This window comes from Solea solea, chromosome 5 (assembly GCF_958295425.1).
Source record: "Solea solea chromosome 5, fSolSol10.1, whole genome shotgun sequence".
Classification (NCBI taxonomy): Eukaryota; Metazoa; Chordata; class Actinopteri; order Pleuronectiformes; family Soleidae; genus Solea; species Solea solea.
This window is the reverse complement of record NC_081138.1, coordinates 15,162,310-15,284,100: the sequence shown is the minus strand read 5'-3', so window position 1 is coordinate 15,284,100 and position 121,791 is coordinate 15,162,310. Positions and strand designations below refer to the sequence as shown.

The 121,791-nt window shown below is 38.2% G+C and overlaps 5 protein-coding genes and 1 long non-coding RNA gene across 14 annotated transcripts; 2 read left to right on the top strand and 4 right to left on the bottom strand.

The window, feature by feature from the left end:
- Window positions 1-3,158: 3,158 nt before the first annotated feature.
- Window positions 3,159-7,376, top strand: bcl2l10 (BCL2 like 10). Of its 2 annotated transcripts, none has more exons than XM_058628571.1 (3): window positions 3,159-3,298; window positions 4,652-5,110; window positions 6,430-7,376. In XM_058628571.1, exons 1-3 carry the CDS (start codon window positions 3,200-3,202, stop codon window positions 6,550-6,552), a joined length of 681 nt encoding a protein of 226 aa, XP_058484554.1. In that variant the 5' UTR covers window positions 3,159-3,199; the 3' UTR covers window positions 6,553-7,376. The 2 variants fall into 2 exon arrangements, with proteins under 2 accessions (XP_058484554.1, XP_058484555.1); XM_058628572.1 differs by lacking the exon at window positions 3,159-3,298 and adding an exon at window positions 3,403-3,541.
- A 21,955-nt stretch (window positions 7,377-29,331) lies between these two features.
- LOC131459646 (uncharacterized) lies at window positions 29,332-31,888 on the bottom strand. The gene is made up of 4 exons (XR_009240264.1): window positions 31,736-31,888; window positions 31,140-31,240; window positions 30,453-30,529; window positions 29,332-30,333 (listed from the first exon to the last, which is right to left on the bottom strand). It is a non-coding gene; the product is annotated as an uncharacterized LOC131459646 (long non-coding RNA).
- Window positions 31,889-32,801: 913 nt separating this feature from the next.
- On the bottom strand, window positions 32,802-70,690 carry trpm7 (transient receptor potential cation channel, subfamily M, member 7). 3 transcript variants are annotated; one of them, XM_058628803.1, is made up of 40 exons: window positions 70,480-70,690; window positions 64,424-64,503; window positions 63,350-63,388; window positions 61,115-61,322; window positions 60,749-60,962; window positions 58,768-58,892; window positions 58,471-58,642; window positions 57,414-57,588; window positions 56,336-56,459; window positions 55,128-55,200; window positions 53,934-54,034; window positions 53,545-53,679; window positions 53,410-53,463; window positions 52,218-52,358; window positions 51,929-52,063; window positions 51,536-51,813; window positions 51,211-51,439; window positions 50,692-50,847; window positions 50,311-50,454; window positions 48,207-48,335; window positions 47,754-48,005; window positions 46,591-46,765; window positions 45,946-46,078; window positions 45,677-45,855; window positions 44,873-45,005; window positions 43,406-44,706; window positions 42,868-42,962; window positions 41,723-41,819; window positions 41,531-41,607; window positions 41,381-41,418; window positions 41,097-41,125; window positions 40,522-40,575; window positions 38,081-38,125; window positions 37,751-37,816; window positions 36,681-36,964; window positions 35,957-36,039; window positions 35,647-35,852; window positions 35,383-35,434; window positions 35,142-35,248; window positions 32,802-33,815 (listed from the first exon to the last, which is right to left on the bottom strand). In XM_058628803.1, exons 1-40 carry the CDS (start codon window positions 70,480-70,482, stop codon window positions 33,703-33,705), a joined length of 6,234 nt encoding a protein of 2,077 aa, XP_058484786.1. In that variant the 5' UTR covers window positions 70,483-70,690; the 3' UTR covers window positions 32,802-33,702. The 3 variants fall into 3 exon arrangements, with proteins under 3 accessions (XP_058484786.1, XP_058484787.1, XP_058484788.1); XM_058628804.1 differs by having other exon boundaries at window positions 40,522-40,572; XM_058628805.1 differs by having other exon boundaries at window positions 43,901-44,706; window positions 70,480-70,687.
- Window positions 70,691-72,742: 2,052 nt separating this feature from the next.
- zgc:123258 (uncharacterized protein LOC641502 homolog) lies at window positions 72,743-85,939 on the bottom strand. Of its 3 annotated transcripts, XM_058629964.1 has the most exons (17): window positions 85,715-85,939; window positions 83,679-83,789; window positions 83,158-83,340; window positions 82,695-82,784; window positions 82,473-82,606; window positions 82,084-82,238; window positions 81,885-81,981; window positions 81,608-81,709; window positions 80,941-81,022; window positions 80,662-80,736; window positions 78,805-78,861; window positions 77,869-77,922; window positions 77,194-77,287; window positions 76,913-76,993; window positions 76,150-76,310; window positions 73,844-73,877; window positions 72,743-73,243 (listed from the first exon to the last, which is right to left on the bottom strand). In XM_058629964.1, the coding sequence occupies exons 1-17, from the start codon at window positions 85,766-85,768 to the stop codon at window positions 73,203-73,205; spliced, it is 1,605 nt and encodes a 534-aa protein (XP_058485947.1). In that variant the 5' UTR covers window positions 85,769-85,939; the 3' UTR covers window positions 72,743-73,202. The 3 variants fall into 3 exon arrangements, with proteins under 3 accessions (XP_058485947.1, XP_058485948.1, XP_058485949.1); XM_058629965.1 differs by lacking the exon at window positions 73,844-73,877; XM_058629966.1 differs by lacking the exon at window positions 77,869-77,922.
- Window positions 85,940-100,191: 14,252 nt separating this feature from the next.
- On the top strand, window positions 100,192-103,791 carry LOC131459133 (gonadotropin-releasing hormone II receptor-like). The gene is made up of 3 exons (XM_058628591.1): window positions 100,192-100,768; window positions 101,616-101,820; window positions 102,982-103,791. Exons 1-3 carry the CDS (start codon window positions 100,220-100,222, stop codon window positions 103,491-103,493), a joined length of 1,266 nt encoding a protein of 421 aa, XP_058484574.1. The 5' UTR covers window positions 100,192-100,219; the 3' UTR covers window positions 103,494-103,791.
- Window positions 103,792-104,948: 1,157 nt separating this feature from the next.
- On the bottom strand, window positions 104,949-113,568 carry wdr93 (WD repeat domain 93). Of its 4 annotated transcripts, XM_058628667.1 has the most exons (16): window positions 113,516-113,568; window positions 113,182-113,265; window positions 112,889-113,090; window positions 111,592-111,656; window positions 111,425-111,503; window positions 111,250-111,335; window positions 110,214-110,295; window positions 109,867-109,999; window positions 109,711-109,772; window positions 108,899-108,988; window positions 108,678-108,809; window positions 107,539-107,722; window positions 107,394-107,454; window positions 107,148-107,304; window positions 106,825-106,984; window positions 104,949-106,412 (listed from the first exon to the last, which is right to left on the bottom strand). In XM_058628667.1, exons 2-16 carry the CDS (start codon window positions 113,245-113,247, stop codon window positions 106,322-106,324), a joined length of 1,650 nt encoding a protein of 549 aa, XP_058484650.1. In that variant the 5' UTR covers window positions 113,248-113,265; window positions 113,516-113,568; the 3' UTR covers window positions 104,949-106,321. The 4 variants fall into 4 exon arrangements, with proteins under 4 accessions (XP_058484650.1, XP_058484647.1, XP_058484648.1 ...); XM_058628664.1 differs by lacking the exon at window positions 113,516-113,568 and having other exon boundaries at window positions 113,182-113,509; XM_058628665.1 differs by lacking the exon at window positions 113,516-113,568 and having other exon boundaries at window positions 108,899-108,985; window positions 113,182-113,509.
- Window positions 113,569-121,791: the final 8,223 nt, after the last annotated feature.

The window sequence follows — 121,791 nt, the reverse complement described above, 5'->3', positions numbered from 1 at the left end:
CACAAACGAGTGACTAGTGACTTGTAAAGCAGTTGTTTTCAGTGTAACTGAATCAAATCACTAGAAACAATTAATATTTGCTCAGTACTTCCTCCATGGCCGGAGCACAGACCCAGTCACTGGACTGAAACAGAGTGGCAGTGTGAAGACGCATACCAGACTCCTCTGTTAAATATTGAGATTTTAGACATTACTCCGGTAACTGTCGGGGGTTAACCCACATTTTTAGGATCATTACATAATTTTAACTGATCTACAGGTCGGCACTGTTCGGCTTGAGTCCTGTGACAGACGTTCCCGCAGCACAGACTCCTACTCCACAGACTACAGTGGCAGGGTCTTTGATGCCGCTCGCAGTCAGTGGTGCTGTCCCTAAATACACCAGACTCCTGTGTTAAATATAGAGTTGGAGATTAACCCACGTTTTTAGGATTGTTAAGTAGTTTTAACTGTTCTAGAGTTTTCTGTGTCGGACGTCGCATTCATGCGACACAGAAATCAAACCAAACAATGCTGAACTGTAGATCAGTTAAAGAGTTAGTTAAAATCCTGAAAACATTTGTTCAATCTCCAACATTTAGCAGGTCAAAAATCTCAATATTTAACAGAGGAGTCTGGTGTATTTAGTGACTGAATCACAACCCGTTCAACTGTACTTTAGTTCAGTGACTGTGTCCTGTGTCACTGCGACGTGCCTAATACCAAACCGAGTAGAGTGCCAGAACTGTATAATGGAAAAGCGTCCTAAGTGTAGGTTCTCGTAGTTGCATCTTTCATGTGAGATTGTTTCCTAAAACATCCTCATGACCTCAAGTCTCAAGAGGGAAGGGAGACAATTCTCTGCAAATATTTTTTAGTTTCGATGACAGTACCTGCTTCAGACTTTAGTTGCATATCTTACGTATAGTCCCTTGGCGTACAGAGGCTGACATCTTGTGCTGCCACGTTTCTAAACCAGGCCAAAGACGACAAACCAGCGAAAGTGTCTTTTTTGCATTTTAAAAGAGAAGCTAATCATGCTCACGAAGAAGACAACGTCCTTTCTGGTAAACGAAGGCCGCCATTGTTAGCTTTGGAAAGATAAGATAAGATAAGATAGTCCCGCAGTGGGGAAATTTACATTGCTACAGCAGCAAGACAGTAAAGATAAAGATAATAAATAATAAACATGCATTAACAAAAAAGAAAATTACAATATAAAAAGATATTAACATAGAAACTATAGAAAATTAGTTAATGTAGGATGTACATTATAGACAGTTAGCAGACTATACACAGTGGATATTGCACTTGTGTACAGTATATACAGTGGTAAGAGGTTCTGATTCTTACACTCTGGACCTTTTGGGAGGACAATTTTTAATGTAACCTCTTTTTTTCTATTAAACCTCAACAATGTGAGCTAATATACCATATACTTTCAATGTATTAGTAAAATAATAAAGACAATATACCATCACAATCTGTAATAATAGCTAATCTACTCACTTGACGCTTTCTGATGAATGAACGACTTGAGAAGATTAAAATCCTGATCAGGGATTTGTTTCTCAAGACTCTGTTTTTACTGACTTGACTGTACTTTTGGATCAGTGACAGTGTTAGGACAGAGCAGCTTATCTCTTACATTCAAAGATTACATCCTCAGTCTAAAATAGTGTCTGCAGACTTTTGAAGAGTTTATCTTCAGCGCACTATTGACCAGGAAGTCTCTATCTTACACGTCTGTGCTTTCACTTTAAAGGTTCAGCTGTTCTGTGAAAAAAGGTACCAACACCTGTCAATGCAGAACAGGAGATTATGTGTCTCTACACAGGAAGTCCTCATTCATGAAGTGATAACATTGTTTGATAGTTTTTGTTGCTATTTTCTGTCCCTTCTGTTTTCTAAGAAAGAGAAGAGGAACAAATGATGGGAATTCCCACGCCGGCCCACGCCGAGAGTGATTATAAAACCCCAAGTCCTATTATTAGTACACATCTCTCCCCTGAAGGTCACAAATATAAATACATATAGTTAGTTAGTAGGTCAGCAATTAAGTGAGTAAGCTTTGATTTACAAAACTGATGTGTTAAAAAACACACCACAAAAAACTGATCAAACACACACACCCTGATGTAATATTGTCCTGCCTCTACAGTGTGTCTGCAGCTGGTGATTATTTCTCAATAATTAGATTATTTTATTGACGTCTGTATTAGTCTGTGGGCTCTTTGCACAGCAGCCATTTTGACATGTTTCAGCTTGAAAAGCACAGGTGTTCACATGTGAATCAGGGCCAGCACGCACCCCATAACTGAGGACGCTAATTGGAATGCAGCTGTCATTAATTAGATTATTGACACCTGGGATTTTCTGACTGTGACCTGTCAACTTGGCTGCTGCGCTAAGGGCCCATGGGTTAAGAAAATGGCAGAATATAGGTGGAAAGTAAGGCTGCCTTCACGTGTCACTCTTATTTTGGTAAATAAGAGTTTGTGATTGCCAGCGGTAAATTGGGAGATCATTTTGATACACGAGTTCCAGAGTGGAGATAACCTTTGACATTTCAAGATGGTGGAGCGGAAGACAAGATTCCGCATGAATGGTAAATAATTCCTTTATTATTATCATTCCCTTATTGTTGATTGTGTACATAATGTTTGTGTACACAATGTTAATGTTGTTTTATCCACTTACACTTGACATGTACTGTATATGTATATACGGAACAAAGAATATACAGTCTTGAAGACTTGGAAATAGTTTTTTTAATAGCCACAAGGATGAGGACAGGTGAATTAATGCTAATTAAGGTCCCTGAGTGAGTGAGAAAGTTAAAGCATTTGTGACCTTTGACCCATGTTGACTGATACATTATGTGTTGGCATATTTTATTTTGTCCGCACTTTAATTTGTAAAGGTTTGCCTTTAATTAAAAACGGTTAACTTGAGATTTGTGTCCCCTTGTCCTTCTTGCACTATGCAAGAAAGAACCCCAACCTTGTTTAGACCAGCACCTTTACTTGTACTTTACTAAACATTTTATAAAAATATACAATGTTATAAATGGTGGTAGGCCTACTTTTAGTTTATATGAAGACGGTAGTGGTGATTTTTATCACATTTCCTCCTTCGCGTCGGGACTTTTGAGGGTATTTCTTTGCGAGCAGCAGGCGTAGAGGAACGGGGGCGGAGTCATAAGATAAACGCGGCGGTGATGCGGCCAGTTGAAGGGAAGCTGAGAATGAGCACCCGACGAGCGTCTCTTTCCGCTGCCGTCCGTACGTGCACTGAGCAGACTGATATCGCTGGGAGGGTAAGCGTTCGTTTTTCCTCACCTAACATCACGTATTTTATTTGTTTTTATGTATTGTGTTATCGCGGAAGCACACAGCATCGACAACTCGCAGTTGTGTGTGTGTGTGTAACGGTGATGTGAATGAGCTGTGTCCGCGGCGGTTGAGTCGTTGTGTGAATGTGCTCCTTTGTGTCCTCCATAACTCTGGTGACAGATCGATGCTAAGAAGAGAAAGCTACTCGGTCGGATAGTCAACCGCAGGTCCACCTCCTCAACACATACTATAAAACACCGATAGTTAACGTTTTAACAGCCCCTTTAGCTTCACCGCTCTTTGTACTGTCTCGTTACACTCTCGAGGAGCAAACGGTCGTATGATTAGCATTTAGCATCTCTCTGTGCTTGGCGTGAGGAGCTAACTAGCGTCAGTATTTCGCTGTACTTCGTCAGGCTTGTTGTATCGTTGGTGTGTGAATACAACAGCAACAACGACCAGTCTCTGCAAACGTCTTTTACTCGTGTGGTTGCGGCTTTTATTCTAAAAATGCTACTATTTGCCAGGAAAGCTAAAGCTGCGAACAACGTACCGTTGGTATCGTAACTGCAGGATGTGCCGATTGGTTTAAATGGTCGAGGCCTTTGATAAAAGTAGTTCCCTTTTAAACATGAAACTCAACAAAACGATTTTCATGAAGTAATGAGTTAGTTATTACATACTGTAGTTTAAAAGCGTAAAGTAATTTACTCCCCGACAATAAACCGCATTATCACATATCGAAATTATAAGTGTCCACTGTAAGTTGATCGTTTTAAATTCTCATTATCAAATTAGAAAAAACATGAATGCAGAAATCACACAAGTGACTTGAAAATGCTGTTTAGCCAACTAACGGCCCTGGTGATTTGTTTAATAATAAAAAAAAACGAACAATATTTTTGCATCTTTTGCAGATGTACCAGGAAGGGATGACATGATACCACTTTTCCATGTCTGATACCGATATCACAAACTCGAGTATCTACCGATACTGATCTCAGTCCCATACTGTTATTTTAGACTTTTTTAATTATGAAGCCGTTGACAGCACATTTGTGATAAGCCATTTTAATCTAATGCTGTTGCTATTTTATATCTTTATCTGTCCGATATCCGATCCATTTTTATTGTAACATTTTACTCTTTACATGTTGTAATGTCATGTTCCTGTTTTTTTTGTTTTTTTTTAAGCGTTCGTTTCAAACAATTATTTCCAAAAACAAAAAATCATCTTTCTCACTGACAGATTTATTGTTGGTGTTTGTTCCCAACACTATGGCCTTATTTGCTCTTGTTACAATTTTACTGAAATGTCCTTGTTTTTCTCTCGTTAGAAAATGTCATGTGGGCTGTGGAAAGAGACCCTGGCTTTGGCGGAGGACTACCTGTCCCTTTGCTGCACAAGCCTTCGCCCGGCCCCTCCACCTCCCAGCGAGTCAGCTTCTGCCATGAGACGCCTGGCCCAGGACATGGAGAAGCAGCACCAGGCTCGCTTCCACTCCCTCGCTCAGGCCTTTCTGAGGCAGTGTGGGTCTGACCCTTGCTCCAGCCTCAGGAAGGTGATGGAGGAACTGGTGGGAGACGGACACTTGAACTGGGGGAGGGTTGTTTCCCTTTTCACCTTTACTGGGGTGCTGGCCAGACAACTGGTGGGACAGAACGGGGTAGAGCTGGGGCTGGAACCCGGGCAGGAACTGGGACAGGCGCCTGGGAACTGCAGGGGACTGGCAGAGACCATAGCTGATTACCTAGGAGAAGAGAAGAAAGACTGGCTTCTGGAGAATGATGGATGGGTAAGTCATAACATGTCTGCTCCAAAGCTGATTGACTCATTCAGCTGACACTGCTGAGCTGAGTCAACACAAATGCTGTATAAAACAACAAGGGGTTGAAAATAAAACTGACTTAAAAGTGAAAATGTTTATTTTTCCTGCTGCTGGCATTGGAAACCACCTAGTTTTGATACAATCAGGTGTACTTCCTGCTTGGTTGTATATTTATATACAGGTTTCATATGGGTGTGTGAATTCCTTTTAGAAATGTTTGAATGTTGTGTTGGCTTGAAATAATCAGATTGCTTATTAGATAAGGGGAAAAAAAAGTCAAACAACTGCACTACCTGGACCTTGTTTCCGTATGTGACCATTATAAAGTACGATTCGGGTGTTTTATAGCATAGTTGCGTCAATAAAATAATAATAATACTAATTTGCATGTGTTCATTTGAATTGGCTACAGCTGCAAGTGATAGAAAAATGTGAGACCTGCCCTTCACTTTGACCTTGGAAAAGGTGTATGAAACCTGTGTAATAGAGTTGTGTGAAAAACTTGGTGTAAAATATGGCCAAGCCTTTTGTTAAAATGCAGCTTTTTTCCTTTGTTTGCCGGGGAGACAAGTGGTCACAAAAGGTTCTGCTATGATTGCAGGAACTGCAGAGAAGCAATACGTCGTTTTAATTTACTGTAAAAACGTATAAGGTATATATGATGGACTGTGGTGGACAGTGAAATAACACATCTACACCGGAGTTTCGGCTTTTTCTGAATGGACTTGGCCTCGTCCTCCCTCATCTCTCACACACACACACATGCACAAACACCCTTTCAACCACTGGCAGCTGGTTTCACCAGACTCTCGGGCAGATGGACTTTGAAGTAACATTATGAGCTCCATTGTGTTGAATTCAGCAGTAGCCGTGCACAAAGTTAGTGTGGTGTGACTAGAAAAACAAGCAGCCGCAGCAGAGGGCAGGTGCTCTCTGTGGTCAGATGTCTGATTTCACTTTTGAAAACATGTTTGAGAAATGAAATTCTGAGCTGTTGAATAATTCACCTCTTGGTTGGTGTATATCAACTAAAACAGAGTATAATTCTACGTTAATATGTTGGCACTGTGACAGTCTACTATAAAACCTTCTTGGAGAACTGCAGTGAAGATGTAGTGTTTGTTGTTTTCCATTTTAGTAGGGAAATGCAGCATAATTGCAACTAGCAGTCAGCCACTGTCAGTTAGTAGACATTATGGCAGATAAAACATGTTTTATTCTCTAAAACTCACAGTACATTGGGGGAAATTGAGCATTTCTGTTTTGTTTTTTTTTGTTTCTTGCAGGAGGGCTTCTGTAATTTCTCCCGTACTGCCAGAGAGGTGAGCCCGGACTTGTCAATGAAGACTGCTCTGTTTGCTGCTGCTGGCGTGGGCCTCGCTGGACTCACCTTCCTCTTGGTGCGCTAAATCCGGACTTTCTACGTCCTCAATGTGTCCTTCTAGTCCATACTCTCATTTCATTTGGCACAATTAAGTAGACATTTGAATTTCAACGTCAATGCTACAAAACAGGGCTTAATCTGTAGTAAATTCAGGGTTTTTATCTCAAGTCATCAGCTGAATGTTTCCACATATAGACTCCCCCCCACAAACACACATTAATGCTGACATTTTGTCAGTTGCTCCCTTAAGATTGTAAAATGATCTAAATGCCTTCATGAATTTTGGAGTAGGTGCCATGTCAGTGTATTTTCAAACAGGTTAATTCCTAAAACAGCTCTCTACACCGAATCATCTCGTTCTCAAAGTTTCATTTTCAACTGTGGACAGCTAAAGAAACTTATTTCCCACATATTTTGGTTTTGATTTTTATAAAAAATTGTCAGCTGCCTTTTTATTCACCTGTTTAGCTCAGTTGTGTATGTGGTTTTAAAGCCACTCTAGTGTACAATGTATAAATTAATATATTATATTTATATAAACTTAAACTGTAAGGCAGTGGCCTTTTTCTAACCGATCCACAGCTAATTCAGTTGTTTCATTGTTAAAAGTGTGTCTTACTTCATGTGAAATTATACAATGAATAGAGCTGATGATGAACACACAACGGTGCTATGAAATGTTGTGGAATGTTTCTCATATCAATCGACCAAACCAGGGACCAATCTGACTTAAAACGCATTGCTATTACAACAAACCATTGCTATGGCTTAAACCATTATATTTTTACATTGTTTTTGTTCTATTTATTTGTGACTGTTTTGTAATAAAAAAAAAACAAACAAAGACAATCCTGGAGTTCGAGTTTTGTGTCTGAATGAAACGAAGTATTCAAAGTATGAAGAACGAATTACTGCAGAACCAGGATATTACTATTAGTACTTTGTCTTTTCCTGAAAGTCTACATTCAGTAAGTGTGCAGCAGAAAATAAATCTCCCTTCTGTCACATGCAGACATGTTATGAATAAAATATGTTGTGCTGTCTGTGATGCTCTGAGCGCTGCAGAGCTCTCATTTCTCAGCAGGAGTTGTATTCACAACCCACCACAACAAAAGTAGGGTGACAAAACTTAGGTATTAAAAAAAAAAAAAAGGTCATTCAGCAATTTAAAACTCACCAACAGTAGCAAGCCGAGGATAATGTGCTATTCAGCTGCTAGTGATGACTTAATGACTTCTAGATAAACTTAAAAACACAACTTTAATCAGTTTGAACAGCCATCAGCTGCAAAGCACATGCACTTGATCTCATACATTTCTGACCTTATGTCACATGACACCCAGATAGAGACACTGTTATTGTTTTTAAAAACAGTAATATTAATGTAATGTACAATTTTTTTCAATGTCTTTTGCTGGTTTCAGCAGGTACAAACTATATGTTGTTTTTTTTTTACTCTAACAGTGAATCCCAAACAGCATTAATCAGCAGGCAAATCTGTCATCAACTGTTAATCAAGATTAATGCTTAATTATTCCTGTGACTCCTTTAAAACTTAGTCTCCATCAGGGGCCTACTAAACTATGACTTTTTTGTTTTATTTTGGATGACATACTAACCCATGACTTTTTTGTCAAAATTTGGACAACATGCTATACGATGACTTTTTTATCACATTTTGGACAAAAAAGTAACCTATACGTTTTTGTCAAAAATTAGACGACATACTTACCTATGACTTTTTTACCTCATTTTGGACGACAGCATAAACTATGACTTTTAAAAGGAAATTTGGACGTCTTACTAAACTATTACTTTTTTGTCAAATTTTGGACGGCAAACTAACCTATGATGTTTTTGTCACATTTCGGACGACATAGTGAACTATGACATTGTTGTCAAATTTTGGACGACATACTAACATATGACTTTTTTTTTCTCATTTTAGACGACATACTATACTATGACTAATTTGTCACATTATGGACGACATACTATACTATACCTTTTTTTTTCAAAATTTGGAGGACATGCTATACTATGACCTTTTGTCCCTTTTTGGACGACATACTAAACTATGACTTATTTGTCACTTTTTGGACGACATACTAAACTATGATGTTTTTATCCCATTTTGGACACCATACTATACTATGACATTTTTGTCAAATTTTGGACGACATACTAACATATGACATTTTTTTCTCATTTTGGACGACATACTAAACTATGCCTTTTTTTTAAAAAATTTGGAGGAAATACTATACTATGACTTTTTTGTCACTTTTTGGACAACATACCCCTTATGACTAATTAGTCACACTATGGACAACATACTATACTATTACCTTTTTTTTAAAAATTTGGACGACATACTATACTATGACTTGTTTGTCTCATTTTGGATGACATACTAACCTATGACTTTTTTTCTCATTTTGAACGACATACTATACTATGACTTTTTTTTCTCATTTTGAACGACATACTATACTATGACTTTTTTTCAAAATTTGGACGACATACTATACAATGACTTTTTTGTCTTATTTTGAAAGACATACTAACCTATGACTTTTGTCCCTTTTTGGACGACATACTAAACTATGACTTATTTGTCACTTTTTGGACGACATACTAAACTATGATGTTTTTATCCCATTTTGGACACCATACTATACTATGACATTTTTGTCAAATTTTGGACGACATACTAACATATGACATTTTTTTCTCATTTTGGACGACATACTAAACTATGCCTTTTTTTTTAAAAATTTGGAGGAAATACTATACTATGACTTTTTTGTCACTTTTTGGACAACATACCCCCTATGACTAATTAGTCACACTATGGACAACATACTATACTATTACCTTTTTTTTTTAAAATTTGGACGACATACTATACTATGACTTGTTTGTCTCATTTTGGATGACATACTAACCTATGACTTTTTTTCTCATTTTGAACGACATACTATACTATGACTTTTTTTTCTCATTTTGAACGACATACTATACTATGACTTTTTTTCAAAATTTGGACGACATACTATACTATGACTTTTTTGTCAATTAGTCACATTATGGACGACATACTATACTATGACTTTTTTTTCAAAATTTGGACGACATACTATACAATGACTTTTTTGTCTTATTTTGAAAGACATACTAACCTATGACTTTTGTCCCTTTTTGGACGACATACTAAACTATGACTTATTTGTCACTTTTTGGACGACATACTAAACTATGATGTTTTTATCCCATTTTGGACACCATACTATACTATGACATTTTTGTCAAATTTTGGACGACATACTAACATATGACTTTTTTTTCTCATTTTGGACGACATACTAAACTATGCCTTTTTTTAAAAAAATTTGGAGGAAATACTATACTATGACTTTTTTGTCACTTTTTGGACAACATACCCCCTATGACTAATTAGTCACACTATGGACAACATACTATACTATTACCTTTTTTTTTTAAATTTGGACGACATACTATACTATGACTTGTTTGTCTCATTTTGGATGACATACTAACCTATGACTTTTTTTCTCATTTTGAACGACTTTTTTTCAAAATTTGGACGACATACTATACTATGATTTTTTTGTCAATTAGTCACATTATGGACGACGTACTAAACTATGACTTTTTTTGTCTCATTTTGGACGACATACTAACCTATGACTTTTTTTTCTCATTTTGGACGACATACTATACTATTACCTTTTTTTTTAAAATTTGGACGACATACTATACTATGACTTTTTTGTCTCATTTTGGAAGACATACTATACTATGACTTTTTTTCAAAATTTGTTCGACATACTATACTTTGACTTTTTTTTCAGAATTTGGACGACAAACTGTACAATGACTTTTTTGTCTTATTTTGAAAGACATACTAACCTATGACTTTTTCATCACTTCTTGGACGACATACTAAACTATGACTTTTTTGTCTCATTTTGGACGACATACTATACTATGACTTTTTTGTCTCATTTTGGACGACATACTAACCTATGACTTTTTTTTCTCATTTTGGACGACATACTATACTATGACTTTTTTTCAAAATTTGGACGACATACTATACTATGACTTTTTTGTCTCATTTTGGACCACATACTAACCTATGACTTTTTTGTCAATTAGTCACATTATGGACGACATACTATACTATGACTTTTTTGACAAAATTTGGATGACATACTAACCTATGACTTATTTGTCACATTATGGACGACATACTATACTATGACTTTTTTGACAAAATTTGGACGACATACCCCCTATGACTAATTAGTCACACTATGGACGACATACTATACTATTACCTTTTTTTAAAAAATTTGAACGACATACTATACTATGACTTTTTTGTCAATTAGTCACATTATGGACGACATACTTTACTTTGACTTTTTTTTCAGAATTTGGACGACAAACTGTACAATGACTTTTTTGTCTTATTTTGAAAGACATACTAACCTATGACTTTTTTATCACTTCTTGGACGACATACTAAACTATGACTTTTTTGTCTCATTTTGGACGACATACTATACTATGACTTTTTTGTCTCATTTTGGACGACATACTAACCTATGACTTTTTTGTCAATTAGTCACATTATGGACGACATACTATACTATGACTTTTTTTCCAAAATTTGAACGACATACAATACTATGACTTTTTTTTCAAAATTTGGACGACATACTATACTATGACTTTTTTGTCTTATTTTGAAAGACATACTATACTATGACTTTTTTTTCAAAATTTGGACGACATACTATACTATGACTTTTTTGTCTTATTTTGAAAGACATACTAACCTATGACTTTTTTTATCACTTTTTGGACGACATAATAACCTATGACCTTTTTGTCACATTATGGACGACATACTATACTATGACTTTTTTTTCAAAATTTGGATGACATACTATACTATGACTTTTTTTCTCAATTTGGACGACATACTATACTATGATTTTTTTGTCAATTAGTCACATTATGGACGACGTACTAAACTATGACTTTTTTTGTCTCATTTTGGACGACATACTAACCTATGACTTTTTTTTCTCATTTTGGACGACATACTATACTATTACCTTTTTTTTTAAAATTTGGACGACATACTATACTATGACTTTTTTGTCTCATTTTGGAAGACATACTATACTATGACTTTTTTTCAAAATTTGTTCGACATACTATACTTTGACTTTTTTTCAGAATTTGGACGACAAACTGTACAATGACTTTTTTGTCTTATTTTGAAAGACATACTAACCTATGACTTTTTCATCACTTCTTGGACGACATACTAAACTATGACTTTTTTGTCTCATTTTGGACGACATACTATACTATGACTTTTTTGTCTCATTTTGGACGACATACTAACCTATGACTTTTTTTTCTCATTTTGGACGACATACTATACTATGACTTTTTTTCAAAATTTGGACGACATACTATACTAAGACTTTTTTGTCTCATTTTGGACCACATACTAACCTATGACTTTTTTGTCAATTAGTCACATTATGGACGACATACTATACTATGACTTTTTTGACAAAATTTGGATGACATACTAACCTATGACTTATTTGTCACATTATGGACGACATACTATACTATGACTTTTTTGACAAAATTTGGACGACATACCCCCTATGACTAATTAGTCACACTATGGACGACATACTATACTATTACCTTTTTTTAAAAAATTTGAACGACATACTATACTATGACTTTTTTGTCAATTAGTCACATTATGGACGACATACTTTACTTTGACTTTTTTTTCAGAATTTGGACGACAAACTGTACAATGACTTTTTTGTCTTATTTTGAAAGACATACTAACCTATGACTTTTTTATCACTTCTTGGACGACATACTAAACTATGACTTTTTTGTCTCATTTTGGACGACATACTATACTATGACTTTTTTGTCTCATTTTGGACGACATACTAACCTATGACTTTTTTGTCAATTAGTCACATTATGGACGACATACTATACTATGACTTTTTTTCCAAAATTTGAACGACATACAATACTATGACTTTTTTTTCAAAATTTGGACGACATACTATACTATGACTTTTTTGTCTTATTTTGAAAGACATACTATACTATGACTTTTTTTTCAAAATTTGGACGACATACTATACTATGACTTTTTTGTCTTATTTTGAAAGACATACTAACCTATGACTTTTTTTATCACTTTTTGGACGACATAATAACCTATGACCTTTTTGTCACATTATGGACGACATACTATACTATGACTTTTTTTTCAAAATTTGGATGACATACTATACTATGACTTTTTTTCTCAATTTGGACGACATACTATACTATGATTTTTTTGTCAATTAGTCACATTATGGACGACGTACTAAACTATGACTTTTTTTGTCTCATTTTGGACGACATACTAACCTATGACTTTTTTTTCTCATTTTGGACGACATACTATACTATTACCTTTTTTTTTAAAATTTGGACGACATACTATACTATGACTTTTTTGTCTCATTTTGGAAGACATACTATACTATGACTTTTTTTCAAAATTTGTTCGACATACTATACTTTGACTTTTTTTCAGAATTTGGACGACAAACTGTACAATGACTTTTTTGTCTTATTTTGAAAGACATACTAACCTATGACTTTTTCATCACTTCTTGGACGACATACTAAACTATGACTTTTTTGTCTCATTTTGGACGACATACTATACTATGACTTTTTTGTCTCATTTTGGACGACATACTAACCTATGACTTTTTTTTCTCATTTTGGACGACATACTATACTATGACTTTTTTTCAAAATTTGGACGACATACTATACTAAGACTTTTTTGTCTCATTTTGGACCACATACTAACCTATGACTTTTTTGTCAATTAGTCACATTATGGACGACATACTATACTATGACTTTTTTGACAAAATTTGGATGACATACTAACCTATGACTTATTTGTCACATTATGGACGACATACTATACTATGACTTTTTTGACAAAATTTGGACGACATACCCCCTATGACTAATTAGTCACACTATGGACGACATACTATACTATTACCTTTTTTTAAAAAATTTGAACGACATACTATACTATGACTTTTTTGTCAATTAGTCACATTATGGACGACATACTTTACTTTGACTTTTTTTTCAGAATTTGGACGACAAACTGTACAATGACTTTTTTGTCTTATTTTGAAAGACATACTAACCTATGACTTTTTTATCACTTCTTGGACGACATACTAAACTATGACTTTTTTGTCTCATTTTGGACGACATACTATACTATGACTTTTTTGTCTCATTTTGGACGACATACTAACCTATGACTTTTTTGTCAATTAGTCACATTATGGACGACATACTATACTATGACTTTTTTTCCAAAATTTGAACGACATACAATACTATGACTTTTTTTTCAAAATTTGGACGACATACTATACTATGACTTTTTTGTCTTATTTTGAAAGACATACTATACTATGACTTTTTTTTCAAAATTTGGACGACATACTATACTATGACTTTTTTGTCTTATTTTGAAAGACATACTAACCTATGACTTTTTTTATCACTTTTTGGACGACATAATAACCTATGACCTTTTTGTCACATTATGGACGACATACTATACTATGACTTTTTTTTCAAAATTTGGATGACATACTATACTATGACTTTTTTTCTCATTTTGAACGACATACTATACTATGACTTTTTTTTCTCATTTTGAACGACATACTATACTATGACTTTTTTTCAAAATTTGGACGACATACTATACTATGACTTTTTTGTCAATTAGTCACATTATGGACGACATACTATACTATGACTTTTTTTTCAAAATTTGGACGACATACTATACAATGACTTTTTTGTCTTATTTTGAAAGACATACTAACCTATGACTTTTGTCCCTTTTTGGACGACATACTAAACTATGACTTATTTGTCACTTTTTGGACGACATACTAAACTATGATGTTTTTATCCCATTTTGGACACCATACTATACTATGACATTTTTGTCAAATTTTGGACGACATACTAACATATGACTTTTTTTTCTCATTTTGGACGACATACTAAACTATGCCTTTTTTTTAAAAAATTTGGAGGAAATACTATACTATGACTTTTTTGTCACTTTTTGGACAACATACCCCCTATGACTAATTAGTCACACTATGGACAACATACTATACTATTACCTTTTTTTTAAAAATTTGGACGACATACTATACTATGACTTGTTTGTCTCATTTTGGATGACACACTAACCTATGACTTTTTTTCTCATTTTGAACGACATACTATACTATGACTTTTTTTCAAAATTTGGACGACATACTATACTATGACTTTTTTGTCAATTAGTCACATTATGGACGACATACTATACTATGACTTTTTTTTCAAAATTTGGACGACATACTATACAATGACTTTTTTGTCTTATTTTGAAAGACATACTAACCTATGACTTTTTTTTCTCATTTTGAACGACATACTATACTATGACTTTTTTTCAAAATTTGGACGACATACTATACAATGACTTTTTTGTCTTATTTTGAAAGACATACTAACCTATGACTTTTTTTTTCAAAATTTGGACGACATACTATACAATGACTTTTTTGTCTTATTTTGAAAGACATACTAACCTATGACTTTTGTCCCTTTTTGGACGACATACTAAACTATGACTTATTTGTCACTTTTTGGACAACATACTAAACTATGATGTTTTTATCCCATTTTGGACACCATACTATACTATGACATTTTTGTCAAATTTTGGTCGACATACTAACATATGACTTTTTTTTCTCATTTTGGACGACATACTAAACTATGATGTTTTTATCCCATTTTGGACACCATACTATACTATGACATTTTTGTCAAATTTTGGTCGACATACTAACATATGACTTTTTTTTCTCATTTTGGACGACATACTAAACTATGCCTTTTTTTTAAAAAATTTGGAGGAAATACTATACTATGACTTTTTTGTCACTTTTTGGACAACATACCCCCTATGACTAATTAGTCACACTATGGACAACATACTATACTATTACCTTTTTTTTTAAAATTTGGACGACATACTATACTATGACTTGTTTGTCTCATTTTGGATGACACACTAACCTATGACTTTTTTTCTCATTTTGAACGACATACTATACTATGACTTTTTTTCAAAATTTGGACGACATACTATACTATGACTTTTTTGTCAATTAGTCACATTATGGACGACATACTATACTATGACTTTTTTTTCAAAATTTGGACGACATACTATACAATGACTTTTTTGTCTTATTTTGAAAGACATACTAACCTATGACTTTTTTTTCTCATTTTGAACGACATACTATACTATGACTTTTTTTCAAAATTTGGACGACATACTATACAATGACTTTTTTGTCTTATTTTGAAAGACATACTAACCTATGACTTTTTTTTTCAAAATTTGGACGACATACTATACAATGACTTTTTTGTCTTATTTTGAAAGACATACTAACCTATGACTTTTGTCCCTTTTTGGACGACATACTAAACTATGACTTATTTGTCACTTTTTGGACGACATACTAAACTATGATGTTTTTATCCCATTTTGGACACCATACTATACTATGACATTTTTGTCAAATTTTGGTCGACATACTAACATATGACTTTTTTTTCTCATTTTGGACGACGTACTAAACTATGATGTTTTTATCCCATTTTGGACACCATACTATACTATGACATTTTTGTCAAATTTTGGTCGACATACTAACATATGACTTTTTTTTCTCATTTTGGACGACATACTAAACTATGCCTTTTTTTTAAAAAATTTGGAGGAAATACTATACTATGACTTTTTTGTCACTTTTTGGACAACATACCCCCTATGACTAATTAGTCACACTATGGACAACATACTATACTATTACCTTTTTTTTTAAAATTTGGACGACATACTATACTATGACTTGTTTGTCTCATTTTGGATGACACACTAACCTATGACCTTTTTTTCTCATTTTGAACGACATACTATACTATGACTTTTTTTTCTCATTTTGAACGACATACTATACTATGACTTTTTTTCAAAATTTGGACGACATACTATACTATGACTTTTTTGTCAATTAGTCACATTATGGACATCATACTATACTATGACTTTTTTTCAAAATTTGGACGACATACTATACAATGACTTTTTTGTCTTATTTTGAAAGACATACTAACCTATGACTTTTTTTTCTCATTTTGAACGACATACTATACTATGACTTTTTTTCAAAATTTGGACGACATACTATACAATGACTTTTTTGTCTTATTTTGAAAGACATACTATACTATGACTTTTTTTCAAAATTTGGACGATATACTATACTATGACTTTTTTGTCTCATTTTGAAAGACATACTAACCTATGACCTTTTTTTCTCATTTTGAACGACATACTATACTATGACTTTTTTTCAAAATTTGGACGACATACTATACTATGACTTTTTTTTCAAAATTTGGACGACATACTATACTATGACTTTTTTGACAAAATTTGGACGACATACCCCCTATGACTAATTAGTCACACTATGGACGACATACTATACTATTACCTTTTTTTAAAAAATTTGAACGACATACTATACTATGACTTTTTTGTCAATTAGTCACATTATGGACGACATACTTTACTTTGACTTTTTTTTCAGAATTTGGACGACAAACTGTACAATGACTTTTTTGTCTCATTTTGGAAGACATACTATACTATGACTTTTTTTCAAAATTTGTTCGACATACTATACTATGACTTTTTTGTCAATTAGTCACATTATGGACGACATACTTTACTTTGACTTTTTTTTCAGAATTTGGACGACAAACTGTACATTGACTTTTTTGTCTTATTTTGAAAGACATACTAACCTATGACTTTTTTATCACTTCTTGGACGACATACTAAACTATGACTTTTTTGTCTCATTTTGGACGACATACTATACTATGACTTTTTTGTCCCATTTTGGACGACATACTAACGTATGACTTTTTTTTCTCATTTTGGACGACATACTATACTATGACTTTTTTTCAAAATTTGGACGACATACTATACTATGACTTTTTTGTCTCATTTTGGACGACATACTAACCTATGACTTTTTTGTCAATTAGTCACATTATGGACGACATACTATACTATGACTTTTTTTCCAAAATTTGAACGACATACTATACTATGACTTTTTTTTCAAAATTTGGACGACATACTATACTATGACTTTTTTGTCTTATTTTGAAAGACATACTATACTATGACTTTTTTTTCAAAATTTGGACGACATACTATACTATGACTTTTTTTTCTCATTTTGAACGACATACTATACTATGACTTTTTTTCAAAATTTGGACGACATACTATACTATGACTTTTTTCACCGATTTTGGACGACATACTATACTATGAGTTTTTTTAACCGATTTTAGACGACATACTATACTATTAGGGCCACACGGTGGTGTAGTGGTTAGCACTCTCGCCTTGCAGCGAGAAGACCCGGGTTCGAGCCCCGGTTGGAACAAGGGCCTTTCTGCTTGGAGTTTGCATGTTCTCCCCGTGTGTGCGTGGGTTCTCTCCGGGTACTCCGGCTTTCTCCCACAGTCCAAAAACATGCAATGTGGGGATAGGTAAATTGGACACTCCAAATTGACCATAGGAGTGAGTGTGAGAGTGAATGGTTGTTTGTCTCTATCTGTGTGTGGCCCTGCGATGGACTGGCGAACTGTCCAGGGTGTACCCCGCCTATCGCCCGATGTAGCTGAGATTGGCACGGCACCCCCCGCGACCCTCTGGTTGAGGATAAAGCGGTAGATGATGACTGACTGACTATACAATGACTTTTTTGTCTTATTTTGAAAGACATACTAACCTATGACTTTTGTCCCTTTTTGGACGACATACTAAACTATGACTTATTTGTCACTTTTTGGACGACATACTAAACTATGATGTTTTTATCCCATTTTGGACACCATACTATACTATGACATTTTTGTCAAATTTTGGACGACATACTAACATATGACTTTTTTTTCTCAATTTGGACGACATACTAAACTATGCCTTTTTTTAAAAAAATTTGGAGGAAATACTATACTATGACTTTTTTGTCACTTTTTGGACAACATACCCCCTATGACTAATTAGTCACACTATGGACAACATACTATACTATTACCTTTTTTTTTAAAATTTGGACGACATACTATACTATGACTTGTTTGTCTCATTTTGGATGACATACTAACCTATGACTTTTTTTCTCATTTTGAACGACATACTATACTATGACTTTTTTGTCAATTAGTCACATTATGGACGACATACTATACTATGACTTTTTTTTCAAAATTTGGACGACATACTATACAATGACTTTTTTGTCTTATTTTGAAAGACATACTAACCTATGACTTTTTTTTCTCATTTTGAACGACATACTATACTATGACTTTTTTTCAAAATTTGGACGATATACTATACTATGACTTTTTTGTCTCATTTTGAAAGACATACTAACCTATGATTTTTTTTTCTCATTTTGAACGACATACTATACTATGACTTTTTTTCAAAATTTGGACGACATACTATACTATGACTTTTTTTCAAAATTTGGACGACATACTATACTATGAGGGCCACACGGTGGTGTAGTGGTTAGCACTCTCGCCTTGCAGCGAGAAGACCCGGGTTCGAGCCCCGGTTGGAACAAGGGCCTTTCTGCATGGAGTTTGCATGTTCTCCCCGTGTGTGCGTGGGTTCTCTCCGGGTTCTCCGGCTTCCTCCCACAGTCCAAAAACATGCAATGTGGGGATAGGTAAATTGGACACTCTAAATTGACCATAGGAGTGAGTGTGAGAGTGAATGGTTGTTTGTCTGTCTCTGTATGTGGCCCTGCGATGGACTGGCGAACTGTCCAGGGTGTACCCCGCCTATCGCCCGATGTAGCTGAGATTGGCACAGCACCCCCCGCGACCCTCTGGTAGAGGATAAAGCGGTAGATGATGACTGACTGACTATACTATGATTTTTTTGTCAATTAGTCACATTATGGACGACATACTAAACTATGCCTTTTTTTTAAAAAATTTGGAGGAAATACTATACTATGACTTTTTTGTCACTTTTTGGACAACATACCCCCTATGACTAATTAGTCACACTATGGACAACATACTATACTATTACCTTTTTTTTTAAAATTTGGACGACATACTATACTATGACTTGTTTGTCTCATTTTGGACGACATACTAACCTATGACTTTTTTTCTCATTTTGAACGACATACTATACTATGACTTTTTTTTCTCATTTTGAACGACATACTATACTATGACTTTTTTTCAAAATTTGGACGACATACTATACTATGACTTTTTTGTCAATTAGTCACATTATGGACGACATACTATACTATGACTTTTTTTTCAAAATTTGGACGACATACTATACAATGACTTTTTTGTCTTATTTTGAAAGACATACTAACCTATGACTTTTTTTTCTCATTTTGAACGACATACTATACTATGACTTTTTTTCAAAATTTGGACGAGATACTATACTATGACTTTTTTGTCTCATTTTGAAAGACATACTAACCTATGACTTTTTTTTCTCATTTTGGACGACATACTATACTATGACTTTTTTTCAAAATTTGGACGACATACTATACTATGATTTTTTTGTCAATTAGTCACATTATGGACGACGTACTAAACTATGACTTTTTTTGTCTCATTTTGGACGACATACTAACCTATGACTTTTTTTTCTCATTTTGGACGACATACTATACTATGACTTTTTTGACAAAATTTGGACAACATACCCCCTATGACTAATTAGTCACACTATGGACGACATACTATACTATTACCTTTTTTTTTAAAATTTGGACGACATACTATACTTTGACTTTTTTTCAAAATTTGTTCGACATACTATACTTTGACTTTTTTTTCAGAATTTGGACGACAAACTGTACAATGACTTTTTTGTCTTATTTTGAAAGACATACTAACCTATGACTTTTTTATCACTTCTTGGACGACATACTAAACTATGACTTTTTTGTCTCATTTTGGACGACATACTATACTATGACTTTTTTGTCTCATTTTGGACGACATACTAACCTATGACTTTTTTTCTCATTTTGGACGACATACTATACTATGACTTTTTTTCAAAATTTGGACGACATACTATACTATGACTTTTTTGTCTTATTTTGAAAGACATACTAACCTATGACTTTTTTTTATCACTTTTTGGACGACATAATAACCTATGACCTTTTTGTCACATTATGGACGACATACTATACTATGACTTTTTTTTCAAAATTTGGACGACATACTATACTATGACTTTTTGACAAAATTTGGACGACATACTAACCTATGATTTATTAGTCACACTTTGGACGACATACTATACTATGACTTTTTTGTCTTATTTTGAAAGACATACTAACCTATGACTTTTTTATCACTTCTTGGACGACATACTAAACTATGACTTTTTTGTCTTATTTTGGACGACATACTAACCTATGACTTTTTTGTCTCATTTTGGACGACATACGACTTTTTTGACAAAATTTGGACGACATACTAACCTATGACTAATTAGTCACACTATGGACGACATACTATACTATGACTTTTTTTTCAAAATTTGGATGACATACTATACTATGACTTTTTTGTCTCATTTTGGACGACATACTAACCTATGACTTTTTTGTCAATTATTCACATTATGGACGACATACTAACCTATGACTTTTTTTCAAAATTTGGACGACATACTATACTATGACTTTTTTGTCTCATTTTGGACGACATACTAACCTATGACTTTTTTGTCAATTAGTCACATTATGGACGACACACTATACTTTGACTTTTTTTTCAGAATTTGGACGACATACTAACCTATGACTTTTTTGTCTCATTTTAGACGACATACTAACCTATGACTTATTTGTCACATTATGGACGACATACTATACTATGACTTTTTTTCCAAAATTTGAACGACATACTATACTATGACTTTTTTGACAAAATTTGGATGACATACTAACCTATGACTTATTTGTCACATTATGGACGACATACTATACTATGACTTTTTTTTCAAAATTTGGACGACATACTATACTATGACTTTTTTGTCTTATTTTGAAAGACATACTATACTATGACTTTTTTTTCAAAATTTGGACGACATACTATACTATGACTTTTTTGTCTTATTTTGAAAGACATACTAACCTATGACTTTTTTTTATCACTTTTTGGACGACATAATAACCTATGACCTTTTTGTCACATTATGGACGACATACTAACCTATGACTTTTTTATCACTTCTTGGACGACATACTAAACTATGACTTTTTTGTCTTATTTTGGACGACATACTAACCTATGACTTTTTTGTCTCATTTTGGACGACATACGACTTTTTTGACAAAATTTGGACGACATACTAACCTATGACTAATTAGTCACACTATGGACGACATACTATACTATGACTTTTTTTTAAAAATTTGGACGACATACTATACTATGACTTTTTTGTCTCATTTTGGACGACATACTAACCTATGACTTTTTTGTCAATTAGTCACATTATGGACGACATACTATACTTTGACTTTTTTTCAGAATTTGGACGACATACTAACCTGTGACTTTTTTATCACTTTTTGGACGACATACTAACCTATGACTTATTTGTCACATTATGGACGACATACTATACTATGACTTTTTTTCCAAAATTTGAACGACATACTATACTATGACTTTTTTGACAAAATTTGGATGACATACTAACCTATGACTTATTTGTCACATTATGGACGACATACTATACTATGACTTTTTTTTCAAAATTTGGACGACATACTATACTATGACTTTTTTGTCTTATTTTGAAAGACATACTATATTATGACTTTTTTTTCAAAATTTGGACGACATACTATACTATGACTTTTTTGTCTTATTTTGAAAGACATACTAACCTATGACTTTTTTTATCACTTTTTGGACGACATACTATACTATGACTTTTTTGACAAAATTTGGATGACATACTAACCTATGACTAATTAGTCACACTTTGGACGACATACTATACTATGACTTTTTTGTCTTATTTGGAAGACATACTAACCTATGACTTTTTTATCACTTCTTGGACGACATACTAAACTATGACTTTTTTGTCTCATTTTGGACGACATACTAACCTATGACTTTTTTGTCTCATTTTGGACGACATACTGACCTATGACTAATTAGTCACACTTTGGACGACATACTATACTATGACTTTTTTGTCTTATTTTGAAAGACATACTAACCTATGACTTTTTTATCACTTCTTGGACGACATACTAAACTATGACTTTTTTGACAAAACTTGGACGACATACTAACCTATGACTAATTAGTCACACTATGGACGACATACTATACTATGACTTTTTTTCAAAATTTGGACGACATACTATACTATGACTTTTTTATCTAATTTTTAAAGACATACTAACCTATGCCTTTATCTTCACTTTTTGGACGACATACTAAACTATGACTTTTTTGTCTCATTTTGGACGACATACTAACCTATGACTTTTTTGTCTCATTTTGGACGACATACTAACCTATGACTTTTTTGTCTAGTTTTTGGACGACATACTAACCTATGACTTTTTTGAAAAAATTTGGACGACATACTAACCTGTGACTTTTTTGTCTCATTTTGGACGACATACTAACCTATGACTTTTTTGAAAAAATTTGGACGACATACTAACCTGTGACTTTTTTATCACTTTTTGGACGACATACCAACCTATGACTTTTTTGTCTCATTTTGGACGACATACTATACTATGCCTTATTTTGACGACATACTAAACTATGACTAATTTGTCACATTATGGACGACATACTATATCATGACTTTTTTGACAAAATTTGGACGACATACTAACCTATGCCTTTTTCTTCACTTTTTAGACGACATACTATACTTTAATTTTATTTTCAAAATTTGGACGACATACTATACTATGACTTTTTTGTCTCATTTTGGACGACATACTATACTATGACTTTTTTGTCTCATTTTGGACGACATACTAACCTATGACTTTTTTGTCTCATTTTGGACGACATACTAACCTATGACTTTTTTGTCTCATTTTGGACAACATACTAACCTATGACTTTTTTGAAAAAATTTGGACGACATACTAACCTGTGACTTTTTTATCACTTTTTGGACGACATACTAACCTATGACTTATTTGTCACATTATGGACGACATACTATACTTTGACTTTTTTTTCAAAATTTGGACGACATACTATACTATGACTTTTTTGACAAAATTTGGACGACATACTAACCTATGACTAATTAGTCACACTTTGGACGACATACTAACCTATGACTTTTTTGTCTTATTTTGAAAGACATACTAACCTATGACTTTTTTATCACTTCTTGGACGACATACTAAACTATGACTTTTTTGACAAAATTTGGACGACATACTAACCTATGACTAATTAGTCACACTATGGACGACATACTATACTATGACTTTTTTTCAAAATTTGGACGACATACTATACTATGACTTTTTTGACAAAATTTGGATGACATACTAACCTATGACTTATTTGTCACATTATGGACGACATACTATACTATGACTTTTTTTTCAAAATTTGGACGACATACTATACTATGACTTTTTTGTCTTATTTTGAAAGACATACTATATTATGACTTTTTTTTCAAAATTTGGACGACATACTATACTATGACTTTTTTGTCTTATTTTGAAAGACATACTAACCTATGACTTTTTTATCACTTCTTGGACGACATACTAAACTATGACTTTTTTGTCTCATTTTGGACGACATACTAACCTATGACTTTTTTGTCTCATTTTGGACGACATACTGACCTATGACTAATTAGTCACACTTTGGACGACATACTATACTATGACTTTTTTGTCTTATTTTGAAAGACATACTAACCTATGACTTTTTTATCACTTCTTGGACGACATACTAAACTATGACTTTTTTGACAAAACTTGGACGACATACTAACCTATGACTAATTAGTCACACTATGGACGACATACTATACTATGACTTTTTTTCAAAATTTGGACGACATACTATACTATGACTTTTTTGTCTCATTTTTAAAGACATACTAACCTATGCCTTTTTCTTCACTTTTTGGACGACATACTAAACTATGACTTTTTTGTCTCATTTTGGACGACATACTAACCTATGACTTTTTTTTCTCATTTTGGACGACATACTATACTATGACTTTTTTTCAAAATTTGGACGACATACTATACTATGACTTTTTTGTCTCATTTTGGACGACATGCTAACCTATGACTTTTTTGTCAATTAGTCACATTATGGACGACATACTATACTATGACTTTTTTTCCAAAATTTGAACGACATACTATACTATGACTTTTTTTTCAAAATTTGGACGACATACTATACTATGACTTTTTTGACAAAATTTGGACGACATACCCCCTATGACTAATTAGTCACACTATGGATGACATACTATACTATTACCTTTTTTTCTAAAATTTGGACGACATACTATACAATGACTTTTTTGTCTTTTTTTGAAAGACATACTAACCTATGACTTTTTTATCACTTCTTGGACGACATACTAAACTATGACTTTTGTTTCTCATTTTGAACGACATACTATACTATGACTTTTTTTCAAAATTTGGACGACATACTATACTATGACTTTTTTTCAAAATTTGGACGACATACTATACTATGACTTTTTGTCTCATTTTGGACGACATACTAACCTATGACTTTTTTGTCAATTAGTCACATTATGGACGACATACTATACTATGACTTTTTTTCCAAAATTTGGACGACATACCCCCTATGACTAATTAGTCACACTATGGACGACATACTATACTATTACCTTTTTTTCTAAAATTTGGACGACATACTATACAATGACTTTTTTGTCTTATTTTGAAAGACATACTAACCTATGACTTTTTTATCACTTCTTGGACGACATACTAAACTATGACTTTTTTGTCAATTAGTCACATTATGGACGACATACTATAATATGACTTTTTTTCCAAAATTTGAACGACATACTATACTATGACTTTTTTATCACTTTTTGGACGACATAATAACCTATGACCTTTTTGTCACATTATGGATGACATACTATACTATGACTTTTTTTTCAAAATTTGGACGACATACTAACCTATGACTTTTTTGTCACTTTTTGGACGACATACTAAACTATGACTTGTTTATCACTTTTTGGACAACATACTATACTATGACTTTTTGACAAAATTTGGACGACATACTAATGTCGCTACTTATGTTGTCCATAATGTTGTATTGTCACATTATGGACGACATACTATATTATGACTTTTTTGTCTCATTTTGGACGACATACCAACCTATGACTTTTTTTTCTCATTTTGGACGACATACTATACTATGCCTTTTTTTGACGACATACTAAACTATGACTAATTTGTCACATTATGGACGACATACTATATCATGACTTTTTTGACAAAATTTGGACGACATACCTATGCCTTTTTCTTCACTTTTTAGACGACATACTATACTTTAATTTTATTTTCAAAATTTGGACGACATACTATACTATGACTTTTTTGTCAATTAGTCACATTATGGACGACATACTATACTATGACTTTTTTTCCAAAATTTGAACGACATACTATACTATGACTTTTTTTTCAAAATTTGGACGACATACTATACTATGACTTTTTTGACAAAATTTGGACGACATACCCCCTATGACTAATTAGTCACACTATGGACGACATACTATACCAATCCCTTTTTTTCTAAAATTTGGACGACATACTATACAATGACTTTTTTGTCTTATTTTGAAAGACATACTAACCTATGACTTTTTTATCACTTCTTGGACGACATACTAAACTATGACTTTTGTTTCTCATTTTGAACGACATACTATACTATGACTTTTTTTCAAAATTTGGACGACATACTATACTATGACTTTTTTGTCTCATTTTGGACGACATACTAACCTATGACTTTTTTGTCAATTAGTCACATTATGGACGACATACTATACTATGACTTTTTTTCCAAAATTTGAACGACATACTATACTATGACTTTTTTATCACTTTTTGGACGACATAATAACCTATGACCTTTTTGTCACATTATGGACGACATACTATACTATGACTTTTTTTTCAAAATTTGGACGACATACTAACCTATGACTTTTTTGTCACTTTTTGGACGACATACTAAACTATGACTTGTTTATCACTTTTTGGACAACATACTATACTATGACTTTTTGACAAAATTTGGACGACATACTAATGTCGCTACTTATGTTGTCCATAATGTAGTATTGTCACATTATGGACGACATACTATATTATGACTTTTTTGTCTCATTTTGGACGACATACCAACCTATGACTTTTTTTTCTCATTTTGGACGACATACTATACTATGCCTTTTTTTGACGACATACTAAACTATGACTAATTTGTCACATTATGGACGACATACTATATCATGACTTTTTTGACAAAATTTGGACGACATACTAACCTATGCCTTTTTCTTCACTTTTTAGACGACATTCTATACTTTAATTTTATTTTCAAAATTTGGACGACATACTATACTATGACTTTTTTGTCTCATTTTGGACGACATACTATACTATGACTTTTTTGTCTAATTTTGGACGACATACTAACCTATGACTTTTTTGTCTCATTTTGGACGACATACTAACCTATGACTTTTTTGTCTCATTTTGGACGACATACTAACCTATGACTTTTTTGAAAAAATTTGGACGACATACTTACCTGTGACTTTTGTCTCATTTTGGACGACATACTAACCTATGACTTTTTTGAAAAAATTTGGACGACATACTAACCTGTGACTTTTTTATCACTTTTTGGACGACATACCAACCTATGACTTTTTTGTCTCATTTTGGACGACATACTATACTATGCCTTATTTTGACGACATACTAAACTATGACTAATTTGTCACATTATGGACGACATACTATATCATGACTTTTTTGACAAAATTTGGACGACATACTAACCTATGCCTTTTTCTTCACTTTTTAGACGACATACTATACTTTAATTTTATTTTCAAAATTTGGACGACATACTATACTATGACTTTTTTGTCTCATTTTGGACGACATACTATACTATGACTTTTTTGTCTCATTTTGGACGACATACTAACCTATGACTTTTTTGTCTCATTTTGGACGACATACTAACCTATGACTTTTTTGTCTCATTTTGGACAACATACTAACCTATGACTTTTTTGAAAAAATTTGGACGACATACTAACCTGTGACTTTTTTATCACTTTTTGGACGACATACTAACCTATGACTTATTTGTCACATTATGGACGACATACTATACTTTGACTTTTTTTTCAAAATTTGGACGACATACTATACTATGACTTTTTTGACAAAATTTGGACGACATACTAACCTATGACTAATTAGTCACACTTTGGACGACATACTAACCTATGACTTTTTTGTCTTATTTTGAAAGACATACTAACCTATGACTTTTTTATCACTTCTTGGACGACATACTAAACTATGACTTTTTTGACAAAATTTGGACGACATACTAACCTATGACTAATTAGTCACACTATGGACGACATACTATACTATGACTTTTTTTCAAAATTTGGACGACATACTATACTATGACTTTTTTGACAAAATTTGGATGACATACTAACCTATGACTTATTTGTCACATTATGGACGACATACTATACTATGACTTTTTTTTCAAAATTTGGACGACATACTATACTATGACTTTTTTGTCTTATTTTGGAAGACATATTAACCTATGACTTTTTTATGACTTTTTTGTCTCATTTTGGAAGACATATTAACCTATGACTTTTTTGTCACTTTTTGGACAACATACTAAACTATGATTTATTTGTCACATTATGGACGACATACTAACCTATGACTAATTTGTCACATTATGACTTTTTTTCACTTGACTGTGAAAAAGAGTCCCAACAGTTTATAGATACTATGTGTGTCTCTTTTGTCATACTTCTGTCTGTTTTCATTATTTGGATTTTGTGTTTGGCTTTAAAACCAGCTTTAATAACTGTGGTTTCTGGTGAAATCCCTGTGACAGACTGGTGGTCTGTTGCATTCCATCATGATTAAAAAAATCTGCTGGAAAACAGAGTGAAACAGAGCAACATCTGAGCGGAGTTCAGGAAGTCTGACAACTGTCGGCTCTCATCGCCACACAAAGAAAAACTAAGATGAAAGACTATCAGAGTAATCCAGTACTGTTGCATAACAAGTGTGACAATGAACACATGAGCGTTAGTCTCATATTTTTATTGCATTTCTGGAAAAGGAGTACATTTTGTTGGAATTGGTTATTGAGAAATACAAGTTTCATCATGACATTAGTCATCAAATGATTGTAACCAGCGGTTAAAAGCAGTAGATACTGTAGATCATCAACCATATGAACATGTGTCATTATTTTAAGAGATTCTACTACATATACCATAATGTTTTATGAATTATTTTCTGTTTGACAAGTTTTGGCAGGGTGACAAGATCACACTCGTGTGTCTGTGTGGTGAACACAAAGAGTCTTTGTTAGCTTTGCTTCTCTAACGTTGGAAACTAGGGGAAACATTAAAAATTTAAATGTTATGAAGAAAACTATCCTTTTATTTGACTATTTATTAACTTGGACTCGTTCAGGCTTAAATTAACAGCACTAAAACTGGAAATTATAAATTTTTGTATAGATTATAGACAAACGGCATCAATTTGTGAGTTTCTAAGCAAACTGGCTGTTCGTGGACACTTTAATATTCACCATACAGACACCAGAGTGTTTTATCGTTTCCATTTTTGGTGAGAAATGCAGCTAAATACATGATTTTTATTGATTATCTTTAGAGGTACGCACAGGATGAGAGCAGCTCCTCAGGCTCCAGTCGGCTGAAAGGCTTCTAGATTTGCATCGTGTACGCACCGTATGATTTTGAGTGCGCACATTCATAAACAGAAGAACAGATCAGTGTCCAGCTCCTCAGTGATGCTCTCATCACCATCTTCTTGGTCTGTATTCACAGTGCAGACAACATGGACTTATCCTTCTTGGCCTCATGTTCACCAGTTAAAACTTCAAAAATCTTCTGTAATTCGCCGTAGGAAACTCAGACTGTAGTTGTGATGTGATGGGAATGGATTTTGAGTCAAATTTAAACCATGTTGTGCAGTGTGAATAATTTTATCCTCTTATGGTGACATCGGTATCTTTAACGTTTGCTCCCGCAAACAATCTTCTTCACCATTTCCGCAATCTGTTCGTATGAAACACAAATATAAGTTCACTTATTATTAAGACACAACCATAAATCATGATCTGATCAAATTGACTTTATAACGTTTGTTTAAAAAAAAAAAAGCATAAATAGCTGACCTCTAAGGGATTGGGAAACTTTCCCTCCGCCAGTTTGGAGAAAATCAGCTGACCATTAACCGTCACCTCAAAGCTGTCTGTGTAAAGAACACAAATGTAAATTAGATACACACAGGGTGTTAAATCTAATGTTTATCTGCAACCAGTCAAACAGGATCATGGTGAGCTTGTGACACGCCGCAGGGTGTAGCACAGTACACATAATTATATGTCTGGGAGGCAATGAGCAGCATAAGAAGAAAAAAAATAGTAAAGGTTTAATGTTTTTAGGGCTCTTTGTGCCCTCCGTTTTTTTTTTTTAGTTCGTTTTCTTTTAAAATTCATATGAAGCAAGTCATTTGTAAGTCTAGAGAACGTGGACTGGCTGTGATGCAGAGACACAACACAGAAACTGTCTGGCTGGATGATGGAGTAATCTTTCTGCCAGAAAGAAAGAAGAAAAGAGGGAAGGGGATGTTACAACAACAAAGAGTAAAAATGAAAAAATATTGTCTCTATTACACACAGAAAACACACATACTACTGCTTTTCTCAAGCTTGTTTAAATGTCATGCATGAGGAGTAACAGCTACACATGAGTGACCTCAAAGACAATAATACAGCAGTTCAGGAAACGCGCGCGTATTGTCTTTCTATCGTTTCCCTGCCCTCTCCACACCACACCAACAAAAACAAACAGCAGCTCACTGGATTTCTGACTGACGACTTTCTTCACAACCACATCAGGAACCAGGTCTGTGATGGCGTTGGCCACTTCCCTGTAGCGGAAGCCATAACCTCATCCTGCGCTGTGGAACAACGCAAAAGAAACCACAGAATTAATAAAAGTGTGCGGCGATAGTCATGGTTCATCCAGATGACCAAGAAGAAAAAAATGCACTTAGATACATTTCTACCTCATCCATGAGGAATGAGAAAGTGGGAAGTAGACTAAACTAACTAAAACTAAACTAAACCAATGAGATTTCCTTTTGTTGTTCCTTTTCTCTTTCCTAATAACCACACCTTTGTTATTGAATGTAGGCTTCTTTTTTTACCATTTCATTTAGACAATGCATTCTGCGTAGGCATTCACACGCACCATGTATTCTTAACTCACTATCTTTAATGTCATTTGAACTCTTTGAAATGCAGACTTATAAAAATGAGAGTCAGTTGCTCCCTCCTCTAACTGGCATGGACTTGTTTTGGTAACATTTTTGAGCTTGGCACCGACACTGATCTGTGAAACCAAACAACAGAGCACATTTACTTCTCTTAATAAAGTGAATTCATGAACTTACCAGTGTTCAATTTGGACTTGAGCCATGGTTTTGCAGTTGTTTTTGAGTCGACCTGCAGCAGAGATGGAGACGTCCTTAGAGTACGGAGTGGAGCTGCAACAAAATGCAATGTCACGGCTGCACTTCCTTATTTTATGAACCACACCCAGAGGGAGGAGAGCCAGTCTGTATGCTTCTTGCAGCATTATTCCAGCCTGACTCACCTCATCATTCCTTTTGTCTGTTCTTGTTGTTTTTACCCAGTACTTGATCTAAGGCTGAGAAAAACAAGAGAACATGAGGAGTGTAGCATGCATGGGGAACAACAAGGTCATTTTAGTCCACTTCCTTTAAAATAAAAAAAAAAAAAAAAAGTTTTGTGGAGGAATTCAGGAATTCAGACTGCATCTTCGCAGTTGAGCTTATAGTCGGATCCAGTGAGTCAGCTGAGCTTTTAGACGTGAAGTGAGATAAGCAGCACAGTGTTTTACTGTTTCACATTACTGCAGTCTTTGCTCAGGTGAACAGAGGTTATTGTGAGTGGCTAAGTCCTATTTTGTGGCATAACTGTATACTATAGATTCAGGCTGAGCTAAACTATTTGAAGCCCCTCTGGAGACTCACTCCATGAAGGGATAGTGAAGCTTGAACATCAGTGGACCAAATGCATTTCCAGTAAAGGAGAATAATGTGAGAACAATCTTTCTCTTGCATCTTTTTCTGGGCGAGGCTGAGAAGATGCGGACGCATCCAGTAGAAACACGACTGAGTGATCCTTTTCCATGTTTGTGTGCTCAGAGGCCCGTGAGAAATGTCATCATCCATCCAGGGATGAGAACGCTTGGTCTGTGTGGACCGCAACCATGGACACTTGCTTAAGGTTGTGTGAGGAGACTTGCTGGTACCCACACATGTACAACCTCGCACTCAAAGAATAGAAGAAGGAAACACAAATCCTGTTCAAATGTGAGACGGAATTCACAGGCGAGGAACCCTGAACTGACGTTTGCAAAGTAGTTTTCCACAGAGGCGGAACGCATCAACTTTGACTACATATAACAATATAGAGATTCTTTTACAACTGTAATGTAGTTTTTTTTTTTACATTTTATTTGTTTCAAATGATGTCCAGTACAAAATGTATACAGTAATACCCTTACATTTGTCAGTTCCCCTGAATAAAATATTTAAATCTTTTCAGCTCATGCCAGATAAACAGTATCTATAAGATACACTAGATTGCTCAAACAACAGTTGATGACAAAGATATAGCAATAGTACCTTTGTAACAATAAAAACCATCAGTCATATTTTGGTGGACACACTTTCAATACAATAAAATTACACACAATGGTCTGTAAAAGTTGCATTGCAATCTGCCCATAAATTACAAGATTTTCAAATTCATGTATATTTTTAATTAACTAAGACATAACTCAGAAACACAAGTCTTTTACACTGATAAAAAATAAGATGTGTTGGCAAACTGCAGTGCTGCAGTGACCGAGTCCAAGCACGCTGTCCTCTCAGAAGCTTCTTTAACAGGTGAACAATGCACTTATGATTTCATCTTTTTTTCTTTTTTTTTTGTTAAAACAAGGCAACTTTTCAAACTTTATAATAAATAATAAAGCCTCTGCAATGGTACTGTACCTGTAGATATATCCAGTTTTCATAATATATTTCTATATATATATATATATATATTTGTTAATGTGTAAATCATCCCCCCCACCAATGTGTTACAAAACAAAAGTTTAGATGCTTGGATTGTGTGCTGCGCAGCATTTCCGTGGGATTGACAAAAACATGACGCAGTCTGCATGCACTGGTTTTCATGGAAACCGAGGTGGGACTCTTCCAGTTGATTGGATGCACTTTCTTCCTCCTTGGCTTTGACTAAATTTAAAAAAAAAAAAAACAAACAAAAAAAAAACAGTGAGGACTCTCAGTCACTCACATCCTCTTGCTCACTCGCATTGGACCGATCACAGCATCTGCCTCATTGACTGGCGGGACTCCTTCATGTCGCCCCCTGAGTTGGAAGGGTCTTCTTGTGGGAATGTCACCTTATCTGGTGTGTACTCGTTCCTCTTCAGGTCTGAAGAACAGCAAAGGAAAAGTCAAAGATACTTTAGAGATGTTTTATTCAATAGTGATTTTATAATCAGGGTATCAGCACGTTTCAGGAAACTAAATTTAATACTGATCAAATTCAGGACCTTACGGTCGCAAAATGTGCGCCTGGTTGGCAGGTTCTTAGTAGCAGAGCAATGATCGCCTTTCCAGTTTAAAACATGCATCCAGAGGGATGAGTACTTCCAGAAAATGAGAGCTAATGGTCAAACTAAAGTGAAAGCCAGGAGACTGAGACATGGAAGCGACCTTGAGATCTGTGTTCAAACATAACTTATACATTCATGATAACAACTTCATCCTCCACAAGATTTTTCACACTCTAGATCAGGGGTCTCAACGCGTCACTCACGAGCTACCAGTAGCTCCCAGTCACTTTCCCAGTAACTCATCAAAGGTTTCAATAACTGAACATAAACCAGCTTACATGTTTATCCACTCAAACTCAGACGTGTCCCGCCCCCCTTTTATCACAAATGATTATTTGCCAATTAGTTGTCAAACACTTGCGCTGCTGAGGCACCACTGCTCATACAGTGAGAGGCCAAAAAAGTTCTCTTGTGAAGTGATATGACATGTGGGCAGATAATAACAAAATGAAAAGTGTATAAGCCATAATATTGGTGTATTTTTGCTTCGACAGCATTGACGCTTTAATTTAAAGCGTGTGAGATACACTAGAAAGAAAATCATATACTGTATTACAGAAAAAAAATAAATACTAGAGTGGTGGACACCGTCACTTTGTAAATGTCCAGACAAAACAAGCTCTATCAGTTTGTTTGGGTTGAAATAAGCTTTGAGAATTAATGCTAAAAAACCCAAAACAACTTTTGGCCATTTTAATTTTGTCAAAGTAGGCGATCCCTGCTCTAGATTCCTGTCCCTGTGCTAGTTTATGTGTACGCTTCATAATTAAAGCCCTATTCGGACGGGGGTTAACTTCACATTATAACGTCAGTAAAGATAAAAGCGACGTTTATCTGGGGGAAAAAGTTCTGTAAAAATTATCCTAAGTCATCTCCTGTTTCTCCAAGTAGTTTTCCGCAAATTTTCAAGCATTGAGGATCTGTGGCATTTTAAGACCTTTGAAAGCCAGATTTAAAGATGAATTATAGTTTTTAAGGATGATCGAGGCCTTTATTTATTATATCCGCAGAAACCCAGATATTATAAAACTACAAACACAACAAGTCTTCCAGATTTGAGAACAGACTGTATTTGACCACAGCCGAGCTGTAATTTAGTGCAGGCATATGTAACTAAACAGCAACTGTAAAGCAGCTCTCACCAGGAAGTTTGAGTTTGCGACAGCAGGAGTTGCAGTGGTGTTTTGCACGGAAGTTTCTGATCGCATCATCCCCCAGATTGGCCGGTCCAAATATCATATCATATGATCTGCAGAGTGACACACAAAGCATTTATAGAAGCATTAATATATATATATATATATAAAATAAAAAGATATTGTTCCAGTTACAAGAGAAGAATAAATCACACAACTGAAAGAATTGTGTGATAAAAGCACTTACCCTTTCTCACCACTCTTTATGACTGAAGGATCTGTCAGAATCTCCCCGACACCTGGCAGAGGTTCACAACAAATACACAGGCGTTGAAATCAAAAAGATATCAAATGAATAAATAAATACATCAATACAAATCTGGAGAAAGGAGAAAGTGGATACATTTACAATCACTTCAACCTCACAATTACTACACAAGCAACAAGCGTGACTGTGTTGTGTTGGAAATCAAATGTTCTGAGTGCGTGTTCTAGTGCTGCTGATTATTACCCTGCAGGTCGAGCACCAGCAACTCTCCTCGTGTGTATTCGTAGGTCCAGTGGCTGAAGGCCAGCATGGTTTCCTCCAGGAGGTTGGTGGGGACGATCTCGTCCCCGTTGTTATTGTTGAACTTCCTGAACTCCCCAGTGATGCACTCCTCTATGGCAAACCACTGCCCGGCAGAGTGACAGTAGAGCAGAAACACCTCCAGGAACCTGAAAACACGACGTAAAGTAAAACACGACAGCCAGTGTTGGATTTGTGTAAATGAGATTCCCGTGCGTGTGAATCCAGCAAACTTTGTTGCATGTGCGTTTACCTCGGTGAATAAGGAATTGTCTTCGGCCTGACTTGGTTGAAGGCAAAGGTCAGCTTCTGTGCAGCTCGTTGTTGTTGAATTTCCTGGAGGAAAAAAAAGTGATAGATATGATTTTTATTAGGACACAATATGACATGGCAGTAAATGACACTACATATGAGCATAAAATAAGGGCTTCTTGAAATATAACCCCAAACTAAGTTGATGTAACTTTTGAAGAGATTGTGAAGTCAAGCGGAGTTAAAGGAAGTGTTGTGTTGTTTGGTTTTCCTGTGCGTTTGCACGGTGGGGGATACGGCGGCCGAAAGTAGTCGTGATCCATAAATGACAAATACACAAAATAAGGTGGAAAAACAAAAGTTGTCACACTTCATTGGGAGTTCCCCCCCGGAAGTTAAAGAAGAGACAGAAAAGCAGTCGGGTCATTAATCGGCAACCAAAATGAAACGGTTCGTTACCATGAACAGAAACATGGATTTCTATGGATTTTGTGTACTTCAAATGGAAGCAACAGCCGAATCGAAAGAAGGGTTTGTGATTGATACCATGTTTTTGGGCAAAACTGCGCCCTTGCCAGACGTGTCTGCAGAGCGAAATCTAATTGCTGGCAGACTCGGCCGGGTTCAGCCAGGCTAGCCGAATCCATTCCCATCATACAAAGTAGATCTCATTATCACTAGATTACAAAAATGAAGTCACAAGATGACACATTTCTGCTTCATACCCTGAGACAAAGGTGCAGAACAGTGTCCTCCTTGTAGATGCTCTGCCAGGTTTGGACCACCTCAGGGAGGAAGGACTTGACTATATACAGGTGTCCTGGTTTGAGAATGTCGTACTCTGACCAAGTGCAGAGCACCTTGAGGGCTCGCCTGAGTCCTCCACCCATTTCCTCCTTGCTGAGGAACTCTATTTTGGCACAGAGGCCTCGCTGGGCCCAGGAAGACATGCTGTTGTTGATAGTGTTGGGAGAGCTCTCCTCCAAACAGTACACGGTCACAGGCTCCCCTGATGAAAAGAGAGAAAAATTAAGAGAGTAGTAAAAGTAGTTTCCTTACATAGCAACTTGATCCCCCTGTCAAGAGTCTGCATCATGATATATTCTCTTTACCAAGTGTCCACTGTAACAATGTCAATCACACTAGTGTCTGCTCATATGTTGCACTTCATCATTTATTTTACTCTAAAAATAATATAAAGAACCCTGATTAAAGAATATAATTAAAATTTACATTTTCTATTGACAAAGACCTCAAATTTGGAATTGAGACCATTAACTCCTCCAAAAGAAGTTATCTGACACTATAAATCAAATGACAAGTAGGCTCATTTTCTCATAGACTACGTTTTAAACCAGGAGCAAGTGTTGTATGGTCTCTTAATTATCATGGGTGTAAACATGCAATAAATCAGTCAGCTTAATAACCCAGCAGATCAGCTGTTTTGCAACCGTGCCATCTATTTTGTCAGCACAAAAACAAAAATGCAGACAGAAACAATGTATAATTATTCTTTAAAGAAAGATGTTGGACAGGAAAATGACAACCATGTCTGTCTGAAACTAGCAAAGAGTCAGTCCTGCCCCTGTAATTACTTCGTAAAATTCTATTTCAAGCTTCTAGTTTTGATGGAAAAATAACAATTTAAGTGAAGGGTTGTCATCCATATTTACTTTTGCCAGTTATGTGTTCTGTGTGAGCAATATTAAGCAAAAAGGTGCTCAAAAAGTGTTCTCCTGTACTTCTCAAAAACAAAAACAAAATGCAGTTTTCTCTAACTTTGCTCAACACTAACCTCTTGGGGGCACAGGAGTGAAAGGAATGCTCTGGGACAGCCTCATCAAGTTGTTTCGCTCGACAGCTACAGGAGAAGCACAAAGGTACGCACACGGAAACAAAAAACAAAAGCATGTTATCAGAGCTGTAGAGAGTAGTGCTACATGTACATTATTCATACAAATGCAACATTTTTTCATTGCTCTTTGCATTTGTGAAAAACTGAGCATTTTAATCTACGGTGGGAAATTCCTAAAAATGAGCAACAATGAAATACATTTAGTTTTAATGACAAATAGTACATTAAAACACAGTAAACCACCAACATGTCGACACATCTATTCCTCACCTGAGTACTGGTAGCTTTCCATGGGCTTGAAAGGTGATCCAATAGCTGCAGAGAACACAAAAGGACTTTTTGTGAATTTTAGAAAAAAAAAAAAAAGAAATTCTCAGCTATCAGTTGCAGCAGGAAGGAAATGAGGGGGTTGGTGGTTTGACATCCAACAAAGTTTACAGGCTGGATTCTAACCACGCGTATTGTTGACAAATGTATTGAAAAAGTTGATGTTATTTCATGAACATGCAAAATGGGAGTTCACAGAACAAGCCTTTGTTCATGAAGTGGGCAGGAGTGCTGGAAGAAAACTGCTGATTGTGGAGTTTCATCCACAGTTTATTAAAAAATACTTTTCAGGGCTGTTATGGGATCATGTCCGCCTCTCCCGAGCTCCTCTCATTTGAGGAGGCCAGATAAACACACTCATTTCATTCATCACAAACAACCTGAGACAATCTTTCCATCTCAAACTCTCTGCTGATACGGACACGTGTTTTATTGCTTTCATTATTCTTTGTGATGCGTCAGAGGGGACCTGTATAGATACAGTGAAAGAGTCGAGAGGAGCGTCTGCTCTGTCATTGGTCAAAGTCTCCCATCACTCCTATATCTGCCCTGTGATCTGATTGGTCAAAGAGTCACACCACGCTAAAGATTTAGCTGTGAGGCTTTTACATTGAGCCCAGATGAGGTGCAGACATGTCAGCGTATCTCAGATCACGTCATTTACATTATGTTGAGGTTTCTATGGATTTACTGATTAATATTGCCTAAAAATCCTGCCTAGCGTGCATTTATTCCAACTAAAACACAGCAACGGCCTGTAGATGTCACTGCACAATAATAGATGCGGAGAAGAAGGCCCCATGTTCAGTCACTACACCAGTTTTGTTACCTCCACCTACAAGCGTTATGTTTTTGCTGGCGTTTGTTTATGAGCAACATAAATCAAAAAGTTAAGAACAGATTCAATTAGGTTTCTGTGGTAAAGAAAAAGTAAGTAAAAGAAAGTAAAGAGTTTGGTGGTAGACCAGTATCGTTTTGTCTTTTCAAAAATGTTTTTGCCTTGTGTGAGAGGAGCATATAATGACAAATAGATAAATTATGAATTACAATATAAATGCTGTGTTTATTATGCTAGTTTAACCTATGCTGCTAATACTACTGATATTGTTGTTTTCAGAATAATGAAAAGATCCATCTAAAGATCTCTTTTTTAATTCATCTGCATCTTTTTTGATCTAAACATAAAAGTTTTTCATTTCTAATAAGAGAAAAATCAGACTGTAGGAGCTCAAACAGGCAAAACATTTTTGGTTGGAAGTCTAAGAAACTGAGAATTAATGGATCATCAAACCATATACACACTGATTTCCTTCTGATTAACTAGTGAATTAATGTCTGTTGTGAGGGTTTTCAGTCATTGAGCTCATTAATTTATCAGCAGTTTAGATATTAGGCAACTAGATGTGTTTTAGTTTTCTTGGGAGATGACTTGCCTCTCACCCAAAGAGGGAGGGAAAACATTTCAAGACAACTCAAGCAAGTTCCAGTTGCCTTTGATTGACACTTGTGAGGATAATGAATCCATGGACTTGGTGCTTAAAAGTGCGAGTATATTCACTGAAATAAAACAGCTCTGATAATTGCTTGTTTTGTGTTCTCTCTGTATTTAAAGTTAAACTTAAAACTTTCCTTTTTGATAAAGCTTATAGTTAGAGCTGGTTCAGGGAAACCTGGACCAGCTCTTAGTTATGCTGCTATAGAACTAGACTGCTGGGGGATTTTTTATCTGTGGTGCACGCACATTCACTCTCTCACACTCAGGATATGATTTTGACTTTTTATATGTCATTAACCTTGTCTCTTTCTCTCCCTAGTTTGTGTATTTCCTTCCTTCCCTCTCTCTCTCTCTCTCTGTATTCTCATCATGCAGGTTGCGGGACCAAGATCCAGTTTTCGAGGCTACCCACATCATCACCATTATTATTGTGCTATAATTAAAAAGTCGATATCATAAACTGTATTAACTTGTAACTTGATACAGTTGTTGTGTATCTGCTCCTGGTCTCTCTCTCTCTTCTGTCTCTACCTCATCTCCCTCTTGTCCTTTCTCTCCCCCCTCCCCTTTCTGTCCCCCACCATCCTCTGTCCCCGATTTTCCTTTCACCCCAACCGGTCGAGGCAGATGACTGCACATTTCTGAGCCTGGTTCTGCCAGAGATTTCTTCCTGTTAAGAGGGAGTTTTTTCTCTCCACTGATGCCTAGTGCTTGCTCATTGTGTGAACTGTTGGGGTTCTCTGCTCTCTTTGATGTTGTCTATGTACAGTGCCTTGAGATAATGTATGTTATGATTTGGCGCTATACAAATAAAATTGAATTGAATTGAATTGAATTGAATTGAATTGAATTGAATTGAATTGAATTGTTGGTTCTGTCGATTACTCACAGTCCTTTCTGGCTCCCAGGTGCGTATGTCGTGGCATGTAGATAGGAAGTGCTGCTGTGACCACAAGAGGAAAAAGGACAGTAAAACTTCCACCCATTTACACACAAGAGCTAACATTCTGCTTCTCATGTAGTGTTCTGTAAAATATGCTTTAATTTTCATAAATTGGTCAAAGGGTTTCCCAAAATTGTTTACAAAATGTTTGGACTGCAAGCTGCAAAACTATTATTTAAGTAGTATTAAAATAGCAGATTCAAGTTTCCTTTCTCATCCAACTATTGATTGTCAAATTATACCAAGAAAAACACATGACGGGATCTCTGGATTTTCCCTCCCACCAGAACTTTGGCTGAGACAAAAAAGGAGAACCACGAATATAATGCAATGTCACAACATTGATCTTTTCTGATTATTTGAGACAGTCTGATATTACACACTGACGTAGCTTGAGATAAATCACGACCAAACAGAAACAAAGGTCGAATAATGTAAACGTTGCTGGACCCACTGATGCAGACCAAAATGAGCCTGAGTTATACAGTGAGAGAAAGAACAAATAAATCCACTCATCTTACCATTTAGAGTATCTTGGTCAGTTGCTTGTCTAATAAAAGGACAAAACAAGCAAAGCAGAGAGTAATGAGTTAAACAAGAAAACCAAAATATTACACACATACATATCACAGAGATTCACAGGAGCTGTAACTGCTGGATTGCATAAGAGATAAAACCAGCGAGCGTCAGATCTCAATTTGAACACAAACTGGTCAGACTTTTGTCTGTATGCATTTTCTTATACAATAAATAAGAAGTATGTGGTCTGTATACCATATGTGTGTGTTTGTGTGTCTGCACTTACAGGCTGCTGGCTTGGGCTGATTTGAACTGAACTTTTTCCTGGTGAAGAAATGATTAAATGTTAAACAATGACTGATATGAATCAAGTTAGTTAGAGATCTACAAACAAGACCTTTGTACTCATGGAAGTATAGACAAACACCATCCTTACCAGTATTGCAGCCCTGGGATCCTCATGGATGAGGATGTCTTCAGCTGACACTCTGCTTCTATCCCTCTTTGTTAGAGCTAAACAAATGAATGAATGAATGACCAACAATCATCATGTGTTATTGTTGAAACAGCATTTATGAGATGAAAAGGTCTACAGTTCATTTGAGACAAGGGATAATTGTGGGCTTACTGGAGTCAGGATGGAGAAAAGCTGGTTTTCTGTCAAATTCTGTGAAACCAGCGTAGGAGTTGACGGCTCTGATCTGACCGTGACCTTCAAGCTGAGCCTGTGGTCATATAAAGAGAGGCTTGAGAGGGTGACCATAACTCTGAAAAACTGATTACTTGGGTACACTAAAATGCAGCAAACTAACAAAAACACTGAGGCTGTGAAGGATGGAACAATGATTAGCACAATTTCATGATTCAAGGTTTCCTGTAGTTTTTTTTACTGGAGTTCCATTGACCTCTTCTGAAATAAAGTGCACCTGCAATAATGTTATTTACCGAGTAATGTGACTCAAATCCACCCATCCAAGTATGGACTAACTGTAAATGATTAATCAGAGCAGCACATCAAATGCAAAATTTCTCCCACACTACACCGCACCGTCGCTCCCTTCACTGGCTTCCTGTAGCTGCTCACATCCGCTTCAAGACTCTAGTGCTTGCGTTCCATGCTACAAACGGATCCGGTCCAGCATAAATCCAGGACATGATCAAAACCTACACCCCAGCCCACCCACTCCACATCGGCAAACCGGCTCGCTGTCCCCTCACTGAGAGGATCGCAGAGGCATTCGCAGAAATCGAGACTGTTCACTGTCCTAGCTCCCAAATGGTGGAACGAGCTCCCCATCAACATCCGGACAGCGGAAAGCCTCCACATCTTCCGCCGACGACTAAAAACACATTTCTTCCGACTCTACCTTGACTAAGACGACGGTGACCAAAAAAAACCCCAAAAAAACTTATACATCGCACTTATGACTAGCACATCATAGTTTGGCTTACTTGAAGCTCTTACTTACTTCTAGCTCTTATTTGTACCCAAATGTTTAAATGCACTTATTGTAAGTCGCTTTGGATAAAAGTGTCTGCTAAATGACATGTAATGTAAAAATGCTGCATGAGCTATGAAATTCTAAAGTGAACTCCCAAAAAAAAAAGAATGTGTGGATTTCAGCAGCTGAAAGGGGTTGTTTCAGTCATGTGTGGTATTTCAACAATTATCTGAACATTTATGCGTTTCCGCTCACGTTTCATACTGAAATTTCATAAAACCACCTAATGACAAAGGTGGTTACAAAAGGTAGATCACAGGCAAATAATCACCTGTAATCTGGTCTGTGTAGCTGGGCTTTGCCGTGTGCTGGAAGAGGTGGTCTCTTTGGGTGTAGAGTGCTGGAGGTCCATACTGTCTTTGTGTCCTGGAAACAAAGGAATATTTTTATATTAGTTACACTATTCCATCAAAACAATTGTTCAGATCTTCTAAATTATGTAACAAATTCTCTTTTTCTATTGTGAATTGTTATGTAGCATTTACATCGTTATCAGGTGACAGGACCAACACCACGATGACATAATCACAGGTCAGAAGGTTGATTTTTATGAGAAACGCCTTCATACACCTCCACCCACCAAACACAACTGAATCAATCACTGGAATGAAAACTGATTTGAGCTCAATTATCATTAGGTCTTGAGACTTTTGTTTTTTGAAAACCTCAGAACCACACACAGAATGTTAAAAAAAAGGATTTAGTTTGAGCAGAGAAAGGAAAAAGATCTAGTGGGATCCTGATCTGGGAGATGGACAGACCCGAGCACCCTGCAGATGAAGCTCTCAACTTCAGACTGAAACTCAAACCTCTTATTGTGTCTGGCTCTCTTGCTGTGTTCCTCTTGTCAAATGGGACCTCTGACTCACTCTGTCCCTTACAGCAGGACTCTGGTGGTCCTGAACCGTTCTGCTTCCTGCTCCTTCTTTTGTAGGGTCTCCTGGTTACCACAGCAGGGGCCCGGGCAAATCTTGGCTTTGAGTTTTTTCCGTTTGAGTGACCCAGTGGTGTTTCGGCTTCAGGAGCCAGTGGGAGTTTTGTGTTTGTTGTCTGTTTATTTGGAGAGCTTGAACTCCCTTCGTCATCACAAAATGCCTCATTCACATACCCAAAACTGACCTTAGGGTCTCTCTCCTCATTTCCTAATCCCTCTGTGTTCTCAGGATTCACAGTGCAAGCAGGCAGGCAGGGAAGCTGAGCAGAGCCCGAGACAATGACAACAGTAGGATACACACACACACAGCTTTCATCCTCCTCTTTCATCTTGTCATCTACACCAGATTCACTCTCACTCTTAAACTTACCCACAAATGCACCAAACTCTACAGTGGCGCTGTCTGGCTGGAGGTGCTGCGGGTAAAGCCCAGCAAGCGCGAGCTCTGGGTGGCTGGAGCCACTGGGCTGGGAAGGGGTGCTGCTGATGTGGAAGTGAACATCGGAGGAGGAGGGTACGTTGGGTAAGCTGGAAGGGGAGTCGGAAAAGCCCGGCTGTTGTGGACGGGTCAGCTTACTGTGGGTGAGAGAGTGGCCTCGGAGACGCAGCTCTGGAGGGGAAGTGGCCACAGCACTTTGGACAAAGGCACTGGAGCCAGCACTGCCTGAGGACCCAGCCTCTACAGCAAGATGACGGAGCCAAAACAAGTCTCTTCTCTCTGGACTGAATGATGGGTTCATGATGGGGTCCTGCCCCAGTCCTGCTCCAGGGCTGGGACGGACTCTTCGGACACCGTCTGTCCCAGCTCCTCCCCCCACACCTATGCCAAAAAGAGAATCTGCTATGTCACCTCCTGTCTGAGGGAAAGAGGACTCAAACAAAGGCCCAACACTGCGTTTGCCTATCACAGACGATTTAGAGTGGGGGCCAGTGTCTGTTGCCACAGCGGCAATGCTGGGAACAACATTCTTTGACAAGCTGAGCTCTCGGGTGATCTGATTGTGGACCTTGCAGGCCTCGGATGCCCTCTGAGCAGTGAGGGTCTTCAGAGTGTCCACAGTCAAAGCTGAGAGGTCCTGCAGGTGGCCGATTTGAGAGTCCAGTGTGTGCAAAGAGCGTTTAATAAAGGTGACCTTGTTCCCGACCTCCTTCAGTTGCAAACACATGGTCTCAACTCTGGAAATGACAAAAAAGAAGCTTCAGTTAACTATAGCTCATCTCTTGCTACCTGCAAAGTCATGTTGAAAAATCTAACTTGAAAATGTTAATATTTAACTGTTAAAAGTGAAAACATAAAGGAATTATTAATTTTCTCTTTATTTATTTACTTTTATAGTCTCACCTTTCTGAGGTAAGACGTATGCGCTCCTCACTCCCAGTGTGAAATTGATCATCTTTTTCATGAAAGTACGTCTCCACACACTGCTCCTCAAAATCGTGAAGCTTCTTCTGGTCTTCCTCAGTTAGAAACAGCTCTAAAGAATATATAGGAGATTAAAAGAATATACTATAGAGTACACTTTTAGAGTTATCTTTGTCAGCTAGTACATACAGTACATCATGCACAAACTTCCATTTGCTTTTCTTAAATCTGCTTTCATTTTAATCTTTATTGAAAATGAACCTTCATTAATCATACATTCTGGTTAATGTGTTTGTTACCATAATACCAAAAATCAATTAATTGTATGATAATGACTACTTGGCACACAAAAAATATTCTGTTTCTGAGGCTGGGGCCACACTGGATTCATTGCAGAATAAATATATTACTTTTCATTTCAGCACACATTAACAAATTAAAGTAGCCACCAAGTGATGAGCCATGTAAAAACAGCCATGCTTAATACAGTCATCCACTTTTAATACAAGCAGCACAGAGCAAAACAGACCGTTTAAATGTCTGCATCTGTTTAAATATGTTAGAAAAGCAACACTGTCTCTAGCAATTCTGAAGTAACCATTTTTTAAATTAACAAGGCTTTTATTACCAAATATGTGTAGCATTGGGAGAAGAACTGCTTCTTTCTAAAGCACTCTGGCATTTAGTCAAATACAGAGGCATATTTAGCAGTTGCTGTTGCACATGCGTTCACTGTGGCTACGGCCTGACATGTCGCAGAGAGCGACAGTACGGTGGACGTACTTGGTCCGTAGGTATGCTCCTTCTTTCTCTTTCCACACATGCAGAAGAGAGAGTAGATATGGCACAGGAGGATGAAGGGTGGTGGGAGGACAGGCTTCTCATGGTAGGCCATTATGAAGTGGTAGCGTTGGTACTTCCACACCAGGTTAGAAATGGACTTCACTTGAATATACACATTGCTGGAGGACAGAGTATAGTAATGGCACTCATGAATACCCACATTTTTCCGTGAGGACAGCTGGATTATCAACACTGAAATGTGCACTTACTTGAAGAAGGCGATGAGGAGGTTGACCATTAGTATATACTGTACAAAGAGGTAGACTGCTTGTAGGAGAGGAGTCAGCCATACTCCTGCCTGACACAGTGGCTTCACACTGGTATCACTGTTATTGGCACACACTGTGAAGAGAGGATGCAAGACATTTGCTGCTTATTGGCACCTACTTAAATAAGGGACAAAAAAACTAAACCAAATAAATCTAAATCTGGCATTTGTTTTACTACTACCCTGATAAAACCTACTAATAAACACAGTGATAGACCACGTGAAAAAATGAAATGGTGTGATACGTCAGGATGCCAACTCAGGTTAAGGAGAACAGCCGAGTGATTTGTTCCACCCAAGCTTGATTTTTGCCTTTTATAGACCCGTTATAGCTGAGTCGAGACTGGGGTGTGAGCTGTGGTGAAGCAAAAAGCCCTGCATCCAAAGACACCTGTGTTGGCTGCCTCTGTCTGTGAACCATGTTGAATGAAATGGGCTGTGAGGGGGGGAACAATGATTAGGCCATCGTGGGTTTGATTTCAAGTGCTTGTTTTGAGTGGCAATCAGCTATCATGCCGTGGTAAGAGGCTTTGAATAAAACTGTTCTTACCCTCATAATCTGCCCTACCATCCACATCGTCCTTACCATCGATTTCATAGGCATACACTTCCCCATACATCATCCAATACGGTTGGAAGACCACATCCTTGGCCAGTGTCCAACTGGGCTCCTCCTCTGGGTACAGAATAGCTTTCCTGGGTACACCATAGCTCAGCAGGACTATAGCCATTATTACCACAATATAAAACATGTTGGCCACCTGCAACACATGTCACACAGACTGAATGAAACAAGACAGATGGTGTTGTGATTACTTATGAGTGGGTTATAAAGTATAAACCAGAGCGCTATTAGTGCTATTCTGTCTATTCTGGAGACCCTAAGCCCTATGAAATGTAGCTTGCTTAAAAGAATTTTAAACATCAAATCATTATAAGAAAAACAACAACAACTTGTTGAATAATTCAACAATTAATTAAACATTTCCTCCATTTGATCTGGTGTTCACCATTTCAAAGTGAAGTTTTATTCCCTATATTGAAATCCTGTGCTGATGGTTACTTCACAACAGCTATGAGGGATCTGTGGTAGGTTCGAATTTAATCTAGTTTCACTTCAAGGAGGAGCTTTGGGGTTGCAATATTTTTGGAAAAATAGATTTTGTTTGTATGTCAGCTTAGCTTAGCATAGCATAAAGAGCCACAAAATAACATAACAGGGTTAAGGTCAAGCCAGAAGATATTCCCAAATATGGCCACCTATAAAATCACTGCATCCTTTAACATTTCTGTTTTAGTTGTTAGAATTATTTGTTAACCCCAGTGGTAGTTACGTTAGTCTAAACTGCGTTTTCTCTCACAAAATGTCAAGTGATGGAGCTTCATGGGACAATATATAGTATGTCATAATACCTGGTTACAGCGATGCAGATGACTTATGATGCACGAGTGTTATGAATGTTTAAATTAAAAAAAAAAAAAAAACACGAACAACTTTATAAATGCAAGAAGTGCCGCAAAAACTCACAGTATGTTTGGACTACAAGCTTTATCACAAATGGAGGGAAACAACCATAGTGTCACACCCTGAAGTAGCATAAGAGATTTGCAATGATACTTAAAAACATGATCCTAAATATTTCTTGAAAGCTGTTCTTGTCTTATTCAAATACAGACAACATTAACCTCACTATTATGTATAATAAGGTTATTTAAATATTATGGTAATTCAAATAATAAAGCACTCACCATCTTGGCGATCATCATGACATACGGCCCAGCTTGCTGGTTGACAGCTAGGATATCCAGGAGGCGCACATACCAGAAGACGATATTGAGACAGTAAACTGTTCTACCAGGCACAAAGGCTTGGCCTCCAGCCAATCTCAGACCAAAGCCGATAAAGAACATCATGATGGCCACAAAGTCAGACACATTAAAATAGTCACTGAACCAGACTTTTATCTTCTGGCTAATTTTGCCTGCTTCAGACATGAACATCTGGGAAAAAAAAGAGAAGGAGGTCAAACAGAGGTTAGCTTATAGGACAGGACAAAAAAGGAAACTGGTATTAAATGTTACTGCTGATGCCCACTGCCTCTGTGGTGAGGAGTGGTGAATGGATTATCCTCACCACTTTGTAAAATCAAAGAGTCTAGCAATTATGATTCCTATTAAATACAAAATCTCTGGATAACATACCTCTCGGATTTTCTCAATGGCAGAGGTGAAGATGTAGAGGATGACCACCCACTCTTGAGGAGAAGGCCAGTTGGGCATTTTCACGAGAACCACATAAGAATACAACATCAAGAAGGCAAGGTAGAAGAGCTGAGAGTGGGAAACACATAACCAAGAATAAAAACAGAGCTCAAAAGGGTAGTAGGTGGGCATATGTTACACATGTAACCACATATCACTCTTTTATAGAAATTAAAAAACATAAATTGGCTGTATGTAAAGCAAAATGAATTGCTCAAAGTGATGAAACTATACAGAATCACCACCACATACCTTTGGGCCTCTTTTGCTTGTACAACACTAGTAATGAATGCCACAGTCAGTCTTGTTCTACTGACTTCAATCATTTCCCCTGTTGGACGGAAAATCAAGTAACGTAGCTCTAAAGCTCCATTTATAAAAAGAGGTCCAGTATGGTACAATACGCTTCTATGCACACTGTAAAACGTGTAAAAGGATACCAAAAAAGGTGATCTTAATGGTTATTGGCACCTTCCGTTTGTAAACCAAGCACAGTGGTTTGGCTCATACAGGGTGAACCTAGACACATTGCAGCTTGTTGATTTGTTGATTTGTTGATAAGAGAATAATCACTTGTATGCACCGTGGGGAATTATTTTTTCATGCACCCTGCAGCCTTCTCTCAAACAGAGCCTAATGCCAAAAAGACAGAACAAGGAAGCCTGGATGTTCTCTATTGTTGCCCTTTGACTAATGTATTGTGTTTTTCTTCTTCATGGAATTTATTGGCGAGCTACAACATCACACTGGTATGATGTTATGCTATTTAGGTAGCTGATGCATATTATGTAAATAGCTACATAAGACAACACCACACAATTGAAATGGAATGGCAAGTCAAATCAGGTTTTGGCTTTCCAAACTGCACTCGTGGGTGCATCCTTAACTTCAACATTAGCTCCACTAGGAATTGGAAGTTCTAACTATAACTGCTTACAGATCTATAAAGCAGCTTGGTTCAAATGAAAATTTTAGTTTTTTATAATTATAATAATAATAATAATTTATAATTTCCTGTAAGGAAAATAGTACATGTAACATGTAAACCAAGGGAACATAACGCTCCTTGACTGTGGGAAAGCTTATTGAGCATATAGGCAGGTTAGGTTGGATAAGTCAACCTTTAAAAAATTGCTGAACCTTGAAATGCAACAGGTGAATTTGTTGGAAAATCAGCCATTAACTCTTCTGTCTGATGGCCAACACGTTGAAATTGAGAGAGAAGCAGGTACAGCAGATGTAGATAAGCTCAGACACAGGCAATATTACACAGACTTGCAGTTTCAGTGATGTTATCAGCACCTCTTGGTTTAGAATGGCCAGAAAAAACAGCCCTGACCAGAACAGCAAATACGAACCCTCAGTGATGGCTCCCAGGCCCCTGAGAACCAGCCTCAGGCCTGTATATATAAATAAACATAGGCCAAGCCACTCAATTCAGTTGGGAAAATCCTGGTTTCACCCACAAACCAGAACAACATTATCTTACAATCAACTGTGGCATCATAATGAAATGCATGCTGTAAATTGAGAAATAATGAATGATCACCAAGTGTTGGCAGTGCTGTGAAAGCATTATGTACAGTGTGTGAGCCATACACTGCTAATATACTAAGAGAGTGTGTTTCGGATGTTTGTATATTGTATACAGCCATCTGATTAAGTCACACCTTGATCTCTCTCCAGCTAATGGTACTCATTGAGAGCCACAGTCTGGATAGGGTCAGATTCAGCGAGATTAGGTTCATATCAAAACATTTTATGGAAATTTACAAGGTAATTAAGATAAAAGGGCTAGATTGACCACTTGCAATGGTTTCAGAAGATCCAGTTTTGTGGGCCATGCCTGTGGGAAACAGTAAGCTCCAAGGCAGACATCTTTTCACCTTCAAATAAATGTTTAAGGACATGTATCTGCATTCTGTACTCGAGTAACAACATCTTGCCTTTTAAAGTATTTCTGCAGATTCAACACAAGAATAGATAGACAGAATGCAAGGCAGTCGAGTGTATAGATGAGTTTTCACTTCTGTAATATTCATACCGTGCTGGACCAGAACTTGACAATAGGAGCATGGTAGAAGGCATAGATCTTCCTGGTTAAAGGCAACTTCCTGGAGCGAACGTGCGTCTCTATTTCATTTTTTACCTCCTCGTTGTCATGGGATCTGGACTCCTTAAACACATCCTGCAGAAAGGATCAAAAGGCCCATATTAGACAATAGCAGATTGCAATATGGATTTATTTATTTATTTTCACAAAGGATATGCAGAACATTTACAGCCATGTATAAACAAAGACGCTTATTTGATGCATTTACACTTTTTAAAGATTTATTAGGCCACAGATAGGGTGACAGCATATTTTTGAGATTTCAAAAGGGGAGATAAAGAAAGCGAAAACAGTAGAAAGAGAAAATCTGACCATTTGGATATCTTCAGGTATGTTCTGAAAGTTGTGTTCGCTGTCTTCCATGGTCATTTGGTGGTCATCCTGACTCTGCGGGATGTGAGCCATTTCAGCCTTGGATTTGTACTCCAACAGTAGGACGGCAGGAGGCACCAAGATACTCAGAATCACCTACAGCCAAACACACAGACGTATGTGGGTGGATGCTGCTATATTTGTCAAGATCATCCTCTGAATTGCTAAAAATGCAACTTTAATGGCACAAACCCACATTACACCTACCACGATAAAAGCACACAGTTAGCACACTGTCCTAATTTAGCCACTTTCTTTTGGCTTTTATAAAATTCTGCTACTGGTTGGACTAAAATAGCTTGTTTGCATTCCATTTTCTGTTAAGCATTGACATCGCCAGGCAATGTGTGTAACTATTGGTTTGTGTTGATCAAGTTTGTAGAGCGAGATCAGACACCAGACTCTAAGCAGGTGACCAATCAAAAAAGATAAAAAATAAAATCTGAATGGAACATGAACCTTGTACCAGGAGTTCTTGCGCATGTTCAGCCGTCCCATCCACATGTCTGAAAGCAGCATCTGAGTACACGTATGAGCCACAAATGGCCGCAAGTGGGAGGAGACAGCCAACTTCAAACAGGTGGAATTGCTCCAGTTCTTCAGCTCATAGGTTAACAACTTCATGGCCATGGTCTCATCCTGCCTGAATGATTGCTCCAGCAGGTCCACAGCCAACGTTCCAAACTCACTGAATAATGACAGCACATGCAACAAGGCTTCTACATTCATTTTCTGAAAGAAAATAAAGTTTTATAGCCATCTAACATGTATCAAAGATACTTACTTTGAATACTCCTTGAGCTCCTCTGATGTGTCGTCCACTACATCGCTCTTCTTGGCCTCGTAGCCCATAGATCGACAGAGTTTGCAGGCCACCAGGGCCTTTGCCATGCTCTCCTCACCATGCTGCCAGAAGAACAGCGACATTTTCTGCCTCTTCAACAGCACAGCCCATACCAAGAGTTCATTGAAAGGGTAAGGAAACCGCCGTGTCTCTGGGTCATCTATGTCCACTATCTCTTCTTTGCTCCTCTTTTTGTTCTGCTCTATGGAAGACTCAAGCTGTGAGGAGAAGAAAGAAACAGTGAAAGGATAGATATAAACAGATATTATTTTCCTCTTTTAATAGCAACCGGTAAGACAGCTGGTACAGACAAGCAGATAGGCAGGGCTTTACTTTAGGTTTGTATGGCTGTGCAGTTTTGATGAAGTGGTTGTGCCTCGTCTTCTCCTTCTTGTCAGCCTGCATGCTGAAAGACTCATGATTTTTCCGCAAATGAGAACCAGGACCTGCTGGGTGGCGTCCTGATCTCTGTTTTAGGACATGAACATGAACATATCATCAGACTTATTGACAGACAGCTGCTTTTATTTTAGTACACTGTATAAATCACCCCATTGAATGAAGTTAATAACACAGCAATATAAAATATCATTATCAAGATTCTGAAGCACTTAAAACTCACTCTACTGTTTCCATGGAGATTGTTGTAAATGATCCGGAAGCGTTTCCTTGTGTAGTTGCACCTGTAAGTCCCGCCCATCAGGAACTCAATAACCAGGCCCACATCAATTAAAGTGATTTTGTAATTTGGAGGAAGATGACTCTGTAACGGGGAACAGAGAGAAAAAAAAAAGGATGAAATATAAAAGACATATATATATAAAAGATATAAAAGTCCTATATGTATATATATATATACACATACATACACATATATATGTATATATATATATATATATATATATATATATATATATACATACATATACACACATATACATATATACACACATATACATATACATACATATATACATATATATATACATATACATATACATACATATATACATATATATATACATATACATATACATATATATATATATATATATATATATATATATATATTATATATATATTAGTGGTGCAACGGATCATCATTGATCCGTGATCCGTTCGGATCAATATCTTAGCGCAATAATAGCACACACGTGATCCGCGGATTGATTTATGAAAAAAAAGTTGTGCGCACACACAGCGTGGTCATGGCAAGCGGAGGAACGGAGGAGCTTGAACGCCCTGCGTCATTTAAATCCCCTGTATGGGAGCATTTTGACTTCCCTGTCAAATATAATGACGAAGGAAAGAGGTTAGTGGATAAAACCGTGACGGTGTGTCGGCACTGTGGCACAAGAAAGCCACATGACAGTGGAAACACATCAAGCATGGACACGCATTTGAAGCGACATCACCCCGGTGTTTCACTGACAGGAGTGAAAACGAAGGCTGCTCAACAACCGCTTATCATCGCAGCATTTAAGCAGCCCCTTGTTACAAATCAGACCGGGCTAAAGCCATCACAAACGCTATCAGTGTGTTTATAGGTGCAGACATGAGGCCATATTCACTAGTGCAAAACGAGGGCTTTAAACACATGCTGAAAGTGCTTGAGCCACGTTACGACGGTGCGCCGTCGCGCACCCACTTCAGCGAAAATATTGTGCCAGACTTTTTTTGCTGATCCGCGGAACGATCCGATCCGTGACTCTGATCCGCGAGTTTTTTGATCCGTTGCATCCCTAATACACACACGCACGCACGCACGCACAGTAATATAAATACAAAAACTATACAAGAATTGAGCCAAATACCTGTTTAACATCTCTAACCAGGTGGAGAAGGGTTGGGTTGTAGGGGGGTTGTTTCTGAAAAGAGAGAAACAAAAAACGCTTTATGTGATGTAATGTATATTCATATTTTAATGGTCCAATGTTTTATAATATTACCGTGTTGTAAAGTTCCTCCAGTCGATTGATTGTCAAGAAACGGTGCATGCTTACACCGTTTTCAATGAGCAACTTGACAAAATCCACCCTGTCCATGATGAGCGCATCCAGCATGGCTTGCTCCAGTGAGCTCACCTATTCAGAGATAAACATGACTCTATAAAGCATATTTTTATTGTAACTTATTAATCAAACAATAAGGGTGAAGACCTAAAACAAAGTTTAAAAATGAACACAAGCAATGACGGCAGCTCATGAAGGCAACAGCCATTGGGTTCATATTAGAGTCAAGACAAGCACTTCACAGCAGTCTGACAGAGTCCAGATGACACATTCATGCAAACACATGCGCGCCACCACTGTGTATACACACAAACACGCAGACGTACCAGGAGCTGCTGTCCGTACACAAACACATGATTCTTGGCGATGTCTACACGGTCCCAGGCCAGACAGAGCACTAGCTGATCAAAGGCAGATGCGTCTGTGCCTAAAATACACAGATGTAAACACACAAAAAACAAATCTTAAATTTGAGTATAATTAAAGCCATACCAAAATTAATTAAGCCATAGATCTTGTTAGCCAGCTAGCAGAATGTGAGGGAGTTACAAGAACAACAATATTAGTCTACAAAGTATCCCAAAGTAAATCTCTGCAATATACAGCTTTATTATCCTTATTATCTTTCTCAAAAATCATCATCAATTGTATGGATGCCAAATGAGTATTTCAGTTTGAAGGAGTAATTTTACTAAATGTTTTTTTGGTCCGTTTAAAAATCCACACTTGAAAAAGATGCTTTTATGATATAATTTTCAATGATCCTCCAAACCTCCCATTTAATATCCCATATACTCAATTAATTCTACCATTGTAGAAAATGGAAAAGTCTCTAAGCAGTCCACACCTTATTTAAAAGGTCTGAGAGCCTTTGTACCCCAGGGTCCTTTTAATGTTGAGTTACTGTTTCACTAAGATGAATGTGCTCTTGGCCAACAACCATTTGAATGGGTGGGCATTTCAGTCATAGTCCAGCAGTTTGTCTTTTGAATGTCTAAACCCGTTTCTCCAGATTATTTATCAGCTGCTGTCACTCACAAATTCCCAGGCTTTGTTTAAATTGATTGGAATGTGGATGACAAACCAGCTCTGCGGACAATTTGTCACACCAAGTTTCAGGTGAAAAATGTGTTCCATACTTGAAATGTCAGTTTAATACACTTTTCTTTTCAAAATGCATTCAAGCTAAAACAGACCCCATACAGCAAAGTGGAAGCATTAAAATTGCCCAGGTCAGTGACTAACTAAAATAAGAGGGAATAAGACCGAGAGGCATCCAGCTCAGTAACTGACAATCTTGGAATAATGAGGCCCTGTGAAGATGAGCAACATGAGCTCCCCAGGAAAAGAAAGAAAGGGGAGCACAGAAGGGTAACTCTGTTTTCAAAGCATATCTATATCAGAATGAAAACACTACAGCCTTGAAACATTTATCCCCAGATCAACAATCTCAGCTTGTGAAAAGCCTGAATCAACTGTACACGAGAGCAAGAAGGGGAAGGGAAAAATCATTCACTAACCTTGGAGTAAAGCCCTCAGAATGGCTACATCAATGTCCTGGTGCTCCTCGGAGCTGATGTGAAACACGGTGATCTGTTTGCCAAGAAAAAAGATAACACAAATTGTTGACGAGTTTGTGATTTATTTATTAAAGAAAACTAACAGTGAAGCATCAACTGATGAGAGAGATGTGACAGAAATGTAATTAGTGGCAGGCAGATCAATTGATTAATTTGGCTGCCTTTTTTGCCCATTTTGCCCATTTATCCTGAAGCATCTACGTCTAACTTTCAGGAAGTTTATTTTTGAAATGAGATAAATTGCAAGTTGATGATGTTGCATTCACTGGCATTGAAACACAATTAAAATAATTGAAAAACGACAGAGATTAAGTGTGCAATCACACCAGGATAGTCCGAGGAAAGAATTTCACACCTTCATTCAGTTTGGTTCATTTTCACACTGCACTTTTGTAAGTTGGCCAAACCACCTGGACGTCACGTTGTTAAAACAGCTTCTCGTTTGGGGGTGGTATTGCCCAAAAACAAGCACCAACCAGGAAGAAAAAAAGCATGAGGAAGAAGAAAACCTGACTCATTGATTGGCCAGGACTGAAAAAGGAAATCCATTCGCTTCAGCCGGCTTGTTCGCCAAACACCAAATACATGCAGTCCTGGGGTTTCTGTTTTTACTTTGGTGTTCAAACCTAATTGGTTTTTCACAGGAAGCTGCCCAGTATGAGCAGGCAAGGTATCCTCACTTCCTCTATTTGGTTCGGTGGATAGTCCGTCCATTCACTTGCGAGAACCACATTTTCAGTTTCATGTTCATCTGCCCCAGTCAGTCATAGAACTTATGCAGATGAATGGCCTCCATCATTTGAGTCTAAGAGGTCCCCTCTTCTTCTCTGCAGGTAAACTAGCACATTTAGCCCAGGAAGCATTGCCACTATGGAGAGTTGCTAAGCAGTAGCCTCACAGTTGTTTCTAAGCCATGGACAGGAGGGTCCTGTTGCACTCATGTCCTGCCCACTGGCAAAGAACAGCAGCTCTAGGGATGTGCTAAGCTTACCTGCAGAGGATCCTCAAGAGATTGAGACCTTCCAAACATGGAAGATGGACATGTAATGTAATGTAGTTTGAACATAAGTGGCAAAACAAACGCTCCAAGAATGGGTTCAACTTGACAAAGGTGACTGCAACCTAAAACAGCGTGAATGAGGATTTACCAGTTCTTTGCTCTTCATGCACTCCATCAGAGTTTGAAACAGGTGGATGGCATCACTGTGGCTGAAGTTGAAGGTTTTCTTGATGGTTGCGATGATGTCAGTCTCCACTCCATCAGGAAGACCACTACAAAAAAATATAGCAGGGAATAATTTCAGTTACGCTGCAATAAAATGAGTCTCACTACAGATTACATTAGGTTGGTTGATTGAGAGTGAGATTATTACAGCCCTAAATTAGTTTTGCACATGGAAAGTAAGGTGGAAATCAAAATATTAGGTAAAGAAACATGGAGCTCAAAAGATTCATTTATTTCAATTGCTAGAAAATGGGTAAATATTTAAGATAAGTTGCAAATAATCATACCCGTATTCGTTCTGATTCAGGGAGTAATATGTTACAATATTACACTTTACCTTAGTTTGATTTGTTTTCACACTGCAGTCGAGACATGACATGCTCTCAACGCTACAAACAGTTTTATGATTTTATGATTTATGAATTTTGTAGGAAATATACCTCTGGATGGTGATATACAAGTGTTCAGCATATGAACTAGCAACTAGAGAAGACGTTTTTCTGGAGGCATATAATGACCTATTTACTGGACAGTTTGTATTCCAAAGAAACCTCAGGTAAGCTGCTTGGTTATATAGCCCATTTAAAAGCCTAGACTCTTTTCAAAGTGTAGCCCGAACTCTGTTTACCAAAGTTGTTTCTGGCAGTGGCACTGTTGGTCATACCGGTTTGTGGGTAAATGCAGCTGGATACTACTCATAAATTGTGTACACACTGTAAACAAACTGCTCCATGGAGCGATTGCAACCGAGTTGAGACCTACATGAAGTTATCTTAGCGATATGACATTGTGCCATGAACTGGTGGGTCAACCTAAGCTCTCTTTGTCAAATGATAGTGACTCATTTAACAGTTAAGACACATGATTATTATCAGACTACCAGATCAGCTGTACAGTGTAATGTCATAATCATCATCTCTCATTATAGCATTATAGATGTTGAGATATAATGAGTTACCCAGCCGACCCCTGTTCTCTGCATTTGTGTGTTTTTGTCTTACCCTCCCTCCTCAGTCTGCTTGTGGACATAGGCCAGTATGTCAGCAGCACGCCCGGTGCCCTCGCACACCACCACAGGGACAGGGGGGCTCTCCTGAAGGTACTCGAGCACAGTCAGGATCACATTGGGACCCCCCTCTAAGATCAGGGCCACAACGGGAACACCCTGACCGATACCTACAAGAAAAAAAACAATGCTTGAGTGAGCAAAGTGACATAACTCCCCTTCAGCTTTAAAAGCATTTACTTAGTGCAGCTCCACCCAAGTGACAGTTTGTTAAAGGCTGTGATGATAATGCCTAGCTCACCATTATCATTTAGTTTCCACCAGGCAAAGACAAATGAAGGGTGTGCCACAGTACATGTTCATATGGTGTATTCATGCATACTGCTACTGTTTGACAATTAAAAAAAAACTATTGAATAGAGTAAATTACTTTACAGATTTCGAATTTGGATTTGATTATGTCGTGTGTTGGAAATGTGTGTTAATTTGCTGCACATATAGGGTTTTATTTACAAAAGGTATTCAGATATTCACCCATATTAATTCAAAAATAAATGATTCATTCTCTAGTTAATGATGTCTGACAAGAAACTGAAAGTGAAAGAACAGAAAAGTTACATTTCAGTCTGTGGGTGATACTGTGTTCACTTGTAAATAACAGTTGTTCACTACAACTAAGTTGCAATTATCCCAGTTACTTTTAAATGATGTACGTAAATTATAACATTCAAAGTGTTAAAGTTTGGTTTCTCTAGTTAAAAGGGGGTAGTCTTCAAGCGTGGATAGGATACACTGTAGGACACAGATTTGGGACTTCAATAAACAGCACAGTGTGGAACTAAATATTTACTTTTAAAATATTTTTATATATCGTAATGGTATTTCATAGTCCATAATTTAAAGTGTTACAATTTTTTTTTCAGATCCTTAGGTATCAAAGATCCCTACCTACATTTGCACAAGATTGCATTATTAGCTGTCGTTTCTCAGATATCAAACCAACACACAACATTGCATGAGAAATAAGAAGTACTTTTTGCCGTTTTTCTTACGTGCATGTATTCTTTGAAGGTTGATGTGCTTCTCCAGGTCCCTCCGCAGTTTGACCTCAGCTCCGTACTTGCCCACCGTCCCATTGTCCACCAGGAGGAAATGGGAATGCAGATTGTTGAGAACATTTAGTTTGCTGAGAGGGTTCAGCAGTGTCTGATACGGAGCAATAATCTGTGGTGTGCAAATCAGAAAATGTTAACTGTATGGTAAAAAACAACAACAACAACATTCTGACTTTTGTACCCAAAGAAAGTACATTTACAAATGAAACAAACTGGTACTGAAAAAAGTCTTACATCTCTGCCAATCAGATCGTTCCGGTTTTCAATTACTCCCCAGGGTGCGATCCCGATAGTGCAAATTTTCTTTGATGATGTGGAACAGTGCTCTTTGAGCGCATCACCTACATGCTTTGCCACACCTTAGAGACAGATTAAAAAAAAAAAACTTACTTTAAATATTTAAATGCATCAGTACCCTAATTTTGCATTTCACTGACCTATTTCCTTTGATATTTTTACTAAATTGTAATTTTTTGTCATGAACCCATACACTTCAGGAAAGACTGACCTGTATCGGGCCTGCCTAAGCAATAGTTTCTCATGATAAAAGAGCCAAAATGCCTCATGATGTTGAGCTACACAACTGAAGATTCTAAGTTCAAGATTCAAAAGTCTTTATAGTCAATTCTGCGATATGTACAGTACATAAAGAGGATTGAAATTCTGATTCCCTTAGCCACAACACACATGGTATTATGTGTATAAAATATCAAAAAGAACATCAAAATCAGAAAATATACATTAACTACAATACTAAAGCTAAGGCACAAGGTGTTTTGTGTTTAAATATATAACTTAAGATACAACGATCAATGACTATGACATCTGCTGGTGGTTGGCAAACTGTCATTTGTAATGTGTGAATAAACGTCAGGGATATCACCACCCCAAATCAGTAATACATCTTGCACAAATCTATAACCAGTAAAACTACAAGAGATACTGTAAATCCCATGAACCGATGTACACCAGAGCATGTGTAACCAAAACCCCACCTATGGGGCAAGTCCACAACAAGTGCATTAGTCCTGCAGATGTTTGTGAACCACAATCCTCAGCTAATGGATCTCTTGGTTTCAGCAGTAATTTGTGAACTTGGAGACCATCCCAACTGGCCAGGGTGCAGCAGAGGCATTAAAAGTAATCACTGGTCTGGGTAATTGACCCTATGAGTAATGATTTAAACACTATGATCAGACCACACCATCTTAACGCGGCGCTGTGGCTGCAGACACACCTCGGCCACCACACACAGTCAAATGACATGCTTAGAGCCCGGTATTACAACTTCTGCTACATCAGCTCATCACACTGATGCCGGCTGTTTGTTTGCACAGGTTTGTGTACAGTGTGTGTTTTATAGAAAAATAGGAGCTGATAAAGATTTTTATTTCAAACAATAACACCAATTGTTATTGACAAAGTGCAATGCTATGTATTATTATTATTATTATTATTATTATTATTATTCACAGCAGAGCTACAGTATCAATGATGTGTGAACAGCAGATCCATGTCAATATGTGCCACCTACAGGCAAATAAAGTCAATTCAGAAATGAAGAAACAACTTCAGTGGTTAACTGCATCTTCAAAATAAGAGGCTAGAGTGATGCACCTCAAAATTCACAACAACAAATAGCAGCTGCATACACGTCATGCTGGCAAGTGTCTGTTGCAGCCATCACTATCCTTTGCTACAGGTTGTCCAGCCTAACATGTATTGAGCTTGTTTCACAATAACAGCTCCACACCTAAAAAGATCTGTGCTAGTAAAAACAAAAAGCCAATCTTAAGTTGTCCCGCTTGTTTACGGTCTGGATTCTATTCACACAGTCAGAAACAGAAGCAAACAATACATTGATAATCCCTTTTCCCTAAAAGGAATCGCATTTTAGAAACCACGCTTTCAGCAGAGAAAGTCTGCACATCATACAAGAATTAAACAATATCTATTTAACTGTTCTCAGACATGCACTCAACTCCGACCACATCCAATTGTCTGTTGGCGCTGACCACATTCTCTGGTGAACCCAGGTGAGCCAGCAGGAAAATCTCTGGATAATTCAGCAAAACTGAACCTGGAAGCTTCAGACTTTTCCCTGTTGTTGGAAATGTGTCAATATCTGACAATTTCCCACTTTGCCTTCATCATATGTACAAGACAAACTACAGAGAGTTTTTTGTCAGTCTAAAAAAGACTTCTTATTGCATACCTGTGTTGACCCCTCCTGTGAGAATCCAGGCCCCGGTGGTGACGGCAGCTTTGACGAGGCCCTTGCCCACCACCTGTTTGATGCGTGGGTGCAGATCAAAGTTCTGCACTCCTCCATGGACAGAAATGAGAATCTTGGGTAGCTCCATATTCCACTCCTTCAGCATCAGCCGCAGGATGCTCTCAGGCCGCGAGTCGTGGGACAAACGCGCATACTACACGTTTGGACAGACAAAAAGCAAAGATTATTCATGTCACCCAATGAGCAAAATATCCCATAGTGACTTATTTTTTTTACAATCCATGTCACAGCTGCTAAGTTACATGAAAAACATGCCCTCCAACTGAGAAAAATATGCCCTCCTACCTTGGCTCTGTATGAGTGAGACCCTCCCTGGAAGTTGATGACACCATAGGCGTCAGTGGGGCTCGCTTCTGTGTGTTTTTCCACCGACCACTCCTCCATCTCAGACATGGATGGGCTGGGGTTTTCACCCAGCTTCACATCCGAATACTTGGTGGCCAAGCTGGCTGTGAAGCCAACATGCTGGCGCACCAGGCGTCCACAGCAGCACCTTGAAGATGTACAGAAACATTTCAGTTGGTAGAAATTTAACAGAGCACATAACAGAAGAGAAAATAAATAACAAAACAATGTACAACCATTACTGACTAATTTTACTGACTTATTTTAAAATAAGAATAACATTTTTCACATCTCAGATTTAAAATGTTTAGAAACAAGCAATGCTGATGACTTTTTGTGGCAGTTTTGTCTCTCATGGAGACAGCTAAATAAATTAGAAATAAATGAGTCATTTATTGGTCCCGCAGGGGAAATTCCTTCTCTGCATTTAACCCATCCTCTACTAGGAACCTTTCTAGAATTAGGAGCAGCGGGCAGCCACTGAGCAGCGCATGGGGAGCAATGGGAATTGGACTAGCAACCCTCCAGTTACAAGCCAAGTTCCCTTTCCACTTGGCCCTGGGTTGCCCTTAACAAGTAGGGTTGCACAATCAATCATCAATATCACATGAATAACATTCAAAATATCTGGTTTAAAAAAACTGTGATAATTTTTGATAAAATGATTTGCAAATGTAGAAAGTGATGCAGAAAGCCCTAGTGCTTTTTGTTCATCCATTTTCTAGTTTCATAAAATAAAAAAGCCATAAGACAACAGAAAGTTTGTGCAGTTAAGACAATGGTCAACTATAGGACCAAAAGTCAGTAATTCAACATTAATATGTAAAACATCCAAAGACCTTTATTTTTAAATCATACCAACAAAGGAATATAACATAAAAATGCTCTAGAAACCAACCACGTTGAGAGCCGTTGAAGACTTAGGGGACAAGGGCGTAGAATTGGGTAGGGACGCTAGGGACACGTCCCTACCAATATTCAGCCACTACTGTGTAGTCACTATCAATACAACCGCTGCCCGTAGTGTTTAGCCAATGATTATGGCACATAAAGGGTGAAATGACGGTCTCTGCTAGAAGTCCCGCCTCTAACCTAAATATCGCTCCCTGATCGGCTGCTGGTTTCTCGCTAACTTACATGTGATTGGCTGTCCCCGCTGTCACTCCTTCTGCTTGTAAAAGCTACATGCAACCTAATAGTTGGACCGGACAAGGCAGTGCATGTTATCTGCAACTGTGAGTGTAAGTTGTCAACATGTTCGGCTTTTGTTCTTCCTGGGTCACGTCAGCTAGACGTATTTTAATATCAGTGGTGTCATTTACATTTGTGTGTCTGTTTGTGTGCATGTACGTGTGTGCGTGCGTGTGTGCTGTATAGATTTGAAGGATGTAAAAGAAAAGAAAACTGGATATAAGAGACTTCTTTAGGAGTCAAAGTGTAAGTTACTTCAAGGATGTATAGGTAGAGGCTCAACAATACAGATATTGAATAAAAGAGAATATTTAATGCCAAAGATTCTTATTTTCATGTATTTGTGTAGAAGTGAGCAACGGTTTAAAAACACAAATGAAGAAACTTTGTAGTGGCAGTGTGGTATTGCATTTATGTATTTCCGATGTTGTTGATGGACAGTAGGCTATGTTAATTGACAGTATGATGCACAGTTGCACTACAGCCCTGCACTAAAGAGCAAAGATGAGAAGTCTTCGAAGTTACCTCCTTGTCTTTCATTAGTTGCTTTAACCTATAACATCTGCATGACGTGAAATTATGATTGCTAATGTAAAAAAAAAAGTCAACTTTTAGGAGTGCTGCCTTGGAGCACTTTTGTGTCCCCACCAATCTCAAAATCAAACCTACTTAATTTAACTTAATTAAATCCCACTTAATGGGAACTTAATTTAATGAATCATGGAACAATTACAGACCAAACTAAAAATGTTTTGTTTTCATAGTTTCTTAAATCAGCTCAGGGGAGAATTTGCATCCTCACACACAAAGCCTGGAAGTTAATCGTTTTCTAAGGAGAGTTGATGTTCACTGGGATTACACTGAAAAAGTCTGCAGACTTTTTTTCTGTTGTGAAGTAACAAGTGAGTCAATATGATTTCTCTGAAGCTAATCCTATCAAATTACAAAGAAATTAGTCCAACAGAGACCTGGAAAATAACTTACCGGACCAGCTGCTGGCAAATCTGGCATCCTGGAAGGCATCTAGAAGCAATTACACAGAAACATATTCAATCACTAATCTGAAACTAAAATATGCTTGACCATACAAATGTGTTTATGAATATAAAAAGAGTTAAAATGGTGTGATCTGTCCTAGTGAGAGGGATGTTGTTTGTAGACGAAGCTGTTTGAGGACATTGAAGGAGGTTATCCGTCAGCTGGGACAGGCAGCCCAATAAAACTGGCCTTCAACCAAGAGACTGTTATGAAACCTGCTGAGTGGACTGTCACTTTGAGTCAAATACAGGCCTAACTAAGCTTATGTTCACCAACATCTCAGAATCATCTATGTGCGAAATCACCTACTGTAGTTAGTGGCAAAGGGCCAGTGGCCAATAATTGATGTAAAAGAAAACAGGAAACAGTCACCTCATAGCATTATGAGTTTACAAGGAGAAAGAATGGAATGCAACTTCTTAACAGTGTAACTAAAAACAGGAATGAGTTGGATTGTCCCAAAACAGGTGACAAAAAAGTAACGCACAGGGGAAAGTGCTTATTCCCAAATAACCAAGACGTTTACCAAAATATTCTGTCAATTTCTTGATAAGTGTTTGACTGTTTACTGTTGCACCTCTTCTTGAGCTATTTTGTGTTTGTGCATGCCTCATTCAGACATGGTAGGACTGCCTGTGTACAAAGCCAGTACGAAGCTTCTGTACAATTCTGACACTGCATTGTTAGATTCCTGCAAGTCTGCAAAAAAAAATCCTGCTTCAATTGACAAAAGAAAGAGCGGTCACATCAGTTCTTCACATAGAAATACATTCAGATCTGATGATAAATTAATGGGAAATCCCGTTCATCGCACAAAATACTAAGATAGACTGGTTTACTGGTCGTCTTCTCTGTCATTTAACACTGTAATTATATTGACAGACATAAACATTAAAATTGTACAGAAACAGGCTCATTTACTCTTTGCAGAGTAGTGGTTAGGGTTTGGGCCTACTTTAACACACACCATACAATTACACCGTTTCCATGGCATCACATAGCTAATTCACATGCACATACCTGTGGGGGTCCTTTGACACGGTAAGTATGTACACACATTCCCTCTTTGTGAAAGTGCTTTCTATCCAGGGTTTCTGGGACTGCGAATAAAGAGAAAAAACAGTTGTTGACAGCAGGCAATGTCTCTCATCTTCAGGTTTACAGCTTTCATGTGTTAAAATTTAGTCCCTGTCTCTGGAGGATATTAAAAAAAAAAAAAAAAATTCATCTAGAAAGTAGTTGAATGTTTGTAAAAAACTGGACAGACATCAAGGGCTCCGTAGCTTCGAAAGGACGGGTTTAGTAAATGAAAAATCAAGACAAACTTAAACATACAGGTATGTTATGCTTAGCTCAGGATGATTTTCTCTGTAATTAAATAATTTTTAAAAAAAATCTGAAAAGCACAAGGCGACCTTGTAAACCACCAATACAGGATTTAGTTCAGCAATTCTAAAGATGTAACATGAACTACAGTTCTAAAAGGCACACAGGCTACAGACATCTGTCTATGATATGAGCCATAATACAATTTTAAAAAAGTCAAAAGGTCTATGTTGACAATTTATAAAAGCAAATATTTATGGCACAGGAATTTTCAATTAATTCTTCATTGTCCCCCCCCCAAACTAAACCTCTCAGGGACTCACAAGTGATTAGCCACATTAATCCCAGCCAGCACAAAGACGGGAAACCTGTTAACACTGCCACCTGCTTAATACCAAAGACTTTGCTTTCTACTTTTCTTGAAATTGTAATCTTGTTATAATAAGTAAATGAGGTAGGAAGCCGATTTAGCCGGTAGGCTTTTTTTTAAGATGGAGCTAGCTGAAGATGGTTCTCGGTAGTCACTATTTAGTTTAAATACAGACACTATACAGACAGTGATAGTCATGAACATAAAACTACTTCACAATCCCCAAAAGTCCCATGTGTAGAATTCAATCAGTTTATCTGTCTCTAAAACAAAGTTAAATCACTTCTGTCCATAGTCCCATCCACAGTGGCCAAGGTTCCAACACATCTACAACAAATGGCATTTTTCCAGCAATATTTAAACAGGTCATCCCACTGCTTGACCAGTGAGACTCTGCGTGTACCTGGATGTCCTCCTCTTCATCTCTGTGTTTAAGGGCTTTGTACAGGAACATACCAAGGCTCCTTCGTGCATTTCCTGGACAAACCACAGTCACCGCAACCTTGTGTGAGCACTGGATAATAAGAAACAAGTCACTATGCTCCTCTCAGTCCCTGTGCCTCTGAAGATGTCCACAAAATAAGCCCCCAAGTCTCAAAGTCTACAGTGATGCAGTTAACATCCAGATCCGGCCCGAGTTAAAAGTTGAGTGATCAGTGAGAGGCTGCATCCTCCAAACTCCATCCACTGTTAATCTGTAAAAAGCCACTCAGAGTGCAGATGAATGTGTCTGAGACAAACTAGATATTATGCTTTGGCTGGTGAGAAAGAGACAAGGGGGGTGGAGGTGTGGAAGTGGATTAGTGGATGGGCAGAGGCTTCAGTGATTTATACCTAGTTGTCTACTAAAGACACACCACCAACTGTGATTCATTTCCCGCACATACAAAACCTCTCTCAACAACTTTTTGGCTCTGCACTTAAGCTTCAGGGGGCCACATTTATTCTGGAACTAAATTCCAAGAAAAGGGAGATTTAAAAAGTCCTCTCGATCAAAACGAGTCCAGTGACTGAGCTTTAATAGACTGGAAAATTAGGGCAAAATCTGTAGTTTTGTTACAGACAGATAATTATACCACGCGCCCATCATTCTTTGTGCTCCACTCACAGCCTGTATAGATCCAGAGCTTCTTGGAAGTTGGAATTGTGTTTGCAATTGTAAGGTATGATTATAAAGTTATCATTGTGTGCGCTGCCTTGAGGATATACAACCAATTATTGACCCTTCAGTGTCCTCTTGTTTAGTAAATTAGTGACACAATCGGTCTCTAATTTCTAGCAATTCTAAATCACACTACCTGTCTCTGCACTATTGAGACACACCCATTCTTTATTTTGCTTCAACAAAGTGTTAATGAGGCAGATAAAACAGGACTGTGCTAACCTGTAACCATGGCACCTGAGAATGTCAGGCAACAAAGGATTTGAGAACTCCTGCCAAAAGCACACACACTTCCTCACTCCCTCCCTCTTCCTATCTGACCCCTTTCTGAGCTTTTAGTATTACTTTGTTCCAAAAGGAAATACAACATATTTCCATTCTGTGATTGTTTGCTGATTAACATGGTCACGTTTATCTGCCTTAACATGTGTCTCTAAGAGTAAATCTAATCACATCAGGTTACTTCTTCCTATTGGAATCTCCCAGAGGACAAAAACACACTGAACTCAGAAACCTTACCAACTGAGTTCTTCCTTTCCTTTTTTCTTCCTTCTTTCTCCCCAACAATGTCACAAATCAAGACTGGTAAAGCCATTATTTCCTTGGCCCTGTCTGATGTAATATAGGGTGCGATAACATCTGGCTTAGCAAGTATATTACCTGTTAGAAAAAGTAAAAGCTATGGGGTCAGCACACCAGTGTTAGCAGCAGAATAAAAGAAGAATGGTTCTAAATGTAATGCTTTTATATATGATTCACACCAAAGAGCACTTGAACATTAATTGTTTGTAAAGGTAGACAACAAATATTGATTGTGTTATCAATAAATAAAAGCAATCTAGTGCTACTGACCGACCTTTGATATGTAATTATTGCTATAATACATTTTACAACAGTTGCAAATTGACCTGACCATAAGTACAGTAGGTAGCTATAGTTGAATTTAAATTGCAATATTTATTGGTTGCCTACTATACTCATTTTATTCTAGCTACGTTAGCAGTTGTTAGTGATATATATATTTTTATTTTACAAGATGCATGTTATCGCACGTGTTTTGAAACCACAATAATATGCCTACATCTAATCCTTAAGTGTGCCCAACTGATATCTGAAAAGTAAGGTCAATAAAGGCTTCATTAAAGATAAGAATATGCTACAACTATGATAGACAGATATCAGCACTCTGTAATCCTAACCACAATTTTAGTTTTGTGAAAATCTAGGTCTAATGAGTGTTAAATTAAGAAATGGGTTCAATACACTCGTTAAATATAACTGGAAATGCCACAAACATAAGTTAAGGTAGTTCATAGAGTCATGAGACCAAAGTGTGATGGCTCACTCACAAGCTTTTACACTTGTGCCTCCAGAGCACACAAAAGCTCTGAGAGGCTGCACAGCAGGGGCTGATATTATGCTGGCATGCCACCCCATGTCCTGCCCCCAAGCAGCTTAATAACCTAGTAATGTAAAGCATGTGATGACTTTGTCTTATCAACATCTGGCACTCTTGGTTATATGACCCTAGGATAACCCAGATTTGAGAGGCGATAGCAGCATATATTTGCTTAAAAGGACTACAATAAAACTGAACAAATGCATGTCAAAATCTATTGAAATTATTATTACAAATGAATTTTATTGTCTTTCACATAAAAGGTGAAACATCTTCAAGAACCTCAAGCAAGTCTAGTTGCCTTTGCATAGCACTCAGAAAGACCTCAGAATTAAGCTGAAACATGTGACCAGTTATCAGCATCAACCCCTCAATGATAAGTTAAAATATTACATTTAAATGCATTTTTATATAAATGCATCATATAATTGTGACCTACTACATTATTTTTTCTCTAGTTATATTGCCAATGATATTATATCACGTCACATATTTTTATCAAGTGAATATTATGTTCCAATGCAAATTGGTCATCAGTAACAGTAAACTACAGCTAAAGAGATAATATTAAACAATTCATTTATAAAGAAATTCACTTGAATGTTTCAATATCTTTTCCCAAAGCGAAACGATCACAGTTTGTTCAACTTTTTTTTTTTTTTTAAACATAAAAGTTAAGCAGAAACTTGCACATTTATACCTGCATGTAACATCAGACACACAATGAATAAATACCAAGTTGATACACCCCCCAGTGCTCTGTGGGTGGTTCAAAGTGCATGCAATTCAGCTGCGTGTCTGACCAAAAGCTGAAGCTCCTGGAAGCGGTTTGTTGGGGGAGTTGAGCAAGATAAAAGCTACAGGGGAGCAACTCCATTCATTTTTTTTTTAAAAACCTGGCCAACTTTACCTCAAAATCTATTTCAAGGCCTAGTCATCTTCAAATTGACTAGTGCATGTTGTGCAATTAGAGCAAGCGACAACAGAGCTCTGTGTCTGAGGATTCTTAGTCATTCAGGTCATGGATTGTTTTTTGCATGAGAGACAAAAATCAACAAGAACCTCAACCAAGTCCAATCGTCTTTGCATAGCACTTAAAAACCTCAGAGACATAGTGAAGGTAAAAACACGCAACCAGTTACACCCCCCATCTCCCTCTCTCTCTAAATACTGTATCTTGGACAACAACAAAGTGATGTAAACCTATTTTCTCACAGCTCAGAGAGCACAAAAGCCCCAGCTGATGACCAGTTCAAGCATCCACAATTACATAAGAGATGGAGATCAAATAATGCCCGCTACTACTGATGAACCAGCTTCACCTAAAATCACACAGAGCAGTCTGGCAGTAAAAGTATCCCTTCTTCTCCAGAGGTAAGCTGTGGCATGTGATCAGCTCACGCTGCCATGTGGGAAATAAGAGTTTCACAAAAGAAAGGCTCCAGCTGCTCTGGATTCCCATTGAAAAAGACAAACACAATGGAGGAGAATGAGACATTCAATAACTAGATTAAACAACTTCCAAGAACCAGGAAATTAGCATTCACCTTGTGATTGCAGGCCACGGCACAGAGATACCATAGTTTTTCCTATATCAATTTGTGTTCAGATGCTTTTGTGGCATCTCTCCACTCTTTCTCTTAAAAAAGTGTTTCAGCAGGAAAGGTAAAGGTGTTTATTGGATCACAAGTGGTCAGCATTAAGTACACACCAGGCCAGAAGTCGACAGATACAGGTTTTTCTATGTCCGATGCCGATTTAACATAACTGTTATATGATAATACCAAAAAAACTTCAGTAAATACATGAAACAGGCCATTGGAAAACCTTTAAAAATACACTTTTGCACAATACAAATTAATACAAAGTTTTAGTGGCCTGGCAACATTTCCAAGGCAAATATTGGCCTGTCCTGTATGCAGCGCCTATAATTGCAACATGCAAATACACACGTGATCCCTGCTTGCTTGTTGGGACAAAATGATGCTTTTAACAGGACAGTACAGATGTGTCTGCTGTCTTATGTGTTTGTGTGAGAGATATAGAGAGAGAGAGAGAGAGAGAGAGAGAGAGAGAGAGAGAGAGAGAGAGAGAGAGAGAGACCTGACAACAATGTTTTGGTCAAATATGACTCAGTTTCGGCTACATGACATCGCATCTCTCCACGCACGAGCTCTTATTTTGGGGAGGTTACACCTTACTAACTAACTAACACTAGGTTGAGACATGTCGCCAGTAAAGACTGCAGCAGGCCTGAAACCCTGCTGCGCATGTATGTTTAATTAAAGTGCTCAGTTTTTAAGTTTTACTCAAGGTGGCATTAACCTGTTGCTGGCAGTGACAGTGTGTCTTTGATGGACACTTGAGACAGCCGACAGAAACGTGTGTTTGACAGGTTCCAGCAGCTCTGGCATGTGTTAGGGTTTTGTGTCCAGAAAGTGGAGGGCAAACGGCAGCCAGCTATCGCCGCTGCAGTTGCTAGTTAGCTTGAGGTAACATAACTAGCAGTTAGCGCTAGCGAGCTAGCTGGTTAGCCTGCTAACGTTACGCCCGTGTGTGGTTTGGGGGATTCCTTCCTGGACGTCAGCGTGTCACCGTGAACATTTCACTTGTAACGGGTGAGTCGCGCTGTTGAGGTGTCAGCTAACGCCGTAAACACCACCGGGAGCTGGGGCTGCGTGTTTGTCTGACAGGAAGGAGGCAGCGTGCATTGACGGGGACCTGCCACTCAAAACACCCCCAGATCAGTCACGACGTTACTCAGCGCCAATTTGACCTGACTGTATAAAAAGAATGCAGAGGGAGAAGAAGACACGTACCATTCTCTTCACCGTTGAGACTCAGGAAGAGCTGCGTCGTGGCCTTTATCCATCTATCGGCGGTGCTCTCGGTTAGCCTTGGTGTAAGGAAAGCCCGGTGGACGTTGGAGAGATCCGCTTTGGCTGCAGGTCCAACGGAGGGTTGCTTTTTCATAATTGTGCGACTCCAGACTGACGCTGCGTGACGAGCCGGCTGACTCAGCCAGCAGCGCACTGTCACGTGGCTGAGGAGGAGCCAGCGACCACATGTGCGCTTTGTTTGACCTCTTCATAAATACACAGAGCTGCAAAAAAAAATGCGTTTCAATAAGGCAAAAAAAAACAATTTTCGGGGCTTGGATATTTATTTCCATCCATACATTATGAAATTCCCACTTCATATATTCGAGGCTTCCTTATTTTAATTTTTTTTATTCATGTACATTGCTGATTTTTTCGATTCGATTTTCAATTGTAGATATGTACATTACAATGTGAACTGTGGAACAATGCTCACAAGTATCATCCCTAACCAATAAAATAATAGAATAGGGATGCAAGACATTTGACTATTTGACTTTTCTGTAGTGAAAGTAACATAATATTGTGCCTACTCCTGTCACAGCAGATGTAGATACAAATGTACTTCATTGAGCAAAATAAATAAACGTACACAGAATAATAGTTCTTATTTAGAGGGCACCAGCATAGAAGTCAAGGAGGTAGCAGCCTATTCAGTTACTGTTATACTGTTATTAATCATCTGCCGATATCCGATAATACATTTTAAAGCTAATATCTGCCAATACCAATATTATGCATCCCTAAAATAAATAAATATATTTTTTTAAACTTCAATTCCTTCCAACTTAATTTCCAAGTTGAACTTAAAGAATTAGTGACATCAAATGGTGAGACTGCAAAGTGTCAAGAGACTCATGGAACTACATTGGTCTTAACATCCCAGAATATGATATTAACACTTTCACAACTCCATATTCTCTCTGTGCCCTCCATATTTGTCATTGGTTTATATATCCTGTTTAGGTGGGTAAACTGTTGTTTGTATAATAAGCTGTTGCACTTGTTTCATAACAGGAAATTGACATTCATTCAGGCTGTTTTGCACATGCATAAATGTAAATGGTCCAAAAGAAAACCCAACATCCACCAGATCAAAAATGAAAAGACTTTATTTAGAAACACTAAAAAGATTGACAAATTCTATTTATGTTTGTTGTTCCAGTGTTGTTTATTTTCATTATTTGCTCTCCTAAATTGTAATTTTAATAAAAGCTGAATAAAGAGGTGAAAAGAGTAGTAAAACACTACATGTTTCCAATGCTCTTCATTCTCTGTCCCTTAGCAGCCTGGCTAAGAGGTAACTTGATATTATTTTATAAATTTGCTTTTTAGTATTAAACATATAGTAAGACAAGAAATGTGGTTAAATGGTAACCATAGTCTTTTAAAATAGTTAATGAATAATTTTACTAATGCTTCACAGGTTAGTCTGACACCACTAAAAAAAACAACTGTTTGCCATACAAATCGATAATTTACTTGGGACAACTACTTTTTTCTTTTAACCTGTAAACATCCATCCATCCATTATCTACCACTTTATCCTCCACCATGTGTCAATCTCTGCTGACATAGGGTGTTAGGTACGCCCTGGACAGTTCCCCAGTCCATCACAGGGCCACCATTCACACCTATGGTTAATTTAGTGTGACCAATTTACTTAAGCCGGAGAACCCGGAGAAAACCCACATGCAAACTCCATGAAGAAAGGCCCTTGTTCCAACCGGGGCTCGAACCCGGGCCTTCTTGCTGTAAAGGCAAGAGTGCTAACCACTAAACAAAGCTTTGTAAATCAGAAGTTATGTTCCTACTTTTATATATGATTTTGTCACATGATGCATGAAGTTATTCATAAGTGTGGCTAAATGTACTTCCTCTCTTCTTTGACTTAAAACAGGAACATATTCAGATATCATAACGTCAAACTTCATACAGTGTCTCATATGATCTTTATTAACCTGGTGATGGGGCACAATAACCCCAAAGAGGTAACAAGTCTAGTTTAGGAGCTGCTCTTCTTCAGTAAGATAGTAGTTTTATATTCAAAATTATCTTTATCAATTTATTCCCAAACAACATCTTTCTTTTTGTCTAAAGCGGTGCCGTTTTATCTTCTGCAAGATTTTGTTTCATGTATTTTGTTGTTTTGTTGTTTAAGTATGTTTCAATAGGACTGAAAAACAAACACAAGATCACCAAATAGAACATGTTCATTTAATATAAGGCAATGAAAGAAATCACATTATACAAACAGGTTTCAGGGAACTCCCAAAACAGTTATCACAAAATGTTTTGTTTTGAAGCTACAATGAATTTGGACCCCTATCCTAGCCATGTCAATAATAAACAAACTGCCAAGCTAAACATTATAAAGTGCTTTTTCATTTTGTCGTTTGCAATCGTCAAGGCTAAATCATTACAGTTGTCTGAACATTAAGCTAAGAGACATTTCAGACACTTATCAAGCCCCCCCAAAAACACCAATGCCCAATTACAAATTAGTTAATTTCAAAACCATTCACAGCAGCCAGTATTAATTACAACATATTAAGAATGTGTTGATCAAGAACACTGGTTTGTGTGCTTTGTAAATGTAATATTAAAAATATATATGTAAGAAAAAAGCATCCAGCAATTTGATCCACGCTATACATTGTAAGTCAGCACCTTTCTCCTCCTACGGAGCCATCAGTTCTTCCCTCTAAAAGAGAAAGGGAAAGACAAAGTTAAATTCTCTTCAAATGAATGTTTTAATGAACAGAATACCAATGAAAAAATGTAGAGGGAGGGGTTTTAAAGTTGTAATGCGTACTGCATATACAACAGTGGATGAGAGGTACAGTCTACAAACTACAAACCACAGACATAACATATACCATGCCACAATTTTCCCAGGTTAGCTGCAAGCAACAGCATGCAGGCGACAAACATTAACTTCTAACTCCAAGTAATTGGAAAAGAGGGATGAGCAGTGAAAGGAAATCATGAAAGAAATAGCTAGTTATTAGGTTAATGGTATTCCAGGGTCATGACTTTAAAACAAGTCCATGTTAGGATGTTGCTGACAAGTTATTTTCAGCAAACTAGAGACACCCAGTGGACAGTTGATGCAAAAACAGTAAAATGTCACATATACTGAAATGTTCTCTGTATTTTAATCACACCACTGACCCTGGAAAATATGAGTTAAAATGTGAAATGAAAAGACAAAAATAGGAGGCTGGCTGGTAAAGGAAGAGAAGGCACTGCAGTAAGCAACACTGTTAAATGGCTGGAGGATGCAGGTTGGAGGGAATCACACCTGACAACAACGGTTCCCTGGATGAGTCCAAAACCTGGTGAAGATGAAGTGAGGTCAGAATTGTACCTTTTTCTCCTGACTGCCTGTATTCACACTCAACCTGCTGTTGCTGACTTAATGCTTAGATGTACATCTGCACTGCATGTCCTAGCTGTTGCAACACTTGAAATTGCAGTAACTTAAATGCTGTTTTTTTTTCCATTTCAGGTTTGACTCTATACATTATACCTGCTTTTATTTAAGTATGTGTTACTGGTTCTAACGGGTGCTCTGGAAGAAATGGACTATTTAATCAAGGCTTAAAATAAACTTTAAATGGGCATAACATTTCAAAAGAAATATATAAAAAGGAGTTGAGGACAAGTTAGGGAACAAGACGGCATTGACAGTGTCCAGCATTGAAGCAGCACTGAAAAGCAGTGAAGACAGTAAGGAGGAAAAACAGCAATCATGAAAAAGAAACTTTCATGCTGTATACCAAATTACATAACAAAATCGCTTCAACAAGCGATGAGTCAATGCACTTTGAAGTTGTATTGACTAAAGAGGAGAATCCTTTACTCCATTTCTTTGCTCCTTTGTGAGCCAACAGACAACATGGATTCACACATGCGTCATAATCCAAGTACAAGTACACCGGAAGAGAAAACAGACTACAATGCTAATGCAAGATGGGAAGATCAAAGGCAATAGGAAAAGGAGATGTCTCAAATGGTTAAAAAGGCCTGAGTGCACAGATATTGGAATTTAGCCTCATATCAGTACACACAGAGGTCATTTTATGTGAGAAAATGTATTAACTAAAATTTGACACACAAACAATTTTTAAGGAATTAAAAACAATCTACTTTAGTGCTTTTCTTCTCTATTGCGGTTACTAATACATTAACATACCACGCAAGTAGATTTGTTATGTGTTTCTGTGTTATCTAGAATTTGTAATGATAAATCCCCAAGCACATTATTCTGATAAAACATGGATGCACAATGGTAGGTAGCTTTCCCATGGGGGAAGTTTTTTTTTTTTTTTTTTATAACTACATACATTTATAGATACTTGCTTACTTGTAAAATGCTTGATAAATGGAGCACATGTGAATTATGTGTTTTGTGCGTCCCTTTCTATATTGTCAGGAAATTGTGCTTTTAGAAAGGAAGTAAAAAAAAAAAAAAAAAGGGTTTCGATTCAATAATGACATATAGCCAGCCTATTCAAACGGCAGCACATGGGCCACATGCAGCTTCTGCACATGGGACCTTCCTGGCTAAATAAAGGATAAATACATAAATAAAAAAAGTACTCTTTGAGTGGCCTAGCCCATGGCCCCACCAGAAACAGAGAGGAAAAAAGAGAACTGCAAAGATTCCTACATAAAGTCTTACAGTAGTACTGACCACGAATGTGGCACTGCACATAGCCTGATAGCACTGATAGTTCTTTCATCTTCCGTTATGTGCACTCTAAGATATGCCTAGGTCATATTATGTCCTATATTTATCTAATTTAAAAAAAAAACTAATGTTGCTAATATTGTGCACCTTGTTGACTTTGAGCTTTTACTTGAAAGAGCTATTTCCTCACATACTGAGCTAATACTGCGTACTACTGTATATTTATGCCATCTGAGGTCTGCAAAGAACAAGACAAAATATTTAATACTTAATCATTTCAAAAGTTAATCTCATCAGTGTCAATGAGCCATTAAGAATGCAGCATGCTATCTGACTGAGATCTAACAGTGTTCCCAATGGGATGTCTCAAAGCGTGGGGGAAATTACGACCAGAGACAAAGTTCATTACACCACAAAAAAGTGAGCGGGTGAATATTGTGTTGTTTTGAGAGGCTGGAGCTTATTGAATGGAGACGAAGAGATAAATATGAGTAAATCGTCCTTCTACTGGAGTTCCTCATGAGGAAATCTACTGAGATGATGCGAATTTCGTCAAATCAAGACAGTAGTCTGTTCAACAGGAAATAACTCCAGTTTGAATGTTATGCACATATGAGCTAATAGGATTGCAATAAAGTATGTAAACCTTGTTAGCATAAGTAAGTATTTACAACATCGCCAAATAACCAGTAGTAGGCAAAGATCTTGATAATAAAGCCTTGCTGTGAACGTCAGTCCTTGGAATCACGCCATGTTGTCTCGATGTTTTTGAACTGGTAGAAACATGTTTGTCATAGTAACAAGAGCGCTGAAGCTCTTCAGCCATCACAGCCATTAAACACCACTACTATGTGCCAGCCCCATAAAACAACACTTGTTGCTCTGGAACAATTGCTATGTTGTGGTTCTCTCACCTCATAAGTGGTTCCTGCCCAGAACTGCTTCATCTCTCTCCGACACGCAGCCACCACAGCGGAGGTTATGAGGGTGAAAGGCACCAGGTAAAGAAGAGCGGGCTGACCCATTCCTGACAGCAGCATCACAGCGAATGTCAGGATCATTCCCAGCAGATATGCTACAAGGATTAAGAGAGAAAGAGAGATGAGCACAAACAGAAGTAACCTTAATGCCTCCACCACCACATACAAGTATAACTAGAAGCCTGTGAATGTTCATCGGCAAATGGCTTAATAGTGATATATATTTGACATTACTATTATTGTCAATATTATTCTTAGTTTTCTTACTTTCATTTTGAACAGCACCCGCCTGAATGAAGGGTGCAATTATACATCATTTAAACTTTAACAAATTAAATTAAGTCAGCAAAAATGATGTCAAAATTGTATTTTCTACAGATACTGTATGTAGACAGAATATATTTGCTTGTGTTAATCAATTAATTCAAAAAAGTTCAGTCTGAAGACAATGCAACAACAAGCTATTACTTGTGGATATGTGCAATGTGAACATATAAAAAAACTTGAAAGAAATGATGACATACAGTACATTTACACTTTGTGTCAACAATACACTAAGCTTGTTCTTAGGACTCTAAACAATTACCTGAGTAAGATGTCCAATTAGTTTTGTTAACACAATGTTATCATGTTGACATAATTGTTTAAAGTAAGGTGAAAATGATTAAACTGAATAAATTAAATATTTGTGAGGTACCTATGCAGCAGCTGACAAAGTAGACCTTCTTGCTGCTGTTGATCCAAACATCAAAGCGGCTGCAGTAGGCCACGAGAAGACCTGTTTAACGAGACAAAAACGTAGATAGTACAATAGAAAGAACAAGCAATGGACTGTTAAAGCTGATCTACCATGCATTTAGGTTTTCTTTTTTCCACAAAGGTTTCAAATATACTTGTCTTTTCAGGAAACTAGCAGCCACTGTTGTCTGCATTCACAATTGTTTACAACCAAGAGTTTAAGTGACACTTTAACATCACCTGGAACAATGATATCGCCATAACCCAGGATGGAGAACTGCATCCCACACAAGTTCTCTGCTGAGAACCGTGGAACACGCATCACCACTGGCAGCTGAGAAAATGAAAGAAAAATTGAAATCAGACCCCAAGTGTGAAAGCAGAACACAGAGTGAGCCACAATTAGTGTAAAACACAGGAGACTCAACCTGGTCACAATCTTTCTACTTCATATCAATGTCTTAAAGTTGCACAAGGTGCTAGTTTTTGTATATGTTAGAATGTCTTGGTCTATTTTGGAACTCTCATCTAATCCCAATCTCAGTTACAAAATATGTTCGGTCTTATGTGGACAGTAAACTAAGCAGTTGTACAAAACCGATACGAAATGAACCCTTCTTCAGTTCCAGTGAAACTAGCATTTCAACCTTTTAATGCAACTATTACTTTGCCAATTCAACCATGTGCAAAACTTACATCTTACATAAACCTAGTCACTCAAACTGATGCTTAATTTAGCCTAAAATGAAAAGACATTCCTTTCTGTAATGTCAGCACATGAAAATATGTATTTTTAAATGGTGTTTTACATAGAATATGAATTTGAATACATTTCCCTGAACATATGTAAACCTTTGGAGCCCAATCCTATTGCAAGGACTTAAGGAAGAGGATGGGTTATCAGTCAAGCCTTACTTTCTCAGAGGGAGTCTGGGGCTCAGCAGGGACTTCCACCAGGTTACCTTGTGTCTATGACAGAACCCACCCAACATCAGGGCACAGTTAGTTAATCAATCTATCAGTCCACTCAGGTCATCAACAACAAGAAGAGCACTTCAAGTGCAATGGGATTCTTCAGCAGCAGAGTGCTAAACCCCAAAAAGTACTCAGTGGTTCTAAATAATATATCAAAAAGGTAGCATCCAGCAGTCACGACGAAATTAATGCTTTCGTTTAGGCTGTTTATTGACTCATATGACAAGCAGATATGCTTGTGATGAGCATGATGTGACATGTTTTAGTGCAAAGCCTTGATCAGAGCATTTGCAGTCAGCCAGAGATTCAAATGGGCAAAAAATTACATTTGGGGATTTTCATGATAACGATAATTAGTCAATATGCTTCAGATTTTAATTTTAATTGTTTAAGTCATTAACTGTTGCTCATTGATTATATTAACGCACACAATGTTTCAGGAAAACCGCTCTTATTTTCTTTCAACTTTAGCATTCAAGTAAAAAAATCAAAGACTTTGAACTACAGTGTAGAAACATTGGGTAAACAAACAAACAAACAAGAGCAAATTATGAAAATTATTGGCGTCTCCATGTTTACTCCCTATAAGGATAATAACACAGGCTAAAAAAAGATAACACAGGCTAACCTGTGTGGCAGGAATTATGCTAGCGAGAGGGTGTGACACTGAATGCTGCTCACCGCTTGCAGCAACATTTAGGGAATGTGTGGAATTCATTGTGTGTTTCCTCAGCATTTAAAAACTCAACATTGTTAATTTGCATATCTTGAAAACAGCAATCGTGTTATTATCGAAGGCGATATATCTTGCCCACCTCTAGGAATTTGATGCTTTTGCAAATGCTTAGAAAGACAAAAGAATTCAGAGGAACTTACTTTCTCCCCAGTTGCATCAGGACCAAGGGCAACCTGCACCATGATGCTAACCCCATTCTGTTGAGAGAGAAAGAGGCACTCATATAATGCTAATAATCTTTTTTTAGATCCACTATATAAAAATGACTGTTATAAAAATAATGCTGAAATGAATAACCTCTCTTAGTCCAATAAGTTCTATTATCATCATCTATAAAACTTATTTACACTGAACAAAAAATATAAATGCAACACTTTTGTTTTCGCTCCCATTTTTCATGAGCTGAACTCAAAGATCTAAAACACCACTCTGACATGTGCAATTGGGCTTTAGTGGGGGGTCAGAATCTGGTGTGACCACCATTTGCCTCACGCAGTGCAACACAGGTTGTTGATTGTGGCCTGTGGAATGTTGGTCCACCCCTCTTCAATGGCTGTTGAATATTCAGTTGCTGGATATTGACAGGCTGTCGTATATACTGATCCAGAGCATCCCAAACATGCTCAATGGGTGACATGTCCGGTGAGTATGCTGGGGCCATGCAAGAACTGGGATGTTTTCAGCTTGCAGGAATTGTGTACCGATCCTTGCAACAGGGGGCCGTGCATTATCATGCTGCAACATGAGCTGATGGTCTTGGATGAATGGCACAACACTGGGCCTCAGGATCTCGTCACGTTATCTATGTGCATTCAAAATGCCATCAATAAAATGCACCTGTGTTCCTTGCCCATAACCCCACAGCCAGCATGTGCCACTCGATCCACAACGTTGCCATCAGCAAACCGCTCACCCACACGATGCCACACACTGTCTGCCATCTGCCCTGAACAGTGAAAACTGGGATTCATCTGTGAAGAGAACACCTCTCCAACGTGCCAGACGCCATCGAATGTGAGCATTTGCTCACCCAAGTTGGTTGCGACGACGAACTGCAGTCAGGTCAAGACCCCAATGAGGATGACAAGCATGCAGATGAGCTTCCCTGAGACAGATTCTGACAGAAATTCTTTGGTTATGCAAACCGATTGTTGCAGCAGCTGTCTAGGCGGCTTGTCTCAGACGATCTTGGAGGTGAATATGCTGGATGTGGAGGTCCTGGGCTGGTGTGGTTATACGTGGTCTGCGGTTGTGAGGCCGGTTGGATGTACCGCCAAAGTGTCCGAAACGCTTTTGGAGACGACTTATGGTAGAGAAATGTACATTCAATTCACGGGCAACAGCTCTGGTGGACATTACTGCAGTCAGCATACCAATTGCACGCTCCCTCAAAACGTGTGACATCAGTGACATTGTGCTGTGTGACAAAACTGAACATGTCAGAGTGGCCTTTTATTGTGGCCAGCCTAAGGCACTCCTGTGCAATATTCATGCTGTCTTATCAGCATCTTGACATGCCACACCTGTGAGGTGGGATGGATTATCTCAGCAAAGAAGAAGTGCTCACTAATACAGATTTAGACAAATTTGTGAACAATATTTGAGAGAAATGGTGATTTTGTGTAAAGATTTTTGTTCAGTGTAATTTCTGACCAGTTAAAGCAACATTTTTGTTAAACCCCTTGATAAAAATGCCTAAACAACCACATCTTGTCATCCTTTGGTGTACGGACACAAAACTATGGATATTGTGCGACCGTGGACTCTGTTTGTGTACTACTCTCTGCTTTGCAAATGATCTCCCGTCTCAAAATAAGATTTTCTAATCACGAAACATGTTAACTCGCTGACAAAACACAACACGTTGCCCCACAAGTAAAACATCAAAAACTCAAAATGCAGAGGAATGGCAGAAAAACAGGAAAAACTATTTTCCAGTCAGTGGCAATATAATGTGGAAAAACTGCATGTCAAGCCCTGAGAGAACAAACTCTTACCTTGGTGAAGAAAGGAGTAATGAAAACGAAAAAGACGTCATACACAAGCAAAAGGCTCAGCAGGATCACACAGATCTATTTGAGGACAGAAAAAACAGATCAGACATTGACTGCAGTGGGTATGGCCGTTTATCAGATTTACATTACTGCCAAATTTGCAATAAAACATATAGCGGCAAATGACTAATAATATTCAGATCAAAAAACTACAACAGTCACTCTATATTCTCAACAACAAACAAAAGTATAAACAAGTAAATGTTCAAATAAAGAGTTAACCTTGAAATTGGACAAAGAAATTGTCTTCATGAAGTTGAGGCAGAAAGCAATGCCGAGAAGGTCCTGCAAGATCCAGATCCAACTATGTGGAAACAAAAAAGATCTTTGACCTTATTTAAAGTTTACAGTTTTAACAGGAAGCAGTAATACAACAGAAAAAAGAAGCACGAGAATCATGGCATTAGAAATAATGCATGACTGTTTTTAAAGCGTAACCAACTTTAATGCTTGGGTTATTATTACTAATTTTGCTTTTATGTGGGATAGAGAGATTAAAGGCGAGATGAAGAATACAAATGAAAAGGAAAGACATATTTGGCAAGAAAATATGTTGTAACACAGCAATATTTTCTTTCACAAAGCAGGTCACATACACAGTTATTGAGTTTTCTGTTTATGTGCCAGCTTGATAAGATAATGGCCAGTGCCTGAAAACATTCACTTCTACGGTCAAAGTCAGTTCTTTCTTAATTATAAAGATGCTATATTTTAAACACCAAAGCAGAAAATGGGTGCTGCAATGTTACATGGAAATTCGACGGATACATTAAAAACAAAAATAATCTCCTTTTGAAACCAAAACAGTGCCTGCTTATGAAAAGGCACGTCTGAGTGCAACTTGACTAGAGAGAGGAATTGTGACCATATTTGGTGTGCCCCAACGTACCTGTCTTCATTTCTGTAGACGCCCCAGACCACAGCAATGGTAATGCACAGGGCAGCCAGTATGAGAGACCTCACTGAGAAGTTCCAATTTCGGATAGAAAAGCTACAAAAAAAAAAAAGACAGCCACACATTCAAATAAATCAAAGTATTCAGTGATTGTATGAGACATAATAATTTGAGAGAACCCGTCACTCACTATGACCAGACTGTTTACAGAACAGAACTGTGTATTTCTATCTTATTTTGCAAGTTATCATTGAAAGAATGTTCCTTATACCTCCCAGTGGCACAGCCAAGTTTTTCCAACACTGCATCAAAACAGCTGAACAGTGCAGAGGCAGAGGCCAGGCAGAATATTACAATGATCGCATAAACTGGGGAAAGAAGAACAGAACACATAAAAAAAAAGGCCACAGGCTCATTATTTATTATTATATTACTTATTTGAATACACAACAGATGTTCTTCCAACTCACCAAGGACATTGTAGAAGAAGTACATGAGCAGCAGCATTCCACACATCATGGCCACAAAGATAACAATTTTGAGAGGAGAGTACAAGAAGAGCTCCCCACTGTCTTTTTTATTCTCTCCACTTCCTCCATGTCCTTCACCACTGCTCAGACGCTCTCTGGCACCAATACAAAAACACAGGATTTTTTACGATTATTACTTTCCTACATCACAGAAATATTATTTTTACTTTTTTGCCGTACACCCGTTTCTATTAGGTTGAATGACCAATATGTGGTTTAGTGAAACCTGACAACAAAGTTTAAACAAATTAAAATCTCTCTTTTTCTCACATTACTCTAGTTTTAATGAATATACCATATATATCATGAGTGCAACTGCAGCACCTCACCTCTCACATGCCCCACTCCAGAAACCACCCAGCACAACTGTGACAATGGCGATCAGCAGGATGACTGCTATGCTTGGATCAATGGTTGCACGAGGCGGAGCATACAGCTTTACTTGCATATCTTCTCCAAAAACCTGAGGATATACACAAACATAGAACCTTCACACTTGTGTGCACGGAAACCTTGTAACAACAATATCAGAAATGTTAAGACTATCTGACCTGCTGTGCATCCAGGAAATCCCTGTACCTCATGAGAGCCAGAGGAATATGGACCTTTTTATATTCTGAGTTATTAGCTGAAGGAGTTATCTAAAAAAACAAAGAGTACAGAGATTTCTGGTTTTGTGTATTGATGAGATCTGTGTCATGTTGTGCTTGGTATACAGAGAATGTCACAGTGAATGAATCATGGAACCCAGGAAATGAGAACTTTCGATTTACACAGAAAAAAATCTATATTTAAAACAGAAACCCCCCCACCCCCCCACCTACAGCACTGTTTCATCACTTCCCTATTTATGAATCACTTCTGTGTATCGGACAGATGTATTACACTGTTACATTCTAAAACCCCTCAAAAAAGCATTGGGTAATAATTATAACACACTGAAGGGGAAATGTAAAATCATACTTATTTGTGTTTAAACCATTCAAAAAACAAAGATGGGTGTAAATATCCTACCATTGTTTTGTTGCTAGCTATTAGCAAACCCAGAGCTCCGAGGTTCTGAGCAACCTGTGCTTTCCTGCTGAAATCACAGTCCCCCCTCATCACCACCAGTGCTTTGCCCTTCACCAGATCTGGACTGACCCCATCGCCATTACACAACATAGTGGAGATCATGTTCACCAGCGACAACTGTGGCTGCAAAAAGTGAAAACAATAGGTGATTCAATATGTAATATACTTCCCCACAAATTGTTTTTTAGGAAACATGTTATGAATAAATTCAAATAGCTAAACCACTTAAGTTGGAGTGATAACCAGGATGTGCTATAGACTGTAAAACCACAGTAGATGAGCTCATATTAACGGGTTTATTATGTTCCTTTCCTTTTCCAATGAACACAGTGGCATATAAACATTATTTGACTGCTGAGTACTTTTCTTTAAATGTGAAAAAAATAAATAAAACAAAGCACATAAATAAGAAACAGAATAAAGGGGAAACGATTCAGAAGCTAACAGTTTGAAAAACTTACTGCTGCATCAAGGGTTTCTGACAGCTTGGTCCAGGAGTGGTTGTGAACGATGCAATATTCCCTATCTGTAATTCCGTTTGAAATGTGGAGAACTGCTTCTTGGCAGTGTATCTGTTTAAAGAAAGAGCAGTTATTCTCTCACTAACCACACGTTATTGAAGAAAATATCTGAACCCAAACAAACCCTCAAGGAATGAAAAAACAATAGTCTATTTTTTAAAAATATGCCCACTTCACACACTGACTGCCAGTAAACATTTTCCTGAGAAGGTCATGGTCTCAATTGCTAGTTTCATGTCTTCCTCAATGGTGCTCTGGTAGCTGACGTCACACAATCGCATCAGGCAACAGTCAAAACATCAAAACAATGCTGTATTGGGAGGAAGCTGTTCACATCCTCAGATATAAATAACTGGCAGCATTTACAGTGCTTAACAAGTGCATTAGAACACCTGTCATAAAGGAGAAAACATAAATATTTTCAAAAGCTTGTTTAAAACTACAAAACAATTTTTCTCTGTCCAAGAATGCACATTAATGTGAAATCTTAGTCAAAGTTTTTTTTGTAAAAATCCATGGATAAAAATAATAATTATATTTTATCACTAAAAAATAGCCTCTACATACGGGGATATTAACCATTACAGAAACATAAAAAAAATATTTTTACCAATGTGGTTAAAGTAGGGCAGCTGTGGCTTTTGGTCTAATAAATGTGTTAAGCACTGTATACCAGGAAACACATCACGCAACTCAGCTGTTCACCAGCTGACGTAATAAAAAAGTTAGTTGGTGGACAGCTGTTCTGAGCCAGGGTGCCAAAACAGTCGGGGAAGGGACAGCATTATACCAGATCACCAAGTTAGACACTAGCAGAGGTGGATCACTGCTATAAAACATGCAGACTGCACACAGACGACAGTAAACCCACTCACTTATCAGGTACTACAGTGAATTATGATGCTGAAGTCAGATTCACAGCTTCCTGGTAGTCAGTTAAGGGAAACGTAAGGGAAATGTGACACCTTTTCTGATGTTTAAGTGCATGAAACTGTTGTGTAAGCGCATCTGAATAAAATGTGAAGCCTTACTGTATTTTGAGACATACAGTGCTAGGGCATTTTTTAAACTACTTTCACTTTAATACCCATTCTGATGCTCGGTTTGAACCTCAGCTGGTCGTCTTGACCATTTCTACATGTCTCTGTGCACTGGGCTGCTGATTAGATATCTGGATATGCCGGAGAGTGTATTTACTTGCATTTCATAATGATGTGCCCTTTGGCCAAGTTGGATAATAAAGCCTGATGATGATTGCGACACTATCTTATACAAGACGTTTATTGTCATCACAGCAAATACAATGCTGGGCGTGTCATTGAAATGCTGTTGTTGTTATACTTCAAGTTAACAACACAGGGTCTCTTGGGATGTAGTACAGATCACACGTTCATGATTTTGGTTACGTATGTACACATCCTCCACGCCACAATGTTAACTTAACCTACTTGACTCGTAGGTACTGTTTTAATACATCAATCACCAAGGCAAGAAAGAGTTGTGTGAAGGGTTTGCACATTTATTTCCACTCGCCGTCCATCCAAGTTACATTTCTATCCACGTATATCCACGCTTCTTTAGGATCGACAACACATGGACATATTCCCTCGGTGTTCCAGGTTGTGAAGGACGATTGAAGCAGTAAGACAACGTAACCTAACGTAGCGACTTGACGGTCAAAAAAACCATATTACACCAAAACTAGTACAGCTCCTAATGGACACATCCACCCACAAACTGCTGGTTTTTTCCCGAGTACATATCTCCAATCCCTCTCTATTATAGCCGTCAAAGATATCAAACATATCAACATAGAATAATAGACCTCACAAACACAGCTTTAACGTGTTTAGCTAACCTGTTATTTAGCTAGCATGTTTGTGGACGGTAAGTCAGCCTTGTAGGGCCCGGCAAAAGAAACACACAAACACAACAATCACACGTCTTGTTATTGTTTCTGTCGCTGCGCTACTTACCCGTGTCACCATGAGAGAGACACACAAAGTGGCGAGTTTCAGAGCTGTTTCCATTATGATCACACTCGCGTTTCAGAGAGGTTTGGTGCATCGGCATGAATTGAATTTGAACAATTTACACGGAGCTACTTTCGTTCTTGTCTAAGTTCAGTGATTCAGATGGGGACTTCCTGTGTTGACTCCTCGTGACGCACGACGTGACAGAATGGGTCTGTCTCGTCTGTCTTTCTGCAGTCGGAAAACGCACCGCAGTTTCCTCTCATATCTGCATATGGCAGATTTGATTGGCTGTTGGTAATCAGCTTTTAGATGCATTACCGCCATCTACCGAAATGGAGTGTCTTTTATGGATTTATTAACTTGAATGTCGTTGATTGTAGAATGTCTTCGTCTTTAAGTGATTGTTTGGCCAAAATATCCACCTCCTCGTTTCCTTCAACTCATACATGGGCAGAAACTGTGTTATTCTCAATCCTTTACAGCAGGGGTGCCCAAATGGGCCATATTTGATCATTTGAAGATTTCCGGGGGCCAATGGTTTAACAGTAACATTTACATACACATGCAGTGTTTTATAAAAATTAAATTTTCATTGTCACAATTATCATTTTCAAATGAAAGTGTAACAAAATCTTAGCCGTGCAGGAGTGAAAAAAATGATAACAAATAACATAATATATCATGAGTGCATAGAGATGTGTGTCACAGGTGGGTTTTCAAACCTTCTGTTGTATTTTGTCCTGAGGGAATCACAAACAGCCAAGGGAGAATGGCTGAAATTGGTACTCAACTGCAAGACATAACATATTATCTTCATCTTCATACATTATTCCCTTAATTTTGTGTGTAATTTTTCATCAAATAATAGAAACTGAATTACTTTAACCTGTTTACCACAAGCTTCTTTTTCTTCTTGTTCCTTAAAATGGTTAAAAAATAAAACCCTTTCCCAGCGTATGAATGTACAGTATGTATGAACCTTTTTTGTTGTTTGGTTTTGTACCCCCTCCGTTAATGTGTTTATTTTTAATATTAATGCTTATTTATTTATTTTACTTTTTCAAATACTGTTTAACTGTATCTTGGTACATAACTTTTACACAATTTACTTGTTTTAGTTAAATACTTTTCTAATACTGTTCATATACTGTACTTTATATTGGTACTTATTTATTCAGTTTTACACAGAGGTAAATATTTTATTGGATATGATTTTATTTTTATTTTTTTCTTAGTATATTGTACCTTGGTTAATATCTTATTACCATGGTTCCAAACTGTGGTACATGTACCACCAGTGGTACGTGAGCTTCCTCTGGTGGTGCTTGGAGGACAATCTTATTCGTTCATCATAGTTGATGATGACCATGGCATGTCTCAATTTGTCAGGATTTGGTGACATTGGTGATTACACTAATGACTGTACAGACCAATCTGGGCCTGGAATTCTTTCCAGGAAATCAGGAAAGATGTAGAGCTCTGAGGTGTAGCTGCACGTCCTTGTTTGGCAGCTCCATCTTAATCCAATTTCGCTATACCATTGTCTGAAGTATATGTGAGGAAGAGGAGGATGAGAGACGTCCTTATCAATAATTTCCTTTTAATTTTACTTACTTTCCTTTAGACACCACAGCTCCTCCACTGTAGCTTTAAACTTCAACTTTTCTTTTTTTTTACGGGGGCACACATTCCTTTTTGGATATAACCCCATTCTTTCTCTTTGCACCCAGCATCTGATTTATATGTCTTTTTTAGACATGTTCCATTTACAGATACCAGATGGTAACAGGAACAGTAATTACACCACTTCTCTCTCCCCATTAATTCTTTACTAGCACAGCTTGACCAGCAGAGAGAGACCTGAACGTCTGCTTCTTCTTCCTTTCTGTTTGGTTTGGAAACTTCCTGAGATGAAACGTCCAAGACATTTCAAGTTTCACTACAGATAGTGGAGTAGTGTTTTCCTTAGTTGTGTGTTTTGTCCTTAGCCAAAGCCTTCCTGACATTTGGGACTAATGTTTCAGACAATCCATTTGACGCAGGGCGACAAGTTGACATTTTAAGTGTGTTTAACAACATTTCCCCTTTAGGAATGTCCCAAATTCGTCTGACATAAATTGAGAACCGTTATCTGTCACCACAAACCGTATGCTCATCTAACTCATGTGAGCTCTAACTTGCAATTCATGTAAGGTAGGCCAGTCTGACTAGATGAATTATGTTGTTTCACTTCAGGGTAGACTGTCTGAGTAAGGCACTCTTTACTGAAAGTCTGGATAATGCATCCACATTTCCATGCTGTTCAGATAGTTTGCACTGAATCTCTGTAATGGGAAATAACACTTTTTCCTTAGAATTCTTCACCTTTAACCTAATATGTGCATAGTTTAGTTCAAAACACTTCTAGTCTAAACATTCACAGCACACTGAGTAATGCCCACACAGAACTCATTTGCTAATCTTTCTGTTCCTGGGACCCAAGGCTAAATTTCTCCTTTCTCTTTTCACAGGCACCTTTTGTGTGCTACACAGATAAGTTCATGACATGAGAACCGGCTTTAAAACTATGTAAACGTTCTCTGTGCTGAGGTGTTTTCCATCTTGAGTCTCTCTTTGCAAAGAAATAAACAACGCTTCAACAATCCATTTGATACTCAAGCTTTATTTCCTCATCAGACATACTCAGACAAATTTCTCCACAACAATCTCATACGCAGCCAAAATGAGGGACCATGTCTGTATCCTAGCTGCAGTTCAGGGTGATGTTTTTAGGCCTTAAATCTCCAATAAGGGTTTGTGGTCTGTTTTCAGTGTAAACTTGTGAGCAGGTTTTTCACTACCATCGGGAAGACGAGTTCAGTGGGTGTAGCGGGAACCGCTGCTTTGGCAATAGCGTCACACTTCTCCTGTATTGGGTGAATCTCCTCTGCATCAATGACATGCTCTAAATATGACCCACTGTGCTGAAAGAAGGCCCATTTTCTCCTAATTCGTAAATTGTGGCTCTAGTATTTTCAACACGTGTCCAGTGATTGTTATATTGTCCAAATAGCAAATGACACCTTCTATGCCCTGCTGAAAATTTGGATTATTGCAGGTGCACTGTCCACACCATAGGGGAGTCTGTTTACTTGGTATAGCTCATTGTGTGTATGTTTAGTTCTACTAGTTCTACTTTCAAACTTAAGAGAATCGCTCACCTCCAGCTAGTTTTCTGAACAAATGCTGCAGTTTGGCGTGGGGTACTGATCTACTTCAAGCCAGAGGTTTGGAGACACTTAGCTGCAGTCCAGGAGTGGGAAAACCAGGTAAGTGGAAAAGTACTGAGTAGGTGACGCTCATAAGGTGGGTGTAGCTGACAGGCAGAGTGGAGCAGGAGCAGGACAGGTGATAAGAAGTGCAGACTATGACACCCTTAAGATGGGGACACTCTCACAAGACGACGGGACATAGCGGGAATATCTAAACAACAATGCCAACGACTCCTCCATGACTTCACCCATACCTGTCATTCTTCTTTGACTTGTCAGAGCAGATAACTGCACAAACAACAGCAACAGCGAACCGTTTTTTTGTCCATGTTTGTTTACCCTTCCCACTGTCGTGATGTGATTAGTTGGCTTAAGTTGGTTAGACAAATCATGAAGTCTGTGATCCCTCATTGCAGTCCTTAAATGTGTGATCCTCAGTCTTTCAGTTGTCAAACAAAAATCTGCTAAAACCAGTCAGTTAGTGTGTACTCTTAGTCTTTTCAAAATTGGTAAAGACTGTGAAAGTTGTGTAGTGTTTCCCCAGCTTTACACATAATATGGTTTTTCCATCACTGTATGTGCTTCAGAAACAGTGTCCCCACCTTTAGTCTTTATGGAAAATAACCTGCTCAGTATACTCAATGAAAAAGCCAGGCTCTTTTTTAGTCTTTTCTGTCCCTGCTTTCTGTTGCCCTGGTTTGACAGTTTGACAGGCGAGACCGCTTCCATCTGTGGTGAAGCAATGTCCTCAAACGGACAGTCTGCCTGGGCTATAGCGTCCATAATGCTTGGTGCATTTGTTCTGTTTTTCTTTTTTCCATTCTGCTCCGAATTTGCTAGCTTTGGCGATGAGTCCTTTCTTCTTCTCCACCTTCTTAAAACAGCATCCTTCTTCATGCCCTTTCCCGGTGCATCTGTAACACAGCTTTGCGCTCTCGTTCCGTTTCTGGCATTAGCCTTGAAGGACTTGTCTGACTGTGACACTGCTGCACATTTTATTTAGTCATCCACTTATTCATCAAATCAGTCGAGACTAGATTAGTTGTACAACTATGTTAACAAATTAAATTTATTTTATATCAGGAAGAACTGTGATTCAGGGCTTCAAACTGTGGAGGTCAGTGTTTAACCTCTCTCTGTACAACCTGCCATTTTTCAACTCTTGCCCAACAAAATTAAGCCTTCACCGCAAGTACTTAGCAATATTCACATTTTTGCACTTATATTTCTTTGTTTGCCTTGCTGAATTGTGCATTTGCATTGTGCTTGCAAATTCACCAAACAGCTTGTTTCATGGTTGAATGCTTTACTTTTGCATTTGTGAGACAGTTGATACAATCACGGATGAGTGCACAATATTCACACAATCATTGTTGTGCCTCTTTGTTGCATGTTGCTTCATAACAGGATTATGCCCTTTTTTTTTACAGATAGATGGAAGAGAACACAGCCTAAATCATCTAAATCATCCCAGCAGTGCTCATCTGTCAAAGCTAAAAAAAAACATCACATTCAGTTAATGTTTCATAGCAACACACCTTTCTGCTGTAAGAGGTACAAGTTGGTGACTATCATAACAATACTATCATACTGAGATGGTGAGCTGGTGTTTTAGATCATCTACTTGTAGAATGTGTAATGTTGTTAAACACGTCAATATTCTAACAGTATTTCTGATTTTCGAGTCGGTTATCTGTAAGCATTATTGGATTCCTTTGGACAGTCTTTGAATCTGAAAGGTGTCCCTTCAATCCAGAACCAAGCATTTTCCTAGACATTAGAGCAGATACATATCAGTGCTGTCTGACTTGATGAATGAATAAATTACCTCTTGACGTTCTGAAGCTCCAAGACATGCACGCTTTTGCGCCCCAGTGTTTGATAGTACCATGAATTTGAGGAAATTCTGCTTCTCAATGTTACTGATGCAAGGTTTGCGTCCATGGACTGACAGTTTTGCTAAAACACCAGCAGTTCTCAGTCGAAACGCAAACCTGGCCCAGGGCTTTACCGTTCCAAATCGTGCCATACTGTACCATTCGATTGTTTAAGTTTCTTCAATGTGAGTATTTTCTTCATTTCTTTGCTCTGGATAACAAAGAAATCATTAAAAGTTAATCATTTTGGTTTGTGGACAGACAGAACACATTAATCGAGTATGAATATAATCATGAAATCAAAGCACGTTTGCTGTGATATCATGATGGAATATTGTGTCATCATTTAAAGCTTACATTGCTCACCAACTACTGGACAGTTCCCCACCCACTTTTTTTGCCCCCTCTTGACCAGATTACATTACATGTCATATATCAGACACTTTTATCCAAAGCGATTTACAATAAGTGCATTTCAACATTTGGGTACAAACAAGACCTAGAAGTAAGTAACTCAGAAAACTTGAAAGACGACGCTGATGATGATCACAGCACTTGTTGGCAGATAACAGCATGAACTGATATGAATGAGTGTGCGTGTGCGTGTTTTCTGAAAGGAAATAAAGAAATATCAATTACAACAGGCTCAGTGTCCACTCAATAAACACAAGCAGGTAACATAAATACATAATAATAATACAACAGTAAACATATGCAAATGTCTGCCTTAATCTGTATTTTAACTTCATGCTCTCTCTTAGTATTGCTATTCGCGGAGCTTGAGTGTCATCAGGTGGCCAAACACATGAACTTCACCAACACAGTAGGCACATACAGTATCAGTGTATTCATTTAGTCCAACAAATGAACAATATACTAATGTACAGTATAGTATAGTTTACAGAAAATAAACAAAATGCACTCTACGAATGTGTAAGGCTGACGTATGCAGGCTGTGAATAACAAATGATATAAATGGCTGTACCACCAGTGTTATCTATGAAGCCAGTATATCTAGTATTTCCTTAATCTGTGATGACAAGTTCTGCTAATTCTACTGCAGCAGTTCCCTGACCTCACTATCTCCCCCACGTAACAGTCAGCTCACTTGTCCTTTATTCACAAAACATTCGTGCCAACAAGTGCCAGTGACGTATCAATGTGTTATTGTAAAGTTTCACCAAAATTGAAGCAACTTTGAAAAATGAGGAACAATATTCCTTGCAGCCGTTTCGGCCCCTGGCACTTTCGTGCTCGGGCCCTAAAGATGCAGAGGTTAAAAGGAGGATCAGCCACTTTTATGCCTGTCAAAATAGAAGTGTTTTTTAGTTGTTGAAATGGCAGGAATCCAAGTACAAGTATTGGTTACTTCATTTCAAAATAATATTAAAGTACTGTGAACTGTCCAGGGTGTACCCCGCCTATCGCCTATGTCAGCTGAGATTGGCACAGCTCCTTCCACGACCCTCGTGAGGAGGATAAAGTGGTAGATTATGGATGGATGGATTAATGTACTGTACAATATAACGTCCTGTATCACTCAGTCACCTCTGGTTTTGTATTTGTCATCAGAAGGGCTAATGAATTAAGACCTGATGGCCGCGGGGGGGAAATGTGAAGTGTAAGAGACAGGGATATATTTGTGTTTGTATGATGGCAGCTTTGTGCAGTATGATGCTATAATATGACTCACTTAATAATGCACAGTACATTAATATTATTTCTGCATGACTTGTTTTTACACTGTACACTTCTCATGACCTCTCACGGAACATTCCATTTTTGGCTCTTTGTCCACTGAGTGTGAGGGTCCAGTCCTATTCATCATCATCCTTTATTTAAAAAAAAAGAAAAAGAATTACGATACAGAGCTAACAAAACAGCAACACAAAACATAGTTAATAAAATCATTCACAGTCACACTTGGATTCCCATGCACATGCTCTGTAGGCAGATAATAGGTGTTTGATTTGAGAAACAGGGATCAGCTTGGCAAATGTTTATAGTTAATAGTGATTCCATTTTGTTGGTGCATAAACGTTCCACTTTCAGTGTTAATACAGACGTTTTCAGGACTAGTCTTGCAACCTGATGCGGGTAGAACTTGATCTGTAGATCATTAGACCAGACTGATTGTCAGGCTGTACAGAGGAGCCAAGCGCAGGCAGCGTTTCAGAGTTCAAAAAGGCAGGATTTATTCAACAGGATGGTCAAACAAAACGAGTCAGGACACTGGCAGGCAGACAGCTCACAGATCCAAAATGGCAGTGAGGAAAAACAGGCAGGCAGATAAATCCAAAAACACATGTAGTCAGGAATCAGGTTAGGGAGACAGATTAACACACGCAAAGTGAGACACAAGTGACAATCTGACAAAGGCACACTGGGAAGGGCAGGTTTAAGTAGGGAGGAAGGTGAGAGGAGAACAGAAATGAGGTGTGGCTAATCAGACGCAGGTGAACAGGATGGAGCAGAGTGAGCAGAGACAGCAGGTTAGTGGGAGAATTATTTTATTTTATTTTTATTTTTATTTTTATTTTTATTTTATTCTCATTTCTTAATTGAGCTGTTGTGAATGTTTGTTTCCCCCCTGGGGCAGGAATGAAGTCATTCAATCAATTCAATCACTCAAGCACACACAGGAAGGAGAACTACAAAATAACGCAGAGAGAGAGAGACACCAAAGGAGACAAACAAGACACAGATATCCTGCTCATTTGCCGTTTTAGCACTTTAGATTAATTGTACACAGTGTTTTTCTCTTCTGTTTGCCAAAGTATGCCATGTCCCAATCCTGTGACCAGTTACTGCATCTTAGTGATAAACTGCATCAAGTGGCTTTAGTGTGAAGACTGAGGAAGGTACCGTACATAGATAATGTCACCATCATCCACCACAGATTAATAGGTAGACAAGCATTTTGTTTCCTGGAGGTTTAAGGGATTGATGCTTTGTTTTTAAAGACTGAGTGTGTTCATACTACATACTATATATTTATTAAAGCATCATTTGTCATCAGGCGTTAGACATGTCTGATTCACATGAAGCAAATCAACACCAAGGATAAGGCACTCATTCGGTCAGGAGTTGTAATGGTGACGTCATCCACTATTCTCTTCAGCACTAATTAGCTTATAAGCTCGACTGAGATTTACACGATTGCCTTTTTCAACAGATGACTGTAGGTGTCGCAAAATCAGTGCTTACACGCAGATGTGAATGCACGACCAGCTCAAGCACTCATAATTTTGTCAATTACTGCCAGTGCTGATTTTGCTGAAATACTTCATCATGGGGGTTATTACCACGACAACCATTCTTGTTAACGAGAACATGGAGATGTGCACATTTTGTGTGGATTACTCACTTTAGCAGCAGCCATTTTAATTCCCTTGTGCACGTGCAGAATAATTAGATTACGATTCACCTTCAAAACATGTCCTTGTATTTTATCCCTCCTGCTGCCTTGTGTGGGTCATTCTGACCTGAGTGGGTCAGAATGGCAGCAGGAGGGTTTTAAAAGAATAAGTGTCAGTTTGTGAAGGAGGATTGTGTTCTTTATAGCAGAGAAAGCTGAATCTAACCATATGGGGATGGATTTTTACCTAGCTCACCACAGCAGCTGCGTTGCCCAGTTTGACCCTGACCTCTGTTCTCGGCTGCTGCCACTGTGGCTCAGGGGTTTTGCTTTAAATGAACAAATGAATTCATTTTGAAAATGAAATCTAAAGTAAAACCCTTTAATAAATGTGAATAAATAACACCAAATTATATTGATAAAACCTCTGACCTTTCCTTACATAATTTTCCAACAACAATACCTGAACATAAAGAGAGAAGCACATGTCTTTCAGATGATCGTCACTAATATGTTTTCTTGTGGTCATGAGGTTTTATTTTTTTCAGCCTCATTTAATGACTGACAGATACAAATATCGCGCTCGGTTGCTTGCAAAGTCACTCTTGTATTGTGCCATTTTGCAGCGTGACGATGTCATCCTCCTATTATGGGAATCAAGATGCATGTGTCCACATTGCCATACTCATGATGTATCAGAGACCGCCTCCTCTCGTACTTTTTTTTTCTTTTACACTAACCAGGGCTCATTCATCCATTTATTTGTATCTACATGGTCAGAACAAGGGTCTTTCTGCAGATGATATGTTCTCCCCGTGTGTGTGGGTTTCTCTGGATTCTCCAGTTTCCTCCCACAGTCCAAAAACATGCAGCGGTAAATTGGACACTTGGTGTAAAATGTGAGAGTGAATGATTGTTCGTCTGTGTGTGTGTGTGTTTGCCCTGCAACGGACTGGTCACCCTGTGTCAGCTGGGATTGGCTCCAGTGACCCGCAAACCCTCATGTGGAGGATAAAGCAGTAGATGATGGATGGATGATTTCACATGATTTCGTTTTCTACTGGTTAGAATTGTATTTCATGCTTTGATTCACTGGAGCTTCTCTTGTCTTTTTCTCTCTCTCTCTCTAGAGACTTACTCTAACCTTAACCATAACTACTACTGGCCTAACCCTAACCTTAAAGGAATACTTCACCGACACTTGGTCCTATTAGCGTAACTGTTGGTGGACACTGTTTACATTCTGGGAATGAGGTCCCGTCCCCCTACGAGTGGGTCTAAAAAGTGTGGAATTAGTGTTGAAGTTTCAAGGTTCGGACCAAGTGTCACTGGTGGGCACGTAACAAAGAAAAGAATGAAGATATTTCTCAACCCAGTGGAAACTGAGGCTGGGAAGCACAATTTCGATGAAGTATTCCTTTAACTTTAACTTTAACGTTACCTTATCCAAACCATATAGCATGTCTTTACCTTAAAATTTAATCATTTACATTATGGGGAGTTGCATTTTGTCCCCAATAGGAAGACAAGTCCCCATAATGTGACTGTTGAAACAGATTTAAGTCCTCACAACATGCTTGGAAGTCACACCCGCACACACTCATGCTGATCAACAGGATTAGTCCTTTCAAACACCTGGCTCTTTTGAGAGTTCCGAGTTGTGTTGTACTTCCCCCGAAGCCGGAAGACAAGGCTGACTAATAACAACATGCTTTGGGTCAGCGTGTTCCGTTCTTTCCTGGTCGTAACATGAACAACACATAAAAGTAAAGTGGAACCAGGGAAATTAATCCATCATAATGAATCAAAACAGATCCTGTAACATGCAAACAAGGACATCACAAAGAGAGGGAACCTAGCAGCAAGAATACGTTGGATGGATATTAGTTTCTTAAAACTCAGAAATGTTGAATATTGTTTTCTTTGCATTAGCACTTTTCCAAGTGCAGTTTTTTTTAATATATCTTTTACATACAATTGGTAATTGTAATTGGTGATCTGTCTGTCCTGCTCGAGGGTGAAATGGAAAACTCTGTAGAAGAGCACACCACAGGCTCAACCCAAGTTACTGGACTGAAACGTTCCAGTCTTGTGTTCGTAGCAAAGATGACGTTTCCTCTGACTCAGCATGTTAATTCATCTCATTATAGGCAAACACTCCAAACCTCGCTGTTGTATACGTCTTATAATTCTGCTGAATCACATTATTTAAGCCCCAGTGCATAATTCAGCAACACTGCCAGTGCTTGTAGAGTATGTCTGATGTCTCACGACCCAGTTGCAAGAAGTATTTATTCTGGGAAAATCCTGAATATCCCTTTTAAGGATTTTACCCCCCAACCAAGTGACAACCAGTGATGATGTCACTCAATCTGATTTCCTGTTTTAAAGCATCCAGGTTTACTGTTTGGCAGGTGCCATTTTGATGTTTTGAGACCCTTTACTCCCCAGGAAAATGTTATTTCACACTGTAAATCAAGTGAGAAATAGACACATTTTCCCTTAGACAGGCTATTAAGTATATTCTTACTTATTGACTGACAGTTTATGACCATAGCCTGTTGCTTTTATCTTTCCTCCTTGCCTTCAGTCTTGGCTTAAAACAAATCACTTAAGTGCTTAAGTGGAATGCCGCAGGTGCCAGGATAAAAAAACAATAACAAAACACTACACTGATGTTCTCAATGGCTTAAATGTAACAGAAAATCATCTTTATTTAAAAGTTACACACAGCAAATTTAAACCTAAAATAATAATAATAATAGTACTTTTTTTATCGCGAATGACTACTAATCCTCTGACCGACAGCCTGTAAATCTCACAGCAAATACCAAAGACTCAATGTGAAAACTTCAATAACTAAGGTAATATTTGACTGAGTTGAGCAAACAGTACAAGTCACTCTGTACATATGACACACGGTGACATACAACACCATAACGTAATCATTGCTCTGCACTCAGAAAACAAGGTAGCGCTGTCTGTCTGATGCTACTGACTGCAATTTGACCACATTTTCAACCAGCACAAAGAAAGAAAAGAAAGAAAGAAAGACTCAGCTTTTGCCTCTTCAGCATTGTGCAGGCTCTCGCAGCCGCCATGCTGCCAGCAGGTGGCGCTATGCCCTTGACTTATTTTTCATGTGCTGATGTTTTGTGGCTGGGTCTCTTGTCTCAGTATGAAGTTTTGAGCAGATTGGTCAATGTGTCAGTCAATATCGTCATTTGTGCCAAAATTCTGATGGTTGCCCTGGCCACACCCTTTTGAATCTGCGAGACCTCCTGTTAACTTTACTTTGATGTGTTTAGTACAAATTGCCGCCTTTCTAATGTTGGTACAATTAATGTTCTCAGTTAAGTTTGTTCATTTACAAAACGTGCAAATCACCAAGATTGGTTTTGGTTTTGGTTCTGTATTGGACGCCAAATTCAAAGTGGCCAACTTCCTGTTGAGTTGAGGACATTGTCTCATTGTTAGTCTTGGGTTGTGAAATATTTACACTAGAGCTGAAACAATTAATCGATTAATCGATTATCAATCGATTACTAAATTAATCGACAACTATTTTGAACCTTTTTTCATGATTAAAACAAAATTTCCGATTGTTTAAGCTTCGTAAATGTGAATATATTTGCTCTGGATAACAAAGATAAAAATTTTAAAAAAATATTTCCATCAAGTTTCTATCTTGATGTTGATCTACAGGGTTTCACCTTTGGGGGCACTACTGAGCCATTTTGAATCCCCTTTTACGTGTTAGCCTTATTTTATGAAATTTTTAGGCCAGTTCTGAATTGCGTGCCAATTTTCGTCCGTTTTCACCAACGCTTAGTACCTCAAAAATGAGCAACTATATCCAGGAATTCCAATAGGCCCTCACACCACTGTGTGAGCACTCAGGCCCTAATTACTTATCAGACTAAGAGCACAGTCCAGCACATATACCTAGAAAAAGGATACTTTTATAACTTTATACTTCCTCTTTATGCTTAAATTTAGCTTTTGAACTAAAAGAAGTGATTCTGGATCAAAAACATTTATGTTTTGTCCTCTTTGTGTACAGAAAATGTCTTCTTTTTTTTCCCTTTACACGAAACAAAAGACATTTTGAAGACAGTTCAACCTTGCCAGCATTAAAACTGCTTATGTAATTGCAGCTCGTTGGTGGCCCCAACTGACATGTGTTTTTACATTTCTTAAACTGAAATGGATAAGACAGAGGAATTTACTGTGAGAAGTTGAAAGAGTGCTTTAATTAATCCGTCACCTCTCCTTCTCGCCTTGACCTATGTTCAACCTTCAGAGAGAAATCACCATGGAAACAGATTCCAGTAGTTAGATTTACTTAAACCCCTATAATCTTTTATTTTATTAGACAATGTGTAGATGTGCACTCATTAACGACAAACTAGCCACATGTGAATGTATTTGTAGAGACACAACGAACCAAACTAAGAACAACATCATTTTCACTTATAAAGTTAAGATAAGGAGTTTTGCATGTGGTATAAACAAGTACATGACAACCTGACTGATTGACTGATTCACTCTCATGATAGTAAATAATAATGATGTATCCTCCTGAAATGTTTCACTTTACCTGGAATAAAGTCTGCAATTTTTTTGTTTGTTATCAAAGTGTAAAAATGATTATGTGGTACCAGTAACTATATATATGTATATATATATATATATATATATGTGTGTGTACAGTATAAATACTGTGGCTGCTCCTGGCCAACAGGTGGTGTGTAATGCCCCCTAAACTTCATTCAGCATAAGCATCAGATTGATTCTATTGTCTTTGTAGCATTTGTTTGGTTATTCTTTTCGTTTCTAACTTGTCAGTGACTGGTTAGTGATGACAGACCACACCCCGGCGGTTTCTTCTGTATGTTACGCGGCTGTGATCGGTATGCAGACGAAAGTGAAGAGGACGCAGAGCGCACGCAGAGCGCACAGAGACAGAGCGCGCACAGAGCGCACAGAGACAGAGCGCGCACAGGACGCGCTGGATGACAGAGGAGGAGAGTTGTCGTTGGTGTGTTTGTTCATCCTCCAGCCTCTGACCTGCTGCTGTGATTTCTCACCCCCAGTTACTTGTGGTCTCGCAACATCCATTGCACAAAAACGTAAGTTTGTTTCTTCATTCTTAGGCCTAAGTGGGTCATGCACAGTTACTGGGGCGCGCATCTGTCTCATATTGAACCGTCTCATTTGTTTTTTTTTTAATTGTTGGGATGTTCGGTTTGATTTTGACATTAAGAATGAATTTAAACGTCCACATATTTGAGACATATAACAATAAGTTTCTATAATGAGTAGCGGCATATTAACACGATAAATGAGGACAGAGCAGTGCATGACTGTATGTCTGTGCCATGTTTTTTAAAAGGACCTGTAATAAGACATCATGTTCTATTGTTGTTGTTAATATTAACATGTATATATTGTGTGCCAGCTACTCTTTCAACACGCCCCTTATTTATTTATGAGAAGCAGAACCTCCACTGTCTTCGTGTCCTTTGATTTTTCTCAGCCTATGATGAGTGTGGCCACTTGAGTAACCTGTGCTTGTTAAATCGAAGGTTTAAATTATGATGAATTCTTGGGCTCACGCACACCAGAAGTCCATTATGTTGTGACCATGGCAACTGGACAAATAATATTATTTGTTGTTAATTTACAAAGAAGGGAAAAGTAACATTTTGTTCACCCCTCTCCTTTCTAGAACAATACATTCTGAAATAGATTAATAGATGCTGTGGTTGAATATTATTACATGCACTTTCGGAAACATGTGCTTAAGTCTGTAGGTTGTAATAGTTGTTAACATATTCCACAGTGTGTTAGTTTGATTTTTCCACCTGTAAAGCAAATGATGCTTTTATGTAAACATTTACAGATACATATGGGATGATCCGCACCTTCATGGCTTCTGACTCTAGTAACTAGTTGATTCCCTATGTTTGTTTTCCTCTCCCTAACAGAATGTTTCTTCCTCTGCGAGCCTCTGAAAATGAACTCCACTCCCTGTGACTCTGCTGTGACCATTTATCACCTGACAACAGACCACCAACTGAATGCCAATTGCAACTGCTCCTCTCCCCCTTCCAACTGGACAGCAGAGGGCGACATCCTGCAGCTGCCGACATTTACCACAGCAGCCAAAGTCAGGGTGATCATTACCTTCATCCTCTGTGCCACGTCTGCCTTTTGCAACCTGGCTGTGCTTTGGGCAGCGCACGGCGAAGGCAAACGCAAATCCCATGTCAGAGTGCTGATCATCAACCTGACTGTCGCTGATCTGCTCGTGACCTTCATTGTGATGCCTGTGGATGCCGTGTGGAACATCACAGTCCAGTGGCTTGCTGGCGACTTTGCCTGCAGGCTTCTGATGTTTCTTAAACTGCAGGCCATGTACTCCTGTGCATTTGTCACCGTGGTGATCAGCCTGGACAGGCAGTCAGCTATTCTCAACCCTCTGGCTATCAGTAAGGCCCGGAAGAGAAACAAAGTCATGCTGTCTGTGGCGTGGGCCATGAGTGTCATGCTGTCAGTCCCTCAGGTAAAGTTCTTTAAGCAGCAACGTGGGTCAAGAGACAGGACCTTTTGACTGAGTTATAATAAACAGAGTTGTTTAATACTCAATCCAAAGACAGACCAACATGGCAAAAAATATCTCAAGTGTGTGGAGACAGATGCCCTCCCCTCCTCCTCCTCAGTTCCGAGCAGCTTCTTGCCAACATTTATTGGCCTGAAGCGCTCATGTTTTAAACAGACATCACTGGAGGCACGGAGAAAGAACATTTGCATCATTAGTTTTGATGTCTATAAGTAAATATAAGTGAAATAATCATAAAACAAATGTGGTCCAGGAGGAGCAGCAGCTTGTGAGGAAAACCATGTGTGGTAAAATCTTTTGAATGTATTGATTTAAATGTATTTATTTGTAAAGCACCAATTCATCACACACGGTATCACTTGACATTTTGAGACCTTACAATCGTCATAGAGCCGGGGTCTCAAACGCAAATAATCAAGTGTCTAGTTTGGTCAGTGACGGAAAGTCGAACTTTTTTGAGAAAAAGACCTCGAAATAATAATATTTATGATGATATTTCACAAGATTTCTCAACGACAGTGTTTGTTTTGATATGGAGTGATAAATAGTTCACAATATAAATGTGTTTATGATGCAAAATTAATCTATGAATAAAAAAAACGTATAGAAACAACTCATTATTGCTCGAACAAGCAAAACACTTGGAAAATCTCTGACAAGTGTACGGCCATCTGCCTCGACTGGTGGAGTAGAGAGAGGAGACACATTCGTATCCTGATCGATGGCATGTGTTCCAAACCCATTCATACTGTATGCATGAACGATAATGTCGTCCTTTTTCCCTCCTTAGATATTTCTTTTTCACAACGTGACCATCGTTCACCCCGCGGACTTCACTCAGTGTACGACACGAGGAAGCTTTGCCTCTCGCTGGCATGAAACGGCCTACAACATGTTCACCTTTTCCTGCCTGTTCCTGCTGCCGCTGGTCATCATGGTCACCTGTTACACGAGGATCTTGTGGGAGATCTCCAATCGACTGAAGACGAACAACTGTGAGTTTAAACTGGGGCGGACGCTCAGAGGCTTATGTAACATAACAGCTGTCTCTACTGCTGTGTGGCCTCAAATGTGGGCTGTGTTTGCTTTAAAGCTTCTGTAGGATGGACCATAGACTTGAATTTGGAAAATAAGCATACTTCACACTTATATATAGGGTCAGTAAGCGTTTTCCTGAGGAATTATTGATCTCAATTGCTAGTTTCTGGTCTTCTTCAGTAGAACGTTACGTAATTTAAAAAAGAAAAAATGTAGTTCCCATTTAGAGGAAACTAAACAATAAAGCATGACTCATATGAGTGAACAGTCGTGGTTGTGAACTACTGGTTTAAAAAACTGACATGGTGCTGGTCAAATTGCAAATTACAGTCACAGTTAGTTTTGCAATGGGAAGAACTATGTCCACTTTTGTATACAGTGTATGGAATGAAAATGACTCCTCCTATTATTTAGATACTACCACCATCTTGACATGTTTGGGATTTAGTAATGGTTTCATAACCTTTTGTGTGAATATCTCAGACGGCGAAGTTCAATCAACCAACACTGAGGATCTCCTTACCTTACACGCTTAACTAATGTCGCTTTTCCACTACATGGTACCAGCATGACTGGACTCGCCTCGGCATGGCCCTTTTTTTTTTTTGCTCTGGTGAGGTTCCAAGTGAGCTGAGCCAACACTACGCGTGACGTCGTCAGACTGCCGCCCACTGATTGGTTAGAGTGTCGTCACTGGAAGAGTCATGAGCAAGACGTCCCACGCAAGAATCAAACCAAACAATGCCGAAGTGTAGATCAGTTAAAGAGACTTAAAAACCCTGAAAACATGCATAAATGTCATCATTTAACAGAGGAGTCTGGTGTATTTAGTCCTGCCGCTGTATATCAGTCAGATGGAGTCAGTGCTCTGGTCATGCAGGAAGTACTGAACGATGAACTGGTTATAATGATTCAAAATACCGACAGAAGACATGTTTTAACTGTCATTTATAAGAAGTGATGTGTAGAGATGTGTTGATTCTGCTCATTCCATCGTGTTACAAATTAAAATGGAAAACTTTTGAAAGATGGAACAAAGAGCAACAGTCTTCTTCCTGCATAAGCCCTGCTGTCTAATAAGTGCTTTGTCTTGTGTGTTTTATCTGGTCTGCCTCCAGTGCCCTCCAGTGAAGTGCATTTGCGATGTTCAAAGAATAACATCCCCAGAGCTCGGATGAGAACATTAAAAATGAGCATCGTAATAGTCTTGTCTTTTATCATCTGCTGGACTCCATACTATCTGCTGGGTCTGTGGTACTGGTTCTTTCCTGATGACCTCGAGGGGAAGGTTTCTCACTCACTGACCCACATCATGTTCATCTTTGGTCTTGTGAACGCCTGCTTGGACCCAGTCATCTACGGCCTGTTCACCATTCACTTCCGGAAGGGGCTCCGGAGGTTTTACTGCAACGCTACCAGGGCGTCCGACCTGGATAACAACACAGTTATGACCGGATCTTTCACCTGTGCCGCCAGTTTTTTACCACTGAGACGAGAGATGAGCCCTGCCAGCCCCGAGGAGTTTGCGCTGTACAGCAAAGGGTGTGTAACGCCAGGCCGCAGCTTTTTAACAGCGAACAATTTTACAGAAAGGGATCTAAACCAGTCCTGCAGCAGCAGCATTATATGAGCAGATTGTGAAATATTATATAAAAAAACTGTTTTTACTTCTGTTCATCTATTTATTCATATGTATTCATCGTCAAATTGTGTGGATTCTTCTCGTATTTCATGTGACGTTTCAAAATGAAATGACTTTATGCTGTATTTCTGCTCTGTAAATTGAAAATTGTTGTCATCTTGAATTAAACATATTCAGTGAGTGACTAATGTCCAACATTCAAACTTAAAATTACAGCGAGCCCCCGAGGAAAGAAAAAATCACACAAATTGCTGTAACTGTAAACAGTGTTTCAAAGCAACGCCATCATTTGTGTGCAAATCTCTTATGCATACATGCTTCGGTCTCTGTATTGACGTACGGCAGCATTAAGTCCCCGAGGGGGCGACTGCCTACAATCACTGATAATGAGTCACGTCGGCCAAATGGAAAGGTAAATTGATTTGTAGCAATGAGAGAGGTCTTTGTAATCATTCTCCAAAAAACCCCAAAAACATGATTAAATATTCTTTTGTTAGAATTTTGAATAATATTGATGACCTTTAACCCTTTTCAGCCAGCTGTGGTTAGGGTTAAGATACCTGAAGAGATCTGAAATGAAATACAACCTTGAAACACTGTATTTACTCATTTATAATAACATATTTCTTTTCATTTATTCATTTTAAATAAAGGATATGAAAAGATTGATTAGGTAATGTAAATAACTTTTAGTTATCAAATGTGATCATTTATTTATTTTACACAACTTATTGTCTTGTCAGTTAAAACGGATGAAATTTTTCATTCCACAGAAATTATTTTTGAACATGACGCGAGACATTTTCAAATCCTGTGAGCAGCAGGTTTGCTGAAATGCAGCCGATTCATTTCTTCATTGACAGATCACTCTTGAAAATGAGAACTCATGTCATGTATGAAATTAAAAAAAAATACTTTTGTAAAAATGCTTAGCTGATCAAATGTGTTGTGTAATTATTTACTGTCAGTTATAAGGGAGTCATTTAATATGAACAATCAATGTCCTGTATCTTATGATTTGATTCACACAAATAGTTTATTATATACTCTATTTTATTATATCTATATACAGCATATATATATATAAAGGACAGTTTATTATAAACTAGACAACACTTGGTTAATTTACCCGTGGCTGATTAGCTTAGTGCAGTACTTCTCAAATAGTGGGGCAGGCCCGCCTGGGGGGGGGGCGTGAGAGGCGGGGCAGGACAAGTCATACAGTGGTTTATACAAATAAATAAATAAAAATGATCAGGTTCTCAATAGTATTTCAATTCGGGGGTGTGTGAAACATTTCTGTCCTCTGGGGGGGCATGACAGAAAATAATAGAGAACCACTGGCTCAGTGTAATTTAAAGACTGAAAGCAACATATTTAAAAAAAAAAAGAAAAGAAAAAAAAAAAAGCCAACCAGCTTACTGAACTTTGTAAATCACAATTAAATTAATAATATCTGGTTTTAATTATGAATCACTGTTACAAAATCATTTAAAATTCCTGCTTGGATTTATCTCCGGAGGCAGACAATGTTCATACGGGTAAACATCACAAACACACAAAATCAAACACATGGCAAACACTTTAAATAGAGCACCTGCTTCCATTGTGTTCTCAATCACACGTGGATCTTTGGCATTAACTCAAGACGCCTTTTTAGCCATTCAAATTCAGTTTTAGGTTGTTATTAAAATCAGTATTGATAAGAGTTCCCTTTCACAGAGAGATGCCACGGAATAATTCGAAACAACTGGTGAAGACGGAATATAAAAGATGCAATAATACATCACTTTTTTTCTTCAGTCTCAGAAAAGAAGAATTGCTGTAATTGTTCTGGCTCTAAGCTGAACTCACAGATGACAGACTGATGCTGCAGTCGCACATTACTGATGATTATAGATTCATATGCACTCAATTTCACTATTATTATCATCTCATTTTCATCTAGATCGCTGCATAACAACCACTTGAATATTACGGATTTGAATGGGTCAGAGATAAAAGATATACTTGGCTGTCAATGCTGCCCAGGTATCCTATAATATTCCTTATAAACCTGAGGAAGTTCTACCATGTGTCTGCAGGTGTGAGTGTGAGATGGGTTGCAGGTGTGCATGTTTAGAGTGAATGACATGTGTTTGAGTCTAGGTGGATCCCGGGAGCTGAATAAGAGGCCTGAACATCCCAGCTGCAGACTTCCTCAAACCACTTTGACATTTTGTGCTTGATTTTAATAAACGTTTAAAATGGTTTGTTTTACTTGTTGCTGGTGGTTTCTTGAGAGTTGGGAAGAGGGAGTCTCCTTAGTCTTGTTGTGATCAGGTTTTTCCCCTAGGCCTGGTCGTAAGACATGTACTTAGTGATATAATATATAACTGAGTTATAATTTTGTTTCATATAAGGATAAAGGCCTGTGACCCTCATGTGGAGGATAACCCAGTAGAAGATGGATGGATAAGGAGCCATTTCATTTTATGGTTTTCCTTCCATTAAGCTATAAGCTGTAAAAGTGGGTTGAGACAGTTTGGATGCACAACACGGAACTGCAAAAAACTAAACCTAAACTTTCACACAGACGGACAGTCAGAATCCTTTGTCCAATTTGAAGTGTTTTTAATCCCTGCACCCGTGCTGAAATTAAAACATTCAAAATTAAGACCCCAAAGGCAACGCGGTGTACAACAACTAAGTTCAGCCCATGACATAAACATCCCGTTTAGATACTGTACATAAGAGAGGTGGCTTTACACATAAACACATTTCCTGATCCAAATCCAAGGAAACAATGTGAGTGTTTTTTTTTTATACCGTTAGATTCAGCTTCGCTCTGTTTCTGTCGTGACAGTTTCCTGTAGCTGCTCCCATGTCTGTGTGATGGCTTTGCTCCTCTCCTCCGCAGACAGTGCTCTTCATATGGACACAGAGGAAACACATGAAGAAGATTTAGGAAATATTATGGATCTCACCCACCAATAAACAGTAGTAGTAAGCAACTTAACTTAACCCTTTAACTCCAAAGCCTCACAATGACTGTCTGTACTTTTTTTGTTTATTTTAACCATACATAAACATAAAAGTATGAAACGTATTTAAAATAAATAAATAAATAAATAAAATAAATAAATACATTTTCTCCACTTTCCCCCTTTCTGGGTCCAAAAGCCCCTTTTCCACCTATGCTCCCAGTTTGCCTCGCTTACATGGGCGGAGTCAACACTGCACGGCTGCATGAAACAGCTGTGACTTCGTCACCTTGAGGTGGGACTCGTAACAGCACATGTTCAAATTAAAGAGGCGTAAAGACACGAGTAATACAAACCTCTGCTGGAGGTAGAGGTTGCAGGATTCTTGTAGAGTGACGAAGCTGAATGAGTCTCGTTTTACAGAATCTGCAGGTAAATCTATGTACGGCTTGAAGATGTCCCACTCTCCAAAGCGGAAGAAGAGGATCTCAGTGGCTGTTTTGTAGCTGGAGTCACCTGCGTGAAACAGGAAACCCTTTCATGAAACCCTAGCATGTTTGTCCAAGTTCCTGCTATTTAAACCTTCAAACATGCCCTCCATCTGAAAGTCACTCTCCTCTGGAGGGTTTAGCAGTGATGCTGTCATCAATGCTTTTCTCTAAACCTAACCAAACTTTACCTCGTATGAAGAGCATTTGCTGTCTGGTGTTCAGATCATACACTGGGATGCAGGAAGAAGCAATCACATTCGTTTTTGGAGGTTTCAAGAAGCACACGGTGGTTTTGCTGGCTACATCTTGGAGGAATATTTTCCCATTTCTTTGAATGACAAGGAACTAGATGAAGCAGAGGGGAAAGTAAGACGGCAGGGTCAGAGGAGACTTATGAGTACTTCTCCTCTTATAAAGTATTTTCACGTTCCTACCATGTTCTGAAGGAATGGCACTGATGTAACGATAGCTGGCAGGTCTCCACTGGTTTTTGGCCTGAAACAACATAGGAAATAATGTATTCATGTGTTTCTTTTTCCTTTTTGATAAATAATGACTGCGTTTGATTCCCCAGGTAACCTTTCAGCAAGAAGCACTGTGCAGGGCGTTGTCCCCCGTCCAGTGGTGACTGTGTGAATTGCTCCACTTTTGCACACCGCGGAAAGATGGACTTCGTCGTCGGACACAGGGAAGAGATCCACAAACTGCATTCTGAACAGGGGACTATCTGTCGCCGACATTAAAACAACAGACAACGGGGAACCTGAGGGAAAGGACACAAGTGATGCCAACAATGCATCGGACAAGTATAAACTGCTTTCAGATTTTCCAAAATCCTGACTACAAACCCCGGGCGATCAGGCCTTTTCTGTTGCTGCCCCTAAACTTTGGAACGAGTAACCCATGAAAATGAAATCTGCCTCCACCATTGAACATTTTAAATCACTTTTAAAGACCCACCTCTTCTCCTTGGCCTTCACTTCAGGAGAAAACACTCCTATGTAGTTTTTTACCATTTTACTATTTTAATATGTCACTATTTTACTGTTCTACTTCTACTATTATTGATTTTATGTTTTATATCTTCTATGTTGCTGTGCCTTTAAGTTCTTAAAACACTTTGTGCTCGAGAAATAAAGTTGACTTGACTTGAAATTGGCTGTCCTTTGAGTGAATTGTTATCTATATCAGACACATGGCCCGGAATTGCGGATGAATCAAAGCAGCGATCAGACTAATTTGACGTATAGGTGTTTGGACACTGGTAGAGTGTAAGTTTGTTCTCCTGCCTTTCTTTTACACTTCCTAGCAATTCATTGAGTTTTATTTTATTCATGTATCATACTTCCTATTAATAAAACCATTAACTCTTCACATACAGAATGGTGTGTGTGTTATTGTACTGTATGGGTATCTTTATGAGGACCAAAAATACTTAAATTAACCCTAGACTATAGGGAGTAAGGACATGTTGGCTGGTCCTCATGTTCTGTCACCCCTTGAAATGGCTTTTTGAGGGTTAGAAGAAAAGACTTAGTTTTAGAGTAAGGGTTAGAAATGGGTTCAGGTTAGGGTTAGGCACTTAGTTGTGATGGTTAAGGCTAAGGTTAGATTAAGTCTCCAGGAAATGCTCCTCTGAAATCATGGAAACCAGTGTGTGTCTTTTATTCCTGTTGTTAAAAAAAAGTCAGATATACATCACCACAGCGTCCGCTCACCAGTTTGCCTGTCCCACACACACACCAAGGCATCCTCAAGCCCAAGAGCTACGTAGCGAGTGCATCTACTCACAGCAGAGCAGAGGATTTCCTTTGCGTTTGGCCACACCATATCCGGCATGGGTTCATGATCTGCTAGAACAACAAAACATGAAGGTATTATCCATTATTACCTCATTATTACAGGCATGGTCGTGAGCATCCAAAGAGAAAAAGTCAACCTGATTTGTGTGTTGGCGTTTTTTGCAGCGAATAGTGAAGAAGATTGAGGCTTCCAGTCCACCACACACAGATAGCGACGGACCATTCTGCTGAGAAAAGGTCAGAGGGATGAAATCTGTTGAAATACTCAGCAGGGGTTCACTCTTGTGTCTATTCACCTGAAGTTCTTCACATTTGTTATTTGTTTCTCTTGAACAGCTAAATCGTTTCAGTGAAATTAGTTATAAAATAGTACTAGGCAAGTTTTACACGTTCCTCCATCATGGAAAATTAAATGTTATTATACTACTACTACTACTAATAATAATAATAACAAACATTTGTATAGCACCTTTCATACAAGGATTATAAATAAGGATTTTATAAAGGAAAGGACATTTTATATAAGGAAAATAAAATTTAAAAAGAAAATACAACAATCAAACACAAAAAATAACATTTTAAAAGCAAATACAACAATAAAACACAACACAGGGTGGAATAAAAAGTTGAAGGCTAGAGTTTTAAGTCTTCTTTTAAAAAATATCTAGTGAGCTGGCTTCCCTGATATCTAAGTGTGTTCCAATGTTTACGGGCGTAAGTAACAAAGGCGGCTGTTGTGGGGAACCTCCAATAAACGATGGCAGTGTTCTTTGCCTTAAATTCAATTCTACATGTTACAGCGAGCCAGTGTAGGGCAGCGAAGACTGGACTAATATGCTCTCTCATCCTGATTCTGGTTAATAAACAAGCAGCAGAGTTTTGGATGAGCTGAGTTGTAAAAAAATTAAAGTACTGGAGATCCATGTACTGCTTCACCTGCATTACAAACCTGTCAGAGCTTTACCGTCCACAAGGAATTGACCACAAGGCAGGAGAAAGTGCTGGGTGCATCTTAAAACAAACAAACAAACATGTGAGAAATCTGTATTTCCTTTCAGATTCAGAGACAATATTAAAAAGAACTTTTGTGTAAACCTCACTGTACCTTGCACCTTCACTTGTTTGTTTTGATTCTGCGTCGGCTCCGAGCGAGTGTCTCCTGGCGTCTTCGTCTAGTGACAAACAGTGGGTTTTAAAATCGGTAACATGCACCTCGTGGAGACCTTCCGATGTCGATCCTGTGTAACATTAAAAACATGGCAGTGTGTGTTCTCGTGCTTTTGAGAGAGAGAGAGAGAGATACAGCTGATGAGGCACTGATAAAAGAGAGAGCACTAAACCCACAGACGGATAAATGCAATGCAATACAAAAACAACAGTGTCAACAATGTAGGCGTCAATAAAATTATACCTTTTTTTATCCTATCAGTTAAAAAGACTTCACAATCTTACCTCGGATTTTTGGTAGTTTGATTTTAGTTGCCGCTGGCAATGGAGACCATTTTACATCCATATCTCTTGAAGACTTCGATTCCTGCAGATTAAAACAAGGACAACAAGTATGATATACAATATAATACATACAGTATTTACTAAGCTAAATGACATGTAATTATAATTTACAGATATAGCTGTGGTGTGCTAAAGAGGGAGAGGGAGGGAATAATGCAAGAGTTTAAAGACGGCAAAGGAGAGGGATTTGTAATTCTATACATACAGCTTTAACCATAGCAGCAAGTAAAATAAACAAAATAGTTCAATCCAATCCACAAAAAAACACAGCAAAACTGCTTCCTAATCAGGTCAGTATTGAGAAAAATCGAAGAAATAGCACAGTTTTACATGTGGTTCCTTCTGCTGGGGCTCCATGAAAACTTTAAAGATTCATCCATTAAAATGATCACAGAATAGAGGGCTGTAGTTTTACTTTTTTAAGTAAATAAATTCTTATTTTGACAATCATCCAATGAGGAGTCCCTACAATACATGTTACTATGTTTAGTGTTCACAAGAGCTACGTTCTAAAGCACAGTTTAAAAACAACAGAGTTGACCAAAGTGCTGTACATCGCATAGATACATAAAACAGACATGACATGAAACGATGTAAACCAAAAAAAAACATGATATGAAACCAATGAATCACAGAAACAAGGTTTTATGTCGATATGACAAACGCGTGCAGACGAGTTTGCTTATTTTCGCGGGGTAATTCAAAATGGCCGATTTCCTGTTGGGTCAACTTTTTTGGTCGTCTTTGGCTACAACATCTTCCCACCAAGTTTCGGGAAATTCGGCGGAACTCAATTTTGCCTCTGTTGCCCTTGAGCAACGCATGGGAACTATCCCAATAACGCATTTTCGCCAGAATGTGTTAATGTTAACCCCCTCAAAAAAAACATGAATATAGTAATAATAATAATAATAAACTACCAACTCTTATACATTAGAAATTAAAACATTACAATGGTCAATTGTTGTGATGGTACCTGCATGGGTGTAACTGCCTTCTCTAACTCTTTCAGCCAGTTTTCTGAGGGCAGGTGATGAACTTCGAGCCAAACATTGCCGTTGCCTGAAAGACAAGTACGACAGTATTCACGTTTGAATGTCAAACACAACGTACGCAGCAGCTCAGACGTCGACGAAAAGCTCTTTACTCACAAGTGATCGTCGCGGCTCCATAGTGTCCTCTTGGAGATAACTCAAATGTAGAGCAAACTTGCTTTTTGTTGATGTCGTCCTAATATTGACAGGGTTTGATTTATGAGCAGAAATATTTAGGATATGGCAGATAAAATAAGAATAAGAAGGTGAATGACAATACCAACCATGGCGTTCACAACACTGAGGAGGTGGATGCTTTTGGAGTGATACGCGAAGATCCGAGCAACACCTGCAGCAAAACATGACAACACGCTTTCAACAGATTTTCACTCTCAATCAAACTTTAAAGCAATGCAACTTGAAAGTGCTTCCCAGGATAAAAATAATATAATCAAAGAAGTACAAATGTCTGGTATCATGTAAAAAAAAAAAAAACAGTGATGGAGATGTGAAGAAGTGAGGAAAAGAAGAGAGGAAAGGAAGTGAAGTATCATGGAACTCACAAACAGCGGCGAGGGAAAACACTGGAGACTAAAAACACTAAACAGGAGATAAAAGAAGGTAAAAGAGAAAGTAAAAACAGTAGACAAAAAGTAGTCGCAGATAAAGGTTAAGTCAATCAGTAGTTAAAATAAATAAATGAGGTAAGCATGTAAAACAAAAAAAGGGGAGGGGGGGGGGTTATTCTAAAGGGTAGAGAAAAATTATTTGTCAGCAACCTGAAATTAAATAAAAGTACATAATAAATCTCAGGTAAAAGCCAGGTTAAAATGTTGGATCTTAAGTTTGTTTTTAAAAAAACATAAATATGAACATTCTCTGCAGCCCTCAGGTCTTCTTCTGCTCCAAAGACGAGGACCATGATAACACAAAAGAGTTCCAACTTTGGGTAAAATGAAAAGACCTGAGGGTTCTCGCTGGTTCATACCTTAAAAGCAAATCTGACAAATGACTAAATTAATAAAAGGATCTTTCAATCGATTCTAAGAGAAACAGGAATACAAATACTTCATTTCTGTACTCACCAATCTGTACTTTACTTTGTTATTTCTATTTCTAGCAACTTTTACTTTTACTCCACTACATTTCCCCTAACCATCTTTGTTACTCGTTACTACCAAATAGAATCAGAAGAAGAAGAGTTGGTAATGGTCTGTATTTATATAGCGCTTCTCTAGTCTTGATGAGCTACAGTTACAGTACACGATAGTTTTACCATTCATCCATTCACACGCAGTACTAGCAGGGCCAGGAATTGAACCCTCAGCCTTCCAGTTAAACGACAACTTGCCCTACCACTGAGCTACCATAGCTCAATTTACATCTAAAACATTTAATATCAGGAAATTACTTTTGATACTTAAGTCCAGTAAATATCATACTTCTACTTAATATTCTAAAAAAAAGTGACTTCAACTTCTACCAAAGTCATTTTCTGGTAAGATACTTTCGTAAAAGTATCTTTTAGGTACTTTACACAAGACTGATTACGGTGATGGATCACATTCATATATCACTCACCCATGTCATCAATAGTGCCAAGCAGATAAGCTGCCTCAGCCATGAGGGTCATCTGTATGGACGTGACCTCCAGAGTGTCATTCAGCCATTCAGCATCAAAGTCCAGAGACGACGCACACCACACCCACACACCCTGACTGTGACCGATGCTCAGGTAGAGGCCGTCATCTGAGCAGGCGAAGCAGAGGGCGCCTTCTGGAAGCTGACACGTCAGAACAAACACTCACACGTTCGTTCACAGGCGTTGTTGTGTCTGTAAGTCCCATGAACATAATCTGTCATGAAGTGTGTACCTGTTTAGAAGCGGACAACTCCAGAGCCTCCTCTTTGGGTTTTGCTGCTTTGCGAGGTTTGACCATTTTCAGCACCTGGTGCACCTTTTGTATGAGAGGACATAAAAAAAAAAAAAGGTTAATTTTTGTTTTTGGATGTAATGCTACTGTCAAGCTTTTTACTGTCATATGTCATTTTTTTCTATTGTGTTCAGATTCCCCACTTTCCCCACAAGAGGAGACTAGTTTCCACTCAATCATCAAATGTATTAGTAGCTTTAAAAGAATCAGCAGGTGGCTGAATGTCTGGTCTATGTGGATGTAAACAGAGCCATTGTGGTTAGAGAACACTCACTGCGCCTCCTCTTTATTGGATTGTTGCAGTTAAGTATGGGCTCTGTGACTGGCTGTATCTGCTCTGTTTAAGAATACAAAAAATGATAATAATAAGCCTTTTATCCTTTGATAATTTCACATCAAAGACAAAGATTTGTTTGAGAAAAAAAAGATTTGGTTTATTAATTGGTTTATCGCAATTATTGACACTGGGGACAGAAAACCTTCAGTAAAGCTGTTTCTTTGTCAGGAGGATATTTGCAACTGTTTAAACCATTTAGTAAAGCACAAACACATTAATTATTAAATTATAATAAATGAATGTGATGCGACACCTTTACTCTAGATCATCCTGTAACTCACAAGCAGTCGTGAGGGAAAACACTGGAGACTAAAAACACTATTGGTTGAATTAGGACCAAAAGAGATAAAAAAAAAAATAAGGAGATAAAACAAGGTAAAATAGTAAAAGAGAAGAAGAGAAAACACAAGTAGTAACAGATAAAGGACAAGTGAATCAGTAGTAAGTAAATAAATGAGGTAAGAATGTAAAAAAAAGGTTTATTCTAAAGGGTAGAATAAATAAAGTACGTAATAAATCTCAGGTAAAAGCCTCTATCTATCTATCTATCGCAGTACAGCAGCAGTCTTACCTTAGATTGGCCAAAGTTCACTCACAGCAGGAGCTGTGTTTTTCACTGTCGCCATGGCAATAGTGTTTCTATGGACGCTTTGTTGCCAGGTAAGAGAGCCCCCCCCCACACACACACACACACACCACAGGCGTCGAAGAATCTCAAGAAGCACATGCACACACGTCAGTGAAAATAATATTGGCCGTTCAACAGACTTCAACAGTGAGGTGACACGTTGTGATAAATGATCACATGAAAACGGTACGTGAACAAAATGAGATGTCTTTTTTTTTTTAAGCATTAGACATGGAAGAAATAATAGTGTTTTGGTGAAATCAATGAAAAGGAAGAATTTTCATATCCCTGTCTGAAGCCCATGAAATCCATGTCAGTGCTCTTAAAGTACACATTTAGCTTAATTGACCTTTGTCAGTCGCAGTCATGAATAAACGACTTCTGATATTTGTCAAAAGGGATCGTTGTAAAAGAAACAAACACAAATAAATCAATGTGTGTAACGTGACGCATTGTCTGTTGTTTAATATATACAGTTCTTTTCAAACGTATTAGACCTCCACCCAATGTAAGGTTTATGCCACAGCTGCCCTAAATGGACAGAATTGGTAATTATCAGAATCTAAAATTTTTTTGTACGTTTCTGTAATGTTTATTGCAGTATGCAGAAGCTCTTTAATGCTAAAATATAAGTATTATTGTTATCCATGGATTTCCATATATTGTTTTACAAAAAAATCTGAAAAAATAGTCAAGCACATTATTATTTCTTGATTAAAATGTCAAATTATAGTTATTTACTTACATTCCTGAACAGGAAAATGTAGTTTTAGTGGCTGAATGTTCTGCTTCATTAATTGATCAACTTTGGGTATAAAAAGGTGGATTCAGTTTGTTGTTTGCCAAATAAATAATACGTTGTTGTTTTTTGTTTTAAACACATTTGTGAAAGATTTGGAAAATATTTACCTTTACTGCTGTACTTTTGGAGCCTTGAGCTTAGTAAACAAACAAAACAAGTAAATCATGTCATTTTAAAATGTTTACATTATGCATTACTGTGTATAGAAGCCGAATGTGTTTGATTGTGGTATGAGGGTTTGGTGTAATTCACTCTATGTGTGTGTGGGGTCGCTGTGCTCTCAGAAGGGGGAACTCCGGTGTATATAGGTGGCATTATCACTGTCATTGTCAGGTTTGTGAACCGGAAGGGCAAACGGTTTTCGACCGCTGTACCGCGGAGGCGCTTCTCATAACTGTTGTGGATTGTTGGAAGGAATTTCATTATGCAAAGAAAACGCACAGCAATAAAACCAATATATTGCAACGAAACGAACAGCGTGGACATTCAATCAGAGTACAAAAGAACGATCGCCAAGGCAAAGCGCGTCAACCAGGTCATCCGGAGTCAGAAACCTCAGTAGCGGAAGTTTGAGGCTGAGCTGCTATAATATTAGTCGAAAACCCGCACCAGTTGGAACTTTGTTGGACACTTAAGGCACGTTTGGTACGGAACGAAGAGAACGCCGGAGGTCCAGATCCCGTGAACGCCGTCATCGCACCCGCTCACGAGAGCGCAAGACGGGGGGAGCTGCTGGAAGCGGTTTGGACTTTGAGGGAATTTGGAGAGCGTCTGGACGTGGATATCAAGACGCCGGAGAGCGGTGCTGGAGCTGAACCTGACTGTGGAGCATAGGATCATCGGACCATTACCATCGGATCATCGGACCATCAGACCATGGTACTACCGCACGGCGCCCAACGCACGGAGGTATGTGTAGCGCTACACCAGTAAATGGCCATTGAAATTGTGTGCACACATCGCCGGGCATAAACCCAATGCATTGGTCGCCGAAGCGAGGGGGACAATAAACTTTGCGACGGATCCGTTGATTGCTGCTGGCTGTTTATGAACTGACTATTCATCATGAGAAGAAGCAGCGCTATGTCGGACACAATTGAAGCTGCTGGGACTAATGTGCAAAATGTTATTACATCTAGTAGTGTGGCTGGCGGTATTGAAACGCAAACTCAAAAACGTGTGGTTAAACTCACTGCAAAGGCACTTGCTAATGAATTAGACAGGTTGCAGTCTGGCAGAAAAGCTAAGTTAAATAAAACAGCCATCATAAGAAAATCAATACAAGATTTGATGCTAAAGAATGATAAAACAAAGGTACAGGATGCTCTTGATGAATTGTTGGAAGTCTGTTATGAAGCAAAATACATGCATAATAATTTGTTGGATTCTTTGCCATGTGAGGAAAAGGAAAAACAGGAAATATGGTTCAAGGCAAAAATGTTGCCTATTAATGAGTGTATTGCTAACACAAAAATGTGGGTATCAAATGATGACAGTGTTGCAAACGAAAATGGTAATGTTGTGGATGAAGTTAATCCTAATGACAGTGTTTCAAATATTAGTAAGCACTCGAGCCATAGGAGCCGTAGTAGTGCAAAATCAAGTACTGTATCCTCTGCAGCCATAATGGTTGAAGCAGAAAGGGCAGCGCTTGTTGCTCTGGCTGCAGCTTTAAAAGAAAAGCATGACTTGGAGGAACAGGAACAGCAGCTGAAAAGGAAAAGAGAACAGCTTGATTTACAAGCTGAAATAGCTGCATCCACTGCTAAACTGGCTGTATTACAGGCTTCAGAGCGGAGAGGTTCTTCTCAAGCACACAGCAATGGCATGAATTCCTATTTGGAAAAGGAGAAAAGGAAAAGGCTTGAAAACTCTGTCACCACGTTGAACCCTATGGCAAAGACGTATCGTCCTGTTGCATGGAAATCAACACAAAATGAACTGTCAAAATGGTCACTACCACCCAAGGAAATCCTATTAAAGGATGTGCAACCCAAGGAAACTGAGCAATGGGTCCAAGCTGCTTCAATGCACCAGTGCAGCCAAAAAGAGCAGCAACAGGTCAACATATCTGAAACATTGCCGCATTTTCAACACCAGTCATCAACTGCTCAACCTATGCAACAACACCACATTGGCCAAAGTCCACCTGACATACTTACCATAATGCAAAGGCAAAATGAAATAACAGCAGCTCTGGTACAGCAACAGCGTATGATGACACTACCACCACGAGATATTCCCACATTTGAGGGGGACCCTCTCCATTACAGGACGTTCATCAAAGCCTTTGAGCAAGGAGTAGAGGAAAAGGCAGGACAAGCGGATTGTTTGTACTACCTGGAACAGTTCACAAGAGGACAGCCACGTGAACTGGTGCGAAGCTGCCAGCATATGGCTCCAGAGCGTGGTTATGCAGTAGCAAAGGAACTTCTCCAGAAACATTTTGGAAATCAGTACAAAATCGCAAGTGCTTATATGGAAAAGGCTCTGGCCTGGCAGACAATTAAATCTGAGGACGTAAGAACTCTGCAAGCCTATTCATTATTTCTGCGTGGATGCTGCAATGTAATGGAAGAGCTTCAGTACATGCAGGAACTGAATATGCCAGTAAATATAAGAGCCATTGTGTCAAAGCTGCCATTCAGAATGAGGGAGCAATGGAGGACCATAGCCCATGACATAATGGAGACAACTAATCAACCAGCTTGCTTCATGGATATGGTTATGTTCATTGAGCGTCGTGTCAGTATTCTTTCTGACCCTTTGTTTGGTGAGATACAGGAGGCATCTGGTGTTGCTGGGATAAAGTCTGTCACTGGGTTTAAAGCACAACCTCGATACAATATGAAAGGAAATGTCGTGGCCACCACCATAACATCTATGGAAGTGCTGGAAAAGGATAAGGAGCCCACAGCAGGCCCAGAAAAGGCTGAATGCCTTTGCTGTGCTCGTAGCCACTCTTTGGAGGACTGCAAACAGTTCAAGGGTTGGAAGCACAAGGAAAAGATTCAGATTCTGAGGCAAAGGGGGGTTTGTTTTGCATGTTTATGTGTGGGACACATGAGTCGTGACTGTGAAAATCGCTTGACATGTAAAATATGTAGTCAAACCCACCCCACTGCGCTTCATATTAAAAGGCAACCAGCCCCGGAAGAGTCTGAAACATCTCACCAGCCAACTTCACCTAAAACATGTGGACATACAGGGGCCGGTAAGGACCGGTGTGTGTTATCCATCCTGCCTGTGAAGGTCAAAAGTGCTAAGGGAAATCACATAATAAAAACGTATGCCTTTTTGGATCCAGGAAGTTCAGCCACATTCTGCTCAGAACAACTAATGCGGAAGCTAAACATCACAGGGAGAAAAAACAACTTCCTGTTGAGCACGATGGGGCAGAAAACAGTGGTTCCAGCATATTCATTAATTGGCTTGGAGGTATCTACTCTGGACAGCAATGACTTTCATATTCTCCCAGAGGTTCTCACACAAACACAAATGCCAGTCAATGTTAACAACATGGTGACATCTGAAGAACTGGCAAAGTGGCCATATTTGTCCAAGGTAAACATCCCAAACATAAAAGCAAACGTCGACCTGTTAATTGGAACCAACGCTCCCAGGATTTTAGAACCCTTGGAGGTCATTAACAGTAGCGGGAATGGCCCATATGCTATAAAGACAGTGCTTGGATGGGTTGTTAACGGACCACTGAATGGAAACAGTGGTGCTTCGGAGGTGGAGCTGCCCTTGGCGATGGTGAACAGGATTTCTGTGTGCAAGCTCGAAGAAATGCTGGACGACAGCAGGTACAGGCTACTTGAGTCTCGACTGGAGGAAACTGTCCAACAGTCAATGATAAAGGAGGAGAAAATCTCCACTCTGGATAAGAAGCTTCAGGAGAGCAAAGCACTCAATGTTGCACTGCGTGCCGAGCTAACCACTGCTCATAAGACAGTAAATGCCTCTCTGCAGACAGAGAGCAGCCTGTTGAAGGACCAGATCAAGCAGTTGGAGAACCAGAACACTTCTCTTAACAACCATATGGTGGCACTGCAGCGACACACCACCACCCTACAGGAACATAATTCTCTCAGAGGATGCTATGGCCTGGAACCTCTCATGGCTGCTTGGCAGGGTTCTGGAGGTTTTTCCAGATAAACAAGGGCTGGTGCGTTCCGTGAGGTTACAGACAAGGGCCAACATTATTGAAAGGCCAGTGACGAAACTTTGTTTGGTACATGGAATATAGATTTGTCTGTACTGCACTTTAATGTAACTGTATCAACACATTATTTGCTCCTGTCTTGTTGTGTTTGAATCGTTATGTCAGGCTGCCATTAACAATTAGGGGCCGGTGTGGTGCCGTGACCCGGATGACCAAGAGGTCAGAAAGGAGGTAATGGTGAATGCCATCAGTGTGTGTGACATCTCCTGTCCTACGGATCAGCTCATTGCTTTCTTTTCTGACTGGAGGAGGCTCAAGACAGCTGTTGCCTGGATCCTAAGGTGGAAGGTCATGTTGTTGGCACAGAGTTGCAGGAGGAAGCAGTTGGAGGCTCCTGTGACCAATTGTCTAGAGAAAAGGGGTCATGGCAGCTCAAGGAGGATTGAAAGAAAGGGAGACACGTCAACATTCATGAGTGGCAGTCTGACACTGGATGATTTGCTGGGAGCAGAGGATGCCATAATTCGTTACTGTCAGCAACAGAGGTTTGGTGAAGAGGTGTCTGCTTTGTCGTCTGGGAAAGGGTCAGTGAGTCGACTGAGTCCCATATACCGGCTGGACCCAGTTTTGGAGGATGGGCTCCTGAGAGTTGGAGGAAGACTGAGCAGAGGAGCAATGCCTGAGGAAGCCAAGCATCCACTCATTCTCTCCAAAGATCAGCACATTTCCATGCTCATCCTCAGACATGTGCACCAGAATCTCGGCCATGGTGGACGGGCTCACACACTGTCCAAGGTGAGGAAGAGATTTTGGATTACGAACGCCAATGCAGCTGTCAGGAAAATAATTGGTGATTGCAGCTTTTGTAGGCGATATAATGGAAGAGCATTGGAACAAAAAATGGCTGACCTGCCATTGGTGAGAATTCTTCCTGATCTTCCACCATTTACCAACACAGGTGTGGATTATTTTGGTCCAATTGACGTGAGGAGAGGAAGGTCAACCTGCAAGCGATATGGTGTTATATTTACTTGTATGGCAAGTAGGGCTGTCCACCTGGAGGTGGCAGTTTCACTGGACACCGATGCATGCATCAATGCTCTGCGGCGTTTTATCAGCAGAAGAGGGCAGGTGACTAGTCTAACATCAGACAATGGCACTAACTTCGTTGTTGCAGACAGAGAGCTGAAGGAGGCGCTTGCCACTTTGAATCAAGACAGAATTCAAGGAGTGCTGGCACAGGTTGGAATTCAGTGGAGCTTTAATCCACCAGCAGGCTCACACCATGGTGGTGTATGGGAACGGATGATCCGCCTGGTGAGAAGAGTGCTCAGTTCTGTTCTGCATCAGCAGAAGTTGGATGATGATGGATTACATACAGTGTTCTGTGAAGTGGAAGCCATTTTGAACGATCGTCCAATTACCAAGCTCTCAGAGGATGCTAATGACCTGGAACCTCTCACACCTAACCATCTTCTTCTATTAAAGGGTAAACCAGCTTTGCCACCTGGAGCGTTTGAACCTCATGATTTGTATGTGAGAAGGCGCTGGAGGCAAGTACAGTACCTCTCCGACCTTTTCTGGAAGAGATGGATACGGGAGTATTTGCCGTTGCTCCAAGAGAGGCAGAAGTGGAACGAAAGGAAGAGGAGTTTGAAAGCTGGAGATATTGTAGTGATCATGGATTCTTCAGCTCCACGTGGTTCATGGCTGCTTGGCAGGGTTCTGGAGGTTTTTCCAGATAAACAAGGGCTAGTGCGTTCCGTGAGGTTACAGACAAGGGCCAACATTATTGAAAGGCCAGTGACGAAACTTTGTTTGGTACATGGAATATAGATTTGTCTGTACTGTACTTTAATGCAACTGTATCAACACATTATTTGCTCCTGTCTTGTTGCGTTTGAATTGTTATGTCAGGCTGCCAGTAACAATTAGGGGCCGGTGTATAGAAGCCGAATGTGTTTGATTGTGGTATGAGGGTTTGGTGTAATTCACTCTATGTGTGTGTGGGGTCGCTGTGCTCTCAGAAGGGGGAACTCCGGTGTATATAGGTGGCATTATCACTGTCATTGTCAGGTTTGTGAACCGGAAGGGCAAACGGTTTTCGACCGCTGTACCGCGGAGGCGCTTCTCATAACTGTTGTGGATTGTTGGAAGGAATTTCATTATGCAAAGAAAACGCACAGCAATAAAACCAATATATTGCAACGAAACGAACAGCGTGGACATTCAATCAGAGTACAAAAGAACGATCGCCAAGGCAAAGCGCGTCAACCAGGTCATCCGGAGTCAGAAACCTCAGTAGCGGAAGTTTGAGGCTGAGCTGCTATAATACTGTGCTTCAGTGTCCAGTGGTTTTAGAATGAACGAGGAACAGTTTAATAAACAGATTGGCAGACGTGGACTTGGAACACAAGAGGAATACAAATAAATACGAGGAAACTAAACATTTTTGGTTATTTAAAGAAAGAAAAACATGATTATAAACAGGCTTATGTTCTGTGAGACTGTAGAAGACACTATAGTTGAGATGTGAGGTACAGATGATGTAAAAAGCCTGTCTTCATGAGGACATGCAAGTCTTTTTGCACAACTTGTCCCTCTGCATAGTAACA

Coding starts and splice junctions, on each gene's coding strand:
- wdr93 (XM_058628664.1), bottom strand. CDS start 113,349: ATGACAGTAAAAAGCTTGACAGTAGCATTACATCCAAAAACAAAAATT. Junction 108,810..108,898: donor AACGCCAACACACAAATCAG/GTTGACTTTTTC, acceptor TTGTTCTAGCAG/ATCATGAACCCATGCCGGAT. Junction 107,455..107,538: donor ACAGTGCTTCTTGCTGAAAG/GTTACCTGGGGA, acceptor ATGTTGTTTCAG/GCCAAAAACCAGTGGAGACC.
- bcl2l10 (XM_058628571.1), top strand. CDS start 3,200: ATGCGGCCAGTTGAAGGGAAGCTGAGAATGAGCACCCGACGAGCGTCT. Junction 3,299..4,651: donor AGACTGATATCGCTGGGAGG/GTAAGCGTTCGT, acceptor TTCTCTCGTTAG/AAAATGTCATGTGGGCTGTG. Junction 5,111..6,429: donor TTCTGGAGAATGATGGATGG/GTAAGTCATAAC, acceptor TGTTTCTTGCAG/GAGGGCTTCTGTAATTTCTC.
- zgc:123258 (XM_058629964.1), bottom strand. CDS start 85,768: ATGGAAACAGCTCTGAAACTCGCCACTTTGTGTGTCTCTCTCATGGTG. Junction 82,607..82,694: donor ATTTCCTGGATGCACAGCAG/GTCAGATAGTCT, acceptor GTATATCCTCAG/GTTTTTGGAGAAGATATGCA. Junction 78,862..80,661: donor TTACTCCTTTCTTCACCAAG/GTAAGAGTTTGT, acceptor CTCTCTCAACAG/AATGGGGTTAGCATCATGGT.
- LOC131459133 (XM_058628591.1), top strand. CDS start 100,220: ATGAACTCCACTCCCTGTGACTCTGCTGTGACCATTTATCACCTGACA. Junction 100,769..101,615: donor TCATGCTGTCAGTCCCTCAG/GTAAAGTTCTTT, acceptor TTCCCTCCTTAG/ATATTTCTTTTTCACAACGT. Junction 101,821..102,981: donor TCGACTGAAGACGAACAACT/GTGAGTTTAAAC, acceptor GTCTGCCTCCAG/TGCCCTCCAGTGAAGTGCAT.
- trpm7 (XM_058628803.1), bottom strand. Junction 54,035..55,127: donor TCTGAGGGCTTTACTCCAAG/GTTAGTGAATGA, acceptor TGTGTATTTTAG/GCACAGACGCATCTGCCTTT. Junction 35,435..35,646: donor GCTGGTGCTCGACCTGCAGG/GTAATAATCAGC, acceptor AACCTCTGCCAG/GTGTCGGGGAGATTCTGACA.